Here is a 144,179-nt window from a genome sequence, read left to right as displayed (position 1 = left end):
ATATATAGGGTTAGAGTACTAGCTTATACAGTATATAGGGTTAGGGTACTAGCTTATACAGTATACAGGGTTAGGGTACTAGCTTATATATAGGGTTGAGGTACTAGCTTATACAGTATATAGGGTTAGAGTACTAGCTTATACAGTATATAAGGTTAGGGTACTAGCTTATACATTATATAGGGTTTGGGTACTAGCTAATATATAGGGTTAGGGTACTAGCTTCTACAGTTTATAGGGTTCGGGTACAAGCTTATATATAGGGTTAGGGTACTAGCTTATACAGTATATAGGGTTAGGGTACTAGCTTATACAGTATATAGGGTTAGGGTACTAACTTATATAAAGGTTTAGGGTACTAGCTTATACAGCATTTAGGGTTAGGGTACGAGATTATGTATAGGGTTAGGGTACTAGCTTATACAGTATATAGGGGTATGGTACTAGCTTATACAGTATATAGGGTTAGGGTACTAGCTTATACAGTATATAGGGTTAGGGTACGAGCTTATACAGTATATAGGGTTAGAGTACGACCTTATATATAGGGTTAGGGTACTAGCTAATACAGTATATAGGGTAAGGGTACTAACTTTTACAGTATATAGGGTTAGGGTACTGGCTTATACAGTATATAGGGTTAGGGTACTAGCTTATATATAGGGTTAGGGTACTAGCTTATACAGTATATAGGGTTAGAGTACTAGCTTATACAGTATATAGGGTTAGGGTACTAGCTTATACAGTATGTAGGGTTAGGGTACGAGCTTATATATAGGGTTAGGGTACTAGCTTACATATATAGGGTTAGGGTAGGAGCTTATATATATAGGGTTAGGGTACTAGCTTATACATTATATAGGGTTAGTGTACTAGCTTATACATTATATAGGGTTTGGGTACTAGCTTATATATAGGGTTAGGGTACTAGCTTCTACAGTATATAGGGTTCTGGTACTAGCTTATATATAGGGTTAGGGTACTAGCTTATACAGTATATAGGGTTAGGGTACGAGCTTATACAGTATATAGGGTTAGGGTACGACCTTATATATAGGGTTAGGGTACTAGCTAATACAGTATATAGGGTTAGGGTACCAACTTTTACAGTATATAGGGTTAGGGTACTTGCTTATACAGTATATAGGGTTAGGGTACTAGCTTAGATATAGGGTTAGGGTACTAGCTTATACAGTATATAGGGTTAGGGTACTAGCTTATACAGTATGTAGGGTTAGGGTACGAGCTTATATATAGGGTTAGGGTACTAGCATATACAGTATAGAGGGTTAGGGTACTAGCTTACATATATAGGGTTAGGGTAGGAGCTTATATATATAGGGTTAGGGTACTAGCTTATACAGTATATAGGGTTAGGGTACTAGCTTATACATTATATAGGGTTAGGGTACTAGCCTATACAGTATATAGGGTTAGGGTACTAGCTTATATATAGGGTTAGGGTACTAGCATATACAGTATATAGGGTTAGGGTACTAGCTTATACAGTATATAGGGTTAGGGTACAAGCTTATATATAGGGTTAGGGTACTAGCTTATACAGTATATAGGGTTAGGGTACTAGCTTATACAGTATATAGGGTTAGGGTACTAGCATATACAGTATATAGGGTTAGGGTACTAGCTTATACAGTATATAGGGTTAGGGTACTAGATTATATATATAGGGTTAGGGTACTAGCTTATACAGTATATAGGGTTATGGTACAAGCTTATATATAGGGGTAGGGTACTAGCTTATACAGTATATAGGGTTAGGGTACTAGCTTATACAGTATATAGGGTTAGGGTACTAGCATATACAGTATATAGGGTTAGGGTACTAGCTTCAACAGTATATAGGGTTAGGGTTCTAGATTATATATATATAGGGTTAGGGTACTAGCTTATACAGTATATAGGGTTAGGGTACTAGCTTATACAGTATATAGGGTTAGGGTACTAGCTTATACATCATATAGGGTTAGGGTACGAGCTTATATATAGGGTTTGGGTACTAGCTTATACAGTATATAGGGTTAAGGTACGAGCTTATATATAGGGGTATGGTACTAGCTTATACAGTATATAGGGTTAGGGTACTAGCTTATACAGTATATAGGGTTAGGGTACTAGCTTATACAGTATATAGGGTTAGGGTACTAGCTTATACAGAATTTATAGTGTTAGGGTACTAGCATATACAGTACATAGGGTTAGGGTACTAGCTTATACAGTATATAGGGTTAGGGTACTAGATTATATATATATAGGGTTAGGGTACTAGCTTATACAGTATATAGGGTTAGGGTACGAGCTTATATATATGGTTAGGTTACTAGCTTATACAGTATATAGGGATAGGGTACTAGCATATACAGTATATAGGGTTAGGGTACTAGCTTATATATAGGGTTAGGGTACTAACTTATACAGTATACAGGGTTAGGGCACTAGCTTTTACAGTATATAGGGTTAGGGTACTAGCTTGTATATAGGGTTAGGGTACTAGCTTGTACAGTATATAGGGTTAGGGTACTAGATTATATATAGGGTTAGGGTACTAGCTTGTACAGTATATAGGGTTAGGGTACTAGCTTTTATATTGTGCCTGCACCCAAGCTGTAGCTGTGAGCAAAGGTAGGAATTAGACTGGCTGCTTGGGAAAGCCCAGTAAACACTTTTTTTTTAGTTATGATGTGTTATAATATAATGTGTTAGATAAATGAGTGAGGACACAATGTATTTTATCAGGATATTTTAGTAACTTGCTATCTGTAGTTTTCTCTTGGCGACAGTATTACCCTATTTATCTTCTGGGTAATTACATACAGATACACCCAATGTGTTTATCTACTGGTTTACGGTCGTGTGAATCATAAATAATTATCTAACATTGGTATCATACCACCCAGTAACATAAATATATTGCACTATTAAACCAACAATATATCACCCAAAGTACATTCCAATACATTACAGTCAAACCTTACTAATTAAAAAACTGAATGTCTCACATACAAGCGACTTTTCTTAACGTTGACACTTTTCGTTTAAAATATAGTGCTCGATTCAATTGAACGTAAATAGCGCCGGGAAGAAGAGCTGTTAAGGATCTCTTCTCACGCCAGGAAGTTTAGTTGGAGAATGCCCGTTCTCAAGACTAAACACCCTGTTTAAGGCGCGGGGTGTGGGAGATCGGGCATTCTCCGACCTAACAGCGCGCTGAATTGAATAGCTCTGGGAGCTTCCTCCAGGCGCTATTTAATTCGAGTTCAAGTGAAAGTGGATAAATCAATGGGGCCAGCTGGGATACATCCAAGGATACCAAGAGCTTAAAGGGGTGCTGGTAACACCATTAACATAATTATTCAACCAGTCACTAGCTACTGGAGTAATTCCAGAGGACTGGAAAAGAGCAAATGTTGTCCCACCACACAAAAGTGGAAGCAAGGAAGAGGCAAGCACCTACCGATCAGTGACTACCGACCAGTGACTACCGACCAGTAACTACCGACCAGTGACCGGACATCAGTAGTAGGGAAACTGATGGAAACACTCTTAATAGAAAGAATCGTAGATTATCTTAAATAGATAAAGGGGGGACCATAGATACAGCTTATCGAGACCTTAGTAAGGCTTTTGACACTGTTCCACATCGCAGACTGTTAAATAACCTGGGAAGCATGGGATTGGATACAATAATAGTTGAATGGATAAGATCATGGCTGCAGGATAGGAAACAGAGAGTTGTAGTAAACAGAGTGCAGTCTCAGGAGGGAAATGTTACCAGTGGAGAACATCAGGGATCTGTACTTGGACCAGTGCTTCTTAATATCTTTATTTGTGACATTGCAAATGGTATTGAAGGGAAACTATGACTTTCTGCAGATGACATAAAAGTATGCAACAGGGTAGACACATGAGGAGGGGTAAAACAAATGATTGATGATCTAGGTAGACTAGAGGAATGGTCAAGAATGTGGCAACTACAGTTTAAAGCCAAAAAATGCAAAATCATGCACTTGGGTTTCAAAAATCAAATGGCAAAATATAGTATTAATGGTACTATACTGGAAACTACTGAGGAGGAAAAGGATCTAGGAGTCACTATTTCAGGTGACTTATAGGCTAAATATAGTATTAATGGCACTATACTGGTAACTACTGAGGAGGAAAGGGATCTAGGAGTCACTATTTCAGGTGACTTATAGGCTAAATATAGTATTAATTACACTATACTGGTAACTACTGAGGAGGAAAGGGATCTAGGAGTCACTATTTCTGGTGACTTAGAGGCTAAATATAGTATTAGTGACACTATACTGGAAACTACTGAGAGGAAAGGGATCTAGGGGTCACTATTTCAGGTGACAGAGGCTAAATATAGTATTAATGACACTATACTGGTAACTACTGAGGAGGAAAGGGATCTAGGAGTCACTATTTCAGGTGACTTATAGGCTAAATATAGTATTAATGACACTATACTGGTAACTACTGAGAGGAAAGGGATCTAGGAGTCACTATTTCAGGTGACTTAGAGGCTAAATATAGTATTAATGACACTATACTGGAAACTACTGAGGAGGAAAGGGATCTAGGAGTCACTATTTCAGGTGACTTTGAGGCTAAATATAGTATTAATGACACTATACTGGAAACTACTGAGGAGGAAAGGGATCTAGGAGTCACTATTTCTGGTAACTTATAGGCTAAATATAGTATTAATGGCACTATACTGGAAACTACTGAGGAGGAAAGGGATCTAGGAGTCACTATTTCAGGTGACTTATAGGCTAAATATAGTATTAATGGCACTATACTGGTAACTACTGAGGAGGAAAGGGATCTAGGAGTCACTATTTCTGGTGACTTAGAAGCTAAATATAGTATTAATGGCCCTATACTGGTAACTACTCAGGAGGAAAGGGATCTAGGAGTCACTATTTCTGGTGACTTAGAGGCTAATTATAGTATTAATGGTACTATACTGGAAACTACTGAAGAGGAAAGGGATCTAGGAGCCACTATTTCTGGTGACTTAGAGGCTAAATATAGTATTAATGGCACTATACTGGTAAATACTGAGGAGGAAAGGCATCTAGGAGTCACTATTTCAGGTGACTTAGAGGCTAAATATAGTATTAATGACACTATACTGGAAACTACTGAGGAGGAAAGGGATCTAGGAGTCACTATTCCAGGTGACTTATAGGCTAAAAATAGTATTAATGGCACTATACTGGTAACTACTGAGGAGGAAAGGGATCTAGGGGTCACTATTTCTGGTGACAGATGCTAAATATAGTATTAATGGTCCTATACTGGAACTACTGAAGAGGAAAGGGATCTAGGAGTCACTATTTCTGGTGACTTAGAGGCTAAAAATAGAATTAATGGCTCTATACTGGAAACTACTGAGGAGGAAATTTATCTAGGAGTCACTATTTCAGGTGACTTAGAGGCTAAATATAGTATTAATGGCACTATACTGGTAACTACTGAGGAGGAAAGGGATCTAGGAGTCACTATTTCTGGTGACTTAGAGGCTAAATATAGTATTAATGGTACTATATTGGAAACTACTGAAGAGGAAAGGGATCTAGGAGTAACTATTTCTGGTGACTTAGAGGCTAAATATAGTATTAATGGTACTATACTGGAAACTACTGAAGAGGAAAGGGATCTAGGAGTCACTATTTCTTTTGACTTAGAGGCTAAATATAGTATTAATGGTACTATATTGGAAACTACTGAAGAGGAAAGGGATCTAGGAGTCACTATTTCTGGTGACTTAGAACCTAAATATTGTATTAATGGCACTATACTGGTAACTACTGAGAGGAAAGGGATCTAGGAGTCACTATTTCTGGTAACTTAGAGGCTAAATATACTATTAATGGCACTATACTGGTAACTACTGAGGAGGAAAGGGATCTAGGAGTCACTGTTTCTGGTGACTTAGAACCAAAATATTGTATTAATGGTACTATACTGGAAACTACTGAGAGGAAAGGGATCTAGGAGTCACTATTTCTGGTAACTTAGAGGCTAAATATACTATTAATGGCACTATACTGGTAACTACTGAGGAGGAAAGGGATCTAGGAGTCACTATTTCTGGTGACTTAGAGGCTAAATATAGTATTAATGGCACTATACTGGTAACTACTGAGGAGGAAAGGGATCTAGGAGTCACTATTTCAGGTGATTTAAAGGCAAGCAAACATTGTAACAAAGCAATGAGGAAGGCCAGTCAGATGCTTGGTACATAGGGAGAGGAATCAGTAGCAGAAAGAAAGAAGTGATAATACCACTGTATAGGTCATTGGTACGTCCTCATCTCCAATACTGTGTTCAGTTCTGGAGGCCATACGTTATCTCCAGAAGGATATTAATACATTAGAGACTATACAAAGAAGGGCAACTAAACTGGTGCAAGGTTTACACCACAAAACGTACCAGGAAAGACTAAAATATCTTAATATGTATAGTATGGAGCAGAGAAGTGATAGAGGGGACATGATAGAAACGTTCAAATATATAAAGGGTTTTAACAAGGTAAAGGAAGGAGACATTCTTCAAAGGAAGCATTAGAACAAGAGGACATGTTCTGACACTGGAGGGTGGTAGGTTCAGGGGAAATTTGAGGAATAATTACTTCACAGAAAGGGTAGTGGACAAGTGGAATAGCCCCCATCAGAGGTGGTAGAGGCTAAGGGCCTGATTCAGAGCCGGACGCTATTTGCGCTCGCTCGTCAAGAAAATAGGGGTGGCTATTCAAATGAATCGTTCGCTGTTTGCGGTCTGTTCACGCCTCTAGGTCTGAACGAGCGTACAAAACTTGCGGTCGTTTTTTGGAAACTACGCCCCCTGGCCGCTCGCATCCTACGTCATGTCCGCTATTTATTAGATTAATCGAGTACATCGAACAGCGTATGAACTGCTCGCTATTCTTGTGGTTGGTTTTTCCTACCACAATTTTGCGAGCAGTTCTGGCTATAAAATAACCCAGTGACGTGGTCAATGACGCTGCTGTTTTAATTATGCACACCCATAAAACGCCCGTTTTGACCTTTAAGCATGCCTGCGATCGGATCTCCACTCCCCGTTTTCAAGCACCTTCCCCTGTTACCACCCACATACGCCTCTTTCTGTCACTCAAATTATCAGGCATTCGCTATTTTGCGAGCACATGAATTTTGGCCGCACTGAGTGGTTCGCGCATGCGTATTACGATCCGTACGCAGGCGCAGTTGGGCAAACATTGGTCGGAGCGAACGAGCAGCCACTTGCGTCCGGCTCTGAATCAGGGCCTAAGACAGTAGAGCAATGTAAACATGCATGGGAAAGATATAAGGATTTCCTTCAGAAGAAGTAAGGATCAATAAGGGTTGATGTAATAATATGTTTAAAAATGGGGCAGACTAGATGGGCCAAGTGGTTCTTATCTGCCGTCAAATTCTATGTTTCTATGTTAAGTCAATAGAGTAAAACAGCTTAGTTTCCCTTTTCTGTAGAGCAGGATTCCTATTTGAGGCAATGGGATATAGTTATGTGACCGGCCGCACTCACTCTTATCACGCATGTAGAGAGAAATCCTACGTAGAGTGAGTGCCGGGAGGTCAGCGTTTGGGGGGTGGGGGTCATCAAAACACAGGAGTTCCAGTGCGTTTGAACGCCATTGCACGGGAGCACATAAATTAGCCACTGCAATGGCATACGCAGCTTGTGTGCTCGCTATGTGTGACCAGGTTATTAATTTCTGAGTAAGGTCAGGGCTGCTGCAATTGTGAGTGAGGGGCCAAAGTTACTCGATGTTTCCCATGTATTCCCTGGACTGCGAGGTATTACGGATGTGAGATAGCGGCAGTGGGCGTCTCTATGCTGGCCGTGCGATTGCAGTCAAAGCATATTTTCGCAGCACACCTGCGTGTGTAATCGCAGGCAAGATCACAATAGCGATCTGCAATGAATCAGGCTCGATGTTTGGTCTGTCGGTCTAAGGAAATCTTTTGCAGTCACAGGTTGTATTTGTCCTGCGATTTCAATATGAGCTTTGTCTTTAGTAAATCTTGATTTGCAAAATCGCAGAAAGAGCTCAAATCAGCCCAAATCGAGCCTTAGTAAATTTTCCCCATAAAGTGGAATCGGTATGAATTACCACCGGACCTAACCCTGAAGATGAAATACCAGTGCCAGAAGGCTGGCACATGAAGATCCCAACAGGTAAGAAAGACCCCAACCCTCCCTTCCCCCCCAACCCTAACCATCCCTTAGGGGTGCCTAACCCTCCCCACCACTGCAGCTATCCGCTCCCAACGCCCGGCTTACCTATGTTTGGTATGTTGGGCGTCGGGATTTCGGCGTAGGGCTAATGATAGGTATCGGTATATAGACGCCTGTCATTAGTCCCATGCCGGGATTTCACTGTCGGGAAGCCGGCGGTCGCTTCCTGACTACATCCCCATAAAGCAGTGGTCGGGGAACAGGGGTAAATTACCCCATTTGGGGTAAAACTGAAATTCCCTGGGGGTAATGGACAGACAGCCCGGCATGCATATGAATCATTGCATGCCCGGCTGTCCGTCCATTACCCCCAGGAATGGAGGTCACTGGTGCCGGGTGCAGCCGCAGGGAGGCTCTAAGCCGGACGCCCGCTGAGATGTTTTTACCAGCGGGTGCCCGGCTCCTTCCCTGCAGCGCCGCGTTAGCCAGAGGATGGAGTTCTCTTCTGAACTCCAGCTTTCGGCTCTCTCCATGCGCGCTATGGGAGAGACGTCATGGTGTCTCTCCCATAGTTCCGAGGAGCAGCCGGGCGGACAGGACGGCAGCGGATGCAGGAGCGGGGATTAAGGTAAGTGGGTTTTTTTTGTACAAGCGGCACTACAGGGGCATTATATGGGGGCACTACTAGAGGGGCATAACTATGGGGGCACTACTACAGGGGCTTAACTATGGGGGCACTACTATATGATTTCCTTCCTTTCAAATCAAGGGGGTAACATCGGCGTATATAAATATATTTGCAGTAAAAGGTAAAACAGTTCCCTTATCCCTGTCATAAAGTATATCTGCAGCACAGTATGCAGTATATAGTTTCTGATTTTTTATTTTTTTACTTCTGTGGTTAAATGTCACTGTTTGGGCCGTGTTATAGCTTTTCATAGTGTGACAACAGTTCCTACAGGTCGTTTATTCATGCTGTCACAGATTGTGCTGTGAATCTATTTCCCACAGTGTGACAGGGATTTGCTTTAGGTGGTTTCATTGCTGTTGTGCAAATTGAGCTGTATTATTGTATTTCTCTGCATGACGAGAGCTTGTGTCAGTGACGGCAAGGCTGCATTATGGTGTCTAGGTATCTAATATAGCATGACATCAGGGGCACCGAGAAAGGGGAAAGGAACTAAGGGGTCTATTTACTAAGCAGTGTTAGGAGACAGAGTGAAAAGTGATAAGGTGCCAGCCAATCAGCTCCCAACTGTCATTTTTCAAACACAGCCTGTGAGATGACAGTTAGGAGCTGATTGGCTAGCACTTTTCACTCTGTCTCCTAACACTGCTTAGTAAATAGACCCCTAAATGCCCAGGTCTGCTGCTCTCTCCCCCTCCCTATCGGTGGCAGCAGCCCGTGTCTCCCCAGCCCAGCACATGCTACTCTTTCCTGGACTGTGATTGGTCCAGGCAGTCTCCTCTGGCTGTGTGGGGGGGAGGGATCACACTGATCACCTCCCCTTCCTGTATGTGCTCCTGGCTGAGGGACACACAGCGCCCCCCTGTGGAGCATGCTGTATCAATACTGTTTTTCTCCATTGTTTTCGTAGTCACGGCCACGCCTCCTTACATTAGACCACACCCCTGAAATTACCACTCTCCACAGCCCTGCGTGACATAACATACTGCGGATGCAAAACATCTTCCAGCACTGCAAAACACAATTGTGCTGTAAAGAGATGGTTCTATGCAGGGCCGGCTCTAGGGTTCCGAGCACCCTGTGCCAGCTCTACAACGTGCACGCTCACATCGCGTGCGGCGAAGCTGTGCACGACAAAAATGGAGGTGTGGTCTAATTACCATAGGCCATGCCCCTATGACGTTATTTGAACCTGTGCCCGCATGGCACGCCTCCAAATAACATCAGGCTGGGGGGGGTCCTCTCTAGCTGGGCTCCCCCCAGCCCTCTCCTGTCACCGAATAGATGCCGCTTTTCAGAGGTGCATTTTACCTAGGGGATGCAGGGCTGCCCCTCGCCCTCAGTAAAAATCCGCCACCAGTGTGAGTCAGTGTCGTGCGTAACTGCACTGGTTAAGCTGTGACTGATAGTGGATTCCTATTGGAAGCTCTACCTGCCATTCACACACAGGACAGGCTGCCCCTGGGGGAGGTGTTTTCTCCCCATGGTACTGTCCGGGATGTGATTATCAGAGAGCGGCTTCCAATCCTCCCCTCGGCCTATAAGGCTGCGCTATTCGGCTTATAGGAGCTGCAGCCTATGAGGTCCCTAGAAGCCTGTCCCATTGCCGCATGCTTGTATCTGCCAGTCCCGGCACATGTCGGGTCCTGGCAGTCAGGTCTTGGCAGTCCTTCCGCAGTGCAGGAGGGTTCAGCGGCAGCATATGCTCATACACAGAATATGTCTATAACACACAATGCGGCATGTACTGTACTTTGTCATAGCAGGTTTGTTCCTATCACTGTGTAACCCGTCCCAGCATAGTTATCTAATTGTCTCTGATAATTACATACTGTACCTTACACTATTGATTGAACAAAGAGACCCTGTTATTGTCCTTGACTCTAAAGAGAGACTTTCATCTTGTTACCAGATAAATCTCTCTACTTCACCTCAACATTGTGTATGATTACTGTGACACAGATACTAATATTCAGGGTGTATGATTACTGTGACACAGATACTAATATTCAGGGTGTATGATTACTGTGACACAGATACTAATATTCAGGGTGTATGATTACTGTGACACAGATACTAATATTCAGGGTGTATGATTACTGTGACACAGATACTAATATTCAGGGTGTATGATTACTGTGACACAGATACTAATATTCAGGGTGTATGATTACTGTGACACAGTTACTAATATTCAGGGTGTATGATCGCTGTGACACAGATACTAATATTCAGGGTGTATGATCGCTGTGACACAGATACTAATATTCAGGGTGTATGATAGCTGTGACACAGATACTAATATTCAGGGTGTATGCTAGCTGTGACACAGATACTAATATTCAGGGTGTATGATAGCTGTGACACAGATACTAATATTCAGGGTGTATGATAGCTGTGACACAGATACTAATATTCAGGGTGTATGATTGCTGTGACACAGTTACTAATATTCAGGGTGTATGATTACTGTGACACAGATACTAATATTCAGGGTGTATGATTACTGTGACACAGATACTAATATTCAGGGTGTATGATAGCTGTGACACAGATACTAATATTCAGGGTGTATGATCGCTGTGACACAGATACTAATATTAAGGGTGTCTGATTACTGTGACACAGTTACTAATATTCATAGTGTATGATTACTGTGACACAGTTACTAATATTCAAGGTGTATGATTGCTGTGACATAGATACTAATATTCAGGGTGTATGATTGCTGTGACACAGATACTAATATTCAGGGTGTATGATCGCTGTGACACAGATAGTAATATGCAAGGTGTATGATCACTGTGACACAGTTACTAATATTCAGGGTGCATGATTGCTGTGACACATTTACTAATATTCAGGGTGTATGATTACGGTGACACAGTTACTATTATTCAGGGTTTATGATTACTGTGACATAGTTACTAATATTCAGGGTGTATGATTGCTGTGACACAGTTACTAATATTCAGGGTGAATGATCGCTGTGACACAGTAACTAATATTCAGGGTGTATGATCGCTGTGACACAGTTACTAATATTCATGGTGTATGATTGCTGTGACACAGATACTAATATTCAGGGTGTATGATTGCTGTGACACAGATACTAATATTCAGGGTGTATGATCGCTGTGACACAGTTACTAATATTCAGGCTGTATGATCGCTGTGACACAGTTACTAATATTCAGGGTGTTTGATCGCTGTGATACAGTTACTGATATTCAGGGTGTATGATTGCTGTGACACAGTTACTGATATTCAGGGTGTATGATCCCTGTGACAGTTACTAATATTCAGGGTGTATGATTTCTGTGACACAGTTACTAATATTCAGGGTGTATGATTGCTGTGACACAGATACTAATATTCAGGGTGTATGATTGCTGTGACACAGTTACTAATATGCAGGTTGGATGATTGCTGTGACACAGATGCTATCATTCAGGGTGTATGATCGTTGTGACACAGTTACTAATATTCAGGGTGTATGATCGCTGTGACAGAGATACTAATATTCAGGGTGTATGATCGCTGTTACACAGTTACAAATATTCAGGGTGTATGATCGCTGTGACACAGTTACTAATATTCAGGGTGTATGATTGCTGTGACACAGTTACTAATATTCAAGGTGTATGATTGCTGTGACATAGATACTAATATTCAGGGTGTATGATTGCTGTGACACAGATACTAATATTCAGGGTGTATGATCACTGTGACACAGTTACTAATATTCAGGGTGTATGATTGCATTGACACAGTTACTAATATTCAGGGTGCATGATTGCTGTGACACATTTACTAATATTCAGGGTGTATGATTACGGTGACACAATTACTATTATTCAGGGTGTATGATTGCTGTGACACAGTTACTAATATGCAGGATGGATGATTGCTGTGACACAGATGCTATCATTCAGGGTGTATGATCGCTGTGACACAGTTACTAATATTCAGGGTGAATGATCGCTGTGACACAGTAACTAATATTCAGGGTGTATGATCGCTGTGACACAGTTACTAATATTCAGGGTGTATGATCGCTGTGACACAGATACTAATATTCAGGGTGTATGATCGCTGTGACACAGTTACTAATATTCATGGTGTATGATTGCTGTGACACAGATACTAATATTCAGGGTGTATGATCGCTGTGACACAGATACTAATATTCAGGCTGTATGATCGCTGTGACACAGTTACTAATATTCAGGGTGTTTGATCGCTGTGATACAGTTACTGATATTCAGGGTGTATGATCGCTGTGACACAGTTACTAATATTCAGGGTGTATGATTTCTGTGACACAGTTACTAATTTTCAGGGTGTATGATTGCTGTGACACAGACACTAATATTCAGGGTGTATGATTGCTGTGACACAGTTACTAATATGCAGGTTGGATGATTGCTGTGACACAGATGCTATCATTCAGGGTGTATGATCGCTGTGACACAGTTACTAATATTCAGGGTGTATGATCGCTGTGACAGAGATACTAATATTCAGGGTGTATGATCGCTGTGACACAGTTACTAATATTCAGGGTGTATGATCGCTGTGACACAGTTACTAATATTCAGGGTGTATGATTACTGTGACACAGTTACAAATATTCAAGGTGTATGATCGCTGTGACACAGTTACTAATATTCAGGGTGTATGATTGCTGTGACACAGTTACTAATATTCAGGGTGTATGATTGCTGTGACACAGACACTAATATTCAGGGTGTATGATTGCTGTGACACAGTTACTAATATGCAGGTTGGATGATTGCTGTGACACAGATGCTATCATTCAGGGTGTATGATCGCTGTGACACAGTTACTAATATTCAGGGTGTATGATCGCTGTGACACAGATGCTATCATTCAGGGTGTATGATCGCTGTGACACAGTTACTAATATTCAGGGTGTATGATCGCTGTGACACAGTTACTAATATTCAGGGTGTATGATTACTGTGACACAGTTACAAATATTCAGGGTGTATGATCGCTGTGACACAGTTACTAATATTCAGGGTGTATGATTGCTGTGACACAGTTACTAATATTCAGGGTGTATGATCGCTGTGACACAGTTACTAATATTCAGGGTGTATGATCGCTGTGACATAGTTACTAATATTCAGGGTGTATGATTGCTGTGACACAGATATTAATATTTAGGGTGTATGATCGCTGTGACACAGATACTAATATTCAGGGTGTATGATTGCTTTGACACAGATACTAATATTCAGGTTGTATGATCGCTGTGACACAGTTACTAATATTCAGGGTGTATGATTTCTGTGACACAGTTACTAATAATCAGGGTGTATGATTGCTGTGACACAGATACTAATATTCATGGTGTATGATCTCTGTGACACAGATACTAATATTTAGGGTGTTTGATTGCTGTGACACAGATACTAATTTTCAGGGTGTATGATTGCTGTGGCACAGTTTCTAATATTCAGGGTGTACGATTGCTGTGACACAGTTACTAATATTCAGGGTGTATGGTCGCTGTGACACAGATACTAATAATCAGGGTGTATGATCGCTGTGACACAGATACTAAAATTCAGGGTGTATGATCGCTGTGACACAGTTACTAATATTCAGGGTGTATGATTGCTGTGTCACAGTTACTAATATTCAGGGTGTATGATTGCTGTGACACAGTTACTAATATTCAGGGTTTATGATTGCTGTGACACAGTTACTAATATTCATGGTGTATGATTGCTGTGACACAGGTACTAATATTCAGGGTGTATGATCGCTGTGACACAGTTAATAATATTCAGGGTGTATGATTATTGTTACACAGTTACTAATATTCAGGGTGTATGATCGCTGTGACACAGATACTAATATTAAGGGTGCATGATCGCTGTGATACTGTTACTAATATTCAGGGTGCATGATCGCTGTGACACAGCTTCTAATATTCAGGGTGTATGATTGCTGTGACACAGATACTAATATTCAGGGTGTATGATTGCTGTGTCACAGTTACTAATATTCAGGGTGTATAATTACTGTGACACAGATACTAATATGCAGGGTGTATGATTGCTGTGACACAGATACAAATATGCAGGGTGTATGATTGCTGTGACACAGTTACTAATATTCATTGTGTATGATCACTGTGACACAGTTACTAATATTCAGGGTGTATGATCGCTGTGACACAGATACTAATATTCAGGGTGTATGATTGCTGTGACACAGATACTAATATTCAGGGTGTATGATTGCTGTGACACAGTTACTAATATTCAGGGTGTATGATTGCTGTGACACAGATACTAATATTCAGGGTGTATGATTGCTGTGACACAGACACTAATATTCAGAGAGTATGATTGCTGTGACACAGTTACTAATATTCAGGGTGTATGATCGCTGTGACACAGATACTAATATTCAGGGTGTATGATTGCTGTGACACAGATACTAATATTCAGGGTGTATGATTGCTGTGACACAGATACTAATATTCAGGGTGTATGATCGCTGTGACACAGTTATAAATATTCTGGGTCTATGATCACTGTGACACAGTTACTAATAGTCAGGGTGTATGATTACTGTGACACAGTTACTAATATTCAGGGTGTATGATTGCTGTGACACAGTTACTAATATTCAGGGTGTATGATTGCTGTGACACAGATACTAATATTCAGGGTGTATGATTGCTGTAACACAGATACTAATATTCAGGGTGTATGATCGCTGTGACACTGCTACTAATATTCATGGTGTATGTTCGCTGTGTCACAGATACTAATATTCAGGGTGTATGATTACTGTGACACAGATACTTATAGTCAGGGTGTATGATTACTGTGACATAGATACTAATATTCAGGGTGTATGATTGCTGTGACACAGATACTAAAATTGTGGTTGTATGATTTCTGTGACACAGTTACTAATATGCAGGGTGTATGATTGCTGTGACACAGATACTAATATTGTGGGTGTATGATTGCTGTGACACAGTTACTAAAATGCAGGGTGTATGATTGCTGTGACACAGATACTAATATTCAGGGTGTATGATTATTGTTTCACAGTTACTAATATTCAGGGTGTATGATTACTGTGACACAGATTCAAATATTCAGGGTGTATGATTACTGTGACACAGATACAAATATTCAGGGTGTATGATTGCTGTGACACAGATACTAATATTCAGGGTGTATGATTGCTGTGACACAGAAACTAATATTCAGGGTGTATGGTTACTGTGACACAGATACTAATATTCAGGGTGTATGATTGCTGTGACACAGATATTAACAGTCAGGGTGTATGATCGCTGTGACACACATACTAATATTCAGGGTGTATGATTGCTGTGACACAGTTATTAATATGCAGGGTGTATGATTGCTGTGACACAGTTACCAATATTCAGGATGTATGATTGCTGTGACACAGATACTAATATTCAGGGTGTATGATTGCTGTGACACAGTTACTAATTTTCAGGGTGTATGATTGCTGTGACATAGTTACTAATATTCAGGGTGTATGATTACTGTGACACAGATACTAATATTCAGGGTGTATGATCGCTGTGACACAGACACTAATATTCAGGGTGTATGATCGCTGTGACACAGATTCTAATATTCAGGGTGTATGATCGCTGTGACACAGATACTAATATTCAGGGTGGATGATTACTGTAACATAGATACTGATATTCAGGGTGTATGATTGCTGTGACACAGATACTAATATTCATGGTGTATGATTGCTGCGACACAGATACTTATATTCAGGGTGTATGATTGCTGCGACAAAGATACTAATATTCAGGGTGTATGATTACTGCGACACAGATATTAATATTCAGGGTGTATGATCGCTGTGACACTGTTACTAATACTCATGGTGTATGATCGCTGTGACACAGTTACTAATATTCAGGGTGTATGATTACTGTGACACAGATACTAATAGTCAGGGTGTATGATTGCTGTGACACAGATACTAGTATTCAGGGTGTATGATTACTGTGACATAGATACTAATATTCAGTGTGTATGATCGCTGTGACACAGATACTACTATTCAGGGTGTATGATTGCTATGACACAGATACTAATATTGTGGGTGTATGATTGCTGTGACACAGTTACTAATATGCAGGGCGTATGATTGCTGTGACACAGATACTAATATTAAGGGTGTATGATTGCTGTGACACAGTTACTAATATTCAGGGTGTATGATTACTGTGACACAGTTACAAATATTCAGGGTGTATGATCGCTGTGACACAGTTACTAATATTCAGGGTGTATGATTGCTGTGACACAGTTACTAATATTCAGGGTGTATGATTGCTGTGACACAGACACTAATATTCAGGGTGTATGATTGCTGTGACACAGTTACTAATATGCAGGTTGGATGATTGCTGTGACACAGATGCTATCATTCAGGGTGTATGATCGCTGTGACACAGTTACTAATATTCAGGGTGTATGATCGCTGTGACACAGATGCTATCATTCAGGGTGTATGATCGCTGTGACACAGTTACTAATATTCAGGGTGTATGATCGCTGTGACACAGTTACTAATATTCAGGGTGTATGATTACTGTGACACAGTTACAAATATTCAGGGTGTATGATCGCTGTGACACAGTTACTAATATTCAGGGTGTATGATTGCTGTGACACAGTTACTAATATTCAGGGTGTATGATCGCTGTGACACAGTTACTAATATTCAGGGTGTATGATCGCTGTGACATAGTTACTAATATTCAGGGTGTATGATTGCTGTGACACAGATACTAATATTTAGGGTGTATGATCGCTGTGACACAGATACTAATATTCAGGGTGTATGATTGCTTTGACACAGATACTAATATTCAGGTTGTATGATCGCTGTGACACAGTTACTAATATTCAGGGTGTATGATTTCTGTGACACAGTTACTAATAATCAGGGTGTATGATTGCTGTGACACAGATACTAATATTCATGGTGTATGATCTCTGTGACACAGATACTAATATTTAGGGTGTTTGATTGCTGTGACACAGATACTAATTTTCAGGGTGTATGATTGCTGTGGCACAGTTTCTAATATTCAGGGTGTACGATTGCTGTGACACAGTTACTAATATTCAGGGTGTATGGTCGCTGTGACACAGATACTAATAATCAGGGTGTATGATCGCTGTGACACAGATACTAAAATTCAGGGTGTATGATCGCTGTGACACAGTTACTAATATTCAGGGTGTATGATTGCTGTGTCACAGTTACTAATATTCAGGGTGTATGATTGCTGTGACACAGTTACTAATATTCAGGGTTTATGATTGCTGTGACACAGTTACTAATATTCATGGTGTATGATTGCTGTGACACAGGTACTAATATTCAGGGTGTATGATCGCTGTGACACAGTTAATAATATTCAGGGTGTATGATTATTGTTACACAGTTACTAATATTCAGGGTGTATGATCGCTGTGACACAGATACTAATATTAAGGGTGCATGATCGCTGTGATACTGTTACTAATATTCAGGGTGCATGATCGCTGTGACACAGCTTCTAATATTCAGGGTGTATGATTGCTGTGACACAGATACTAATATTCAGGGTGTATGATTGCTGTGTCACAGTTACTAATATTCAGGGTGTATAATTACTGTGACACAGATACTAATATGCAGGGTGTATGATTGCTGTGACACAGATATAAAAATTTGCAGGGTGTATGATTGCTGTGACACAGTTACTAATATTCATTGTGTATGATCACTGTGACACAGTTACTAATATTCAGGGTGTATGATCGCTGTGACACAGATACTAATATTCAGGGTGTATGATTGCTGTGACACAGATACTAATATTCAGGGTGTATGATTGCTGTGACACAGTTACTAATATTCAGGGTGTATGATTGCTGTGACACAGATACTAATATTCAGGGTGTATGATTGCTGTGACACAGACACTAATATTCAGAGAGTATGATTGCTGTGACACAGTTACTAATATTCAGGGTGTATGATCGCTGTGACACAGATACTAATATTCAGGGTGTATGATTGCTGTGACACAGATACTAATATTCAGGGTGTATGATTGCTGTGACACAGATACTAATATTCAGGGTGTATGATCGCTGTGACACAGTTATAAATATTCTGGGTCTATGATCACTGTGACACAGTTACTAATAGTCAGGGTGTATGATTACTGTGACACAGTTACTAATATTCAGGGTGTATGATTGCTGTGACACAGTTACTAATATTCAGGGTGTATGATTGCTGTGACACAGATACTAATATTCAGGGTGTATGATTGCTGTAACACAGATACTAATATTCAGGGTGTATGATCGCTGTGACACTGCTACTAATATTCATGGTGTATGTTCGCTGTGTCACAGATACTAATATTCAGGGTGTATGATTACTGTGACACAGATACTTATAGTCAGGGTGTATGATTACTGTGACATAGATACTAATATTCAGGGTGTATGATTGCTGTGACACAGATACTAAAATTGTGGTTGTATGATTTCTGTGACACAGTTACTAATATGCAGGGTGTATGATTGCTGTGACACAGATACTAATATTGTGGGTGTATGATTGCTGTGACACAGTTACTAAAATGCAGGGTGTATGATTGCTGTGACACAGATACTAATATTCAGGGTGTATGATTATTGTTTCACAGTTACTAATATTCAGGGTGTATGATTACTGTGACACAGATTCAAATATTCAGGGTGTATGATTACTGTGACACAGATACAAATATTCAGGGTGTATGATTGCTGTGACACAGATACTAATATTCAGGGTGTATGATTGCTGTGACACAGAAACTAATATTCAGGGTGTATGGTTACTGTGACACAGATACTAATATTCAGGGTGTATGATTGCTGTGACACAGATATTAACAGTCAGGGTGTATGATCGCTGTGACACACATACTAATATTCAGGGTGTATGATTGCTGTGACACAGTTATTAATATGCAGGGTGTATGATTGCTGTGACACAGTTACCAATATTCAGGATGTATGATTGCTGTGACACAGATACTAATATTCAGGGTGTATGATTGCTGTGACACAGTTACTAATTTTCAGGGTGTATGATTGCTGTGACATAGTTACTAATATTCAGGGTGTATGATTACTGTGACACAGATACTAATATTCAGGGTGTATGATCGCTGTGACACAGATACTAATATTCAGGGTGTATGATCGCTGTGACACAGATTCTAATATTCAGGGTGGATGATCGCTGTGACACAGATACTAATATTCAGGGTGGATGATTACTGTAACATAGATACTGATATTCAGGGTGTATGATTGCTGTGACACAGATACTAATATTCATGGTGTATGATTGCTGCGACACAGATACTTATATTCAGGGTGTATGATTGCTGCGACAAAGATACTAATATTCAGGGTGTATGATTACTGCGACACAGATATTAATATTCAGGGTGTATGATCGCTGTGACACTGTTACTAATACTCATGGTGTATGATCGCTGTGACACAGTTACTAATATTCAGGGTGTATGATTACTGTGACACAGATACTAATAGTCAGGGTGTATGATTGCTGTGACACAGATACTAGTATTCAGGGTGTATGATTACTGTGACATAGATACTAATATTCAGTGTGTATGATCGCTGTGACACAGATACTACTATTCAGGGTGTATGATTGCTATGACACAGATACTAATATTGTGGGTGTATGATTGCTGTGACACAGTTACTAATATGCAGGGCGTATGATTGCTGTGACACAGATACTAATATTAAGGGTGTATGATTGCTGTGACACAGATACTAATATTCAGGGTGTATGATTGCTGTGACACAGATACTAATATTCAAGGTGTATGATTACTGTGAAACAGATACTAATATTCAGGGTGTATGATTGCTGTGACTCAGATATTAATAGTCAGGGTGTATGATCGCTGTGACACACATACTAATATTCAGGGTGTATGATTGCTGTGACACAATTACTAATATTCAGGGTGTATGATTGCTGTGACACAGTTACCAATATTCAGGATGTATGATTGCTGTGACACAGATACTAATATTCAGGGTGTATGATTACTGCTACACAGTTGCTAATGTTCAGGGTGTTTGATTACTGTGACACAGTTACTAATATTCCGGGTGTTTGATTACTGTGACACAGATACTAATATTCAGGGTGTATGATTGCTGTGACACAGTAACTAATATTCAGGGTGTATGATTGCTGTGACATAGTTTCTAATATTCAGGGTGTATGATTACTGTGACACAGATACTAATATTCAGGGTGTATGATCGCTGTGACACAGATACTAATATTCAGGGTGTATGATTGCTGTGACACTGTTACTAATATTCAGGGTGTATTATTGCTGTGACACAGATACTAATATTCAGGGTGAATGATTGCTGTGAAACAGATACTAATATTCAGGGTGTATGATTACTGTGACACTGTTACTAATATTCAGGGTGTATGATTGCTGTGACATAGATACTAATATTCAGGGTTTATGATTGCTGTGACACAGATACTAATATTCAGGGTGTATGATTGCTGTGACACAGATACTAATATTCAGGGTGTATGATTGCTGTGACACAGATACTAATATTCAGGGTGTATGATTGCTGTGACTGTTACTAATATTCAGGGTGTATGATTGCTGTGACACAGATACTAATATTCAGGGTGAATGATTGCTGTGACACAGATACTAATATTCAGGGTGTATGATTACTGTGACACTGTTACTAATATTCAGGGTGTATGATTGCTGTGACACAGATACTAATATTCAGGGTGTATGATTGCTGTGACACTGTTACTAAAATTCAGGGTGTATGATTGCTGTGACACAGATACTAATATTCAGGGTGAATGATTGCTGTGACACAGATACTAATATTCAGGGTGTATGATTACTGTGACACTGTTACTAATATTCAGGGTGTATGATTGCTGTGACATAGATACTAATATTCAGGGTTTATGATTGCTGTGACACAGATACTAATATTCAGGGTGTATGATTGCTGTGACACAGATACTAATATTCAGGGTGTATGATTGCTGTGACACAGATACTAATATTCAGGGTGTATGATTGCTGTGACACTGTTACTAATATTCAGGGTGTATGATTGCTGTGACACAGATACTAATATTCAGGGTGAATGATTGCTGTGACACAGATACTAATATTCAGGGTGTATGATTATTGTGACACTGTTACTAATATTAAGGGTGTATGATTGCTGTGACACAGATACTAATATTCAGGGTGTATGATTGCGGTGACACAGATACTAATATTCAGGGTGTATGACTACTGTGACACTGTTACTAAAATTCAGGGTGTATGATTGCTGGGACACAGATACTAATATTCAGGGTGTATGATTGCTGTGACACAGATACTAATATTCAGGGTGTATGATTGCTGTGACACAGATACTAATATTCAGGGTGTATGATTGCTGTGACACAGATACTAATATTCAGGGTGTATGATCGCTGTGACACTGCTACTAATATTCATGGTGTATGTTCGCTGTGTCACAGATACTAATATTCAGGGTGTATGATTACTGTGACACAGATACTTGTAGTCAGGGTGTTTGATTACTGTGACATAGATACTAATATTCAGGGTGTATGATTGCTGTGACACAGATACTAAAATTGTGGGTGTATGATTGCTGTGACACAGCAACTAATAGGCAGGGTGTATGATTGCTGTGACACAGTTACTAATATGCAGGGTGTATGATTGCTGTGACTCAGATACTAATATTGTGGGTGTATGATTGCTGTGACACAGTTACTAAAATGCAGGGTGTATGATTACTGTGACACAGATTCAAATATTCAGGGTGTATGATTACTGTGACACAGATACAAATATTCAGGGTGTATGATTGCTGTGACACAGATACTAATATTCAGGGTGTATGATTGCTGTGACACAGAAACTAATATTCAGGGTGTATGATTACTCTGACACAGATACTAAAATTCAGGGTGTATGATTGCTGTGACACAGATATTAACAGTCAGGGTGTATGATCGCTGTGACACACATACTAATATTCAGGGTGTATGATTGCTGTGACACAGTTATTAATATTCAGGGTGTATGATTGCTGTGACACAGTTACCAATTTTCAGGATGTATGATTGCTGTGACACAGATACTAATATTCAGGGTGCATGATTGCTTTGACACAGTTACTAATTTTCAGGGTGTATGCTTGCTGTGACATAGTTACTAATATTCAGGGTGTATGATTACTGTGACACAGATACTAATATTCAGGGTGTATGATCGCTGTGACACAGATACTAATAGTCAGGGTGTATGATTGCTGTGACACAGATACTAGTAATCAGGGTGTATGATTACTGTGACATAGATACTAATATTCAGGGTGTATGATCGGTGTGACACAGATACTACTATTTAGGGTGTATGATTGCTATGACACAGATACTAATATTGTGGGTGTATGATTGCTGTGACACAGTTACTAATATGCAGGGCGTATGATTGCTGTGACACAGATAATAATATTCAGGGTGTATGATTGCTGTGACACAGATACTAATATTCAGGGTGTATGATTGCTGTGACACAGATACTAATATTCAGGGTGTATGATCGCTGTGACACAGATAGTAATATGCAAGGTGTATGATCACTGTGACACAGTTACTAATATTCAGGGTGTATGATTGCATTGACACAGTTACTAATATTCAGGGTGCATGATTGCTGTGACACATTTACTAATATTCAGGGTGTATGATTGCTGTTACACAGATACTAATATTCAGGGTGTATGATTGCTGTGACACAGATACTAATATTGTGGGTGTATGATTGCTGTGACACAGTTACTAAAATGCAGGGTGTATGATTACTGTGACACAGATTCAAATATTCAGGGTGTATGATTACTGTGACACAGATACAAATATTCAGGGTGTATGCTTGCTGTGACACAGATACTAATATTCAGGGTGTATGATTGCTGTGACACAGAAACTAATATTCAGGGTGTATGATTACTCTGACACAGATACTAATATTCAGGGTGTATGATTGCTGTGACACAGATATTAACAGTCAGGGTGTAAGATCGCTGTGACACACATACTAATATTCAGGGTGTATGATTGCTGTGACACAGTTATTAATATTCAGGGTGTATGATTGCTGTGACACAGTTACCAATATTCAGGATGTATGATTGCTGTGACACAGATACTAATATTCAGGGTGTATGATTGCTGTGACACAGTTACTAATTTTCAGGGTGTATGATTGCTGTGACATAGTTACTAATATTCAGGGTGTATGATTACTGTGACACAGATACTAATATTCAGGGTGTATGATCGCTGTGACACAGATACTAATATTCAGGGTGTATGATCGCTGTGACACAGATTCTAATATTCAGGGTGTATGATCGCTGTGACACAGATACTAATATTCAGGGTGTATGATTACTGTAACACAGATACTGATATTCAGGGTGTATGATTGCTGTGACACAGATGCTAAAATTCATGGTGTATGATTGCTGCGACACAGATACTTATATTCAGGGTGTATGATTGCTGCGACAAAGATACTAATATTCAGGGTGTATGATTACTTCAACACAGATACTAATATTCAGGGTGTATGATCGCTGTGACACTGTTACTAATACTCAGGGTGTATGATCGCTGTGACACAGTTACTAATATTCAGGGTGTATGATTACTGTGACACAGAAACTAATAGCCAGGGTGTATGATTGCTGTGACACAGATACTAGTATTCAGGGTGTATGATTACTGTGACATAGATACTAATATTCAGGGTGTATGATCGCTGTGACACAGATACTACTATTCAGGGTGTATGATTGCTATGACACAGATACTAATATTGTGGGTGTATGATTGCTGTGACACAGTTACTAATATGCAGGGCATATGATTGCTGTGACACAGATAATAATATTCAGGGTGTATGATTGCTGTGACACAGATACTAATATTCAGGGTGTATGATTGCTGTGACACAGATACTAATATTCAGGGTGTATGATTGCTGTGACTCAGATATTAATAGTCAGGGTGTATGATCGCTGTGACACACATACTAATATTCAGGGTGTATGATTGCTGTGACACAGTTACTAATATTCAGGATGTATGATCGCTGTGACACAGATACTAATATTGTGGGTGTATGATTGCTGTGAAACAGATACTAATATTCAGGGTGTATGATTGCTGTGACACAGATACTAATATTCAGGGTGTATGATTGCTGTGACACAGATACTAATATTCAGGGTGTATGATTACTGCTACACAGTTGCTAATGTTCAGGGTGTTTGATTACTGTGACACAGTTACTAATATTCAGGGTGTATGATTACTGTGACACAGATACTAATATTTAGGGTGTATGATTGCATTGACACAGTTACTAATATTCAGGGTGCATGATTGCTGTGACACATTTAGTAATATTCAGGGTGTATGATTTCTGTGACACAGTTACTAATATTCAGGGTGTATGATTGCTGTGACACAGATACTAATATTCAGGGTGTATGATTGCTGTGACACAGTTACTAATATGCAGGTTGGATGATTGCTGTGACACAGATGCTATCATTCAGGGTGTATGATCGCTGTGACACAGTTACTAATATTCAGGGTGTATGATCGCTGTGACAGAGATACTAATATTCAGGGTGTATGATCGCTGTTACACAGTTACAAATATTCAGGGTGTATGATCGCTGTGACACAGTTACTAATATTCAGGGTGTATGATTGCTGTGACACAGTTACTAATATTCAGGGTGTATGATCGCTGTGACACAGTTACTAATATTCAGGGTGTATGCTCGCTGTGACATAGTTACTAATATTCAGGGTGTATGATTGCTGTGACACAGATACTAATATTTAGGGTGTATGATCGCTGTGACACAGATACTAATATTCAGGGTGTATGATTGCTTTGACACAGATACTAATATTCAGGTTGTATGATCGCTGTGACACAGTTACTAATATTCAGGGTGTATGATTTCTGTGACACAGTTACTAATATTCAGGGTGTATGATTGCTGTGACACAGATACTAATATTCATGGTGTATGATTGCTGTGACACAGTTACTAATATTCAGGGTGTATGTTTGCTGTGACACAGATACTAATATTCAGGGTGTATGATCGCTGTGACACAGATACTAATATTCAGGGTGTATGATCGCTGTGACACAGTTACTAATATTCAGGGTGTATGATTGCTGTGACACAGTTACTAATATTCAGGGTGTATGATCGCTGTGACACAGATACTAATAATCAGGGTGTATGATCGCTGTGACACAGATACTAATATTCAGGGTGTTTGATTGCTGTGACACAGATACTAATTTTCAGGGTGTATGATTGCTGTGGCACAGTTACTAATATTCAGGGTGTACGATTGCTGTGACACAGATACTAATATTCAGGGTGTATGATCTCTGTGACACAGATACTAATATTCAGGGTGTTTGATTGCTGTGACACAGATACTAATTTTCAGGGTGTATGATTGCTGTGGCACAGTTTCTAATATTCAGGGTGTACGATTGCTGTGACACAGTTACTAATATTCAGGGTGTATGATCGCTGTGACACAGATACTAATAATCAGGGTGTATGATCGCTGTGACACAGATACTAAAATTCAGGGTGTATGATCTCTGTGACACAGTTACTAATATTCAGGGTGTATGATCGCTGTGACACAGTTACTAATATTCAGGGTGTATGATTGCTGTGTCACAGTTACTAATATTCAGGGTGTATGATTGCTGTGACACAGTTACTAATATTCAGGGTTTATGATTGCTGTGACACAGTTACTAATATTCATGGTGTATGATTGCTGTGACACAGGTACTAATATTCAGGGTGTATGATCGCTGTGACACAGTTACTAATATTCAGGGTGTATGATTATTGTTACACAGTTACTAATATTCAGGGTGTATGATCGCTGTGACACAGATACTAATATTAAGGGTGCATGATCGCTGTGATACTGTTACTAATATTCAGGGTGCATGATCGCTGTGACACAGCTACTAATATTCAGGGTGTATGATTGCTGTGACACAGATACTAATATTCAGGGTGTATGATTGCTGTGTCACAGTTACTAATATTCAGGGTGTATGATTACTGTGACACAGATACTAATATGCAGGGTGTATGATTGCTGTGACACAGATACAAATATGCAGGGTGTATGATTGCTGTGACACAGTTACTAATATTCATTGTGTATGATCACTGTGACACAGTTACTAATATTCAGGTTGTATGATCGCTGTGACACAGATACTAATATTCAGGGTGTATGATTGCTGTGACACAGATACTAATATTCAGGGTGTATGATTGCTGTGACACAGTTACTAATATTCAGGGTGTATGATTGCTGTGACACAGATACTAATATTCAGGGTGTATGATTGCTGTGACACAGACACTAATATTCAGGGTGTATGATTGCTGTGACACAGTTACTAATATTCAGGGTGTATGATCGCTGTGACACAGATACTAATATTCAGGGTGTATGATTGCTGTGACACAGATACTAATATTCAGGGTGTATGATTGCTGTGACACAGATACTAATATTCAGGGTGTATGATCGCTGTGACACAGTTATAAATATTCTGGGTCTATGATCACTGTGACACAGTTACTAATAGTCAGGGTGTATGATTACTGTGACACAGTTACTAATATTCAGGGTGTATGATTGCTGTGACACAGTTACTAATATTCAGGGTGTATGATTGCTGTGACACAGATACTAATATTCAGGGTGTATGATTGCTGTAACACAGATACTAATATTCAGGGTGTATGATTGCTGTGACACAGATACTAATATTCAGGGTGTATGATCGCTGTGACACTGCTACTAATATTCATGGTGTATGTTCGCTGTGTCACAGATACTAATATTCAGGGTGTATGATTACTGTGACACAGATACTTATAGTCAGGGTGTATGATTACTGTGACATAGATACTAATATTCAGGGTGTATGATTGCTGTGACACAGATACTAAAATTGTGGTTGTATGATTTCTGTGACACAGTTACTAATATGCAGGGTGTATGATTGCTGTGACACAGATACTAATATTGTGGGTGTATGATTGCTGTGACACAGTTACTAAAATGCAGGGTGTATGATTGTTGTGACACAGATACTAATATTCAGGGTGTATGATTATTGTTTCACAGTTACTAATATTCAGGGTGTATGATTACTGTGACACAGATTCAAATATTCAGGGTGTATGATTACTGTGACACAGATACAAATATTCAGGGTGTATGATTGCTGTGACACAGATACTAATATTCAGGGTGTATGATTGCTGTGACACAGAAACTAATATTCAGGGTGTATGGTTACTGTGACACAGATGCTAATATTCAGGGTGTATGATTGCTGTGACACAGATATTAACAGTCAGGGTGTATGATCGCTGTGACACACATACTAATATTCAGGGTGTATGATTGCTGTGACACAGTTATTAATATGCAGGGTGAATGATTGCTGTGACACAGTTACCAATATTCAGGATGTTTAATTGCTGTGACTCAGATACTAATATTCAGGGTGTATGATTGCTGTGACACAGTTACTAATTTTCAGGGTGTATGATTGCTGTGACATAGTTACTAATATTCAGGGTGTATGATTACTGTGACACAGATACTAATATTCAGGGTGTATGATCACTGTGACACAGATACTAATATTCAGGGTGTATGATCGCTGTGACACAGATTCTAATATTCAGGGTGTATGATCGCTGTGACACAGATACTAATATTCAGGGTTTATGATTACTGTAACATAGATACTGATATTCAGGGTGTATGATTGCTGTGACACAGATACTAATATTCATGGTGTATGATTGCTGCGACACAGATACTTATATTCAGGGTGTATGATTGCTGCGACAAAGATACTAATATTCAGGGTGTATGATTACTGCGACACAGATATTAATATTCAGGGTGTATGATCGCTGTGACACTGTTACTAATACTCATGGTGTATGATCGCTGTGACACAGTTACTAATATTCAGGGTGTATGATTACTGTGACACAGATACTAATAGTCAGGGTGTATGATTGCTGTGACACAGATACTAGTATTCAGGGTGTATGATTACTGTGACATAGATACTAATATTCAGTGTGTATGATCGCTGTGACACAGATACTACTATTCAGGGTGTTTGATTGCTATGACACAGATACTAATATTGTGGGTGTATGATTGCTGTGACACAGTTACTAATATGCAGGGCGTATGATTGCTGTGACACAGATACTAATATTAAGGGTGTATGATTGCTGTGACACAGATACTAATATTCAGGGTGTATGATTGCTGTGACACAGATACTAATATTCAAGGTGTATGATTACTGTGATACAGATACTAATATTCAGGGTGTATGATTGCTGTGACTCAGATATTAATAGTCAGGGTGTATGATCGCTGTGACACACATACTAATATTCAGGGTGTATGATTGCTGTGACACAATTACTAATATTCAGGGTGTATGATTGCTGTGACACAGTTACCAATATTCAGGATGTATGATTGCTGTGACACAGATACTAATATTCAGGGTGTATGATTACTGCTACACAGTTGCTAATGTTCAGGGTGTTTGATTACTGTGACACAGTTACTAATATTCAGGGTGTATGATTACTGTGACACAGATACTAATATTCAGGGTGTATGATTGCTGTGACATAGTTTCTAATATTCAGGGTGTATGATTACTGTGACACAGATACTAATATTCAGGGTGTATGATCGCTGTGACACAGATACTAATATTCAGGGTGTATGATTGCTGTGACAGTGTTACTAATATTCAGGGTGTATGATTGCTGTGACACAGATACTAATATTCAGGGTGAATGATTGCTGTGACACAGATACTAATATTCAGGGTGTATGATTACTGTGACACTGTTACTAATATTCAGGGTGTATTATTGCTGTGACATAGATACTAATATTCAGGGTTTATGATTGCTGTGACACAGATACTAATATTCAGGGTGTATGATTGCTGTGACACAGATACTAATATTCAGGGTGTATGATTGCTGTGACACAGATACTAATATTCAGGGTGTATGATTGCTGTGACACTGTTACTAATATTCAGGGTGTATGATTGCTGTGACACAGATACTAATATTCAGGGTGTATGATTGCTGTGACACAGATACTAATATTCAGGGTGTATGATTACTGTGACACTGTTACTAATATTCAGGGTGTATGATTGCTGTGACACAGATACTAATATTCAGGGTGTATGATTGCTGTGACACTGTTACTAATATTCAGGGTGTATGATTGCTGTGACACAGATACTAATATTCAGGGTGAATGATTGCTGTGACACAGATACTAATATTCAGGGTGTATGATTACTGTGACACTGTTACTAATATTCAGTGTGTATGATTGCTGTGACATAGATACTAATATTCAGGGTTTATGATTGCTGTGACACAGATACTAATATTCAGGGTGTATGATTGCTGTGACACAGATACTAATATTCAGGGTGTATGATTGCTGTGACACAGATACTAATATTCAGGGTGTATGATTGCTGTGACACTGTTACTAATATTCAGGGTGTATGATTGCTGTGACACAGATACTAATATTCAGGGTGAATGATTGCTGTGACACAGATACTAATATTCAGGGTGTATGATTACTGTGACACTGTTACTAATATTAAGGGTGTATGATTGCTGTGACACAGATACTAATATTCAGGGTGTATGATTGCGGTGACACAGATACTAATATTCAGGGTGTATGATTACTGTGACACTGTTACTAAAATTCAGGGTGTATGATTGCTGGGACACAGATACTAATATTCAGGGTGTATGATTGCTGTGACACAGATACTAATATTCAGGGTGTATGATTGTTGTGACACAGATACTAATATTCAGGGTGTATGATTGCTGTGACACAGATACTAATATTCAGGGTGTATGATCGCTGTGACACTGCTACTAATATTCATGGTGTATGTTCGCTGTGTCACAGATACTAATATTCAGGGTGTATGATTACTGTGACACAGATACTTATAGTCAGGGTGTTTGATTACTGTGACATAGATACTAATATTCAGGGTGTATGATTGCTGTGACACAGATACTAAAATTGTGGGTGTATGATTGCTGTGACACAGCAACTAATAGGCAGGGTGTATGATTGCTGTGACACAGTTACTAATATGCAGGGTGTATGATTGCTGTGACAGAGATACTAATATTGTGGGTGTATGATTGCTGTGACACAGTTACTAAAATGCAGGGTGTATGATTACTGTGACACAGATTCAAATATTCAGGGTGTATGATTACTGTGACACAGATACAAATATTCAGGGTGTATGATTGCTGTGACACAGATACTAATATTCAGGGTGTATGATTGCTGTGACACAGAAACTAATATTCAGGGTGTATGATTACTCTGACACAGATACTAATATTCAGGGTGTATGATTGCTGTGACACAGATATTAACAGTCAGGGTGTATGATCGCTGTGACACACATACTAATATTCAGGGTGTATGATTGCTGTGACACAGTTATTAATATTCAGGGTGTATGATTGCTGTGACACAGTTACCAATTTTCAGGATGTATGATTGCTGTGACACAGATACTAATATTCAGGGTGCATGATTGCTGTGACACAGTTACTAATTTTCAGGGTGTATGATTGCTGTGACATAGTTACTAATATTCAGGGTGTATGATTACTGTGACACAGATACTAATATTCAGGGTGTATGATCGCTGTGACACAGATACTAATAGTCAGGGTGTATGATTGCTGTGACACAGATACTAGTAATCAGGGTGTATGATTACTGTGACATAGATACTAATATTCAGGGTGTATGATCGGTGTGACACAGATACTACTATTTAGGGTGTATGATTGCTATGACACAGATACTAATATTGTGGGTGTAGGATTGCTGTGACACAGTTACTAATATGCAGGGTGTATGATTGCTGTGACACAGATACTAATATTCAGGGTGTATGATTACTGTGAAACAGATACTAATATTCAGGGTGTATGATTGCTGTGACTCAGATATTAATAGTCAGGGTGTATGATCGCTGTGACACACATACTAATATTCAGGGTGTATGATTGCTGTGACACAGTTACTAATATTCAGGGTGTATGATTGCTGTGACACAGTTACCAATATTCAGGATGTATGATTGCTGTGACACAGATACTAATATTCAGGGTGTATGATTACTGCTACACAGTTGCTAATGTTCAGGGTGTTTGATTACTGTGACACAGTTACTAATATTCAGGGTGTATGATTACTGTGACACAGATACTAATATTCAGGGTGTATGATTGCTGTGACACAGTTACTAATATTCAGGGTGTATGATTGCTGTGACATAGTTTCTAATATTCAGGGTGTATGATTACTGTGACACAGATACTAATATTCAGGGTGTATGATCGCTGTGACACAGATACTAATATTCAGGGTGTATGATTGCTGTGACACTGTTACTAATATTCAGGGAGCATGATTGCTGTGACACAGATACTAATATTCAGGGTGAATGATTGCTGTGACACAGATACTAATATTCAGGGTGTATGATTGCTGTGACACAGTTACTAATATTCAAGGTGTATGATTACTGTGATACAGATACTAATATTCAGGGTGTATGATTGCTGTGACTCAGATATTAATAGTCAGGGTGTATGATCGCTGTGACACACATACTAATATTCAGGGTGTATGATTGCTGTGACACAATTACTAATATTCAGGGTGTATGATTGCTGTGACACAGTTACCAATATTCAGGATGTATGATTGCTGTGACACAGATACTAATATTCAGGGTGTATGATTACTGCTACACAGTTGCTAATGTTCAGGGTGTTTGATTACTGTGACACAGTTACTAATATTCAGGGTGTATGATTACTGTGACACAGATACTAATATTCAGGGTGTATGATTGCTGTGACATAGTTTCTAATATTCAGGGTGTATGATTACTGTGACACAGATACTAATATTCAGGGTGTATGATCGCTGTGACACAGATACTAATATTCAGGGTGTATGATTGCTGTGACAGTGTTACTAATATTCAGGGTGTATGATTGCTGTGACACAGATACTAATATTCAGGGTGAATGATTGCTGTGACACAGATACTAATATTCAGGGTGTATGATTACTGTGACACTGTTACTAATATTCAGGGTGTATTATTGCTGTGACATAGATACTAATATTCAGGGTTTATGATTGCTGTGACACAGATACTAATATTCAGGGTGTATGATTGCTGTGACACAGATACTAATATTCAGGGTGTATGATTGCTGTGACACAGATACTAATATTCAGGGTGTATGATTGCTGTGACACTGTTACTAATATTCAGGGTGTATGATTGCTGTGACACAGATACTAATATTCAGGGTGTATGATTGCTGTGACACAGATACTAATATTCAGGGTGTATGATTACTGTGACACTGTTACTAATATTCAGGGTGTATGATTGCTGTGACACAGATACTAATATTCAGGGTGTATGATTGCTGTGACACTGTTACTAATATTCAGGGTGTATGATTGCTGTGACACAGATACTAATATTCAGGGTGAATGATTGCTGTGACACAGATACTAATATTCAGGGTGTATGATTACTGTGACACTGTTACTAATATTCAGTGTGTATGATTGCTGTGACATAGATACTAATATTCAGGGTTTATGATTGCTGTGACACAGATACTAATATTCAGGGTGTATGATTGCTGTGACACAGATACTAATATTCAGGGTGTATGATTGCTGTGACACAGATACTAATATTCAGGGTGTATGATTGCTGTGACACTGTTACTAATATTCAGGGTGTATGATTGCTGTGACACAGATACTAATATTCAGGGTGAATGATTGCTGTGACACAGATACTAATATTCAGGGTGTATGATTACTGTGACACTGTTACTAATATTAAGGGTGTATGATTGCTGTGACACAGATACTAATATTCAGGGTGTATGATTGCGGTGACACAGATACTAATATTCAGGGTGTATGATTACTGTGACACTGTTACTAAAATTCAGGGTGTATGATTGCTGGGACACAGATACTAATATTCAGGGTGTATGATTGCTGTGACACAGATACTAATATTCAGGGTGTATGATTGTTGTGACACAGATACTAATATTCAGGGTGTATGATTGCTGTGACACAGATACTAATATTCAGGGTGTATGATCGCTGTGACACTGCTACTAATATTCATGGTGTATGTTCGCTGTGTCACAGATACTAATATTCAGGGTGTATGATTACTGTGACACAGATACTTATAGTCAGGGTGTTTGATTACTGTGACATAGATACTAATATTCAGGGTGTATGATTGCTGTGACACAGATACTAAAATTGTGGGTGTATGATTGCTGTGACACAGCAACTAATAGGCAGGGTGTATGATTGCTGTGACACAGTTACTAATATGCAGGGTGTATGATTGCTGTGACAGAGATACTAATATTGTGGGTGTATGATTGCTGTGACACAGTTACTAAAATGCAGGGTGTATGATTACTGTGACACAGATTCAAATATTCAGGGTGTATGATTACTGTGACACAGATACAAATATTCAGGGTGTATGATTGCTGTGACACAGATACTAATATTCAGGGTGTATGATTGCTGTGACACAGAAACTAATATTCAGGGTGTATGATTACTCTGACACAGATACTAATATTCAGGGTGTATGATTGCTGTGACACAGATATTAACAGTCAGGGTGTATGATCGCTGTGACACACATACTAATATTCAGGGTGTATGATTGCTGTGACACAGTTATTAATATTCAGGGTGTATGATTGCTGTGACACAGTTACCAATTTTCAGGATGTATGATTGCTGTGACACAGATACTAATATTCAGGGTGCATGATTGCTGTGACACAGTTACTAATTTTCAGGGTGTATGATTGCTGTGACATAGTTACTAATATTCAGGGTGTATGATTACTGTGACACAGATACTAATATTCAGGGTGTATGATCGCTGTGACACAGATACTAATAGTCAGGGTGTATGATTGCTGTGACACAGATACTAGTAATCAGGGTGTATGATTACTGTGACATAGATACTAATATTCAGGGTGTATGATCGGTGTGACACAGATACTACTATTTAGGGTGTATGATTGCTATGACACAGATACTAATATTGTGGGTGTAGGATTGCTGTGACACAGTTACTAATATGCAGGGTGTATGATTGCTGTGACACAGATACTAATATTCAGGGTGTATGATTACTGTGAAACAGATACTAATATTCAGGGTGTATGATTGCTGTGACTCAGATATTAATAGTCAGGGTGTATGATCGCTGTGACACACATACTAATATTCAGGGTGTATGATTGCTGTGACACAGTTACTAATATTCAGGGTGTATGATTGCTGTGACACAGTTACCAATATTCAGGATGTATGATTGCTGTGACACAGATACTAATATTCAGGGTGTATGATTACTGCTACACAGTTGCTAATGTTCAGGGTGTTTGATTACTGTGACACAGTTACTAATATTCAGGGTGTATGATTACTGTGACACAGATACTAATATTCAGGGTGTATGATTGCTGTGACACAGTTACTAATATTCAGGGTGTATGATTGCTGTGACATAGTTTCTAATATTCAGGGTGTATGATTACTGTGACACAGATACTAATATTCAGGGTGTATGATCGCTGTGACACAGATACTAATATTCAGGGTGTATGATTGCTGTGACACTGTTACTAATATTCAGGGAGCATGATTGCTGTGACACAGATACTAATATTCAGGGTGAATGATTGCTGTGACACAGATACTAATATTCAGGGTGTATGATTACTGTGACACTGTTACTAATATTCAGGGTGTATGATCGCTGTGACATAGATACTAATATACAGGGTTTATGATTGCTGTGACACAGATACTAATATTCAGGGTGTATGATTGCTGTGACACAGATACTAATATTCAGGGTGTATGATTGCTGTGACACAGATACTAATATTCAGGGTGTATAATTGCTGTGACACTGTTACTAATATTCAGGGTGTATGATTGCTGTGACACAGATACTAATATTCAGGGTGAATGATTGCTGTGACACAGATACTAATATTCAGGGTGTATGATTACTGTGACACTGTTACTAATATTCAGGGTGTATGATTGCTGTGACACAGATTCTAATATTCAGGGTTTATGATTGCTGTGACACTGTTACTAATATTCAGGGCGTATGATTGCTGTGACACAGATACTAATATTCAGGGTGTATGATTGCGGTGACACAGATACTAATATTCAGGGTGTATGATTACTGTGACACTGTTACTAAAATTCAGGGTGTATGATTGCTGGGACACAGATACTAATATTCAGGGTGTATGATTGCTGTGACACAGATACTAATATTCAGGGTGTATGATAGCTGTGACACAGATACTAATATTCAGGGTGTATGATTGCTGTGACACAGATACTAATATTCAGGGTGCATGATCGCTGTGACACTGCTACTAATATTCATGGTGTATGTTCGCTGTGTCACAGATACTAATATTCAGGGTGTATGATTACTGTGACACAGATACTTATAGTCAGGGTGTATGATTACTGTGACATAGATACTAATATTCAGGGTGTATGATTGCTGTGACACAGATACTAAAATTGTGGGTGTATGATTGCTGCGACACAGCAACTAATAGGCAGGGTGTATGATTGCTGTGACACAGTTACTAATATGCAGGGTGTATGATTGCTGTGACACAGATACTAATATTGTGGGTGTATGATTGCTGTGACACAGTTACTAAAATGCAGGGTGTATGATTACTGTGACACAGATTCAAATATTCAGGGTGTATGATTACTGTGACACAGATACAAATATTCAGGGTGTATGCTTGCTGTGACACAGATACTAATATTCAGGGTGTATGATTGCTGTGACACAGAAACTAATATTCAGGGTGTATGATTACTGTGACACTGTTACTAAAATTCAGGGTGTATGATTGCTGGGACACAGATACTATAATTCAGGGTGTATGATTGCTGTGACACAGATACTAATATTCAGGGTGTATGATAGCTGTGACACAGATACTAATATTCAGGGTGTATGATTGCTGTGACACAGATACTAATATTCAGGGTGCATGATCGCTGTGACACTGCTACTAATATTCATGGTGTATGTTCGCTGTGTCACAGATACTAATATTCAGGGTGTATGATTACTGTGACACAGATACTTATAGTCAGGGTGTATGATTACTGTGACATAGATACTAATATTCAGGGTGTATGATTGCTGTGACACAGATACTAAAATTGTGGGTGTATGATTGCTGTGACACAGCAACTAATAGGCAGGGTGTATGATTGCTGTGACACAGTTACTAATATGCAGGGTGTATGATTGCTGTGACACAGATACTAATATTGTGGGTGTATGATTGCTGTGACACAGTTACTAAAATGCAGGGTGTATGATTACTGTGACACAGATTCAAATATTCAGGGTGTATGATTACTGTGACACAGATACAAATATTCAGGGTGTATGCTTGCTGTGACACAGATACTAATATTCAGGGTGTATGATTGCTGTGACACAGAAACTAATATTCAGGGTGTATGATCGCTGTGACACTGTTACTAATACTCAGGGTGTATGATCGCTGTGACACAGTTACGAATATTCAGGGTGTATGATTACTGTGACACAGATACTAATAGCCAGGGTGTATGATTGCTGTGACACAGATACTAGTATTCAGGGTGTATGATTACTGTGACATAGATACTAATATTCAGGGTATATGATCGCTGTGACACAGATACTACTATTCAGGGTGTATGATTGCTATGACACAGATACTAATATTGTGGGTGTATGATTGCTGTGACACAGTTACTAATATGCAGGGCATATGATTGCTGTGACACAGATAATAATATTCAGGGTGCATGATCGCTGTGACACTGCTACTAATATTCATGGTGTATGTTCGCTGTGTCACAGATACTAATATTCAGGGTGTATGATAGCTGTGACACAGATACTAATATTCAGGGTGTATGATTGCTGTGACACAGATACTAATATTCAGGGTGTATGATTACTGTGAAACAGATACTAATATTCAGGGTGTATGATTGCTGTGACTCAGATATTAATAGTCAGGGTGTATGATCGCTGTGACACACATACTAATATTCAGGGTGTATGATTGCTGTGACACAGTTACTAATATTCAGGGTGCATGATTGCTGTGACACAGGTACCAATATTCAGGATGTATGATCGCTGTGACACAGATACTAATATTGTGGGTGTATGATTGCTGTGAAACAGATACTAATATTCAGGGTGTATGATTGCTGTGACACAGATACTAATATTCAGGGTGTATGATTGCTGTGACACAGATACTAATATTCAGGGTGTATGATTACTGCTACACAGTTGCTAATGTTCAGGGTGTTTGATTACTGTGACACAGTTACTAATATTCAGGGTGTATGAATACTGTGACACAGATACTAATATTTAGGGTGTATGATTGCTGTGACACAGTTACTAATATTCAGGGTGTATGATTGCTGTGACATAGTTTCTAATATTCAGGGTGTATGATTACTGTGACACAGATACTAATATTCAGGGTGTATGATAGCTGTGACACAGATACTAAAATTGTGGGTGTTTGATTGCTGTGACACAGCAACTAATAGGCAGGGTGTATGATTGCTGGGACACAGATACTAATATTCAGGGTGTATGATTGCTGTGACACAGATACTAATATGCAGGGTGTATGATAGCTGTGACACAGATACTAATATTCAGGGTGTATGATTGCTGTGACACAGATACTAATATTCAGGGTGCATGATTGCTGTGACACTGCTACTAATATTCATGGTGTATGTTCGCTGTGTCACAGATACTAATATTCAGGGTGTATGATTACTGTGACACAGATACTTATAGTCAGGGTGTATGATTACTGTGACATAGATACTAATATTCAGGGTGTATGATTGCTGTGACACAGATACTAAAATTGTGGGTGTATGATTGCTGTGACACAGCAACTAATAGGCAGGGTGTATGATTGCTGTGACACAGTTACTAATATGCAGGGTGTATGATTGCTGTGACACAGATACTAATATTGTGGGTGTATGATTGCTGTGACACAGTTACTAAAATGCAGGGTGTATGATTACTGTGACACAGATTCAAATATTCAGGGTGTATGATTACTGTGACACAGATACAAATATTCAGGGTGTATGCTTGCTGTGACACAGATACTAATATTCAGGGTGTATGATTGCTGTGACACAGAAACTAATATTCAGGGTGTATGATTACTCTGACACAGATACTAATATTCAGGGTGTATGATTGCTGTGACACAGATATTAACAGTCAGGGTGTATGATCGCTGTGACACACATACTAATATTCAGGGTGTATGATTGCTGTGACACAGTTATTAATATTCAGGGTGTATGATTGCTGTGACACAGTTACCAATATTCATGATGTATGATTGCTGTGACACAGATACTAATACTCAGGGTGTATGATTGCTGTGACACAGTTACTAATTTTCAGGGTGTATGATTGCTGTGACATAGTTACTAATATTCAGGGTGTATGATTACTGTGACACAGATACTAATATTCAGGGTGTATGATCGCTGTGACACAGATACTAATATTCAGGGTGTATGATCGCTGTGACACAGATTCTAATATTCAGGGTGTATGATCGCTGTGACACAGATAATAATATTCAGGGTGTATGATTACTGTAACATAGATACTGATATTCAGGGTGTATGATTGCTGTGACACAGATGCTAATATTCATGGTGTATGATTGCTGCGACACAGATACTTATATTCAGGGTGTATGATTGCTGCAACAAAGATACTAATATTCAGGGTGTATGATTACTTCAACACAGATACTAATATTCAGGGTGTATGATCGCTGTGACACTGTTACTAATACTCAGGGTGTATGATCGCTGTGACACAGTTACTAATATTCAGGGTGTATGATTACTGTGACACAGATACTAATAGCCAGGGTGTATGATTGCTGTGACACAGATACTAGTATTCAGGGTGTATGATTACTGTGACATAGATACTAATATTCAGGGTGTATGATCGCTGTGACACAGATACTACTATTCAGGGTGTATGATTGCTATGACACAGATACTAATATTGTGGGTGTATGATTGCTGTGACACAGTTACTAATATGCAGGGCATATGATTGCTGTGACACAGATAATAATATTCAGGGTGTATGATTGCTGTGACACAGATACTAATATTCAGGGTGTATGATTGCTGCAACAAAGATACTAATATTCAGGGTGTATGATTACTTCAACACAGATACTAATATTCAGGGTGTATGATCGCTGTGACACTGTTACTAATACTCAGGGTGTATGATCGCTGTGACACAGTTACTAATATTCAGGGTGTATGATTACTGTGACACAGATACTAATAGCCAGGGTGTATGATTGCTGTGACACAGATACTAGTATTCAGGGTGTATGATTACTGTGACATAGATACTAATATTCAGGGTGTATGATCGCTGTGACACAGATACTACTATTCAGGGTGTATGATTGCTATGACACAGATACTAATATTGTGGGTGTATGATTGCTGTGACACAGTTACTAATATGCAGGGCATATGATTGCTGTGACACAGATAATAATATTCAGGGTGTATGATTGCTGTGACACAGATACTAATATTCAGGGTGTATGATTGCTGTGACACAGATACTAATATTCAGGGTGTATGATTACTGTGAAACAGATACTAATATTCAGGGTGTATGATTACTGTGACACAGATACTAATATTCAGGGTGTATGATTACTGCTACACAGTTTCTAATGTTCAGGGTGTTTGATTACTGTGACACAGTTACTAATATTCAGGGTGTATGATTACTGTGACACAGATACTAATATTTAGGGTGTATGATTGCTGTGACACAGTTACTAATATTCAGGGTGTATGATTGCTGTGACATAGTTTCTAATATTCAGGGTGTATGATTACTGTGACACAGATACTAATATTGAGGGTGTATGATCGCTGTGACACAGATACTAATTTTCAGGGTGTATGATCGCTGTGACACAGATTCTAATATTCAGGGTGTATGATTGCTGTGACACAGATACTTATAGTCAGGGTGTATGATTACTGTGACATAGATACTAATATTCAGGGTGTGTGATTGCTGTGACACAGATACTAAAATTTCGGGTGTATGATTGCTGTGACACAGCAACTAATAGGCAGGGTGTATGATTGCTGTGACACAGTTACTAATATGCAGGGTGTATGATTGCTGTGACACAGATACTAATATTGTGGGTGTATGATTGCTGTGACACAGTTACTAAAATGCAGGGTGTATGATTACTGTGACACAGATTCAAATATTCAGGGTGTATGATTACTGTGACACAGATACAAATATTCAGGGTGTATGCTTGCTGTGACACAGATACTAATATTCAGGGTGTATGATTGCTGTGACACAGAAACTAATATTCAGGGTGTATGATTACTCTGACACAGATACTAATATTCAGGGTGTATGATTGCTGTGACACAGATATTAACAGTCAGGGTGTATGATCGCTGTGACACACATACTAATATTCAGGGTGTATGATTGCTGTGACACAGTTATTAATATTCAGGGTGTATGATTGCTGTGACACAGTTACCAATATTCAGGATGTATGATTGCTGTGACACAGATACTAATATTCAGGGTGTATGATTGCTGTGACACAGTTACTAATTTTCAGGGTGTATGATTGCTGTGACATAGTTACTAATATTCAGGGTGTATGATTACTGTGACACAGATACTAATATTCAGGGTGTATGATCACTGTGACACAGATACTAATATTCAGGGTGTATGATCGCTGTGACACAGATACTAATATTGTGGGTGTATGATTGCTGTGACACAGTTACTAATATGCAGGGCGTATGACTGCTGTGACACAGATACTAATATTCAGCGTGTATGATTATTATTATTATTATAGTTACTAATATTCTGGGTGTATGATCGATGTGACACAGATACTAATATTCAGGGTGTATGATCACTGTGACACAGTTACTAATATTCAGGGTGTATGATTGCTGTGACACAGATACTAATATTCAGGGTGTATGATTGCTGTGACACAGATACTAATATGCAGGGTGTATGATTGCTGTGACACAGATACTAATATTCAGGGTGTATGATTATTTTTATTATTATTATTATTATTATTATTATTATTATTATAGTTACTAATATTCAGGGTGTATGATTGCTGTGACACAGATACTAATATTCAGGGTGTATGATCGCTGTGACACAGATTCTAATATTCAGGGTGTATGATCGCTGTGACACAGATACTAATATTCAGGGTGTATGATTACTGTAACATAGATACAAATATTCAGGGTGTATGATTGCTGTGACACAGATGCTAATATTCATGGTGTATGATTGCTGCGACACAGATACTTATATTCAGGGTGTATGATTGCTGCGACAAAGATACTAATATTCAGGGTGTATGATTACTGCGACACAGATACTAATATTCAGGGTGTATGATCGCTGTGACACTGTTACTAATATTCAGGGTGTATGATTGCTGTGACACAGATACTAATATTCAGGGTGAATGATTGCTGTGACACAGATACTAATATTCAGGGTGTATGATTACTGTGACACTGTTACTAATATTCAGGGTGTATGATTGCTGTGACACAGATTCTAATATTCAGGGTTTATGATTGCTGTGACACTGTTACTAATATTCAGGGTGTATGATTGCTGTGACACAGATACTAATATTCAGGGTGTATGATTGCGGTGACACAGATACTAATATTCAGGGTGTATGATTACTGTGACACTGTTACTAAAATTCAGGGTGTATGATTGCTGGGACACAGATACTAATATTCAGGGTGTATGATTGCTGTGACACAGATACTAATATTCAGGGTGTATGATAGCTGTGACACAGATACTAATATTCATGGTGTATGATTGCTGTGACACAGCTACTAATATTCATGGTGTATGTTCGCTGTGTCACAGATACTAATATTCAGGGTGTATGATTACTGTGACACAGGTACTTATAGTCAGGGTGTATGATTACTGTGACATAGATACTAATATTCAGGGTGTATGATTGCTGTGACACAGATACTAAAATTGTGGGTGTATGATTGCTGTGACACAGTTACTAATAGGCAGGGTGTATGATTGCTGTGACACAGATACTAATATGCAGGGCGTATGACTGCTGTGACACAGATACTAATATTCAGCGTGTATGATTATTATTATTATTATAGTTACTAATATTCTGGGTGTATGATCGCTGTGACACAGATACTAATATTCAGGGTGTATGATCACTGTGACACAGTTACTAATATTCAGGGTGTATGATTGCTGTGACACAGATACTAATATTCAGGGTGTATGATTGCTGTGACACAGATACTAATATGCAGGGTGTTTGATTGCTGTGACACAGATACTAATATTCAGGGTGTATGATTAATATTATTATTATTATTATAGTTACTAATATTCAGGGTGTATGATTGCTGTGACACAGATACTAATATTCAGGGTGTATGATCGCTGTGGCACAGATTCTAATATTCAGGGTGTATGATCGCTGTGACACAGATACTAATATTCAGGGTGTATGATTACTGTAACATAGATACAAATATTCAGGGTGTATGATTGCTGTGACACAGATACTAATATTCATGGTGTATGATTGCTGCGACACAGATACTTATATTCAGGGTGTATGATTGCTGCGACAAAGATACTAATATTCAGGGTGTATGATTACTGCGACACAGATACTAATATTCAGGGTGTATGATCGCTGTGACACTGTTACTAATATTCAGGGTGTATGATTGCTGTGACACAGATACTAATATTCAGGGTGAATGATTGCTGTGACACAGATACTAATATTCAGGGTGTATGATTACTGTGACACTGTTACTAATATTCAGGGTGTATGATTGCTGTGACACAGATACTAATATTCAGGGTTTATGATTGCTGTGACACTGTTACTAATATTCAGGGTGTATGATTGCTGTGACACAGATACTAATATTCAGGGTGTATGAATGCGGTGACACAGATACTAATATTCAGGGTGTATGATTACTGTGACACTGTTACTAAAATTCAGGGTGTATGATTGCTGGGACACAGATACTAATGATCAGGGTGTATGATTACTGTAACATAGATACAAATATTCAGGGTGTATGATTGCTGTGACACAGATACTAATATTCATGGTGTATGATTGCTGCGACACAGATACTTATATTCAGGGTGTATGATTGCTGCGACAAAGATACTAATATTCAGGGTGTATGATTACTGCGACACAGATACTAATATTCAGGGTGTATGATCACTGTGACACTGTTACTAATATTCAGGGTGTATGATTGCTGTGACACAGATACTAATATTCAGGGTGAATGATTGCTGTGACACAGATACTAATATTCAGGGTGTATGATTACTGTGACACTGTTACTAATATTCAGGGTGTATGATTGCTGTGACACAGATGCTAATATTCAGGGTTTATGATTGCTGTGACACTGTTACTAATATTCAGGGTGTATGATTGCTGTGACACAGATACTAATATTCAGGGTGTATGATTGCGGTGACACAGATACTAATATTCAGGGTGTATGATTACTGTGACACTGTTACTAAAATTCAGGGTGTATGATTGCTGGGACACAGATACTAATATTCAGGGTGTATGATTGCTGTGACACAGATACTAATATTCAGGGTGTATGATAGCTGTGACACAGATACTAATATTCATGGTGTATGATTGCTGTTACACAGATACTAATATTCAGGGTGTATGATCGCTGTGACACTGCTACTAATATTCATGGTGTATGTTCGCTGTGTCACAGATACTAATATTCAGGGTGTATGATTACTGTGACACAGATACTTATAGTCAGGGAGTATGATTACTGTTCCATAGATACTAATATTCAGGGTGTATGATTGCTGTGACACAGATACTAAAATTGTGGGTGTATGATTGCTGTGACACAGTTACTAATAGGCAGGGTGTATGATTGCTGTGACACAGTTACTAATATGCAGGGTGTATGATTGCTGTGACACAGACACTAATATTATGAGTGTATGATTGCTGTGACACAGTTACTAAAATGCAGGGTGTATGATTACTGTGACACAGATTCAAATATTCAGGGTGTATGATTACTGTGACACAGATACAAATATTCAGGGTGTATGATTGCTGTGACACAGATACTAATATTCAGGGTGTATGATTGCTGTGACACAGAAACTAATATTCAGGGTGTATGATTACTCTGACACAGATACTAATATTCAGGGTGTATGATTGCTGTGACACAGATATTAACAGTCAGGGTATATGATCGCTGTGACACACATACTAATATTCAGGGTGTATGATTGCTGTGACACAGTTATTAATATTCAGGGTGTATGATTGCTGTGACACAGTTACCAATATTCAGGATGTATGATTGCTGTGACACAGATACTAATATTCAGGGTGTATGATTGCTGTGACACAGTTACTAATTTTCATGGTGTATGATTGCTGTGACATAGTTACTAATATTCAGGGTGTATGATTACTGTGACACAGATACTAATATTCAGGGTGTATGATCGCTGTGACACAGATACTAATATTCATGGTGTATGATCGCTGTGACACAGATTCTAATATTCAGGGTGTATGATCGCTGTGACACAGATACTAATATTCAGGGTGTATGATTACTGTAACATAGATACAAATATTCAGGGTGTATGATTGCTGTGACACAGATACTAATATTCATGGTGTATGATTGCTGCGACACAGATACTTATATTCAGGGTGTATGATTGTTGCGACAAAGATACTAATATTCAGGGTGTATGATTACTGCGACACAGATACTAATATTCAGGGTGTATGATCGCTGTGACACTGTTACTAATATTCAGGGTGTATGATTGCTGTGACACAGATACTAATATTCAGGGTGAATGATTGCTGTGACACAGATACTAATATTCAGGGTGTATGATTACTGTGACACTGTTACTAATATTCAGGGTGTATGATTGCTGTGACACAGATACTAATATTCAGGGTTTATGATTGCTGTGACACTGTTACTAATATTCAGGGTGTATGATTGCTGTGACACAGATACTAATATTCAGGGTGTATGATTGCTGTGACACAGATACTAATATTCAGGGTGTATGATAGCTGTGACACAGATACTAATATTCATGGTGTATGATTGCTGTGACACAGATACTAATATTCAGGGTGTATGATCGCTGTGACACTGCTACTAATATTCATGGTGTATGTTAGCTGTGTCACAGATACTAATATTCAGGGTGTATGATTACTGTGACACAGATACTTATAGTCAGGGTGTATGATTACTGTGACATAGATACTAATATTCAGGGTGTATGATTGCTGTGACACAGATACTAAAATTGTGGGTGCATGATTGCTGTGACACAGTTACTAATAGGCAGGGTGTATGATTGCTGTGACACAGTTACTAATATGCAGGGTGTATGATTGCTGTGACACAGATACTAATATTGTGGGTGTATGATTGCTGTGACACAGTTACTAAAATGCAGGGTGTATGATTACTGTGACACAGATTCAAATATTCAGGGTGTATGATTACTGTGACACAGATACAAATATTCAGGGTGTATGATTGCTGTGACACAGATACTAATATTCAGGGTGTATGATTGCTGTGACACAGAAACTAATATTCAGGGTGTATGATTACTCTGACACAGATACTAATATTCAGGGTGTATGATTGCTGTGACACAGATATTAACAGTCAGGGTATATGATCACTGTGACACACATACTAATATTCAGGGTGTATGATTGCTGTGACACAGTTATTAATATTCAGGGTGTATGATTGCTGTGACACAGTTACCAATATTCAGGATGTATGATTGCTGTGACACAGATACTAATATTCAGGGTGTATGATTGCTGTGACACAGTTACTAATTTTCATGGTGTATGATTGCTGTGACATAGTTACTAATATTCAGGGTGTATGATTACTGTGACACAGATACTAATATTCAGGGTGTATGATCGCTGTGACACAGATACTAATATTCAGGGTGTATGATCGCTGTGACACAGATTCTAATATTCAGGGTGTATGATCGCTGTGACACAGATACTAATATTCAGGGTGTATGATTACTGTAACATAGATACTGATATTCAGGGTGTATGATTGCTGTGACACAGATACTAATATTCATGGAGTATGATTGCTGCGACACAGATACTTATATTCAGGGTGTATGATTGCTGCAACAAAGATACTAATATTCAGGGTGTATGATTACTGCGACACAGATACTAATATTCAAGGTGTATGATCACTGTGACACTGTTACTAATACTCAGGGTGTATGATCGCTGTGACACAGTTACTAATATTCAGGGTGTATGATTACTGTGACACAGATACTAATAGCCAGGGTGTATGATTGCTGTGACACAGATACTAGTATTCAGGGTGTATGATTACTGTGACATAGATACTAATATTCAGGGTGTATGATCGCTGTGACACAGATACTACTATTCAGGGTGTATGATTGTTATGACACATATACTAATATTGTGGGTGTATGATTGCTGTGACACAGATACTAATATTCAGGGTGTATGATTGCTGTGACACAGATACTAATATTCAGGGTGTATGATTACTGTGAAACAGATACTAATATTCAGGGTGAATGATTGCTGTGACACAGATACTAATATTAAGGGTGTATGATTACTGTGACACTGTTACTAATATTCAGGGTGTATGATTGCTGTGACACAGATACTAATATTCAGGGTTTATGATTGCTGTGACACTGTTACTAATATTCAGGGCGTATGATTGCTGTGACACAGATACTAATATTCAGGGTGTATGATTGCGGTGACACAGATACCAATATTCAGGGTGTATGATTACTGTGACACTGTTACTAAAATTCAGGGTGTATGATTGCTGGGACACAGATACTAATATTCAGGGTGTATGATTGCTGTGACACAGATACTAATATTCAGGGTGTATGATAGCTGTGACACAGATACTAATATTCAGGGTGTATGATTTCTGTGACACAGATACTAATATTCAGGGTGTATGATCGCTGTGACACTGCTACTAATATTCATGGTGTATGTTCGCTGTGTCACAGATACTAATATTCAGGGTGTATGATTACTGTGACACAGATACTTATAGTCAGGGTGTATGATTACTGTGACATAGATACTAATATTCAGGGTGTATGATTGCTGTGACACAGATACTAAAATTGTGGGTGTATGATTGCTGTGACACAGCAACTAATAGGCAGGGTGTATGATTGCTGTGACACAGTTACTAATATGCAGGGTGTATGATTGCTGTGACACAGATACTAATATTGTTGGTGTATGATTGCTGTGACACAGTTACTAAAATGCAGGGTGTATGATTACTGTGACACAGATTCAAATATTCAGGGTGTATGATTACTGTGACACAGATACAAATATTCAGGGTGTATGATTGCTGTGACACAGATACTAATATTCAGGGTGTATGATTGCTGTGACACAGAAACTAATATTCAGGGTGTATGATTACTCTGACACAGATACTAATATTCAGGGTGTATGATTGCTGTGAAACAGATATGAACAGTCAGGGTGTATGATCGCTGTGACACACATACTAATATTCAGGGTGTATGATTGCTGTGACACAGTTATTAATATTAAGGGTGTATGATTAATGTGACACAGTTACCAATATTCAGGATGTATGATTGCTGTGACACAGATACTAATATTCAGGGTGTATGATTGCTGTGACACAGTTACTAATTTTCAGGGTGTATGATTGCTGTGACATACTTACTAATATTCAAGGTGTATGATTACTGTGACACAGATACTAATATTCAGGGTGTATGATCGCTGTGACACAGATACTAATATTCAGGGTGTATGATCACTGTGACACAGATTCTAATTTTCAGGGTGTATGATCGCTGTGACACAGATACTAATATTCAGGGTGTATGATTACTGTAACATAGATACTGATATTCAGGGTGTATGATTGCTGTGACACAGATACTAATATTCATGGTGTATGATTGCTGCGACACAGATACTTATATTCAGGGTGTATGATTGCTGCGACAAAGATACTAATATTCAGGGTGTATGATTACTGCGACACAGATACTAATATTCAGGGTGTATGATCGCTGTGACACTGTTACTAATACTCAGGGTGTATGATCGCTGTGACACAGTTACTAATATTCAGGGTGTATGATTACTGTGACACAGATACTAATAGCCAGGGTGTATGATTGCTGTGACACAGATACTAGTATTCAGGGTGTATGATTACTGTGACATAGATACTAATATTCAGGGTGTATGATCGCTGTGACACAGATACTACTATTCAGGGTGTATGACTGCTATGACACAGATACTAATATTGTGGGTGTATGATTGCTGTGACACAGTTACTAATATGCAGGGCATATGATTGCTGTGACACAGATAATAATATTCAGGGTGTATGATTGCTGTGACACAGATACTAATATTCAGGGTGTATGATTGCTGTGACACAAATACTAATATTCAGGGTGTATGATTACTGTGAAACAGATACTAATATTCAGGGTGTATGATTGCTGTGACACAGTTACTAATATTCATGGTGCATGATTGCTGTGACACAGTTAACAAAATATTCAGGATGTATGATCGCTGTGACACAGATACTAATATTGTGGGTGTATGATTGCTGTGACACAGATACTAATATTCAGGGTGTATGATTGCTGTGACACAGATACTAATATTCAGGGTGTATGATTGCTGTGACACAGATACTAATATTCAGGGTGTATGATTACTGCTACAGAGTTGCTAATGTTCAGGGTGTTTGATTACTGTGACACAGTTACTAATATTCAGGGTGTATGATTACTGTGACACAGATACTAATATTCAGGGTGTATGATTGCTGTGACACAGTTACTAATATTCAGGGTGTATGATTGCTGTGACATAGTTTCTAATATTCAGGGTGTATGATTACTGTGACACAGATACTAATATTCAGGGTGTATGATCGCTGTGACACAGATACTAATTTTCAGGGTGTATGATCGCTGTGACACAGATTCTAATATTCAGGGTGTATGATCGCTGTGACACAGATACTAATATTCAGGGTGTATGATTACTGTAACATAGATACTAATATTCAGGGTGTATGATTGCTGTGACACAGATACTAATATTCATGGTGTATGATTGCTGCGAGAAAGATACTAATATTCAGGGTGTATGATTACTGCCACACAGATACTAATATTCAGGGTGTATGATCGCTGTGACACTGTTACTAATACTCAGGGTGTATGATCGCTGTGACACAGTTACTAATATTCAGGGTGTATGATTACTGTGACACAGATACTAATAGTCAGGGTGTATGATTGCTGTGATACAGATACTAGTATTCAGGGTGTATGATTACTGTGACATAGATACTAATATTCAGGGTGTATGATCGCTGTGACACAGATACTAAATTCAGGGTGTATGATTGCTATGACACAGATACTAATATTGTGGGTGTATGATTGCTGTGACACAGTTACTAATATGCAGGGCGTATGACTGCTGTGACACAGATACTAATATTCAGCGTGTAGGATTATTATTATTATTATAGTTACAAATATTCTGGGTGTATGATCGCTGTGACACAGATACTAATATTCAGGGTGTATGATCACTGTGACACAGTTACTAATATTCAGGGTGTATGATTGCTGTGACACAGATACTAATATTCAGGGTCTATGATAGCTGTGACACAGATACTAATATGCAGGGTGTATGATTGCTGTGACACAGATACTAATATTCAGGGTGTATGATTATTATTATTATTATTATTATTATTATTATTATTATTATTATTATTATAGTTACTAATTTTCAGGGTGTATGATTGCTGTGACACAGATACTAATATTCAGGGTGTATGATCGCTGTGACACAGATTCTAATATTCAGGGTGTATGATCGCTGTGACACAGATACTAATATTCAGGGTGTATGATTACTGTAACATAGATACAAATATTCAGGGTGTATGATTGCTGTGACACAGATACTAATATTCATGGTGTATGATTGCTGCGACACAGATACTTATATTCAGGGTGTATGATTGCTGCGACAAAGATACTAATATTCAGGGTGTATAATTACTGCGACACAGATACTAATATTCAGGGTGTATGATCGCTGTGACACTGTTACTAATATTCAGGGTGTATGATTGCTGTGACACAGATACTAATACTCAGGGTGAATGATTGCTGTGACACAGATACTAATATTCAGGGTGTATGATTACTGTGACACTGTTACTAATATTCAGGGTTTATGATTGCTGTGACACAGATAATAATATTCAGGGTGTATGATTGCTGTGACACAGATACTAATATTCAGGGTGTATGATTGCTGTGACACAGATACTAATATTCAGGGTGTATGATCGCTGTGACACTGCTACTAATATTCATGGTGTATGTTCGCTGTGTCACAGATACTAATATTCAGGGTGTATGATTACTGTGACACAGATACTTATAGTCAGGGTGTATGATTACTGTGACATAGATACTAATATTCAAGGTGTATGATTGCTGTGACACAGATACTAAAATTGTGGGTGTATGATTGCTGTGACACAGCAACTAATAGGCAGGGTGTATGATTGCTGTGACACAGTTACTAATATGCAGGGTGTATGATTGCTGTGACACAGATACTAATATTGTGGGTGTATGATTGCTGTGTCACAGTTACTAAAATGCAGGGTGTATGATTACTGTGACACAGATTCAAATATTCAGGGTGTATGATTACTGTGACACAGATACAAATATTCAGGGTGTATGATTGGTGTGACACAGATACTAATATTCAGGGTGTATGATTGCTGTGACACAGAAACTAATATTCAGGGTGTATGATTACTCTGACACAGATACTAATATTCAGGGTGTATGAGTGCTGTGACACAGATATTAACAGTCAGGGTGTATGATCGCTGTGACACACATACAAAAATTCAGGGTGTATGATTGCTGTGACACAGTTATTAATATTCAGGGTGTATGATTGCTGTGACACAGCTACCAATATTCAAGATGTATGATTGCTGTGACACAGATACTAATATTCAGGGTGTATGATTGCTGTGACACAGTTACTAATTTTCAGGGTGTATGATTGCTGTGACATAGTTACTAATATTCAGGGTGTATGATTACTGTGACACAGATACTAATATTCAGGGTGTATGATCGCTGTGACACAGATACTAATATTCAGGGTGTATGATCGCTGTGACACAGATACTAATATTCAGGGTGTATGATCGCTGTGACACAGATACTAATATTCAGGGTGTATGATCGCTGTGACACAGATACTAATATTCAGGGTGTATGATCGCTGTGACACAGATACTAATATTCAGGGTGTATGATCGCTGTGACATAGATACTAATATTCAGGGTGTATGATTACTGTAACATAGATACTGATATTCAGGGTGTATGATTGCTGTGACACAGATACTAATATTCATGGTGTATGATTGCTGCGACACAGATACTTATATTCAGGGTGTATGATTGCTGCGACAAAGATACTAATATTCATGGTGTATGATTGCTGCGACACAGATACTTATATTCAGGGTGTATGATTGCTGCGACAAAGATACTAATATTCAGGGTGTATGATTACTGCGACACAGATACTAATATTCAGGGTGTATGATCGCTGTGACACTGTTACTAATACTCAGGGTGTATGATCGCTGTGACACAGTTACTAATATTCAGGGTGTATGATTACTGTGACACAGATACTAATAGCCAGGGTGTATGATTGCTGTGACACAGATACTAGTATTCAGGGTGTATGATTACTGTGACATAGATACTAAATATTCAGGGTGTATGATCGCTGTGACACAGATACTACTATTCAGGGTGTATGATTGCTATGACACAGATACTAATATTGTGGGTGTATGATTGCTGTGACACAGTTACTAATATGCAGGGCATATGATTGCTGTGACACAGATACTAATATTCAGGGTGTATGATTGCTGTGACACAGATACTAATATTCAGGGTGTATGATTACTGTGAAACAGATACTTATATTCAGGGTGTATGATTGCTGTGACTCAGATATTAATAGTCAGGGTGTATGATCGCTGTGACACACATACTAATATTCAGGGTGTATGATTGCTGTGACACAGTTACTAATATTCATGGTGCATGATTGCTGTGACACAGTTAACAAAATATTCAGGATGTATGATCGCTGTGACACAGATACTAATATTGTGGATGTATGATTGCTGTGACACAGATACTAATATTCAGGGTGTATGATTGCTGTGACACAGATACTAATATTCAGGGTGTATGATTGCTGTGACACAGATACTAATATTCAGGGTGTATGATTACTGCTACAGAGTTGCTAATGTTCAGGGTGTTTGATTACTGTGACACAGTTACTAATATTCAGGGTGTATGATTACTGTGACACAGATACTAATATTCAGGGTGTATGATTGCTGTGACACAGTTACTAATATTCAGGGTGTATGATTGCTGTGACATAGTTTCTAATATTCAGGGTGTATGATTACTGTGACACAGATACTAATATTCAGGGTGTATGATCGCTGTGACACAGATACTAATTTTCAGGGTGTATGATCGCTGTGACACAGATTCTAATATTCAGGGTGTATGATCGCTGTGACACAGATACTAATATTCAGGGTGTATGATTACTGTAACATAGATACTAATATTCAGGGTGTATGATTGCTGTGACACAGATACTAATATTCATGGTGTATGATTGCTGCGAGAAAGATACTAATATTCAGGGTGTATGATTACTGCCACACAGATACTAATATTCAGGGTGTATGATCGCTGTGACACTGTTACTAATACTCAGGGTGTATGATCGCTGTGACACAGTTACTAATATTCAGGGTGTATGATTACTGTGACACAGATACTAATAGTCAGGGTGTATGATTGCTGTGATACAGATACTAGTATTCAGGGTGTATGATTACTGTGACATAGATACTAATATTCAGGGTGTATGATCGCTGTGACACAGATACTAATATTGTGGGTGTATGATTGCTGTGACACAGTTACTAATATGCAGGGCGTATGACTGCTGTGACACAGATACTAATATTCAGCGTGTATGATTATTATTATTATTATAGTTACAAATATTCTGGGTGTATGATCGCTGTGACACAGATACTAATATTCAGGGTGTATGATCACTGTGACACAGTTACTAATATTCAGGGTGTATGATTGCTGTGACACAGATACTAATATTCAGGGTGTATGATTGCTGTGACACAGATACTAATATGCAGGGTGTATGATTGCTGTGACACAGATACTAATATTCAGGGTGTATGATTATTGTTATTATTATTATTATTATTATTATTATTATTATTATTATTATAGTTACTAATTTTCAGGGTGTATGATTGCTGTGACACAGATTCTAATATTCAGGGTGTATGATCGCTGTGACACAGATACTAATATTCAGGGTGTATGATTACTGTAACATAGATACAAATATTCAGGGTGTATGATTGCTGTGACACAGATACTAATATTCATGGTGTATGATTGCTGCGACACAGATACTTATATTCAGGGTGTATGATTGCTGCGACAAAGATACTAATATTCAGGGTGTATGATTACTGCGACACAGATACTAATATTCAGGGTGTATGATCGCTGTGACACTGTTACTAATATTCAGGGTGTATGATTGCTGTGACACAGATACTAATATTCAGGGTGAATGATTGCTGTGACACAGATACTAATATTCAGGGTGTATGATTACTATGACACTGTTACTAATATTCAGGGTGTATGATTGCTGTGACACAGATACTAATATTCAGGGTTTATGATTGCTGTGACACTGTTACTAATATTCAGGGCGTATGATTGCTGTGACACAGATACTAATATTCAGGGTGTATGATTGCGGTGACACAGATACCAATATTCAGGGTGTATGATTACTGTGACACTGTTACTAAAATTCAGGGTGTATGATTGCTGGGACACAGATACTAATATTCAGGGTGTATGATTGCTGTGACACAGATACTAATATTCAGGGTGTATGATAGCTGTGACACAGATACTAATATTCAGGGTGTATGATTTCTGTGACACAGATACTAATATTCAGGGTGTATGATCGCTGTGACACTGTTACTAATACTCAGGGTGTATGATCGCTGTGACACAGTTACTAATATTCAGGGTGTATGATTACTGTGACACAGATACTAATAGTCAGGGTGTATGATTGCTGTGATACAGATACTAGTATTCAGGGTGTATGATTACTGTAACATAGATACTAATATTCAGGGTGTATGATCGCTGTGACACAGATACTAAATTCAGGGTGTATGATTGCTATGACACAGATACTAATATTGTGGGTGTATGATTGCTGTGACACAGTTACTAATATGCAGGGCGTATGACTGCTGTGACACAGATACTAATATTCAGCGTGTATGATTATTATTATTATTATAGTTACAAATATTCTGGGTGTATGATCGCTGTGACACAGATACTAATATTCAGGGTGTATGATCACTGTGACACAGTTACTAATATTCAGGGTGTATGATTGCTGTGACACAGATACTAATATTCAGGGTGTATGATTGCTGTGACACAGATACTAATATGCAGGGTGTATGATTGCTGTGACACAGATACTAATATTCAGGGTGTATGATTATTGTTATTATTATTATTATTATTATTATTATTATTATTATAGTTACTAATTTTCAGGGTGTATGATTGCTGTGACACAGATTCTAATATTCAGGGTGTATGATCGCTGTGACACAGATTCTAATATTCAGGGTGTATGATCGCTGTGACACAGATACTAATATTCAGGGTGTATGATTACTGTAACATAGATACAAATATTCAGGGTGTATGATTGCTGTGACACAGATACTAATATTCATGGTGTATGATTGCTGCGACACAGATACTTATATTCAGGGTGTATGATTGCTGCGACAAAGATACTAATAATCAGGGTGTATGATTACTGCGACACAGATACTAATATTCAGGGTGTATGATCGCTGTGACACTGTTACTAATATTCAGGGTGTATGATTGCTGTGACACAGATACTAATATTCAGGGTGAATGATTGCTGTGACACAGATACTAATATTCAGGGTGTATGATTACTATGACACTGTTACTAATATTCAGGGTGTATGATTGCTGTGACACAGATACTAATATTCAGGGTTTATGATTGCTGTGACACTGTTACTAATATTCAGGGCGTATGATTGCTGTGACACAGATACTAATATTCAGGGTGTATGATTGCGGTGACACAGATACCAATATTCAGGGTGTATGATTACTGTGACACTGTTACTAAAATTCAGGGTGTATGATTGCTGGGACACAGATACTAATATTCAGGGTGTATGATTGCTGTGACACAGATACTAATATTCAGGGTGTATGATAGCTGTGACACAGATACTAATATTCAGGGTGTATGATTTCTGTGACACAGATACTAATATTCAGGGTGTATGATCGCTGTGACACTGCTACTAATATTCATGGTGTATGTTCGCTGTGTCACAGATACTAATATTCAGGGTGTATGATTACTGTGACACAGATACTTATAGTCAGGGTGTATGATTACTGTGACATAGATACTAATATTCAGGGTGTATGATTGCTGTGACACAGATACTAAAATTGTGGGTGTATGATTGCTGTGACACAGCAACTAATAGGCAGGGTGTATGATTGCTGTGACACAGTTACTAATATGCAGGGTGTATGATTGCTGTGACACAGATACTAATATTGTTGGTGTATGATTGCTGTGACACAGTTACTAAAATGCAGGGTGTATGATTACTGTGACACAGATTCAAATATTCAGGGTGTATGATTACTGTGACACAGATACAAATATTCAGGGTGTATGATTGCTGTGACACAGATACTAATATTCAGGGTGTATGATTGCTGTGACACAGAAACTAATATTCAGGGTGTATGATTACTCTGACACAGATACTAATATTCAGGGTGTATGATTGCTGTGACACAGATATGAACAGTCAGGGTGTATGATCGCTGTGACACACATACTAATATTCAGGGTGTATGATTGCTGTGACACAGTTATTAATATTAAGGGTGTATGATTGCTGTGACACAGTTACCAATATTCAGGATGTATGATTGCTGTGACACAGATACTAATATTCAGGGTGTATGATTGCTGTGACACAGTTACTAATTTTCAGGGTGTATGATTGCTGTGACATACTTACTAATATTCAAGGTGTATGATTACTGTGACACAGATACTAATATTCAGGGTGTATGATCGCTGTGACACAGATACTAATATTCAGGGTGTATGATCACTGTGACACAGATTCTAATTTTCAGGGTGTATGATCGCTGTGACACAGATACTAATATTCAGGGTGTATGATTACTGTAACATAGATACTGATATTCAGGGTGTATGATTGCTGTGACACAGATACTAATATTCATGGTGTATGATTGCTGCGACACAGATACTTATATTCAGGGTGTATGATTGCTGCGACAAAGATACTAAGATTCAGGGTGTATGATTACTGCGACACAGATACTAATATTCAGGGTGTATGATCGCTGTGACACTGTTACTAATACTCAGGGTGTATGATCGCTGTGACACAGTTACTAATATTCAGGGTGTATGATTACTGTGACACAGATACTAATAGCCAGGGTGTATGATTGCTGTGACACAGATACTAGTATTCAGGGTGTATGATTACTGTGACATAGATACTAATATTCAGGGTGTATGATCGCTGTGACACAGATACTACTATTCAGGGTGTATGACTGCTATGACACAGATACTAATATTGTGGGTGTATGATTGCTGTGACACAGTTACTAATATGCAGGGCATATGATTGCTGTGACACAGATAATAATATTCAGGGTGTATGATTGCTGTGACACAGATACTAATATTCAGGGTGTATGATTGCTGTGACACAAATACTAATATTCAGGGTGTATGATTACTGTGAAACAGATACTAATATTCAGGGTGTATGATTGCTGTGACTCAGATATTAATAGTCAGGGTGTATGATCGCTGTGACACACATACTAATATTCAGGGTGTATGATTGCTGTGACACAGTTACTAATATTCATGGTGCATGATTGCTGTGACACAGTTAACAAAATATTCAGGATGTATGATCGCTGTGACACAGATACTAATATTGTGGGTGTATGATTGCTGTGACACAGATACTAATATTCAGGGTGTATGATTGCTGTGACACAGATACTAATATTCAGGGTGTATGATTGCTGTGACACAGATACTAATATTCAGGGTGTATGATTACTGCTACAGAGTTGCTAATGTTCAGGGTGTTTGATTACTGTGACACAGTTACTAATATTCAGGGTGTATGATTACTGTGACACAGATACTAATATTCAGGGTGTATGATTGCTGTGACACAGTTACTAATATTCAGGGTGTATGATTGCTGTGACATAGTTTCTAATATTCAGGGTGTATGATTACTGTGACACAGATACTAATATTCAGGGTGTATGATCGCTGTGACACAGATACTAATTTTCAGGGTGTATGATCGCTGTGACACAGATTCTAATATTCAGGGTGTATGATCGCTGTGACACAGATACTAATATTCAGGGTGTATGATTACTGTAACATAGATACTAATATTCAGGGTGTATGATTGCTGTGACACAGATACTAATATCCATGGTGTATGATTGCTGCGAGAAAGATACTAATATTCAGGGTGTATGATTACTGCCACACAGATACTAATATTCAGGGTGTATGATCGCTGTGACACTGTTACTAATACTCAGGGTGTATGATCGCTGTGACACAGTTACTAATATTCAGGGTGTATGATTACTGTGACACAGATACTAATAGTCAGGGTGTATGATTGCTGTGATACAGATACTAGTATTCAGGGTGTATGATTACTGTGACATAGATACTAATATTCAGGGTGTATGATCGCTGTGACACAGATACTAAATTCAGGGTGTATGATTGCTATGACACAGATACTAATATTGTGGGTGTATGATTGCTGTGACACAGTTACTAATATACAGGGCGTATGACTGCTGTGACACAGATACTAATATTCAGCGTGTATGATTATTATTATTATTATAGTTACAAATATTCTGGGTGTATGATCGCTGTGACACAGATACTAATATTCAGGGTGTATGATCACTGTGACACAGTTACTAATATTCAGGGTGTATGATTGCTGTGACACAGATACTAATATTCAGGGTGTATGATTGCTGTGACACAGATACTAATATGCAGGGTGTATGATTGCTGTGACACAGATACTAATATTCAGGGTGTATGATTATTATTATTATTATTATTATTATTATTATTATTATTATTATAGTTACTAATTTCCAGGGTGTATGATTGCTGTGACACAGATACTAATATTCAGGGTGTATGATCGCTGTGACACAGATTCTAATATTCAGGGTGTATGATCGCTGTGACACAGATACTAATATTCAGGGTGTATGATTACTGTAACATAGATACAAATATTCAGGGTGTATGATTGCTGTGACACAGATACTAATATTCATGGTGTATGATTGCTGCGACACAGATACTTATATTCAGGGTGTATGATTGCTGCGACAAAGATACTAATATTCAGGGTGTATGATTACTGCGACACAGATACTAATATTCAGGGTGTATGATCGCTGTGACACTGTTACTAATATTCAGGGTGTATGATTGCTGTGACACAGATACTAATACTCAGGGTGAATGATTGCTGTGACACAGATATTAATATTCAGGGTGTATGATTACTGTGACACTGTTACTAATATTCAGGGTTTATGATTGCTGTGACACAGATAATAATATTCAGGGTGTATGATTGCTGTGACACAGATACTAATATTCAGGGTGTATGATTGCTGTGACACAGATACTAATATTCAGGGTGTATGATCGCTGTGACACTGCTACTAATATTCATGATGTATGTTCGCTGTGTCACAGATACTAATATTCAGGGTGTATGATCGCTGTGACACAGATACTTATAGTCAGGGTGTATGATTACTGTGACATAGATACTAATATTCAAGGTGTATGATTGCTGTGACACAGATACTAAAATTGTGGGTGTATGATTGCTGTGACACAGCAACTAATAGGCAGGGTGTATGATTGCTGTGACACAGTTACTAATATGCAGGGTGTATGATTGCTGTGACACAGATACTAATATTGTGGGTGTATGATTGCTGTGTCACAGTTACTAAAATGCAGGGTGTATGATTACTGTGACACAGATTCAAATATTCAGGGTGTATGATTACTGTGACACAGATACAAATATTCAGGGTGTATGATTGGTGTGACACAGATACTAATATTCAGGGTGTATGATTGCTGTGACACAGAAACTAATATTCAGGGTGTATGATTACTCTGACACAGATACTAATATTCAGGGTGTATGAGTGCTGTGACACAGATATTAACAGTCAGGGTGTATGATCGCTGTGACACACATACTAAAATTCAGGGTGTATGATTGCTGTGACACAGTTATTAATATTCAGGGTGTATGATTGCTGTGACACAGCTACCAATATTCAAGATGTATGATTGCTGTGACACAGATACTAATATTCAGGGTGTATGATTGCTGTGACACAGTTACTAATTTTCAGGGTGTATGATTGCTGTGACATAGTTACTAATATTCAGGGTGTATGATTACTGTGACACAGATACTAATATTCAGGGTGTATGATCGCTGTGACACAGATACTAATATTCAGGGTGTATGATCGCTGTGACACAGATACTAATATTCAGGGTGTATGATCGCTGTGACACAGATACTAAAATTCAGGGTGTATGATCGCTGTGACACAGATACTAATATTCAGGGTGTATGATCGCTGTGACACAGATACTAATATTCAGGGTGTATGATCGCTGTGACACAGATACTAATATTCAGGGTGTATGATTACTGTAACAACATAGATACTGATATTCAGGGTGTATGATTGCTGTGACACAGATACTAATATTCATGGTGTATGATTGCTGCGACACAGATACTTATATTCAGGGTGTATGATTGCTGCGACAAAGATACTAATATTCATGGTGTATGATTGCTGCGACACAGATACTTATATTCAGGGTGTATGATTGCTGCGACAAAGATACTAATATTCAGGGTGTATGATTACTGCGACACAGATACTAATATTCAGGGTGTATGATCGCTGTGACACTGTTACTAATACTCAGGGTGTATGATCGCTGTGACACAGTTACTAATATTCAGGCTGTATGATTACTGTGACACAGATACTAATAGCCAGGGTGTATGATTGCTGTGACACAGATACTAGTATTCAGGGTGTATGATTACTGTGACATAGATACTAAATATTCAGGGTGTATGATCGCTGTGACACAGATACTACTATTCAGGGTGTATGATTGCTATGACACAGATACTAATATTGTGGGTGTATGATTGCTGTGACACAGTTACTAATATGCAGGGCATATGATTGCTGTGACACAGATAATAATATTCAGGGTGTATGATTGCTGTGACACAGATACTAATATTCAGGGTGTATGATTGCTGTGACACAGATACTAATATTCAGGGTGTATGATTACTGTGAAACAGATACTTATATTCAGGGTGTATGATTGCTGTGACTCAGATATTAATAGTCAGGGTGTATGATCGCTGTGACACACATACTAATATTCAGGGTGTATGATTGCTGTGACACAGTTACTAATATTCAGGGTGCATGATTGCTGTGACACAGTTACCAATATTCAGGATGTATGATCGCTGTGACACAGATACTAATATTGTGGGTGTATGATTGCTGTGACACAGATACTAATATTCAGGGTGTATGATTGCTGTGACACAGATACTAATATTCAGGGTGTATGATCGCTGTGACACTGCTACTAATATTCATGGTGTATGTTCGCTGTGTCACAGATACTAATATTCAGGGTGTATGATTACTGTGACACAGATACTTATAGTCAGGGTGTATGATTACTGTGACATAGATACTAATATTCAGGATGTATGATCGCTGTGACACAGATACTAATATTGTGGGTGTATGATTGCTGTGACACAGATACTAATATTCAGGGTGTATGATTGCTGTGACACAGATACTAATATTCAGGGTGTATGATTGCTGTGACACAGATACTAATATTCAGGGTGTATGATTACTGCTACACAGTTGCTAATGTTCAGGATGTTTGATTACTGTGACACAGTTACTAATATTCAGGGTGTATGATTACTGTGACACAGATACTAATATTCAGGGTGTATGATTGCTGTGACACAGTTACTAATATTCAGGGTGTATGATTGCTGTGACATAGTTTCTAATATTCAGGGTGTATGATTACTGTGACACAGATACTAATATTCAGGGTGTATGATCGCTGTGACACAGATACTAATTTTCAGGGTGTATGATCGCTGTGACACAGATTCTAATATTCAGGGTGTATGATCGCTGTGACACAGATACTAATATTCAGGGTGTATGATTACTGTAACATAGATACTAATATTCAGGGTGTATGATTGCTGTGACACAGATACTAATATTCATGGTGTATGATTGCTGCGACAAAGATACTAATATTCAGGGTGTATGATTACTGCCACACAGATACTAATATTCAGGGTGTATGATCGCTGTGACACTGTTACTAATACTCAGGCTGTATGATCGCTGTGACACAGTTACTAATATTCAGGGTGTATGATTACTGTGACACAGATACTAATAGTCAGGGTGTATGATTGCTGTGATACAGATACTAGTATTCAGGGTGTATGATTACTGTGACATAGATACTAATATTCAGGGTGTATGATCGCTGTGACACAGATACTACGATTCAGGGTGTATGATTGCTATGACACAGATACTAATATTGTGGGTGTATGATTGCTGTGACACAGTTACTAATATGCAGGGCGTATGACTGCTGTGACACAGATACTAATATTCAGCGTGTATGATTATTATTATTATTATAGTTACTAATATTCTGGGTGTATGATCGCTGTGACACAGATACTAATATTCAGGGTGTATGATCACTGTGACACAGTTACTAATATTCAGGGTGTATGATTGCTGTGACACAGATACTAATATTCAGGGTGTATGATTGCTGTGACACAGATACTAATATGCAGGGTGTATGATCGCTGTGACACAGATACTAATATTCAGGGTGTATGATTATTATTATTATTATTATTATTATTATTATTATTATAGTTACTAATTTTCAGGGTGTATGATTGCTGTGACACAGATACTAATATTCAGGGTGTATGATCGCTGTGACACAGATTCTAATATTCAGGGTGTATGATCGCTGTGACACAGATACTAATATTCAGGGTGTATGATTACTGTAACATAGATACAAATATTCAGGGTGTATGATTGCTGTGACACAGATACTAATATTCATGGTGTATGATTGCTGCGACACAGATACTTATATTCAGGGTGTATGATTGCTGCGACAAAGATACTAATATTCAGGGTGTATGATTACTGCGACACAGATACTAATATTCAGGGTGTATGATCGCTGTGACACTGTTACTAATATTCAGGGTGTATGATTGCTGTGACACAGATACTAATATTCAGGGTGTATGATCACTGTGACACAGTTACTAATATTCAGGTTGTATGATTGCTGTGACACAGATACTAATATTCAGGGTGTATGATTGCTGTGACACAGATACTAATATGCAGGGTGTATGATTGCTGTGACACAGATACTAATATTCAGGGTGTATGATTATTATTATTATTATTATTATTATTATTATTATTATTATTATTATTATTATTATTATAGTTACTAATTTCCAGGGTGTATGATTGCTGTGACACAGATACTAATATTCAGGGTGTATGATCGCTGTGACACAGATTCTAATATTCAGGGTGTATGATCGCTGTGACACAGATACTAATATTCAGGGTGTATGATTACTGTAACATAGATACAAATATTCAGGGTGTATGATTGCTGTGACACAGATACTAATATTCATGGTGTATGATTGCTGCGACACAGATACTTATATTCAGGGTGTATGATTGCTGCGACAAAGATACTAATATTCAGGGTGTATGATTACTGCGACACAGATACTAATATTCAGGGTGTATGATCGCTGTGACACTGTTACTAATATTCAGGGTGTATGATTGCTGTGACACAGATACTAATACTCAGGGTGAATGATTGCTGTGACACAGATATTAATATTCAGGGTGTATGATTACTGTGACACTGTTACTAATATTCAGGGTTTATGATTGCTGTGACACAGATAATAATATTCAGGGTGTATGATTGCTGTGACACAGATACTAATATTCAGGGTGTATGATTGCTGTGACACAGATACTAATATTCAGGGTGTATGATCGCTGTGACACTGCTACTAATATTCATGATGTATGTTCGCTGTGTCACAGATACTAATATTCAGGGTGTATGATTACTGTGACACAGATACTTATAGTCAGGGTGTATGATTACTGTGACATAGATACTAATATTCAAGGTGTATGATTGCTGTGACACAGATACTAAAATTGTGGGTGTATGATTGCTGTGACACAGCAACTAATAGGCAGGGTGTATGATTGCTGTGACACAGTTACTAATATGCAGGGTGTATGATTGCTGTGACACAGATACTAATATTGTGGGTGTATGATTGCTGTGTCACAGTTACTAAAATGCAGGGTGTATGATTACTGTGACACAGATTCAAATATTCAGGGTGTATGATTACTGTGACACAGATACAAATATTCAGGGTGTATGATTGGTGTGACACAGATACTAATATTCAGGGTGTATGATTGCTGTGACACAGAAACTAATATTCAGGGTGTATGATTACTCTGACACAGATACTAATATTCAGGGTGTATGAGTGCTGTGACACAGATATTAACAGTCAGGGTGTATGATCGCTGTGACACACATACTAAAATTCAGGGTGTATGATTGCTGTGACACAGTTATTAATATTCAGGGTGTATGATTGCTGTGACACAGCTACCAATATTCAAGATGTATGATTGCTGTGACACAGATACTAATATTCAGGGTGTATGATTGCTGTGACACAGTTACTAATTTTCAGGGTGTATGATTGCTGTGACATAGTTACTAATATTCAGGGTGTATGATTACTGTGACACAGATACTAATATTCAGGGTGTATGATCGCTGTGACACAGATACTAATATTCAGGGTGTATGATCGCTGTGACACAGATACTAATATTCAGGGTGTATGATCGCTGTGACACAGATACTAAAATTCAGGGTGTATGATCGCTGTGACACAGATACTAATATTCAGGGTGTATGATCGCTGTGACACAGATACTAATATTCAGGGTGTATGATCGCTGTGACACAGATACTAATATTCAGGGTGTATGATTACTGTAACATAGATACTGATATTCAGGGTGTATGATTGCTGTGACACAGATACTAATATTCATGGTGTATGATTGCTGCGACACAGATACTTATATTCAGGGTGTATGATTGCTGCGACAAAGATACTAATATTCATGGTGTATGATTGCTGCGACACAGATACTTATATTCAGGGTGTATGATTGCTGCGACAAAGATACTAATATTCAGGGTGTATGATTACTGCGACACAGATACTAATATTCAGGGTGTATGATCGCTGTGACACTGTTACTAATACTCAGGGTGTATGATCGCTGTGACACAGTTACTAATATTCAGGCTGTATGATTACTGTGACACAGATACTAATAGCCAGGGTGTATGATTGCTGTGACACAGATACTAGTATTCAGGGTGTATGATTACTGTGACATAGATACTAAATATTCAGGGTGTATGATCGCTGTGACACAGATACTACTATTCAGGGTGTATGATTGCTATGACACAGATACTAATATTGTGGGTGTATGATTGCTGTGACACAGTTACTAATATGCAGGGCATATGATTGCTGTGACACAGATAATAATATTCAGGGTGTATGATTGCTGTGACACAGATACTAATATTCAGGGTGTATGATTGCTGTGACACAGATACTAATATTCAGGGTGTATGATTACTGTGAAACAGATACTTATATTCAGGGTGTATGATTGCTGTGACTCAGATATTAATAGTCAGGGTGTATGATCGCTGTGACACACATACTAATATTCAGGGTGTATGATTGCTGTGACACAGTTACTAATATTCAGGGTGCATGATTGCTGTGACACAGTTACCAATATTCAGGATGTATGATCGCTGTGACACAGATACTAATATTGTGGGTGTATGATTGCTGTGACACAGATACTAATATTCAGGGTGTATGATTGCTGTGACACAGATACTAATATTCAGGGTGTATGATCGCTGTGACACTGCTACTAATATTCATGGTGTATGTTCGCTGTGTCACAGATACTAATATTCAGGGTGTATGATTACTGTGACACAGATACTTATAGTCAGGGTGTATGATTACTGTGACATAGATACTAATATTCAGGATGTATGATCGCTGTGACACAGATACTAATATTGTGGGTGTATGATTGCTGTGACACAGATACTAATATTCAGGGTGTATGATTGCTGTGACACAGATACTAATATTCAGGGTGTATGATTGCTGTGACACAGATACTAATATTCAGGGTGTATGATTACTGCTACACAGTTGCTAATGTTCAGGATGTTTGATTACTGTGACACAGTTACTAATATTCAGGGTGTATGATTACTGTGACACAGATACTAATATTCAGGGTGTATGATTGCTGTGACACAGTTACTAATATTCAGGGTGTATGATTGCTGTGACATAGTTTCTAATATTCAGGGTGTATGATTACTGTGACACAGATACTAATATTCAGGGTGTATGATCGCTGTGACACAGATACTAATTTTCAGGGTGTATGATCGCTGTGACACAGATTCTAATATTCAGGGTGTATGATCGCTGTGACACAGATACTAATATTCAGGGTGTATGATTACTGTAACATAGATACTAATATTCAGGGTGTATGATTGCTGTGACACAGATACTAATATTCATGGTGTATGATTGCTGCGACAAAGATACTAATATTCAGGGTGTATGATTACTGCCACACAGATACTAATATTCAGGGTGTATGATCGCTGTGACACTGTTACTAATACTCAGGCTGTATGATCGCTGTGACACAGTTACTAATATTCAGGGTGTATGATTACTGTGACACAGATACTAATAGTCAGGGTGTATGATTGCTGTGATACAGATACTAGTATTCAGGGTGTATGATTACTGTGACATAGATACTAATATTCAGGGTGTATGATCGCTGTGACACAGATACTACGATTCAGGGTGTATGATTGCTATGACACAGATACTAATATTGTGGGTGTATGATTGCTGTGACACAGTTACTAATATGCAGGGCGTATGACTGCTGTGACACAGATACTAATATTCAGCGTGTATGATTATTATTATTATTATAGTTACTAATATTCTGGGTGTATGATCGCTGTGACACAGATACTAATATTCAGGGTGTATGATCACTGTGACACAGTTACTAATATTCAGGGTGTATGATTGCTGTGACACAGATACTAATATTCAGGGTGTATGATTGCTGTGACACAGATACTAATATGCAGGGTGTATGATCGCTGTGACACAGATACTAATATTCAGGGTGTATGATTATTATTATTATTATTATTATTATTATTATTATTATTATAGTTACTAATTTTCAGGGTGTATGATTGCTGTGACACAGATACTAATATTCAGGGTGTATGATCGCTGTGACACAGATTCTAATATTCAGGGTGTATGATCGCTGTGACACAGATACTAATATTCAGGGTGTATGATTACTGTAACATAGATACAAATATTCAGGGTGTATGATTGCTGTGACACAGATACTAATATTCATGGTGTATGATTGCTGCGACACAGATACTTATATTCAGGGTGTATGATTGCTGCGACAAAGATACTAATATTCAGGGTGTATGATTACTGCGACACAGATACTAATATTCAGGGTGTATGATCGCTGTGACACTGTTACTAATATTCAGGGTGTATGATTGCTGTGACACAGATACTAATATTCAGGGTGAATGATTGCTGTGACACAGATACTAATATTCAGGGTGTATGATTACTGTGACACTGTTACTAATATTCAGGGTGTATGATTCCTGTGACACAGATAATAATATTCAGGGTGTATGATTGCTGTGACACAGATACTAATATTCAGGGTGTATGATTGCTGTGACACAGATACTAATATTCAGGGTGTATGATCGCTGTGACACTGCTACTAATATTCATGGTGTATGTTCGCTGTGTCACAGATACTAATATTCAGGGTGTATGATTACTGTGACACAGATACTTATAGTCAGGGTGTATGATTACTGTGACATAGATACTAATATTCAGGGTGTATGATTGCTGTGACACAGATACTAAAATTGTGGGTGTATGATTGCTGTGACACAGATACTAATATTGTGGGTGTAAGATTGCTGTGACACAGTTACTAAAATGCAGGGTGTATGATTACTGTGACACAGATTCAAATATTCAGGGTGTATGATTACTGTGACACAGATATAAATATTCAGGGTGTATGATTGCTGTGACACAGATACTAATATTCAGGGTGCATGATTGCTGTGACACAGAAACTAATATTCAGGGTGTATGATTACTCTGATACAGATACTAATATTCAGGGTGTATGATTGCTGTGACACAGATATTAACAGTCAGGGTGTATGATCGCTGTGACACACATACTAATATTCAGGGTGTATGATTGCTGTGACACAGTTATTAATATTCAGGGTGTATGATTGCTGTGACACAGTTACCAATATTCAGGATGTATGATTGCTGTGACACAGATACTAATATTCAGGGTGTATGATTGCTGTGACACAGTTACTAATTTTCAGGGTGTATGATTGCAGTGACATAGTTACTAATATTCAGGGTGTATGATTGCTGTGACACAGATACTAATATTCAGGGTGTATGATCGCTGTGACACAGATACTAATATTCAGGGTGTATGATCGCTGTGACACAGATACTAATATTCAGGGTGTATGATCGCTGTGACACAGATACTAATATTCAGGGTGTTTGATCGCTGTGACACAGATACTAATATTCAGGGTGTATGATCGCTGTGACACAGATACTAATATTCAGGGTGTTTGATCGCTGTGACACAGATACTAATATTCAGGGTGTATGATTACTGTAACATAGATATTGATATTCAGGGTGTATGATTGCTGTGACACAGATACTAATATTCATGGTGTATGATTGCTGCGACACAGATACTTATATTCAGGGTGTATGATTGCTGCGACAAAGATACTAATATTCAGGGTGTATGATTACTGCGACACAGATACTAATATTCAGGGTGTATGATCGCTGTGACACTGTTACTAATACTCAGGGTGTATGATCGCTGTGACACAGTTACTAATATTCAGGGTGTATGATTACTGTGACACAGATACTAATAGCCAGGGTGTATGATTGCTGTGACACAGATACTAGTATTCAGGGTGTATGATTACTGTGACATAGATACTAATATTCAGGGTGTATGATCGCTGTGACACAGATACTACTATTCAGGGTGTATGATTGCTATGACACAGATACTAATATTGTGGGTGTATGATTGCTGTGACACAGTTACTAGTATGCAGGGCATATGATTGCTGTGACACAGATACTAATATTCAGGGTGTATGATTGCTGTGACACAGTTACTAATATTCAGGGTGCATGATTGCTGTGACACAGTTACCAATATTCAGGATGTATGATCGCTGTGACACAGATACTAATATTGTGGGTGTATGATTGCTGTGACACAGATACTAATATTCAGGGTGTATGATTGCTGTGACACAGATACTAATATTCAGGGTGTATGATTGCTGTGACACAGATACTAATATTCAGGGTGTATGATTACTGCTACACAGTTGCTAATGTTCAGGGTGTTTGATTACTGTGACACAGTTACTAATATTCAGGGTGTATGATTACTGTGACACAGATACTAATATTCAGGGTGTATGATTGCTGTGACACAGTTACTAATATTCAGGGTGTATGATTGCTGTGACATAGTTTCTAATATTCAGGGTGTATGATTACTGTGACACAGATACTAATATTCAGGGTGTATGATCGCTGTGACACAGATACTAATTTTCAGGGTGTATGATCGCTGTGACACAGATTCTAATATTCAGGGTGTATGATCGCTGTGACACAGATACTAATATTCAGGGTGTATGATTACTGTAATATAGATACTAATATTCAGGGTGTATGATTGCTGTGACACAGATACTAATATTCATGGTGTATGATTGCTGCGACAAAGATACTAATATTCAGGGTGTATGATTACTGCCACACAGATACTAATATTCAGGGTGTATGATCGCTGTGACACTGTTGCTAATACTCAGGGTGTATGATCGCTGTGACACAGTTACTAATATTCAGGGTGTATGATTACTGTGACACAGATACTAATAGTCAGGGTGTATGATTGCTGTGATACAGATACTAGTATTCAGGGTGTATGATTACTGTGACATAGATACTAATATTCAGGGTGTATGATCGCTGTGACACAGATACTACGATTCAGGGTGTATGATTGCTATGACACAGATACTAATATTGTGGGTGTATGATTGCTGTGACACAGTTACTAATATGAAGGGCGTATGACTGCTGTGACACAGATACTAATATTCAGCGTGTATGATTATTATTATTATTATAGTTACTAATATTCTGGGTGTATGATTGCTGTGACACAGATACTAATATTCAGGGTGTATGATCACTGTGACACAGTTACTAATATTCAGGGTGTATGATTGCTGTGACACAGATACTAATATTCAGGGTATATGATTGCTGTGACACAGATATTAATACGCAGGGTGTATGATTGCTGTGACACACATACTAATATTCAGGGTGTATGATTATTATTATTATTATTATTATTATTATTATTATTATTATAGTTACTAATATTCAGGGTGTATGATTGCTGTGACACAGATACTAATATTCAGGGTGTATGATCGCTGTGACACAGATTCTAATATTCAGGATGTATGATCGCTGTGACACAGATACTAATATTCAGGGTGTATGATTACTGTAACATAGATACAAATATTCAGGGTGTATGATTGCTGTGACACAGATACTAATATTCATGGTGTATGATTGCTGTGACACAGATACTAATATTCAGGGTGTATGATCGCTGTGACACTGCTACTAATATTCATGGTGTATGTTCGCTGTGTCACAGATACTAATATTCAGGGTGTATGATTACTGTGACACAGATACTTATAGTCAGGGTGTATGATTACTGTGACATAGATACTAATATTCAGGGTGTATGATTGCTGTGACACAGATACTAAAATTGTGGGTGTATGATTGCTGTGACACAGCAACTAATAGGCAGGGTGTATGATTGCTGTGACACAGTTACTAAAATGCAGGGTGTATGATTGCTGTGACACAGATACTAATATTGTGGGTGTATGATTGCTGTGACACAGTTACTAAAATGCAGGGTGTATGATTACTGTGACACAGATACAAATATTCAGGGTGTATGATTGCTGTGACACAGATACAAATATTCAGGGTGTATGATTGCTGTGACACAGATACTAATATTCAGGGTGTATGATTGCTGTGACACAGAAACTAATATTCAGGGTGTATGATTACTCTGATACAGATACTAATATTCAGGGTGTATGATTGCTGTGACACAGATATTAACAGTCAGGGTGTATGATCGCTGTGACACACATACTAATATTCAGGGTGTATGATCGCTGTGACACACATACTAATATTCAGGGTGTATGATTGCTGTGACACAGTTATTAATATTCAGGGTGTATGATTGCTGTGACACAGTTACCAATATTCAGGATGTATGATTGCTGTGACACAGATACTAATATTCAGGGTGTATGATTGCTGTGACACAGTTACTAATTTTCAGGGTGTATGATTGCTGTGACATAGTTACTAATATTCAGGGTGTATGATTACTGTGACACAGATACTAATATTCAGGGTGTATGATCGCTGTGACACAGATACTAATATTCAGGGTGTATGATCGCTGTGACACAGATACTAATATTCAGGGTGTATGATCGCTGTGACACAGATACTAATATTCAGGGTGTATGATCGCTGTGACACAGATACTAATATTCAGGGTGTATGATCGCTGTGACACAGATACTAATATTCAGGGTGTTTGATCGCTGTGACACAGATACTAATATTCAGGGTGTATGATTACTGTAACATAGATACTGATATTCAGGGTGTATGATTGCTGTGACACAGATACTAATATTCATGGTGTATGATTGCTGCGACACAGATACTTATATTCAGGGTGTATGATTGCTGCGACAAAGATACTAATATTCAGGGTGTATGATTACTGCGACACAGATACTAATATTCAGGGTGTATGATCGCTGTGACACTGTTACTAATACTCAGGGTGTATGATCGCTGTGACACAGTTACTAATATTCAGGGTGTATGATTACTGTGACACAGATACTAATAGCCAGGGTGTATGATTGCTGTGACACAGATACTAGTATTCAGGGTGTATGATTACTGTGACATAGATACTAATATTCAGGGTGTATGATCGCTGTGACACAGATACTACTATTCAGGGCGTATGATTGCTATGACACAGATACTAATATTGTGGGTGTATGATTGCTGTGACACAGTTACTAATATGCAGGGCATATGATTGCTGTGACACAGATAATAATATTCAGGGTGTATGATTACTGCTACACAGTTGCTAATGTTCAGGGTGTTTGATTACTGTGACACAGTTACTAATATTCAGGGTGTATGATTACTGTGACACAGATACTAATATTCAGGGTGTATGATTGCTGTGACACAGATACTAATATTCAGGGTGTATGATTGCTGTGACACAGATACTAATATTCAGGGTGTATGATTGCTGTGACACAGATACTAATATTCAGGGTGTATGATTACTGCTACACAGATACTTATATTCAGGGTGTATGATTGCTGCGACAAAGATACTAATATTCAGGGTGTATGATTACTGCGACACAGATACTAATATTCAGGGTGTATGATCGCTGTGACACTGTTACTAATACTCAGGGTGTATGATCGCTGTGACACAGTTACTAATATTCAGGGTGTATGATTACTGTGACACAGATACTAATAGCCAGGGTGTATGATTGCTGTGACACAGATACTAGTATTCAGGGTGTATGATTACTGTGACATAGATACTAATATTCAGGGTGTATGATCGCTGTGACACAGATACTACTATTCAGGGCGTATGATTGCTATGACACAGATACTAATATTGTGGGTGTATGATTGCTGTGACACAGTTACTAATATGCAGGGCATATGATTGCTGTGACACAGATAATAATATTCAGGGTGTATGATTACTGCTACACAGTTGCTAATGTTCAGGGTGTTTGATTACTGTGACACAGTTACTAATATTCAGGGTGTATGATTACTGTGACACAGATACTAATATTCAGGGTGTATTATTGCTGTGACACAGATACTAATATTCAGGGTGTATGATTGCTGTGACACAGATACTAATATTCAGGGTGTATGATTGCTGTGACACAGATACTAATATTCAGGGTGTATGATTACTGCTACACAGTTGCTAATGTTCAGGGTGTTTGATTACTGTGACACAGTTACTAATATTCAGGGTGTATGATTACTGTGACACAGATACTAATATTCAGGGTGTATGATTGCTGTGACACAGTTACTAATATTCAGGGTGTATGATTGCTGTGACATAGTTTCTAATATTCAGGGTGTATGATTACTGTGACACAGATACTAATTTTCAGGGTGTATGATCGCTGTGACACAGATTCTAATATTCAGGGTGTATGATCGCTGTGACACAGATACTAATATTCAGGGTGTATGATTACTGTAACATAGATACTAATATTCAGGGTGTATGATTGCTGTGACACAGATACTAATATTCATGGTGTATGATTGCTGCGACAAAGATACTAATATTCAGGGTGTATGATTACTGCCACACAGATACTAATATTCAGGGTGTATGATCGCTGTGACACTGTTACTAATACTCAGGGTGTATGATCGCTGTGACACAGTTACTAATATTCAGGGTGTATGATTACTGTGACACAGATACTAATAGTCAGGGTGTATGATTGCTGTGATACAGATACTAGTATTCAGGGTGTATGATTACTGTGACATAGATACTAATATTCAGGGTGTATGATCGCTGTGACACAGATACTACGATTCAGGGTGTATGATTGCTATGACACAGATACTAATATTGTGGGTGTATGATTGCTGTGACACAGTTACTAATATGAAGGGCGTATGACTGCTGTGACACAGATACTAATATTCAGCGTGTATGATTATTATTATTATTATAGTTACTAATATTCTGGGTGTATGATTGCTGTGACACAGATACTAATATTCAGGGTGTATGATCACTGTGACACAGTTACTAATATTCAGGGTGTATGATTGCTGTGACACAGATACTAATATTCAGGGTGTATGATTGCTGTGACACAGATACTAATACGCAGGGTGTATGATTGCTGTGACACAGATACTAATATTCAGGGTGTATGATTATTATTATTATTATTATTATTATTATAGTTACTAATATTCAGGGTGTATGATTGCTGTGACACAGATACTAATATTCAGGGTGTATGATCGCTGTGACACAGATTCTAATATTCAGGGTGTATGATCGCTGTGACACAGATACTAATATTCAGGGTGTATGATTCCTGTAACATAGATACAAATATTCAGGGTGTATGATTGCTGTGACACAGATACTAATATTCATGGTGTATGATTGCTGTGAAACAGATACTAATATTCAGGGTGTATGATCGCTGTGACACTGCTACTAATATTCATGGTGTATGTTCGCTGTGTCACAGATACTAATATTCAGGGTGTATGATTACTGTGACACAGATACTTATAGTCAGGGTGTATGATTACTGTGACATAGATACTAATATTCAGGGTGTATGATTGCTGTGACACAGATACTAAAATTGTGGGTGTATGATTGCTGTGACACAGCAACTAATAGGCAGGGTGTATGATTGCTGTGACACAGTTACTAATATGCAGGGTGTATGATTGCTGTGACACAGATACTAATATTGTGGGTGTATGATTGCTGTGACACAGTTACTAAAATGCAGGGTGTATGATTACTGTGACACAGATTCAAATATTCAGGGTGTATGATTACTGTGACACAGATACAAATATTCAGGGTGTATGATTGCTGTGACACAGATACTAATATTCAGGGTGTATGATTGCTGTGACACAGAAACTAATATTCAGGGTGTATGATTACTCTGATACAGATACTAATATTCAGGGTGTATGATTGCTGTGACACAGATATTAACAGTCAGGGTGTATGATCGCTGTGACACACATACTAATATTCAGGGTGTATGATCGCTGTGACACACATACTAATATTCAGGGTGTATGATTGCTGTGACACAGTTATTAATATTCAGGGTGTATGATTGCTGTGACACAGTTACCAATATTCAGGATGTATGATTGCTGTGACACAGATACTAATATTCAGGGTGTATGATTGCTGTGACACAGTTACTAATTTTCAGGGTGTATGATTGCTGTGACATAGTTACTAATATTCAGGGTGTATGATTACTGTGACACAGATACTAATATTCAGGGTGTATGATCGCTGTGACACAGATACTAATATTCAGGGTGTATGATCGCTGTGACACAGATACTAATATTCAGGGTGTATGATCGCTGTGACACAGATACTAATATTCAGGGTGTATGATCGCTGTGACACAGATACTAATATTCAGGGTGTATGATCGCTGTGACACAGATACTAATATTCAGGGTGTTTGATCGCTGTGACACAGATACTAATATTCAGGGTGTATGATTACTGTAACATAGATACTGATATTCAGGGTGTATGATTGCTGTGACACAGATACTAATATTCATGGTGTATGATTGCTGCGACACAGATACTTATATTCAGGGTGTATGATTGCTGCGACAAAGATACTAATATTCAGGGTGTATGATTACTGCAACACAGATACTAATATTCAGGGTGTATGATCGCTGTGACACTGTTACTAATACTCAGGGTGTATGATCGCTGTGACACAGTTACTAATATTCAGGGTGTATGATTACTGTGACACAGATACTAATAGCCAGGGTGTATGATTGCTGTGACACAGATACTAGTATTCAGGGTGTATGATTACTGTGACATAGATACTAATATTCAGGGTGTATGATTGCTGTGACACAGATACTACTATTCAGGGCGTATGATTGCTATGACACAGATACTAATATTGTGGGTGTATGATTGCTGTGACACAGTTACTAATATGCAGGGCATATGATTGCTGTGACACAGATAATAATATTCAGGGTGTATGATTGCTGTGACACAGATACTAGTATTCAGGGTGTATGATTACTGTGACATAAATACTAATATTCAGGGTGTATGATCGCTGTGACACAGATACTACTATTCAGGGTGTATGATTGCTATGACACAGATACTAATATTGTGGGTGTATGATTGCTGTGACACAGTTACTAGTATGCAGGGCATATGATTGTTGTGACACAGATACTAATATTCAGGGTGTATGATTGCTGTGACACAGTTACTAATATTCAGGGTGCATGATTGCTGTGACACAGTTACCAATATTCAGGATGTATGATCGCTGTGACACAGATACTAATATTGTGGGTGTATGATTGCTGTGACACAGATACTAATATTCAGGGTGTATGATTGCTGTGACAGATACTAATATTCAGGGTGTATGATTGCTGTGACACAGATACTAATTTTCAGGGTGTATGATCGCTGTGACACAGATTCTAATATTCAGGGTGTATGATCGCTGTGACACAGATACTAATATTCAGGGTGTATGATTACTGTAACATAGATACTAATATTCAGGGTGTATGATTGCTGTGACACAGATACTAATATTCATGGTGTATGATAGCTGCGACAAAGATACTAATATTCAGGGTGTATGATTACTGCCACACAGATACTAATATTCAGGGTGTATGATCGCTGTGACACTATTACTAATACTCAGGGTGTATGATCGCTGTGACACTGTTACTAATACTCAGGGTGTATGATCGCTGTGACACAGTTACTAATATTCAGGGTGTATGATTACTGTGACACAGATACTAATAGCCAGGGTGTATGATTGCTGTGACACAGATACTAGTATTCAGGGTGTATGATTACTGTGACATAGATACTAATATTCAGGGTGTATGATTGCTGTGACACAGATACTACTATTCAGGGTGTATGATTGCTATGACACAGATACTAATATTGTGGGTGTATGATTGCTGTGACACAGTTACTAGTATGCAGGGCATATGATTGCTGTGACACAGATACTAATATTCAGGATGTATGATTGCTGTGACACAGTTACTAATATTCAGGGTGCATGATTGCTGTGACACAGTTACCAATATTCAGGATGTATGATCGCTGTGACACAGATACTAATATTGTGGGTGTATGATTGCTGTGACACAGATACTAATATTCAGGGTGTATGATTGCTGTGACACAGATACTAATATTCAGGGTGTATGATTGCTGTGACACAGATACTAATATTCAGGGTGTATGATTACTGCTACACAGTTGCTAATGTTCAGGGTGTTTGATTACTGTGACACAGTTACTAATATTCAGGGTGTATGATTACTGTGACACAGATACTAATATTCAGGGTGTATGATTGCTGTGACACAGTTACTAATATTCAGGGTGTATGATTGCTGTGACATAGTTTCTAATATTCAGGGTGTATGATTACTGTGACACAGATACTAATATTCAGGGTGTATGATCGCTGTGACACAGATACTAATTTTCAGGGTGTATGTTCGCTGTGACACAGATTCTAATATTCAGGGTGTATGATCGCTGTGACACAGATACTAATATTCAGGGTGTATGATTACTGTAACATAGATACTAATATTCAGGGTGTATGATTGCTGTGACACAGATACTAATATTCATGGTTTATGATTGCTGCGACAAAGATACTAATATTCAGGGTGTATGATTACTGCCACACAGATACTAATATTCAGGGTGTATGATCGCTGTGACACTGTTACTAATACTCAGGGTGTATGATCGCTGTGACACAGTTACTAATATTCAGGGTGTATGATTACTGTGACACAGATACTAATAGTCAGGGTGTATGATTGCTGTGATACAGATACTAGTATTCAGGGTGTATGATTACTGTGACATAGATACTAATATTCAGGGTGTATGATCGCTGTGACACAGATACTACGATTCAGGGTGTATGATTGCTATGACACAGATACTAATATTGTGGGTGTATGATTGCTGTGACACAGTTACTAATATGAAGGGCGTATGACTGCTGTGACACAGATACTAATATTCAGCGTGTATGATTATTATTATTATTATAGTTACTAATATTCTGGGTGTATGATTGCTGTGACACTTATACTAATATTCAGGGTGTATGTTCACTGTGACACAGTTACTAATATTCAGGGTGTATGATTGCTGTGACACAGATACTAATATTCAGGGTGTATGATTGCTGTGACACAGATACTAATACGCAGGGTGTATGATTGCTGTGACACAGATACTAATATTCAGGGTGTATGATTATTATTATTATTATTATTATTATTATTATTATTATTATTATTATAGTTACTAATATTCAGGGTGTATGATTGCTGTGACACAGATACTAATATTCAGGGTGTATGATCGCTGTGACACAGATTCTAATATACAGGGTGTATGATCGCTGTGACACAGATACTAATATTCAGGGTGTATGATTACTGTAACATAGATACAAATATTCAGGGTGTATGATTGCTGTGACACAGATACTAATATTCATGGTGTATGATTGCTGCGACACAGATACTTATATTCATGGTGTATGATTGCTGCGACAAAGATACCAATATTCAGGGTGTATGATTACTGTGACACAGATACTAATATTCAGGGTGTATGATCGCTGTGACACTGTTACTAATTCTCAGGGTGTATGATCGCTGTGACACAGTTACTAATATTCAGTGTGTATGATTACAGTGACACAGATACTAATAGTCAGGGTGTATGATTGCTGTGACACAGATACTAGTATTCAGGGTGTATGATTACTGTGACATAGATACTAATATTCAGGGTGTATGATCGCTGTGACACAGATACTACTATTCAGGGTGTATGATAGCTATGACACAGATACTAATATTGTGGGTGTATGATTGCTGTGACACAGTTACTAATATGCACGGCGTATGATTGCTGTGACACAGATACTAATATTGTGGGTGTATGATTGCTGTGACACAGATACTAATATTCAGGGTGTATGATTGCTGTGACACAGATACTAATATTCACGGTGTATAATTACTGTGAAACAGATACTAATATTCAGGGTGTATGATTTCTGTGACACAGATATTAATAGTCAGGGTGTATGATCGCTGTGACACACATACTAATATTCAGGGTGTATGATTGTTGTGACACAGTTACTAATATTCAGGGTGTATGATTGCTGTGACACAGTTACCAATATTCAGGATGTATGATTGCTGTGACACAGATACTAATATTCAGGGTGTATGATTACTGCTACACAGTTACTAATGTTCAGGGTGTTTGATTACTGTGACACAGTTACTAATATTCAGGGTGTATGATTACTGTGACACAGATACTAATATTCAGGGTGTATGATTGCTGTGACACAGTTACTAATATTCAGGGTGTATGATTGCTGTGACATAGTTACTAATATTCAGGGTGTATGATTACTGTGACACTGTTACTAATATTCAGGGTGTATGATCGCTGTGACACAGATACTAATATTCAGGGTGTATGATCGCTGTGACACAGATTCTAATATTCAGGGTGTATGATCGCTGTGACACAGATACTAATATTCAGGGTGTATTATTACTGTAACATAGATACTAATATTCAGGGTGTATGATTGCTGTGACACAGATACTAATATTCAGGGTGTATGATCGCTGTGACATAGATACTAATATTCAGGGTGTATGATCGCTGTGACACAGATACTACTATTCAGGGTGTTTGATTGCTATGACACAGATACTAATATTGTGGGTGTATGATTGCTGTGACACAGTTACTAATATGCAGGGCGTATGATTGCTGTGACACAGATACTAATATTCAGGGTGTATGATTATTATTATTATTATAGTTACTAATATTCAGGGTGTATGATCGCTGTGACACAGATACTAATATTCAGGGTGTATGATCACTGTGACACAGTAACTAATATTCAGGGTGTATGATTATTGTTACACAGTTACTAATATTCAGTTTGTATGATCACTGTGACACAGATACTAATATTCAGGGTGTATGATCGCTGTGACACAGATACTAATATTCAGGGTGTTTGATCGCTGTGACACTGATACTAATATTCAGGGTGTATGATCGCTGTGACACAGATACTAATATTCAGGGTGTATGATTACTGTGACATAGATACTAATATTCAGGGTGTATGATTGCTGTGACACAGATACTAAAATTGTGGGTGTATGATTGCTGTGACACAGCAACTAATAGGCAGGGTGTATGATTGCTGTGACACAGTTACTAATATGCAGGGTGTATGATTGCTGTGACACAGTTACTAAAATGCAGGGTGTATGATTACAGTGACACAGATTCAAATATTCAGGGTGTATGATTACTGTGACACAGATACAAATATTCAGGGTGTATGATTGCTGTGACACAGATACTAATATTCAGGGTGTATGATTGCTGTGACACAGAAACTAATATTCAGGGTGTACGATTACTCTGACACAGATACTAATATTCAGGGTGTATGATTGCTGTGACACAGATATTAACAGTCAGGGTGTATGATCGCTGTTACACACATACTAATATTCAGGGTGTATGATTGCTGTGACACAATTATTAATATTCAGGGTGTATGATTGCTGTGACACAGTTACCAATATTCAGGGTGTATGATAGCTATGACACAGATACTAATATTGTGGGTGTATGATTGCTGTGACACAGTTACTAATATGCACGGCGTATGATTGCTGTGACACAGATACTAATATTCAGGGTGTATGATTGCTGTGACACAGATACTAATATTCAGGGTGTATGATTGCTGTGACACAGATACTAATATTCACGGTGTATGATTACTGTGAAACAGATACTAATATTCAGGGTGTATGATTTCTGTGACACAGATATTAATAGTCAGGGTGTATGATCGCTGTGACACACATACTAATATTCAGGGTGTATGATTGTTGTGACACAGTTACTAATATTCAGGGTGTATGATTGCTGTGACACAGTTACCAATATTCAGGATGTATGATTGCTGTGACACAGATACTAATATTCAGGGTGTATGATTACTGCTACACAGTTACTATTGTTCAGGGTGTTTGATTACTGTGACACAGTTACTAACATTCAGGGTGTATGATTACTGTGACACAGATACTAATATTCAGGGTGTATGATTGCTGTGACACAGTTACTAATATTCAGGGTGTATGATTGCTGTGACATAGTTACTAATATTCAGGGTGTATGATTACTGTGACACAGATACTAATATTCAGGGTGTATGATCGCTGTGACACAGATACTAATATTCAGGGTGTATGATCGCTGTGACACAGATTCTAATATTCAGGGTGTATGATCGCTGTGACACAGATACTAATATTCAGGGTGTATTATTACTGTAACATAGATACTAATATTCAGGGTGTATGATTGCTGTGACACAGATACTAATATTCATGGTGTATGATTGCTGCGACACAGATACTTATATTCAGGGTGTATGATTGCTGCGACAAAGATACTAATATTCAGGGTGTATGATTACTGCGACACAGATACTAAAATTCAGGGTGTATGATTGCTGTGACACTGTTACTAATACTCAGGGTGTATGATCGCTGTGACATAGATACTAATATTCAGGGTGTATGATCGCTGTGACACAGATACTACTATTCAGGGTGTTTGATTGCTATGACACAGATACTAATATTGTGGGTGTATGATTGCTGTGACACAGTTACTAATATGCAGGGCGTATGATCGCTGTGACACAGATACTATTATTCAGGGTGTATGATCACAGTGACACAGTTACTAATATTCAGGGTGTATGATTATTGTTACACAGTTACTAATATTCAGATTGTATGATCACTGTGACACAGATACTAATATTCAGGGTGTATGATCGCTGTGACACAGATACTAATATTCAGGGTGTATGGTCGCTGTGACACTGATACTAATATTCAGGGTGTATGATCGCTGTGACAAAGATACTAATATTCAGGGTGTATGATTACTGTGACATAGATACTAATATTCAGGGTGTATGATTGCTGTGACACAGATACTAAAATTGTGGGTGTATGATTGCTGTGACACAGCAACTAATAGGCAGGGTGTATGATTGCTGTGACACAGTTACTAATATGCAGGGTGTATGATTGCTGTGACACAGATACTAATATTGTGGGTGTATGATTGCTGTGACACAGTTACTAAAATGCAGGGTGTATGATTACAGTGACACAGATTCAAATATTCAGGGTGTATGATTACTGTGACACAGATACAAATATTCAGGGTGTATGATTGCTGTGACACAGATACTAATATTCAGGGTGTATGATTGCTGTGACACAGAAACTAATATTCAGGGTGTATGATTACTCTGACACAGATACTAATATTCAGGGTGTATGATTGCTGTGACACAGATATTAACAGTCAGGGTGTATGATCGCTGTTACACACATACTAATATTCAGGGTGTATGATTGCTGTGACACAATTATTAATATTCAGGGTGTATGATTGCTGTGACACAGTTACCAATATTCAGGATGTATGATTGCTGTGACACAGATACTAATATTCACGGTGTATGATTACTGTGAAACAGATACTAATATTCAGGGTGTATGATTTCTGTGACACAGATATTAATAGTCAGGGTGTATGATCGCTGTGACACACATACTAATATTCAGGGTGTATGATTGTTGTGACACAGTTACTAATATTCAGGGTGTATGATTGCTGTGACACAGTTACCAATATTCAGGATGTATGATTGCTGTGACACAGATACTAATATTCAGGGTGTATGATTACTGCTACACAGTTACTATTGTTCAGGGTGTTTGATTACTGTGACACAGTTACTAACATTCAGGGTGTATGATTACTGTGACACAGATACTAATATTCAGGGTGTATGATTGCTGTGACACAGTTACTAATATTCAGGGTGTATGATTGCTGTGACATAGTTACTAATATTCAGGGTGTATGATTACTGTGACACAGATACTAATATTCAGGGTGTATGATCGCTGTGACACAGATACTAATATTCAGGGTGTATGATCGCTGTGACACAGATTCTAATATTCAGGGTGTATGATCGCTGTGACACAGATACTAATATTCAGGGTGTATTATTACTGTAACATAGATACTAATATTCAGGGTGTATGATTGCTGTGACACAGATACTAATATTCATGGTGTATGATTGCTGTGACACAGCAACTAATAGGCAGGGTGTATGATTGCTGTGACACAGTTACTAATATGCAGGGTGTATGATTGCTGTGACACAGATACTAATATTGTGGGTGTATGATTGCTGTGACACAGTTACTAAAATGCAGGGTGTATGATTACAGTGACACAGATTCAAATATTCAGGGTGTATGATTACTGTGACACAGATACAAATATTCAGGGTGTATGATTGCTGTGACACAGATACTAATATTCAGGGTGTATGATTGCTGTGACACAGAAACTAATATTCAGGGTGTATGATTACTCTGACACAGATACTAATATTCAGGGTGTATGATTGCTGTGACACAGATATTAACAGTCAGGGTGTATGATCGCTGTTACACACATACTAATATTCAGGGTGTATGATTGCTGTGACACAATTATTAATATTCAGGGTGTATGATTGCTGTGACACAGTTACCAATATTCAGGATGTATGATTGCTGTGACACAGATGCTAATATTCAGGGTGTATGATTGCTGTGACACAGTTACTAATTTTCCGGGTGTATGATTGCTTTGACATAGTTACTAATATTCAGGGTGTATGATTACTGTGACACAGATACTAATATTCAGGGTGTATGATCGCTGTGACACAGATACTAATATTCAGGGTGTATGATCGCTGTGACACAGATTCTAATATTCAGGGTGTATGATCGCTGTGACACAGATACTAATATTCATGGTGTATGATTGCTGCGACACTGATACTTATATTCAGGGTGTATGATTGCTGCGACAAAGATACTAATATTCAGGGTGTATGATTACTGCGACACAGATACTAATATTCAGGGTGTATGATCGCTGTGACACTGTTACTAATACTCAGGGTGTATGATCGCTGTGACACAGTTACTAATATTCAGGGTGTATGATTACTGTGACACAGATACTAATAGCCAGGGTGTATGATTGCTGTGACACAGATACTAGTATTCAGGGTGTATGATTACTGTGACATAGATACTAATATTCAGGGTGTATGATCGCTGTGACACAGATACTACTATTCAGGGTGTATGATTGCTATGACACAGATACTAATATTGTGGGTGTATGATTGCTGTGACACAGTTACTAATATGCAGGGCATATGATTGCTGTGACACAGATAATAATATTCAGGGTGTATGATTGCTGTGACACAGATACTAATATTCAGGGTGTATAATTGCTGTGACACAGATACTAATATTCAGGGTGTATGATTACTGTGAAACAGATACTAATATTCAGGGTGTATGATTGCTGTGACTCAGATATTAATAGTCAGGGTGTATGATCGCTGTGACACACATACTAATATTCAGGGTGTATGATTGCTGTGACACAGTTACCAATATTCATGATGTATGATCGCTGTGACACAGATACTAATATTGTGGGTGTATGATTGCTGTGACACAGATACTAATATTCAGGGTGTATGATTGCTGTGACACAGATACTAATATTCAGGGTGTATGATTGCTGTGACACAGATACTAATATTCAGGGTGTATGATTACTGCTACACAGTTGCTAATGTTCAGGGTGTTTGATTACTGTGACACAGTTACTAATATTCAGGGTGTATGATTACTGTGACACAGATACTAATATTCAGGGTGTATGATTGCTGTGACACAGTTACTAATATTCAGGGTGTATGATTGCTGTGACATAGTTTCTAATATTCAGGGTGTATGATTACTGTGACACAGATACTAATATTCAGGGTGTATGATCGCTGTGACACAGATACTAATTTTCAGGGTGTTTGATCGCTGTGACACAGATTCTAATATTCAGGGTGTATGATTGCTGTGACACAGATACTAATATTCATGGTGTATGATTGCTGCGACACAGATACTTATATTCAGGGTGTATGATTGCTGCGACAAAGATACTAATATTCAGGGTGTATGATTACTGCGACACAGATACTAATATTCAGGGTGTATGATCGCTGTGACACTGTTACTAATACTCAGGGTGTATGATCGCTGTGACACAGTTACTAATATTCAGGGTGTATGATTACTGTGACACAGATACTAATAGTCAGGGTGTATGATTGCTGTGATACAGATACTAGTATTCAGGGTGTATGATTACTGTGACATAGATACTAATATTCAGGGTGTATGATCGCTGTGACACAGATACTACGATTCAGGGTGTATGATTGCTATGACACAGATACTAATATTGTGGGTGTATGATTGCTGTGACACAGTTACTAATATGAAGGGCGTATGACTGCTGTGACACAGATACTAATATTCAGCGTGTATGATTATTATTATTATTATAGTTACTAATATTCTGGGTGTATGATTGCTGTGACACTTATACTAATATTCAGGGTGTATGATCACTGTGACACAGTTACTAATATTCAGGGTGTATGATTGCTGTGACACAGATACTAATATTCAGGGTGTATGATTGCTGTGACACAGATACTAATACGCAGGGTGTATGATTGCTGTGACACAGATACTAATATTCAGGGTGTATGATTATTATTATTATTATTATTATTATTATTATTATTATTATTATTATTATTATAGTTACTAATATTCAGGGTGTATGATTGCTGTGACACAGATACTAATATTCAGGGTGTATGATCGCTGTGACACAGATTCTAATATTCAGGGTGTATGATCGCTGTGACACAGATACTAATATTCAGGGTGTATGATTACTGTAACATAGATACAAATATTCAGAGTGTATGATTGCTGTGACACAGATACTAATATTCATGGTGTATGATTGCTGCGACACAGATACTTATATTCATGGTGTATGATTGCTGCGACAAAGATACCAATATTCAGGGTGTATGATTACTGTGACACAGATACTAATATTCAGGGTGTATGATCGCTGTGACACTGTTACTAATTCTCAGGGTGTATGATCGCTGTGACACAGTTGCTAATATTCAGTGTGTATGATTACAGTGACACAGATACTAATAGTCAGGGTGTATGATTGCTGTGACACAGATACTAGTATTCAGGGTGTATGATTACTGTGACATAGATACTAATATTCAGGGTGTATGATCGCTGTGACACAGATACTACTATTCAGGGTGTATGATAGCTATGACACAGATACTAATATTGTGGGTGTATGATTGCTGTGACACAGTTACTAATATGCACGGCGTATGATTGCTGTGACACAGATACTAATATTCAGGGTGTATGATTGCTGTGACACAGATACTAATATTCAGGGTGTATGATTGCTGTGACACAGATACTAATATTCACGGTGTATGATTACTGTGAAACAGATACTAATATTCAGGGTGTATGATTTCTGTGACACAGATATTAATAGTCAGGGTGTATGATCGCTGTGACACACATACTAATATTCAGGGTGTATGATTGTTGTGACACAGTTACTAATATTCAGGGTGTATGATTGCTGTGACACAGTTACCAATATTCAGGATGTATGATTGCTGTGACACAGATACTAATATTCAGGGTGTATGATTACTGCTACACAGTTACTAATGTTCAGGGTGTTTGATTACTGTGACACAGTTACTAATATTCAGGGTGTATGATTACTGTGACACAGATACTAATATTCGGGGTTTATGATTGCTGTGACACAGTTACTAATATTCAGGGTGTATGATTGCTGTGACATAGTTACTAATATTCAGGGTGTATGATTACTGTGACACTGTTACTAATATTCAGGGTGTATGATCGCTGTGACACAGATACTAATATTCAGGGTGTATGATCGCTGTGACACAGATTCTAATATTCAGGGTGTATGATCGCTGTGACACAGATACTAATATTCAGGGTGTATTATTACTGTAACATAGATACTAATATTCAGGGTGTATGATTGCTGTGACACAGATACTAATATTCAGGGTGTATGATCGCTGTGACATAGATACTAATATTCAGGGTGTATGATCGCTGTGACACAGATACTACTATTCAGGGTGTTTGATTGCTATGACACAGATACTAATATTGTGGGTGTATGATTGCTGTGACACAGTTACTAATATGCAGGGCGTATGATTGCTGTGACACAGATACTAATATTCAGGGTGTATGATTATTATTATTATTATAGTTACTAATATTCAGGGTGTATGATCGCTGTGACACAGATACTAATATTCAGGGTGTATGATCACTGTGACACAGTAACTAATATTCAGGGTGTATGATTATTGTTACACAGTTACTAATATTCAGTTTGTATGATCACTGTGACACAGATACTAATATTCAGGGTGTATGATCGCTGTGACACAGATACTAATATTCAGGGTGTTTGATCGCTGTGACACTGATACTAATATTCAGGGTGTATGATCGCTGTGACACAGATACTAATATTCAGGGTGTATGATTACTGTGACATAGATACTAATATTCAGGGTGTATGATTGCTGTGACACAGATACTAAAATTGTGGGTGTATGATTGCTGTGACACAGCAACTAATAGGCAGGGTGTATGATTGCTGTGACACAGTTACTAATATGCAGGGTGTATGATTGCTGTGACACAGTTACTAAAATGCAGGGTGTATGATTACAGTGACACAGATTCAAATATTCAGGGTGTATGATTACTGTGACACAGATACAAATATTCAGGGTGTATGATTGCTGTGACACAGATACTAATATTCAGGGTGTATGATTGCTGTGACACAGAAACTAATATTCAGGGTGTACGATTACTCTGACACAGATACTAATATTCAGGGTGTATGATTGCTGTGACACAGATATTAACAGTCAGGGTGTATGATCGCTGTTACACACATACTAATATTCAGGGTGTATGATTGCTGTGACACAATTATTAATATTCAGGGTGTATGATTGCTGTGACACAGTTACCAATATTCAGGATGTATGATTGCTGTGACACAGATACTAATATTCAGGGTGTATGATTGCTGTGACACAGTTACTAATTTTCAGGGTGTATGATTGCTGTGACATAGTTACTAATATTCAGGGTGTATGATTACTGTGACACAGATACTAGTATTCAGGGTGTATGATCGCTGTAACACAGATACTAATATTCAGGGTGTATGATCGCTGTGACACAGATTCTAATATTCAGGGTGTATGATCGCTGTGACACAGATACTAATATTCAGGGTGTATGATTACTGTAACATAGATACTGATATTCAGGGTGTATGATTGCTGTGACACAGATACTAATATTCATGGTGTATGATTGCTGCGACACAGAAACTTATATTCAGGGTGAATGATTGCTGCGACAAAGATACTAATATTCAGGGTGTATGATTACTGTGACACAGATACTAATATTCAGGGTGTATGATCGCTGTGACACTGTTACTAATACTCAGGGTGTATGATCGCTGTGACACAGTTACTAATATTCAGGGTGTATGATTACTGTGACACAGATACTAATAGCCAGGGTGTATGATTGCTGTGACACAGATACTAGTATTCAGGGTGTATGATTACTGTGACATAGATACTAATATTCAGGGTGTATGATCGCTGTGACACAGATACTACTATTCAGGGTGTATGATTGCTATGACACAGATACTAATATTGTGGGTGTATGATTGCTGTGACACAGTTACTAATATGCAGGGCATATGATTGCTGTGACACAGATAATAATATTCAGGGTGTATGATTGCTGTGACACAGATACTAATCTTCAGGGTGTATAATTGCTGTGACACAGATACTAATATTCAGGGTGTATGATTACTGTGAAACAGATACTAATATTCAGGGTGTATGATCGCTGTGACACACATACTAATATTCAGGGTGTATGATTGCTGTGACACAGTTACCAATATTCATGATGTATGATCGCTGTGACACAGATACTAATATTGTGGGTGTATGATTGCTGTGACACAGATACTAATATTCAGGGTGTATGATTGCTGTGACACAGATACTAATATTCAGGGTGTATGATTACTGCTACACAGTTGCTAATGTTCAAGGTGTTTGATTACTGTGACACAGTTACTAATATTCAGGGTGTATGATTACTGTGACACAGATACTAATATTCAGGGTGTATGATTGCTGTGACACAGTTACTAATATTCAGGGTGTATGATTGCTGTGACATAGTTTCTAATATTCAGGGTGTATGATTACTGTGACAAAGATACTAATATTCAGGGTGTATGATTACTGTGACACAGATAATAATATTCAGGGTGTATGATTGCTGTGACACAGTTACTAATATTCAGGGTGTATGATTGCTGTGACATAGTTACTAATATTCAGGGTGTATGATTACTGTGACACAGATACTAATATTCAGGGTGTATGATCGCTGTGACACAGATACTAATATTAAGGGTGTATGATCGCTGTGACACAGATTCTAATATTCAGGGTGTATGATCGCTGTGACACAGATACTAATATTCAGGGTGTATTATTACTGTAACACAGATACTAATATTCAGGGTGTATGATTGCTGTGACACAGATACTAATATTCATGGTGTATGATTACTGCGACACAGATACTAATATTCAGGGTGTATGATTGCTGTGACACTGTTACTAATACTCAGGGTGTATGATCGCTGTGACATAGATACTAATATTCAGGGTGTATAATCGCTGTGACACAGATACTACTATTCAGGGTGTTTGATTGCTATGACACAGATACTAATATTGTGGGTGTATGATTGCTGTGACACAGTTACTAATATGCAATGCGTATGATTGCTGTGACACAGATACTAATATTCAGGGTGTATGATTATTATTATTATTATAGTTACTAATATTCAGGGTGTATGATCGCTGTGACACAGATACTAATATTCAGGGTGTATGATCACTGTGACACAGATACTAATATTCAGGGTGTATGATCGCTGTGACACTGTTACTAATACTCAGGGTGTATGATCGCTGTGACACAGATACTAATATTCAGGGTGTTTGATCGCTGTGACACTGATACTAATATTCAGGGTGTATGATCGCTGTGACACAGATACTAATATTCAGGGTGTATGATTACTGTGACATAGATACTAATATTCAGGGTGTATGATTGCTGTGACACAGATACTAAAATTGTGGGTGTATGATTGCTGTGACACAGCAAACTAATAGGCAGGGTGTATGATTGCTGTGACACAGTTACTAATATGCAGGGTGTATGATTGCTGTGACACAGTTACTAAAATGCAGGGTGTATGATTACAGTGACACAGATTCAAATATTCAGGGTGTATGATTACTGTGACACAGATACAAATATTCAGGGTGTATGATTGCTGTGACACAGATACTAATATTCAGGGTGTATGATTGCTGTGACACAGAAACTAATATTCAGGGTGTATGATTACTCTGACACAGATACTAATATTCAGGGTGTATGATTGCTGTGACACAGATATTAACAGTCAGGGTGTATGATCGCTGTTACACACATACTAATATTCAGGGTGTATGATTGCTGTGACACAATTATTAATATTCAGGGTGCATGATTGCTGTGACACAGTTACCAATATTCAGGATGTATGATTGCTGTGACACAGATACTAATATTCAGGGTGTATGATTGCTGTGACACAGTTACTAATTTTCAGGGTGTATGATTGCTGTGACATAGTTACTAGTATTCAGGGTGTATGATTACTGTGACACAGATACTAATATTCAGGGTGTATGATCGCTGTAACACAGATACTAATATTCAGGGTGTATGATTGCTGTGACACAGTTACCAATATTCAGGATGTATGATTGCTGTGACACAGATACTAATATTCAGGGTGTATGATTACTGCTACACAGTTACTAATGTTCAGGGTGTTTGATTACTGTGACACAGTTACTAACATTCAGGGTGTATGATTACTGTGACACAGATACTAATATTCAGGGTGTATGATTGCTGTGACACAGTTACTAATATTCAGGGTGTATGATTGCTGTGACATAGTTACTAATATTCAGGGTGTATGATTACTGTGACACAGATACTAATATTCAGGGTGTATGATCGCTGTGACACAGATACTAATATTCAGGGTGTATGATCGCTGTGACACAGATTCTAATATTCAGGGTGTATGATCGCTGTGACACAGATACTAATATTCAGGGTGTATTATTACTGTAACATAGATACTAATATTCAGGGTGTATGATTGCTGTGACACAGATACTAATATTCATCGTGTATGATTGCTGCGACACAGATACTTATATTCAGGGTGTATGATTGCTGCGACAAAGATACTAATATTCAGGGTGTATGATTACTGCGACACAGATACTAAAATTCAGGGTGTATGATTGCTGTGACACTGTTACTAATACTCAGGGTGTATGATCGCTGTGACATAGATACTAATATTCAGGGTGTATGATCGCTGTGACACAGATACTACTATTCAGGGTGTTTGATTGCTATGACACAGATACTAATATTGTGGGTGTATGATTGCTGTGACACAGTTACTAATATGCAGGGCGTATGATTGCTGTGACACAGATACTATTATTCAGGGTGTATGATCACTGTGACACAGTTACTAATATTCAGGGTGTATGATTATTGTTACACAGTTACTAATATTCAGATTGTATGATCACTGTGACACAGATACTAATATTCAGGGTGTATGATCGCTGTGACACAGATACTAATATTCAGGGTGTATGATCGCTGTGACACTGATACTAATATTCAGGGTGTATGATCGCTGTGACACAGATACTAATATTCAGGGTGTATGATTACTGTGACATAGATACTAATATTCAGGGTGTATGATTGCTGTGACACAGATACTAAAATTGTGGGTGTATGATTGCTGTGACACAGCAACTAATAGGCAGGGTGTATGATTGCTGTGACACAGTTACTAATATGCAGGGTGTATGATTGCTGTGACACAGATACTAATATTGTGGGTGTATGATTGCTGTGACACAGTTACTAAAATGCAGGGTGTATGATTACAGTGACACAGATTCAAATATTCAGGGTGTATGATTACTGTGACACAGATACAAATATTCAGGGTGTATGATTTCTGTGACACAGATACTAATAATCAGGGTGTATGATTGCTGTGACACAGAAACTAATATTCAGGGTGTATGATTACTCTGACACAGATACTAATATTCAGGGTGTATGATTGCTGTGACACAGATATTAACAGTCAGGGTGTATGATCGCTGTTACACACATACTAATATTCAGGGTGTATGATTGCTGTGACACAATTATTAATATTCAGGGTGTATGATTGCTGTGACACAGTTACCAATATTCAGGATGTATGATTGCTGTGACACAGATGCTAATATTCAGGGTGTATGATTGCTGTGACACAGTTACTAATTTTCAGGGTGTATGATTGCTTTGACATAGTTACTAATATTCAGGGTGTATGATTACTGTGACACAGATACTAATATTCAGGGTGTATGATCGCTGTGACACAGATACTAATATTCAGGGTGTATGATCGCTGTGACACAGATTCTAATATTCAGGGTGTATGATCGCTGTGACACAGATACTAATATTCAGGGTGTATGATTACTGTAACATAGATACTGATATTCAGGGTGTATGATTGCTGTGACACAGATACTAATATTCATGGTGTATGATTGCTGCGACACAGATACTTATATTCAGGGTGTATGATTGCTGCAACAAAGATACTAATTTTCAGGGTGTATGATTACTGCGACACAGATACTAATATTCAGGGTGTATGATCGCTGTGACACTGTTACTAATACTCAGGGTGTATGATCGCTGTGACACAGTTACTAATATTCAGGGTGTATGATTACTGTGACACAGATACTAATAGCCAGGGTGTATGATTGCTGTGACACAGATACTAGTATTCAGGGTGTATGCTTACTGTGACATAGATACTAATATTCAGGGTGTATGATCGCTGTGACACAGATACTACTATTCAGGGTGTATGATTGCTATGACACAGATACTAATATTGTGGGTGTATGATTGCTGTGACACAGTTACTAATATGCAGGGCATATGATTGCTGTGACACAGATAATAATATTCAGGGTGTATGACTGCTGTGACACAGATACTAATATTCAGGGTGTATAATTGCTGTGACACAGATACTAATATTCAGGGTGTATGATTACTGTGAAACAGATACTAATATTCAGGGTGTATGATTGCTGTGACTCAGATATTAATAGTCAGGGTGTATGATCGCTGTGACACACATACTAAAATTCAGGGTGTATGATTGCTGTGACACAGTTACCAATATTCATGATGTATGATCGCTGTGACACAGATACTAATATTGTGGGTGTATGATTGCTGTGACACAGATACTAATATTCAGGGTGTATGATTGCTGTGACACAGATACTAATATTCAGGGTGTATGATTGCTGTGACACAGATACTAATATTCAGGGTGTATGATTACTGCTACACAGTTGCTAATGTTCAGGGTGTTTGATTACTGTGACACAGTTACTAATATTCAGGGTGTATGATTACTGTGACACAGATACTAATATTCAGGGTGTATGATTGCTGTGACACAGTTACTAATATTCAGGGTGTATGATTGCTGTGACATAGTTTCTAATATTCAGGGTGTATGATTACTGTGACACAGATACTAATATTCAGGGTGTATGATCGCTGTGACACAGATACTAATTTTCAGGGTGTTTGATCGCTGTGACACAGATTCTAATATTCAGGGTGTATGATTGCTGTGACACAGATACTAATATTCATGGTGTATGATTGCTGCGACACAGATACTTATATTCAGGGTGTATGATTGCTGCGACAAAGATACTAATATTCAGGGTGTATGATTACTGCGACACAGATACTAATATTCAGGGTGTATGATCGCTGTGACACTGTTACTAATACTCAGGGTGTATGATCGCTGTGACACAGTTACTAATATTCAGGGTGTATGATTACTGTGACACAGATACTAATAGCCAGGGTGTATGATTGCTGTGACACAGATACTAGTATTCAGGGTGTATGATTACTGTGACATAGATACTAATATTCAGGGTGTATGATTGCTGTGACACAGATACTACTATTCAGGGTGTATGATTGCTATGACACAGATACTAATATTGTGGGTGTATGATTGCTGTGACACAGTTACTAGTATGCAGGGCATATGATTGCTGTGACACAGATACTAATATTCAGGGTGTATGATTGCTGTGACACAGTTACTAATATTCAGGGTGCATGATTGCTGTGACACAGTTACCAATATTCAGGATGTATGATCGCTGTGACACAGATACTAATATTGTGGGTGTATGATTGCTGTGACACAGATACTAATATTCAGGGTGTATGATTGCTGTGACACAGATACTAATATTCAGGGTGTATGATTGCTGTGACACAGTTACTAATATTCAGGGTGTATGATTGCTGTGACATAGTTTCTAATATTCAGGGTGTATGATTACTGTGACACAGATACTAATATTCAGGGTGTATGATCGCTGTGACACAGATACTAATTTTCAGGGTGTATGTTCGCTGTGACACAGATTCTAATATTCAGGGTGTATGATCGCTGTGACACAGATACTAATATTCAGGGTGTATGATTACTGTAACATAGATACTAATATTCAGGGTGTATGATTGCTGTGACACAGATACTAATATTCATGGTGTATGATTGCTGCGACAAAGATACTAATATTCAGGGTGTATGATTACTGCCACACAGATACTAATATTCAGGGTGTATGATCGCTGTGACACTGTTACTAATACTCAGGGTGTATGATCGCTGTGACACAGTTACTAATATTCAGGGTGTATGATTACTGTGACACAGATACTAATAGTCAGGGTGTATGATTGCTGTGATACAGATACTAGTATTCAGGGTGTATGATTACTGTGACATAGATACTAATATTCAGGGTGTATGATCGCTGTGACACAGATACTACGATTCAGGGTGTTTGATTGCTATGACACAGATACTAATATTGTGGGTGTATGATTGCTGTGACACAGTTACTAATATGAAGGGCGTATGACTGCTGTGACACAGATACTAATATTCAGCGTGTATGATTATTATTATTATTATAGTTACTAATATTCTGGGTGTATGATTGCTGTGACACTTATACTAATATTCAGGGTGTATGATCACTGTGACACAGTTACTAATATTCAGGGTGTATGATTGCTGTGACACAGATACTAATATTCAGGGTGTATGATTGCTGTGACACAGATACTAATACGCAGGGTGTATGATTGCTGTGACACAGATACTAATATTCAGGGTGTATGATTATTATTATTATTATTATTATTATTATTATTATTATTATTATTATTATAGTTACTAATATTCAGGGTGTATGATTGCTGTGACACAGATACTAATATTCAGGGTGTATGATCGCTGTGACACAGATTCTAATATTCAGGGTGTATGATCGCTGTGACACAGATACTAATATTCAGGGTGTATGATTACTGTAACATAGATACAAATATTCAGGGTGTATGATTGCTGTGACACAGATACTAATATTCATGGTGTATGATTGCTGCGACACAGATACTTATATTCACGGTGTATGATTGCTGCGACAAAGATACCAATATTCAGGGTGTATGATTACTGTGACACAGATACTAATATTCAGGGTGTATGATCGCTGTGACACTGTTACTAATACTCAGGGTGTATGATCGCTATGACACAGTTACTAATATTCAGTGTGTATGATTACAGTGACACAGATACTAATAGTCAGGGTGTATGATTGCTGTGACACAGATACTAGTATTCAGGGTGTATGATTACTGTGACATAGATACTAATATTCACGGTGTATGATTACTGTGAAACATATACTAATATTCAGGGTGTATGATTTCTGTGACACAGATATTAATAGTCAGGGTGTATGATCGCTGTGACACACATACTAATATTCAGGGTGTATGATTGTTGTGACACAGTTACTAATATTCAGGGTGTATGATTGCTGTGACACAGTTACCAATATTCAGGATGTATGATTGCTGTGACACAGATACTAATATTCAGGGTGTATGATTACTGCTACACAGTTACTAATGTTCAGGGTGTTTGATTACTGTGACACAGTTACTAATATTCAGGGTGTATGATTACTGTGACACAGATACTAATATTCAGGGTGTATGATTGCTGTGACACAGTTACTAATATTCAGGGTGTATGATTGCTGTGACATAGTTACTAATATTCAGGGTGTATGATTACTGTGACACTGTTACTAATATTCAGGGTGTATGATCGCTGTGACACAGATACTAATATTCAGGGTGTATGATCGCTGTGACACAGATTCTAATATTCAGGGTGTATGATCGCTGTGACACAGATACTAATATTCAGGGTGTATTATTACTGTAACATAGATACTAATATTCAGGGTGTATGATTGCTGTGACACAGATACTAATATTCAGGGTGTATGATCGCTGTGACATAGATACTAATATTCAGGGTGTATGATCGCTGTGACACAGATACTACTATTCAGGGTGTTTGATTGCTATGACACAGATACTAATATTGTGGGTGTATGATTGCTGTGACACAGTTACTAATATGCAGGGCGTATGATTGCTGTGACACAGATACTAATATTCAGGGTGTATGATTATTATTATTATTATAATTACTAATATTCAGGGTGTATGATCGCTGTGACACAGATACTAATATTCAGGGTGTATGATCACTGTGACACAGTAACTAATATTCAGGGTGTATGATTATTGTTACACAGTTACTAATATTCAGTTTGTATGATCACTGTGACACAGATACTAATATTCAGGGTGTATGATCGCTGTGACACAGATACTAATATTCAGGGTGTTTGATCGCTGTGACACTGATACTAATATTCAGGGTGTATGATCGCTGTGACACAGATACTAATATTCAGGGTGTATGATTACTGTGACATAGATACTAATATTCAGGGTGTATGATTGCTGTGACACAGATACTAAAATTGTGGGTGTATGATTGCTGTGACACAGCAACTAATAGGCAGGGTGTATGATTGCTGTGACACAGTTACTAATATGCAGGGTGTATGATTGCTGTGACACAGTTACTAAAATGCAGGGTGTATGATTACAGTGACACAGATTCAAATATTCAGGGTGTATGATTACTGTGACACAGATACAAATATTCAGGGTGTATGATTGCTGTGACACAGATACTAATATTCAGGGTGTATGATTGCTGTGACACAGAAACTAATATTCAGGGTGTACGATTACTCTGACACAGATACTAATATTCAGGGTGTATGATTGCTGTGACACAGATATTAACAGTCAGGGTGTATGATCGCTGTTACACACATACTAATATTCAGGGTGTATGATTGCTGTGACACAATTATTAATATTCAGGGTGTATGATTGCTGTGACACAGTTACCAATATTCAGGATGTATGATTGCTGTGACACAGATACTAATATTCAGGGTGTATGATTGCTGTGACACAGTTACTAATTTTCAGGGTGTATGATTGCTGTGACATAGTTACTAATATTCAGGGTGTATGATTACTGTGACACAGATACTAATATTCAGGGTGTATGATCGCTGTAACACAGATACTAATATTCAGGGTGTATGATCGCTGTGACACAGATTCTAATATTCAGGGTGTATGATCGCTGTGACACAGATACTAATATTCAGGGTGTATGATTACTGTAACATAGATACTGATATTCAGGGTGTATGATTGCTGTGACACAGATACTAATATTCATGGTGTATGATTGCTGCGACACAGATACTTATATTCAGGGTGTATGATTGCTGCGACAAAGATACTAATATTCAGGGTGTATGATTACTGTGACACAGATACTAATATTCAGGGTGTATGATCGCTGTGACACTGTTACTAATACTCAGGGTGTATGATCGCTGTGACACAGTTACTAATATTCAGGGTGTATGATTACTGTGACACAGATACTAATAGCCAGGGTGTATGATTGCTGTGACACAGATACTAGTATTCAGGGTGTATGATTACTGTGACATAGATACTAATATTCAGGGTGTATGATCGCTGTGACACAGATACTACTATTCAGGGTGTATGATTGCTATGACACAGATACTAATATTGTGGGTGTATGATTGCTGTGACACAGTTACTAATATGCAGGGCATATGATTGCTGTGACACAGATAATAATATTCAGGGTGTATGATTGCTGTGACACAGATACTAATATTCAGGGTGTATAATTGCTGTGACACAGATACTAATATTCAGGGTGTATGATTACTGTGAAACAGATACTAATATTCAGGGTGTATGATTGCTGTGACTCAGATATTAATAGTCAGGGTGTATGATCGCTGTGACACACATACTAATATTCAGGGTGTATGATTGCTGTGACACAGTTACCAATATTCATGATGTATGATCGCTGTGACACAGATACTAATATTGTGGGTGTATGATTGCTGTGACACAGATACTAATATTCAGGGTGTATGATTGCTGTGACACAGATACTAATATTCAGGGTGTATGATTACTGCTACACAGTTGCTAATGTTCAAGGTGTTTGATTACTGTGACACAGTTACTAATATTCAGGGTGTATGATTACTGTGACACAGATACTAATATTCAGGGTGTATGATTGCTGTGACACAGTTACTAATATTCAGGGTGTATGATTGCTGTGACATAGTTTCTAATATTCAGGGTGTATGATTACTGTGACAAAGATACTAATATTCAGGGTGTATGATTACTGTGACACAGATAATAATATTCAGGGTGTATGATTGCTGTGACACAGTTACTAATATTCAGGGTGTATGATTGCTGTGACATAGTTACTAATATTCAGGGTGTATGATTACTGTGACACAGATACTAATATTCAGGGTGTATGATCGCTGTGACACAGATACTAATATTCAGGGTGTATGATCGCTGTGACACAGATTCTAATATTCAGGGTGTATGATCGCTGTGACACAGATACTAATATTCAGGGTGTATTATTACTGTAACACAGATACTAATATTCAGGGTGTATGATTGCTGTGACACAGATACTAATATTCATGGTGTATGATTGCTGCGACACAGATACTTATATTCAGGGTGTATGATTGCTGCGACAAAGATACTAATATTCAGGGTGTATGATTACTGCGACACAGATACTAATATTCAGGGTGTATGATTGCTGTGACACTGTTACTAATACTCAGGGTGTATGATCGCTGTGACATAGATACTAATATTCAGGGTGTATAATCGCTGTGACACAGATACTACTATTCAGGGTGTTTGATTGCTATGACACAGATACTAATATTGTGGGTGTATGATTGCTGTGACACAGTTACTAATATGCAGGGCGTATGATTGCTGTGACACAGATACTAATATTCAGGGTGTATGATTATTATTATTATTATAGTTACTAATATTCAGGGTGTATGATCGCTGTGACACAGATACTAATATTCAGGGTGTATGATCACTGTGACACAGATACTAATATTCAGGGTGTATGATCGCTGTGACACTGTTACTAATACTCAGGGTGTATGATCGCTGTGACACAGATACTAATATTCAGGGTGTTTGATCGCTGTGACACTGATACTAATATTCAGGGTGTATGATCGCTGTGACACAGATACTAATATTCAGGGTGTATGATTACTGTGACATAGATACTAATATTCAGGGTGTATGATTGCTGTGACACAGATACTAAAATTGTGGGTGTATGATTGCTGTGACACAGCAACTAATAGGCAGGGTGTATGATTGCTGTGACACAGTTACTAATATGCAGGGTGTATGATTGCTGTGACACAGTTACTAAAATGCAGGGTGTATGATTACAGTGACACAGATTCAAATATTCAGGGTGTATGATTACTCTGACACAGATACAAATATTCAGGGTGTATGATTGCTGTGACACAGATACTAATATTCAGGGTGTATGATTGCTGTGACACAGAAACTAATATTCAGGGTGTATGATTACTCTGACACAGATACTAATATTCAGGGTGTATGATTGCTGTGACACAGATATTAACAGTCAGGGTGTATGATCGCTGTTACACACATACTAATATTCAGGGTGTATGATTGCTGTGACACAATTATTAATATTCAGGGTGTATGATTGCTGTGACACAGTTACCAATATTCAGGATGTATGATTGCTGTGACACAGATACTAATATTCAGGGTGTATGTTTGCTGTGACACAGTTACTAATTTTCAGGGTGTATGATTGCTGTGACATAGTTACTAATATTCAGGGTGTATGATTACTGTGACACAGATACTAATATTCAGGGTGTATGATCGCTGTAACACAGATACTAATATTCAGGGTGTATGATCGCTGTGACACAGATTCTAATATTCAGGGTGTATGATCGCTGTGACACAGATACTAATATTCAGGGTGTATGATTACTGTAACATAGATACTGATATTCAGGGTGTATGATTGCTGTGACACAGATACTAATATTCATGGTGTATGATTGCTGCGACACAGATACTTATATTCAGGGTGTATGATTGCTGCGACAAAGATACTAATATTCAGGGTGTATGATTACTGTGACACAGATACTAATATTCAGGGTGTATGATCGCTGTGACACTGTTACTAATACTCAGGGTGTATGATCGCTGTGACACAGTTACTAATATTCAGGGTGTATGATTACTGTGACACAGATACTAATAGCCAGGGTGTATGATTGCTGTGACACAGATACTAGTATTCAGGGTGTATGATTACTGTGACATAGATACTAATATTCAGGGTGCATGATCGCTGTGACACAGATACTACTATTCAGGGTGTATGATTGCTATGACACAGATACTAATATTGTGGGTGTATGATTGCTGTGACACAGTTACTAATATGCAGGGCATATGATTGCTGTGACACAGATAATAATATTCAGGGTGTATGATTGCTGTGACACAGATACTAATATTCAGGGTGTATAATTGCTGTGACACAGATACTAATATTCAGGGTGTATGATTACTGTGAAACAGATACTAATATTCAGGGTGTATGATTGCTGTGACTCAGATATTAATAGTCAGGGTGTATGATCGCTGTGACACACATACTAATATTCAGGGTGTATGATTGCTGTGACACAGTTACCAATATTCATGATGTATGATCGCTGTGACACAGATACTAATATTGTGGGTGTATGATTGCTGTGACACAGATACTAATATTCAGGGTGTATGATTGCTGTGACACAGATACTAATATTCAGGGTGTATGATTACTGCTACACAGTTGCTAATGTTCAAGGTGTTTGATTACTGTGACACAGTTACTAATATTCAGGGTGTATGATTACTGTGACACAGATACTAATATTCAGGGTGTATGATTGCTGTGACACAGTTACTAATATTCAGGGTGTATGATTGCTGTGACATAGTTTCTAATATTCAGGGTGTATGATTACTGTGACACAGATACTAATATTCAGGGTGTATGATTACTGTGACACAGATAATAATATTCAGGGTGTATGATTGCTGTGACACAGTTACTAATATTCAGGGTGTATGATTGCTGTGACATAGTTACTAATATTCAGGGTGTATGATTACTGTGACACAGATACTAATATTCAGGGTGTATGATCGCTGTGACACAGATACTAATATTCAGGGTGTATGATCGCTGTGACACAGATTCTAATATTCAGGGTGTATGATCGCTGTGACACAGATACTAATATTCAGGGTGTATTATTACTGTAACACAGATACTAATATTCAGGGTGTATGATTGCTGTGACACAGATACTAATATTCATGGTGTATGATTGCTGCGACACAGATACTTATATTCAGGGTGTATGATTGCTGCGACAAAGATACTAATATTCAGGGTGTATGATTACTGCGACACAGATACTAATAATCAGGGTGTATGATTGCTGTGACACTGTTACTAATACTCAGGGTGTATGATCGCTGTGACATAGATACTAATATTCAGGGTGTATAATCGCTGTGACACAGATACTACTATTCAGGGTGTTTGATTGCTATGACACAGATACTAATATTGTGGGTGTATGATTGCTGTGACACAGTTACTAATATGCAGGGCGTATGATTGCTGTGACACAGATACTAATATTCAGGGTGTATGATTATTATTATTATTATAGTTACTAATATTCAGGGTGTATGATCGCTGTGACACAGATACTAATATTCAGGGTGTATGATCACTGTGACACAGATACTAATATTCAGGGTGTATGATCGCTGTGACACTGTTACTAATACTCAGGGTGTATGATCGCTGTGACACAGTTACTAATATTCAGGGTGTATGATTACTGTGACACAGATACTAATAGCCAGGGTGTATGATTGCTGTGACACAGATACTAGTATTCAGGGTGTATGATTACTGTGACATAGATATTAATATTCAGGGTGTATGATTGCTGTGACACAGATACTACTATTCAGGGTGTATGATTGCTATGACACAGATACTAATATTGTGGGTGTATGATTGCTGTGACACAGTTACTAGTATGCAGGGCATATGATTGCTGTGACACAGATACTAATATTCAGGGTGTATGATTGCTGTGACACAGTTACTAATATTCAGGGTGCATGATTGCTGTGACACAGTTACCAATATTCAGGATGTATGATCGCTGTGACACAGATACTAATATTGTGGGTGTATGATTGCTGTGACACAGATACTAATATTCAGGGTGTATGATTGCTGTGACACAGATACTAATATTCAGGGTGTATGATTGCTGTGACACAGATACTAATATTCAGGGTGTATGATTACTGCTACACAGTTGCTAATGTTCAGGGTGTTTGATTACTGCTACACAGTTACTAATGTTCAGGGTGTTTGATTACTGTGACACAGTTACTAATATTCAGGGTGTATGATTACTGTGACACAGATACTAATATTCAGGGTGTATGATTGCTGTGACACAGTTACTAATATTCAGGGTGTATGATTGCTGTGACACTGTTACTAATATTCAGGGTGTATGATTACTGCTACACAGTTGCTAATGTTCAGGGTGTTTGATTACTGCTACACAGTTACTAATGTTCAGGGTGTTTGATTACTGTGACACAGTTACTAATATTCAGGGTGTATGATTACTGTGACACAGATACTAATATTCAGGGTGTATGATTGCTGTGACACAGTTACTAATATTCAGGGTGTATGATTACTGTGACACTGTTACTAATATTCAGGGTGTATGATCGCTGTGACACAGATACTAATATTCAGGGTGTATGATCGCTGTGACACAGATTCTAATATTCAGGGTGTATGATCGCTGTGACACAGATACTAATATTCAGGGTGTATTATTACTGTAACATAGATACTAATATTCAGGGTGTATGATTGCTGTGACACAGATACTAATATTCAGGGTGTATGATCGCTGTGACATAGATACTAATATTCAGGGTGTATGATCGCTGTGACACAGATACTACTATTCAGGGTGGTTGATTGCTATGACACAGATACTAATATTGTGGGTGTATGATTGCTGTGACACAGTTACTAATATGCAGGGCGTATGATTGCTGTGACACAGATACTAATATTCAGGGTGTATGATTATTATTATTATTATAATTACTAATATTCAGGGTGTATGATCGCTGTGACACAGATACTAATATTCAGGGTGTATGATCACTGTGACACAGTAACTAATATTCAGGGTGTATGATTATTGTTACACAGTTACTAATATTCAGTTTGTATGATCACTGTGACACAGATACTAATATTCAGGGTGTATGATCGCTGTGACACAGATACTAATATTCAGGGTGTTTGATCGCTGTGACACTGATACTAATATTCAGGGTGTATGATCGCTGTGACACAGATACTAATATTCAGGGTGTATGATTACTGTGACATAGATACTAATATTCATGGTGTATGATTGCTGTGACACAGATACTAAAATTGTGGGTGTATGATTGCTGTGACACAGCAACTAATAGGCAGGGTGTATGATTGCTGTGACACAGTTACTAATATGCAGGGTGTATGATTGCTGTGACACAGTTACTAAAATGCAGGGTGTATGATTACAGTGACACAGATTCAAATATTCAGGGTGTATGATTACTGTGACACAGATACAAATATTCAGGGTGTATGATTGCTGTGACACAGATACTAATATTCAGGGTGTATGATTGCTGTGACACAGAAACTAATATTCAGGGTGTACGATTACTCTGACACAGATACTAATATTCAGGGTGTATGATTGCTGTGACACAGATATTAACAGTCAGGGTGTATGATCGCTGTTACACACATACTAATATTCAGGGTGTATGATTGCTGTGACACAATTATTAATATTCAGGGTGTATGATTGCTGTGACACAGTTACCAATATTCAGGATGTATGATTGCTGTGACACAGATACTAATATTCAGGGTGTATGATTGCTGTGACACAGTTACTAATTTTCAGGGTGTATGATTGCTGTGACATAGTTACTAATATTCAGGGTGTATGATTACTGTGACACAGATACTAATATTCAGGGTGTATGATCGCTGTAACACAGATACTAATATTCAGGGTGTATGATCGCTGTGACACAGATTCTAATATTCAGGGTGTATGATCGCTGTGACACAGATACTAATATTCAGGGTGTATGATTACTGTAACATAGATACTGATATTCAGGGTGTATGATTGCTGTGACACAGATACTAATATTCATGGTGTATGATTGCTGCGACACAGATACTTATATTCAGGGTGTATGATTGCTGCGACAAAGATACTAATATTCAGGGTGTATGATTACTGTGACACAGATACTAATATTCAGGGTGTATGATCGCTGTGACACTGTTACTAATACTCAGGGTGTATGATCGCTGTGACACAGTTACTAATATTCAGGGTGTATGATTACTGTGACACAGATACTAATAGCCAGGGTGTATGATTGCTGTGACACAGATACTAGTATTCAGGGTGTATGATTACTGTGACATAGATACTAATATTCAGGGTGTATGATCGCTGTGACACAGATACTACTATTCAGGGTGTATGATTGCTATGACACAGATACTAATATTGTGGGTGTATGATTGCTGTGACACAGTTACTAATATGCAGGGCATATGATTGCTGTGACACAGATAATAATATTCAGGGTGTATGATTGCTGTGACACAGATACTAATATTCAGGGTGTATAATTGCTGTGACACAGATACTAATATTCAGGGTGTATGATTACTGTGAAACAGATACTAATATTCAGGGTGTATGATTGCTGTGACTCAGATATTAATAGTCAGGGTGTATGATCGCTGTGACACACATACTAATATTCAGGGTGTATGATTGCTGTGACACAGTTACCAATATTCATGATGTATGATCGCTGTGACACAGATACTAATATTGTGGGTGTATGATTGCTGTGACACAGATACTAATATTCAGGGTGTATGATTGCTGTGACACAGATACTAATATTCAGAGTGTATGATTACTGCTACACAGTTGCTAATGTTCAAGGTGTTTGATTACTGTGACACAGTTACTAATATTCAGGGTGTATGATTACTGTGACACAGATACTAATATTCAGGGTGTATGATTGCTGTGACACAGTTACTAATATTCAGGGTGTATGATTGCTGTGACATAGTTTCTAATATTCAGGGTGTATGATTACTGTGACAAAGATACTAATATTCAGGGTGTATGATTACTGTGACACAGATAATAATATTCAGGGTGTATGATTGCTGTGACACAGTTACTAATATTCAGGGTGTATGATTGCTGTGACATAGTTACTAATATTCAGGGTGTATGATTACTGTGACACAGATACTAATATTCAGGGTGTATGATCGCTGTGACACAGATACTAATATTCAGGGTGTATGATCGCTGTGACACAGATTCTAATATTCAGGGTGTATGATCGCTGTGACACAGATACTAATATTCAGGGTGTATTATTACTGTAACACAGATACTAATATTCAGGGTGTATGATTGCTGTGACACAGATACTAATATTCATGGTGTATGATTGCTGCGACACAGATACTTATATTCAGGGTGTATGATTGCTGCGACAAAGATACTAATATTCAGGGTGTATGATTACTGCGACACAGATACTAATATTCAGGGTGTATGATTGCTGTGACACTGTTACTAATACTCAGGGTGTATGATCGCTGTGACATAGATACTAATATTCAGGGTGTATAATCGCTGTGACACAGATACTACTATTCAGGGTGTTTGATTGCTATGACACAGATACTAATATTGTGGGTGTATGATTGCTGTGACACAGTTACTAATATGCAGGGCGTATGATTGCTGTGACACAGATACTAATATTCAGGGTGTATGATTATTATTATTATTATAGTTACTAATATTCAGGGTGTATGATCGCTGTGACACAGATACTAATATTCAGGGTGTATGATCACTGTGACACAGATACTAATATTCAGGGTGTATGATCGCTGTGACACTGTTACTAATACTCAGGGTGTATGATCGCTGTGACACAGATACTAATATTCAGGGTGTTTGATCGCTGTGACACTGATACTAATATTCAGGGTGTATGATCGCTGTGACACAGATACTAATATTCAGGGTGTATGATTACTGTGACATAGATACTAATATTCAGGGTGTATGATTGCTGTGACACAGATACTAAAATTGTGGGTGTATGATTGCTGTGACACAGCAACTAATAGGCAGGGTGTATGATTGCTGTGACACAGTTACTAATATGCAGGGTGTATGATTGCTGTGACACAGTTACTAAAATGCAGGGTGTATGATTACAGTGACACAGATTCAAATATTCAGGGTGTATGATTACTGTGACACAGATACAAATATTCAGGGTGTATGATTGCTGTGACACAGATACTAATATTCAGGGTGTATGATTGCTGTGACACAGAAACTAATATTCAGGGTGTATGATTACTCTGACACAGATACTAATATTCAGGGTGTATGATTGCTGTGACACAGATATTAACAGTCAGGGTGTATGATCGCTGTTACACACATACTAATATTCAGGGTGTATGATTGCTGTGACACAATTATTAATATTCAGGGTGTATGATTGCTGTGACACAGTTACCAATATTCAGGATGTATGATTGCTGTGACACAGATACTAATATTCAGGGTGTATGTTTGCTGTGACACAGTTACTAATTTTCAGGGTGTATGATTGCTGTGACATAGTTACTAATATTCAGGGTGTATGATTACTGTGACACAGATACTAATATTCAGGGTGTATGATCGCTGTAACACAGATACTAATATTCAGGGTGTATGATCGCTGTGACACAGATTCTAATATTCAGGGTGTATGATCGCTGTGACACAGATACTAATATTCAGGGTGTATGATTACTGTAACATAGATACTGATATTCAGGGTGTATGATTGCTGTGACACAGATACTAATATTCATGGTGTATGATTGCTGCGACACAGATACTTATATTCAGGGTGTATGATTGCTGCGACAAAGATACTAATATTCAGGGTGTATGATTACTGTGACACAGATACTAATATTCAGGGTGTATGATCGCTGTGACACTGTTACTAATACTCAGGGTGTATGATCGCTGTGACACAGTTACTAATATTCAGGGTGTATGATTACTGTGACACAGATACTAATAGCCAGGGTGTATGATTGCTGTGACACAGATACTAGTATTCAGGGTGTATGATTACTGTGACATAGATACTAATATTCAGGGTGCATGATCGCTGTGACACAGATACTACTATTCAGGGTGTATGATTGCTATGACACAGATACTAATATTGTGGGTGTATGATTGCTGTGACACAGTTACTAATATGCAGGGCATATGATTGCTGTGACACAGATAATAATATTCAGGGTGTATGATTGCTGTGACACAGATACTAATATTCAGGGTGTATAATTGCTGTGACAGAGATACTAATATTCAGGGTGTATGATTACTGTGAAACAGATACTAATATTCAGGGTGTATGATTGCTGTGACTCAGACATTAATAGTCAGGGTGTATGATCGCTGTGACACACATACTAATATTCAGGGTGTATGATTGCTGTGACACAGTTACCAATATTCATGATGTATGATCGCTGTGACACAGATACTAATATTGTGGGTGTATGATTGCTGTGACACAGATACTAATATTCAGGGTGTATGATTGCTGTGACACAGATACTAATATTCAGGGTGTATGATTACTGCTACACAGTTGCTAATGTTCAAGGTGTTTGATTACTGTGACACAGTTACTAATATTCAGGGTGTATGATTACTGTGACACAGATACTAATATTCAGGGTGTATGATTGCTGTGACACAGTTACTAATATTCAGGGTGTATGATTGCTGTGACATAGTTTCTAATATTCAGGGTGTATGATTACTGTGACACAGATACTAATATTCAGGGTGTATGATTACTGTGACACAGATAATAATATTCAGGGTGTATGATTGCTGTGACACAGTTACTAATATTCAGGGTGTATGATTGCTGTGACATAGTTACTAATATTCAGGGTGTATGATTACTGTGACACAGATACTAATATTCAGGGTGTATGATCGCTGTGACACAGATACTAATATTCAGGGTGTATGATCGCTGTGACACAGATACTAATATTCAGGGTGTATTATTACTGTAACACAGATACTAATATTCAGGGTGTATGATTGCTGTGACACAGATACTAATATTCATGGTGTATGATTGCTGCGACACAGATACTTATATTCAGGGTGTATGATTGCTGCGACAAAGATACTAATATTCAGGGTGTATGATTACTGCGACACAGATACTAATAATCAGGGTGTATGATTGCTGTGACACTGTTACTAATACTCAGGGTGTATGATCGCTGTGACATAGATACTAATATTCAGGGTGTATAATCGCTGTGACACAGATACTACTATTCAGGGTGTTTGATTGCTATGACACAGATACTAATATTGTGGGTGTATGATTGCTGTGACACAGTTACTAATATGCAGGGCGTATGATTGCTGTGACACAGATACTAATATTCAGGGTGTATGATTATTATTATTATTATAGTTACTAATATTCAGGGTGTATGATCGCTGTGACACAGATACTAATATTCAGGGTGTATGATCACTGTGACACAGATACTAATATTCAGGGTGTATGATCGCTGTGACACTGTTACTAATACTCAGGGTGTATGATCGCTGTGACACAGTTACTAATATTCAGGGTGTATGATTACTGTGACACAGATACTAATAGCCAGGGTGTATGATTGCTGTGACACAGATACTAGTATTCAGGGTGTATGATTACTGTGACATAGATATTAATATTCAGGGTGTATGATTGCTGTGACACAGATACTACTATTCAGGGTGTATGATTGCTATGACACAGATACTAATATTGTGGGTGTATGATTGCTGTGACACAGTTACTAGTATGCAGGGCATATGATTGCTGTGACACAGATACTAATATTCAGGGTGTATGATTGCTGTGACACAGTTACTAATATTCAGGGTGCATGATTGCTGTGACACAGTTACCAATTTTCAGGATGTATGATCGCTGTGACACAGATACTAATATTGTGGGTGTATGATTGCTGTGACACAGATACTAATATTCAGGGTGTATGATTGCTGTGACACAGATACTAATATTCAGGGTGTATGATTGCTGTGACACAGATACTAATATTCAGGGTGTATGATTACTGCTACACAGTTGCTAATGTTCAGGGTGTTTGATTACTGTGACACAGTTACTAATATTCAGGGTGTATGATTACTGTGACACAGATACTAATATTCAGGGTGTATGATTGCTGTGACACAGTTACTAATATTCAGGGTGTATGATTGCTGTGACATAGTTTCTAATATTCAGGGTGTATGATTACTGTGACACAGATACTAATATTCAGGCTGTATGATCGCTGTGACACAGATACTAATTTTCAGGGTGTATGTTCGCTGTGACACAGATTCTAATATTCAGGGTGTATGATCGCTGTGACACAGATACTAATATTCATGGTGTATGATTGCTGCGACAAAGATACTAATATTCAGGGTGTATGATTACTGCCACACAGATACTAATATTCAGGGTGTATGATCGCTGTGACACTGTTACTAATACTCAGGGTGTATGATCGCTGTGACACAGTTACTAATATTCAGGGTGTATGATTACTGTGACACAGATACTAATAGTCAGGGTGTATGATTGCTGTGATACAGATACTAGTATTCAGGGTGTATGATTACTGTGACATAGATACTAATATTCAGGGTGTATGATCGCTGTGACACAGATACTACGATTCAGGGTGTATGATTGCTATGACACAGATACTAATATTGTGGGTGTATGATTGCTGTGACACAGTTACTAATATGAAGGGCGTATGACTGCTGTGACACAGATACTAATATTCAGCGTGTATGATTATTATTATTATTATAGTTACTAATATTCTGGGTGTATGATTGCTGTGACACTTATACTAATATTCAGGGTGTATGATCACTGTGACACAGTTACTAATATTCAGGGTGTATGATTGCTGTGACACAGATACTAATATTCAGGGTGTATGATTGCTGTGACACAGATACTAATACGCAGGGTGTATGATTGCTGTGACACAGATACTAATATTCAGGGTGTATGATTATTATTATTATTATTATTATTATTATTATTATTATTATTATTATAGTTACTAATATTCAGGGTGTATGATTGCTGTGACACAGATACTAATATTCAGGGTGTATGATCGCTGTGACACAGATTCTAATATTCAGGGTGTATGATCGCTGTGACACAGATACTAATATTCAGGGTGTATGATTACTGTAACATAGATACAAATATTCAGGGTGTATGACTGCTGTGACACAGATACTAATATTCATGGTGTATGATTGCTGCGACACAGATACTTATATTCATGGTGTATGATTGCTGCGACAAAGATACCAATATTCAGGGTGTATGATTACTGTGACACAGATACTAATATTCAGGGTGTATGATCGCTGTGACACTGTTACTAATACTCAGGGTGTATGATCGCTGTGACACAGTTACTAATATTCAGTGTGTATGATTACAGTGACACAGATACTAATAGTCAGGGTGTATGATTGCTGTGACACAGATACTTGTATTCAGGGTGTATGATTACTGTGACATAGATACTAATATTCAGGGTGTATGATCGCTGTGACACAGATACTACTATTCAGGGTGTATGATAGCTATGACACAGATACTAATATTGTGGGTGTATGATTGCTGTGACACAGTTACTAATATGCACGGCGTATGATTGCTGTGACACAGATACTAATATTCAGGGTGTATGATCACTGTGACACAGATACTAATATTCAGGGTGTATGATCGCTGTGACACTGTTACTAATACTCAGGGTGTATGATCGCTGTGACACAGATACTAATATTCAGGGTGTTTGATCGCTGTGACACTGATACTAATATTCAGGGTGTATGATCGCTGTGACACAGATACTAATATTCAGGGTGTATGATTACTGTGACATAGATACTAATATTCAGGGTGTATGATTGCTGTGACACAGATACTAAAATTGTGGGTGTATGATTGCTGTGACACAGCAACTAATAGGCAGGGTGTATGATTGCTGTGACACAGTTACTAATATGCAGGGTTTATGATTGCTGTGACACAGTTACTAAAATGCAGGTTGTATGATTACAGTGACACAGATTCAAATATTCAGGGTGTATGATTACTGTGACACAGATACAAATATTCAGGGTGTATGATTGCTGTGACACAGAAACTAATATTCAGGGTGTATGATTACTCTGACACAGATACTAATATTCAGGGTGTATGATTGCTGTGACACAGATATTAACAGTCAGGGTGTATGATCGCTGTTACACACATACTAATATTCAGGGTGTATGATTGCTGTGACACAATTATTAATATTCAGGGTGTATGATTGCTGTGACACAGTTACCAATATTCAGGATGTATGATTGCTGTGACACAGATACTAATATTCAGGGTGTATGATTGCTGTGACACAGTTACTAATTTTCAGGGTGTATGATTGCTGTGACATAGTTACTAATATTCAGGGTGTATGATTACTGTGACACAGATACTAATATTCAGGGTGTATGATCGCTGTAACACAGATACTAATATTCAGGGTGTATGATCGCTGTGACACAGATTCTAATATTCAGGGTGTATGATCGCTGTGACACAGATACTAATATTCAGGGTGTATGATTACTGTAACATAGATACTGATATTCAGGGTGTATGATTGCTGTGACACAGATACTAATATTCATGGTATATGATTGCTGCGACACAGATACTTATATTCAGGGTGTATGATTGCTGCGACAAAGATACTAATATTCAGGGTGTATGATTACTGTGACACAGATACTAATATTCAGGGTGTATGATCGCTGTGACACTGTTACTAATACTCAGGGTGTATGATCGCTGTGACACAGTTACTAATATTCAGGGTGTATGATTACTGTGACACAGATACTAATAGCCAGGGTGTATGATTGCTGTGACACAGATACTAGTATTCAGGGTGTATGATTACTGTGACATAGATACTAATATTCAGGGTGCATGATCGCTGTGACACAGATACTACTATTCAGGGTGTATGATTGCTATGACACAGATACTAATATTGTGGGTGTATGATTGCTGTGACACAGTTACTAATATGCAGGGCATATGATTGCTGTGACACAGATAATAATATTCAGGGTGTATGATTGCTGTGACACAGATACTAATATTCAGGGTGTATAATTGCTGTGACACAGATACTAATATTCAGGGTGTATGATTACTGTGAAACAGATACTAATATTCAGGGTGTATGATTGCTGTGACTCAGATATTAATAGTCAGGGTGTATGATCGCTGTGACACACATACTAATATTCAGGGTGTATGATTGCTGTGACACAGTTACCAATATTCATGATGTATGATCGCTGTGACACAGATACTAATATTGTGGGTGTATGATTGCTGTGACACAGATACTAATATTCAGGGTGTATGATTGCTGTGACACAGATACTAATATTCAGGGTGTATGATTACTGCTACACAGTTGCTAATGTTCAAGGTGTTTGATTACTGTGACACAGTTACTAATATTCAGGGTGTATGATTACTGTGACACAGATACTAATATTCATGGTGTATGATTGCTGCGACACAGATACTTATATTCAGGGTGTATGATTGCTGCGACAAAGATACTAATATTCAGGGTGTATGATTACTGTGACACAGATACTAATATTCAGGGTGTATGATCGCTGTGACACTGTTACTAATACTCAGGGTGTATGATCGCTGTGACACAGTTACTAATATTCAGGGTGTATGATTACTGTGACACAGATACTAATAGCCAGGGTGTATGATTGCTGTGACACAGATACTAGTATTCAGGGTGTATGATTACTGTGACATAGATACTAATATTCAGGGTGTATGATTACTGTGACACAGATACTAATAGCCAGGGTGTATGATTGCTGTGACACAGATACTAGTATTCAGGGTGTATGATTACTGTGACATAGATACTAATATTCAGGGTGCATGATCGCTGTGACACAGATACTACTATTCAGGGTGTATGATTGCTATGACACAGATACTAATATTGTGGGTGTATGATTGCTGTGACACAGTTACTAATATGCAGGGCATATGATTGCTGTGACACAGATAATAATATTCAGGGTGTATGATTGCTGTGACACAGATACTAATATTCAGGGTGTATAATTGCTGTGACACAGATACTAATATTCAGGGTGTATGATTACTGTGAAACAGATACTAATATTCAGGGTGTATGATTGCTGTGACTCAGATATTAATAGTCAGGGTGTATGATCGCTGTGACACACATACTAATATTCAGGGTGTATGATTGCTGTGACACAGTTACCAATATTCATGATGTATGATCGCTGTGACACAGATACTAATATTGTGGGTGTATGATTGCTGTGACACAGATACTAATATTCAGGGTGTATGATTGCTGTGACACAGATACTAATATTCAGGGTGTATGATTACTGCTACACAGTTGCTAATGTTCAAGGTGTTTGATTACTGTGACACAGTTACTAATATTCAGGGTGTATGATTACTGTGACACAGATACTAATATTCAGGGTGTATGATTGCTGTGACACAGTTACTAATATTCAGGGTGTATGATTGCTGTGACATAGTTTCTAATATTCAGGGTGTATGATTACTGTGACACATATACTAATATTCAGGGTGTATGATTACTGTGACACAGATAATAATATTCAGGGTGTATGATTGCTGTGACACAGTTACTAATATTCAGGGTGTATGATTGCTGTGACATAGTTACTAATATTCAGGGTGTATGATTACTGTGACACAGATACTAATATTCAGGGTGTATGATCGCTGTGACACAGATACTAATATTCAGGGTGTATGATCGCTGTGACACAGATTCTAATATTCAGGGTGTATGATCGCTGTGACACAGATACTAATATTCAGGGTGTATTATTACTGTAACACAGATACTAATATTCAGGGTGTATGATTGCTGTGACACAGATACTAATATTCATGGTGTATGATTGCTGCGACACAGATACTTATATTCAGGGTGTATGATTGCTGCGACAAAGATACTAATATTCAGGGTGTATGATTACTGCGACACAGATACTAATATTCAGGGTGTATGATTGCTGTGACACTGTTACTAATACTCAGGGTGTATGATCGCTGTGACATAGATACTAATATTCAGGGTGTATAATCGCTGTGACACAGATACTACTATTCAGGGTGTTTGATTGCTATGACACAGATACTAATATTGTGGGTGTATGATTGCTGTGACACAGTTACTAATATGCAGGGCGTATGATTGCTGTGACACAGATACTAATATTCAGGGTGTATGATCGCTGTGACACAGATACTAATATTCAGGGTGTATGATCACTGTGACACAGATACTAATATTCAGGGTGTATGATCGCTGTGACACTGTTACTAATACTCAGGGTGTATGATCGCTGTGACACAGATACTAATATTCAGGGTGTTTGATCGCTGTGACACTGATACTAATATTCAGGGTGTATGATCGCTGTGACACAGATACTAATATTCAGGGTGTATGATTACTGTGACATAGATACTAATATTCAGGGTGTATGATTGCTGTGACACAGATACTAAAATTGTGGGTGTATGATTGCTGTGACACAGCAACTAATAGGCAGGGTGTATGATTGCTGTGACACAGTTACTAATATGCAGGGTGTATGATTGCTGTGACACAGTTACTAAAATGCAGGGTGTATGATTACAGTGACACAGATTCAAATATTCAGGGTGTATGATTACTGTGACACAGATACAAATATTCAGGGTGTATGATTGCTGTGACACAGATACTAATATTCAGGGTGTATGATTGCTGTGACACAGAAACTAATATTCAGGGTGTATGATTACTCTGACACAGATACTAATATTCAGGGTGTATGATTGCTGTGACACAGATATTAACAGTCAGGGTGTATGATCGCTGTTACACACATACTAATATTCAGGGTGTATGATTGCTGTGACACAATTATTAATATTCAGGGTGTATGATTGCTGTGACACAGTTACCAATATTCAGGATGTATGATTGCTGTGACACAGATACTAATATTCAGGGTGTATGTTTGCTGTGACACAGTTACTAATTTTCAGGGTGTATGATTGCTGTGACATAGTTACTAATATTCAGGGTGTATGATTACTGTGACACAGATACTAATATTCAGGGTGTATGATCGCTGTAACACAGATACTAATATTCAGGGTGTATGATCGCTGTGACACAGATTCTAATATTCAGGGTGTATGATCGCTGTGACACAGATACTAATATTCAGGGTGTATGATTACTGTAACATAGATACTGATATTCAGGGTGTATGATTGCTGTGACACAGATACTAATATTCATGGTGTATGATTGCTGCGACACAGATACTTATATTCAGGGTGTATGATTGCTGCGACAAAGATACTAATATTCAGGGTGTATGATTACTGTGACACAGATACTAATATTCAGGGTGTATGATCGCTGTGACACTGTTACTAATACTCAGGGTGTATGATCGCTGTGACACAGTTACTAATATTCAGGGTGTATGATTACTGTGACACAGATACTAATAGCCAGGGTGTATGATTGCTGTGACACAGATACTAGTATTCAGGGTGTATGATTACTGTGACATAGATACTAATATTCAGGGTGCATGATCGCTGTGACACAGATACTACTATTCAGGGTGTATGATTGCTATGACACAGATACTAATATTGTGGGTGTATGATTGCTGTGACACAGTTACTAATATGCAGGGCATATGATTGCTGTGACACAGATAATAATATTCAGGGTGTATGATTGCTGTGACACAGATACTAATATTCAGGGTGTATAATTGCTGTGACACAGATACTAATATTCAGGGTGTATGATTACTGTGAAACAGATACTAATATTCAGGGTGTATGATTGCTGTGACTCAGATATTAATAGTCAGGGTGTATGATCGCTGTGACACACATACTAATATTCAGGGTGTATGATTGCTGTGACACAGTTACCAATATTCATGATGTATGATCGCTGTGACACAGATACTAATATTGTGGGTGTATGATTGCTGTGACACAGATACTAATATTCAGGGTGTATGATTGCTGTGACACAGATACTAATATTCAGGGTGTATGATTACTGCTACACAGTTGCTAATGTTCAAGGTGTTTGATTACTGTGACACAGTTACTAATATTCAGGGTGTATGATTACTGTGACACAGATACTAATATTCAGGGTGTATGATTGCTGTGACACAGTTACTAATATTCAGGGTGTATGATTGCTGTGACATAGTTTCTAATATTCAGGGTGTATGATTACTGTGACACAGATACTAATATTCAGGGTGTATGATTACTGTGACACAGATAATAATATTCAGGGTGTATGATTGCTGTGACACAGTTACTAATATTCAGGGTGTATGATTGCTGTGACATAGTTACTAATATTCAGGGTGTATGATTACTGTGACACAGATACTAATATTCAGGGTGTATGATCGCTGTGACACAGATACTAATATTCAGGGTGTATGATCGCTGTGACACAGATTCTAATATTCAGGGTGTATGATCGCTGTGACACAGATACTAATATTCAGGGTGTATTATTACTGTAACACAGATACTAATATTCAGGGTGTATGATTGCTGTGACACAGATACTAATATTCATGGTGTATGATTGCTGCGACACAGATACTTATATTCAGGGTGTATGATTGCTGCGACAAAGATACTAATATTCAGGGTGTATGATTAGTGCGACACAGATACTAATAATCAGGGTGTATGATTGCTGTGACACTGTTACTAATACTCAGGGTGTATGATCGCTGTGACATAGATACTAATATTCAGGGTGTATAATCGCTGTGACACAGATACTACTATTCAGGGTGTTTGATTGCTATGACACAGATACTAATATTGTGGGTGTATGATTGCTGTGACACAGTTACTAATATGCAGGGCGTATGATTGCTGTGACACAGATACTAATATTCAGGGTGTATGATTATTATTATTATTATAGTTACTAATATTCAGGGTGTATGATCGCTGTGACACAGATACTAATATTCAGGGTGTATGATCACTGTGACACAGATACTAATATTCAGGGTGTATGATCGCTGTGACACTGTTACTAATACTCAGGGTGTATGATCGCTGTGACACAGTTACTAATATTCAGTGTGTATGATTACTGTGACACAGATACTAATAGCCAGGGTGTATGATTGCTGTGACACAGATACTAGTATTCAGGGTGTATGATTACTGTGACATAGATATTAATATTCAGGGTGTATGATTGCTGTGACACAGATACTACTATTCAGGGTGTATGATTGCTATGACACAGATACTAATATTGTGGGTGTATGATTGCTGTGACACAGTTACTAGTATGCAGGGCATATGATTGCTGTGACACAGATACTAATATTCAGGGTGTATGATTGCTGTGACACAGTTACTAATATTCAGGGTGCATGATTGCTGTGACACAGTTACCAATATTCAGGATGTATGATCGCTGTGACACAGATACTAATATTGTGGGTGTATGATTGCTGTGACACAGATACTAATATTCAGGGTGTATGATTGCTGTGACACAGATACTAATATTCAGGGTGTATGATTGCTGTGACACAGATACTAATATTCAGGGTGTATGATTACTGCTACACAGTTGCTAATGTTCAGGGTGTTTGATTACTGTGACACAGTTACTAATATTCAGGGTGTATGATTACTGTGACACAGATACTAATATTCAGGGTGTATGATTGCTGTGACACAGTTACTAATATTCAGGGTGTATGATTGCTGTGACATAGTTTCTAATATTCAGGGTGTATGATTACTGTGACACAGATACTAATATTCAGGCTGTATGATCGCTGTGACACAGATACTAATTTTCAGGGTGTATGTTCGCTGTGACACAGATTCTAATATTCAGGGTGTATGATAGCTGTGACACAGATACTAATATTCATGGTGTATGATTGCTGCGACAAAGATACTAATATTCAGGGTGTATGATTACTGCCACACAGATACTAATATTCAGGGTGTATGATCGCTGTGACACTGTTACTAATACTCAGGGTGTATGATCGCTGTGACACAGTTACTAATATTCAGGGTGTATGATTACTGTGACACAGATACTAATAGTCAGGGTGTATGATTGCTGTGATACAGATACTAGTATTCAGGGTGTATGATTACTGTGACATAGATACTAATATTCAGGGTGTATGATCGCTGTGACACAGATACTACGATTCAGGGTGTATGATTGCTATGACACAGATACTAATATTGTGGGTGTATGATTGCTGTGACACAGTTACTAATATGAAGGGCGTATGACTGCTGTGACACAGATACTAATATTCAGCGTGTATGATTATTATTATTATTATAGTTACTAATATTCTGGGTGTATGATTGCTGTGACACTTATACTAATATTCAGGGTGTATGATCACTGTGACACAGTTACTAATATTCAGGGTGTATGATTGCTGTGACACAGATACTAATATTCAGGGTGTATGATTGCTGTGACACAGATACTAATACGCAGGGTGTATGATTGCTGTGACACAGATACTAATATTCAGGGTGTATGATTATTATTATTATTATTATTATTATTATTATTATTATAGTTACTAATATTCAGGGTGTATGATTGCTGTGACACAGATACTAATATTCAGGGTGTATGATCGCTGTGACACAGATTCTAATATTCAGGGTGTATGATCGCTGTGACACAGATACTAATATTCAGGGTGTATGATTACTGTAACATAGATACAAATATTCAGGGTGTATGATTGCTGTGACACAGATACTAATATTCATGGTGTATGATTGCTGCGACACAGATACTTATATTCATGGTGTATGATTGCTGCGACAAAGATACCAATATTCAGGGTGTATGATTACTGTGACACAGATACTAATATTCAGGGTGTATGATCGCTGTGACACTGTTACTAATACTCAGGGTGTATGATCGCTGTGACACAGTTACTAATATTCAGTGTGTATGATTACAGTGACACAGATACTAATAGTCAGGGTGTATGATTGCTGTGACACAGATACTTGTATTCAGGGTGTATGATTACTGTGACATAGATACTAATATTCAGGGTGTATGATCGCTGTGACACAGATACTACTATTCAGGGTGTATGATAGCTATGACACAGATACTAATATTGTGGGTGTATGATTGCTGTGACACAGTTACTAATATGCACGGCGTATGATTGCTGTGACACAGATACTAATATTCAGGGTGTATGATCACTGTGACACAGATACTAATATTCAGGGTGTATGATCGCTGTGACACTGTTACTAATACTCAGGGTGTATGATCGCTGTGACACAGATACTAATATTCAGGGTGTTTGATCGCTGTGACACTGATACTAATATTCAGGGTGTATGATCGCTGTGACACAGATACTAATATTCAGGGTGTATGATTACTGTGACATAGATACTAATAATCAGGGTGTATGATTGCTGTGACACAGATACTAAAATTGTGGGTGTATGATTGCTGTGACACAGCAACTAATAGGCAGGGTGTATGATTGCTGTGACACAGTTACTAATATGCAGGGTGTATGATTGCTGTGACACAGTTACTAAAATGCAGGTTGTATGATTACAGTGACACAGATTCAAATATTCAGGGTGTATGATTACTGTGACACAGATACAAATATTCAGGGTGTATGATTGCTGTGACACAGAAACTAATATTCAGGGTGTATGATTACTCTGACACAGATACTAATATTCAGGGTGTATGATTGCTGTGACACAGATATTAACAGTCAGGGTGTATGATCGCTGTTACACACATACTAATATTCAGGGTGTATGATTGCTGTGACACAATTATTAATATTCAGGGTGTATGATTGCTGTGACACAGTTACCAATATTCAGGATGTATGATTGCTGTGACACAGATACTAATATTCAGGGTGTATGATTGCTGTGACACAGTTACTAATTTTCAGGGTGTATGATTGCTGTGACATAGTTACTAATATTCAGGGTGTATGATTACTGTGACACAGATACTAATATTCAGGGTGTATGATCGCTGTAACACAGATACTAATATTCAGGGTGTATGATCGCTGTGACACAGATTCTAATATTCAGGGTGTATGATCGCTGTGACACAGATACTAATATTCAGGGTGTATGATTACTGTAACATAGATACTGATATTCAGGGTGTATGATTGCTGTGACACAGATACTAATATTCATGGTGTATGATTGCTGCGACACAGATACTTATATTCAGGGTGTATGATTGCTGCGACAAAGATACTAATATTCAGGGTGTATGATTACTGTGACACAGATACTAATATTCAGGGTGTATGATCGCTGTGACACTGTTACTAATACTCAGGGTGTATGATCGCTGTGACACAGTTACTAATATTCAGGGTGTATGATTACTGTGACACAGATACTAATAGCCAGGGTGTATGATTGCTGTGACACAGATACTAGTATTCAGGGTGTATGATTACTGTGACATAGATACTAATATTCAGGGTGCATGATCGCTGTGACACAGATACTACTATTCAGGGTGTATGATTGCTATGACACAGATACTAATATTGTGGGTGTATGATTGCTGTGACACAGTTACTAATATGCAGGGCATATGATTGCTGTGACACAGATAATAATATTCAGGGTGTATGATTGCTGTGACACAGATACTAATATTCAGGGTGTATAATTGCTGTGACACAGATACTAATATTCAGGGTGTATGATTACTGTGAAACAGATACTAATATTCAGGGTGTATGATTGCTGTGACTCAGATATTAATAGTCAGGGTGTATGATCGCTGTGACACACATACTAATATTCAGGGTGTATGATTGCTGTGACACAGTTACCAATATTCATGATGTATGATCGCTGTGACACAGATACTAATATTGTGGGTGTATGATTGCTGTGACACAGATACTAATATTCAGGGTGTATGATTGCTGTGACACAGATACTAATATTCAGGGTGTATGATTACTGCTACACAGTTGCTAATGTTCAAGGTGTTTGATTACTGTGACACAGTTACTAATATTCAGGGTGTATGATTACTGTGACACAGATACTAATATTCAGGGTGTATGATTGCTGTGACACAGTTACTAATATTCAGGGTGTATGATTGCTGTGACATAGTTTCTAATATTCAGGGTGTATGATTACTGTGACACAGATACTAATATGCAGGGTGTATGATTACTGTGACACAGATAATAATATTCAGGGTGTATGATTGCTGTGACACAGTTACTAATATTCAGGGTGTATGATTGCTGTGACATAGTTACTAATATTCAGGGTGTATGATTACTGTGACACAGATACTAATATTCAGGGTGTATGATCGCTGTGACACAGATACTAATATTCAGGGTGTATGATCGCTGTGACACAGATTCTAATATTCAGGGTGTATGATCGCTGTGACACAGATACTAATATTCAGGGTGTATTATTACTGTAACACAGATACTAATATTCAGGGTGTATGATTGCTGTGACACAGATACTAATATTCATGGTGTATGATTGCTGCGACACAGATACTTATATTCAGGGTGTATGATTGCTGCGACAAAGATACTAATATTCAGGGTGTATGATTACTGCGACACAGATACTAATATTCAGGGTGTATGATTGCTGTGACACTGTTACTAATACTCAGGGTGTATGATCGCTGTGACATAGATACTAATATTCAGGGTGTATAATCGCTGTGACACAGATACTACTATTCAGGGTGTTTGATTGCTATGACACAGATACTAATATTGTGGGTGTATGATTGCTGTGACACAGTTACTAATATGCAGGGCGTATGATTGCTGTGACACAGATACTAATATTCAGGGTGTATGATTATTATTATTATTATAGTTACTAATATTCAGGGTGTTTGATCGCTGTGACACAGATACTAATATTCAGGGTGTATGATCACTGTGACACAGATACTAATATTCAGGGTGTATGATCGCTGTGACACTGTTACTAATACTCAGGGTGTATGATCGCTGTGACACAGTTACTAATATTCAGGGTGTATGATTACTGTGACACAGATACTAATAGCCAGGGTGTATGATTGCTGTGACACAGATACTAGTATTCAGGGTGTATGATTACTGTGACATAGATATTAATATTCAGGGTGTATGATTGCTGTGACACAGATACTACTATTCAGGGTGTATGATTGCTATGACACAGATACTAATATTGTGGGTGTATGATTGCTGTGACACAGTTACTAGTATGCAGGGCATATGATTGCTGTGACACAGATACTAATATTCAGGGTGTATGATTGCTGTGACACAGTTACTAATATTCAGGGTGCATGATTGCTGTGACACAGTTACCAATATTCAGGATGTATGATCGCTGTGACACAGATACTAATATTGTGGGTGTATGATTGCTGTGACACAGATACTAATATTCAGGGTGTAAGATTGCTGTGACACAGATACTAATATTCAGGGTGTATGATTGCTGTGACACAGATACTAATATTCAGGGTGTATGATTACTGCTACACAGTTGCTAATGTTCAGGGTGTTTGATTACTGTGACACAGTTACTAATATTCAGGGTGTATGATTACTGTGACACAGATACTAATATTCAGGGTGTATGATTGCTGTGACACAGTTACTAATATTCAGGGTGTATGATTGCTGTGACATAGTTTCTAATATTCAGGGTGTATGATTACTGTGACACAGATACTAATATTCAGGCTGTATGATCGCTGTGACACAGATACTAATTTTCAGGGTGTATGTTCGCTGTGACACAGATTCTAATATTCAGGGTGTATGATCGCTGTGACACAGATACTAATATTCATGGTGTATGATTGCTGCGACAAAGATACTAATATTCAGGGTGTATGATTACTGCCACACAGATACTAATATTCAGGGTGTATGATCGCTGTGACACTGTTACTAATACTCAGGGTGTATGATCGCTGTGACACAGTTACTAATATTCAGGGTGTATGATTACTGTGACACAGATACTAATAGTCAGGGTGTATGATTGCTGTGATACAGATACTAGTATTCAGGGTGTATGATTACTGTGACATAGATACTAATATTCAGGGTGTATGATCGCTGTGACACAGATACTACGATTCAGGGTGTATGATTGCTATGATACAGATACTAATATTGTGGGTGTATGATTGCTGTGACACAGTTACTAATATGAAGGGCGTATGACTGCTGTGACACAGATACTAATATTCAGCGTGTATGATTATTATTATTATTATAGTTACTAATATTCTGGGTGTATGATTGCTGTGACACTTATACTAATATTCAGGGTGTATGATCACTGTGACACAGTTACTAATATTCAGGGTGTATGATTGCTGTGACACAGATACTAATATTCAGGGTGTATGATTGCTGTGACACAGATACTAATACGCAGGGTGTATGATTGCTGTGACACAGATACTAATATTCAGGGTGTATGATTATTATTATTATTATTATTATTATTATTATTATTATAGTTACTAATATTCAGGGTGTATGATTGCTGTGACACAGATACTAATATTCAGGGTGTATGATCGCTGTGACACAGATTCTAATATTCAGGGTGTATGATCGCTGTGACACAGATACTAATATTCAGGGTGTATGATTACTGTAACATAGATACAAATATTCAGGGTGTATGATTGCTGTGACACAGATACTAATATTCATGGTGTATGATTGCTGCGACACAGATACTTATATTCATGGTGTATGATTGCTGCGACAAAGATACCAATATTCAGGGTGTATGATTACTGTGACACAGATACTAATATTCAGGGTGTATGATCGCTGTGACACTGTTACTAATACTCAGGGTGTATGATCGCTGTGACACAGTTACTAATATTCAGTGTGTATGATTACAGTGACACAGATACTAATAGTCAGGGTGTATGATTGCTGTGACACAGATACTTGTATTCAGGGTGTATGATTACTGTGACATAGATACTAATATTCAGGGTGTATGATCGCTGTGACACAGATACTACTATTCAGGGTGTATGATAGCTATGACACAGATACTAATATTGTGGGTGTATGATTGCTGTGACACAGTTACTAATATGCACGGCGTATGATTGCTGTGACACAGATACTAATATTCAGGGTGTATGATTGCTGTGACACAGATACTAATATTCAGGGTGTATGATTGCTGTGACACAGATACTAATATTCACGGTGTATGATTACTGTGAAACAGATACTAATATTCAGGGTGTATGATTTCTGTGACACAGATATTAATAGTCAGGGTGTATGATCGCTGTGACACACATACTAATATTCAGGGTGTATGATTGTTGTGACACAGTTACTAATATTCAGGGTGTATGATTGCTGTGACACAGTTACCTATATTCAGGATGTATGATTGCTGTGACACAGATACTAATATTCAGGGTGTATGATTACTGCTACACAGTTACTAATGTTCAGGGTGTTTGATTACTGTGACACAGTTACTAATATTCAGGGTGTATGATTACTGTGACACAGATACTAATATTCAGGGTGTATGATTGCTGTGACACAGTTACTAATATTCAGGGTGTATGATTGCTGTGACATAGTTACTAATATTCAGGGTGTATGATTACTGTGACACTGTTACTAATATTCAGGGTGTATGATCGCTGTGACACAGATACTAATATTCAGGGTGTATGATCGCTGTGACACAGATTCTAATATTCAGGGTGTATGATCGCTGTGACACAGATACTAATATTCAGGGTGTATTATTACTGTAACATAGATACTAATATTCAGGGTGTATGATTGCTGTGACACAGATACTAATATTCAGGGTGTATGATCGCTGTGACATAGATACTAATATTCAGGGTGTATGATCGCTGTGACACAGATACTACTATTCAGGGTGTTTGATTGCTATGACACAGATACTAATATTGTGGGTGTATGATTGCTGTGACACAGTTACTAATATGCAGCGCGTATGATTGCTGTGACACAGATACTAATATTCAGGGTGTATGATTATTATTATTATTATAGTTACTAATATTCAGGGTGTATGATCGCTGTGACACAGATACTAATATTCAGGGTGTATGATCACTGTGACACAGTAACTAATATTCAGGGTGTATGATTATTGTTACACAGTTACTAATATTCAGTTTGTATGATCACTGTGACACAGATACTAATATTCAGGGTGTATGATCGCTGTGACACTGATACTAATATTCAGGGTGTATGATCGCTGTGACACAGATACTAATATTCAGGGTGTATGATTACTGTGACATAGATACTAATATTCAGGGTGTATGATTGCTGTGACACAGATACTAAAATTGTGGGTGTATGATTGCTGTGACACAGCAACTAATAGGCAGGGTGTATGATTGCTGTGACACAGTTACTAATATGCAGGGTGTATGATTGCTGTGACACAGTTACTAAAATGCAGGGTGTATGATTACAGTGACACAGATTCAAATATTCAGGGTGTATGATTACTGTGACACAGATACAAATATTCAGGGTGTATGATTGCTGTGACACAGATACTAATATTCAGGGTGTATGATTGCTGTGACACAGAAACTAATATTCAGGGTGTATGATTACTCTGACACAGATACTAATATTCAGGGTGTATGATTGCTGTGACACAGATATTAACAGTCAGGGTGTATGATCGCTGTTACACACATACTAATATTCAGGGTGTATGATTGCTGTGACACAATTATTAATATTCAGGGTGTATGATTGCTGTGACACAGTTACCAATATTCAGGATGTATGATTGCTGTGACACAGATACTAATATTCAGGGTGTATGATTGCTGTGACACAGTTACTAATTTTCAGGGTGTATGATTGCTGTGACATAGTTACTAATATTCAGGGTGTATGATTACTGTGACACAGATACTAATATTCAGGGTGTATGATCGCTGTAACACAGATACTAATATTCAGGGTGTATGATCGCTGTGACACAGATTCTAATATTCAGGGTGTATGATCGCTGTGACACAGATACTAATATTCAGGGTGTATGATTACTGTAACATAGATATTGATATTCAGGGTGTATGATTGCTGTGACACAGATACTAATATTCATGGTGTATGATTGCTGCGACACAGATACTTATATTCAGGGTGTATGATTGCTGCGACAAAGATACTAATATTCAGGGTGTATGATTACTGTGACACAGATACTAATATTCAGGGTGTATGATCGCTGTGACACTGTTACTAATACTCAGGGTGTATGATCGCTGTGACACAGTTACTAATATTCAGGGTGTATGATTACTGTGACACAGATACTAATAGCCAGGGTGTATGATTGCTGTGACACAGATACTAGTATTCAGGGTGTATGATTACTGTGACATAGATACTAATATTCAGGGTGTATGATCGCTGTAACACAGATACTACTATTCAGGGTGTATGATTGCTATGACACAGATACTAATATTGTGGGTGTATGATTGCTGTGACACAGTTACTAATATGCAGGGCATATGATTGCTGTGACACAGATAATAATATTCAGGGTGTATGATTGCTGTGACACAGATACTAATATTCAGGGTGTATAATTGCTGTGACACAGATACTAATATTCAGGGTGTATGATTACTGTGAAACAGATACTAATATTCAGGGTGTATGATTGCTGTGACTCAGATATTAATAGTCAGGGTGTATGATCGCTGTGACACACATACTAATATTCAGGGTGTATGATTGCTGTGACACAGTTACCAATATTCATGATGTATGATCGCTGTGACACAGATACTAATATTGTGGGTGTATGATTGCTGTGACACAGATACTAATTTTCAGGGTGTATGATTGCTGTGACACAGATACTAATATTCAGGGTGTATGATTGCTGTGACACAGATACTAATATTCAGGGTGTATGATTACTGCTACACAGTTGCTAATGTTCAAGGTGTTTGATTACTGTGACACAGTTACTAATATTCAGGGTGTATGATTACTGTGACACAGATACTAATATTCAGGGTGTATGATTGCTGTGACACAGTTACTAATATTCAGGGTGTATGATTGCTGTGACATAGTTTCTAATATTCAGGGTGTATGATTACTGTGACACAGATACTAATATTCAGGGTGTATGATTACTGTGACACAGATAATAATATTCAGGGTGTATGATTGCTGTGACACAGTTACTAATATTCAGGGTGTATGATTGCTGTGACATAGTTACTAATATTCAGGGTGTATGATTACTGTGACACAGATACTAATATTCAGGGTGTATGATCGCTGTGACACAGATACTAATATTCAGGGTGTATGATCGCTGTGACACAGATTCTAATATTCAGGGTGTATGATCGCTGTGACACAGATACTAATATTCAGGGTATATTATTACTGTAACACAGATACTAATATTCAGGGTGTATGATTGCTGTGACACAGATACTAATATTCATGGTGTATGATTGCTGCGACACAGATACTTATATTCAGGGTGTATGATTGCTGCGACAAAGATACTAATATTCAGGGTGTATGATTACTGCGACACAGATACTAATATTCAGGGTGTATGATTGCTGTGACACTGTTACTAATACTCAGGGTGTATGATCGCTGTGACATAGATACTAATATTCAGGGTGTATGATCGCTGTGACACAGATACTACTATTCAGGGTGTTTGATTGCTATGACACAGATACTAATATTGTGGGTGTATGATTGCTGTGACACAGTTACTAATAAGCAGGGCGTATGATTGCTCTGACACAGATACTAATATTCAGGGTGTATGATTATTATTATTATTATAGTTACTAATATTCAGGGTGTATGATCGCTGTGACACAGATACTAATATTCAGGGTGTATGATCACTGTGACACAGTTACTAATATTCAGGGTGTATGATTATTGTTACACAGTTACTAATATTCAGTTTGTATGATCACTGTGACACAGATACTAATATTCAGGGTGTATGATCGCTGTGACACAGATACTAATATTCAGGGTGTATGATCGCTGTGACACTGATACTAATATTCAGGGTGTATGATCGCTGTGACACAGATACTAATATTCAGGGTGTATGATTACTGTGACATAGATACTAATATTCAGGGTGTATGATTGCTGTGACACAGATACTAAAATTGTGGGTGTATGATTGCTGTGACACAGCAACTAATAGGCAGGGTGTATGATTGCTGTGACAGTTACTAATATGCAGGGTGTATGATTGCTGTGACACAGTTACTAAAATGCAGGGTGTATGATTACAGTGACACAGATTCAAATATTCAGGGTGTATGATTACTGTGACACAGATACAAATATTCAGGGTGTATGATTGCTGTGACACAGATACTAATATTCAGGGTGTATGATTGCTGTGACACAGAAACTAATATTCAGGGTGTATGATTACTCTGACACAGATACTAATATTCAGGGTGTATGATTGCTGTGACACAGATATTAACAGTCAGGGTGTATAATCGCTGTTACACACATACTAATATTCAGGGTGTATGATTGCTGTGACACAATTATTAATATTCAGGGTGTATGATTGCTGTGACACAGTTACCAATATTCAGGATGTATGATTGCTGTGACACAGATACTAATATTCAGGGTGTATGATTGCTGTGACACAGTTACTAATTTTCAGGGTGTATGATTGCTGTGACATAGTTACTAATATTCAGGGTGTATGATTACTGTGACACAGATACTAATATTCAGGGTGTATGATCGCTGTGACACAGATACTAATATTCAGGGTGTATGATCGCTGTGACACAGATTCTAATATTCAGGGTGTATGATCGCTGTGACACAGATACTAATATTCAGGGTGTATGATTACTGTAACATAGATACTGATATTCAGGGTGTATGATTGCTGTGACACAGATACTAATATTCATGGTGTATGATTGCTGCGACACAGATACTTATATTCAGGGTGTATGATTGCTGCGACAAAGATACTAATATTCAGGGTGTATGATTACTGCGACACAGATTCTAATATTCAGGGTGTATGATCGCTGTGACACTGTTACTAATACTCAGGGTGTATGATCGCTGTGACACAGTTACTAATATTCAGGGTGTATGATTACTGTGACACAGATACTAATATTGTGGGTGTATGATTGCTGTGACACAGTTACAAATATGCAGGGCATATAATTGCTGTGACACAGATAATAATATTCAGGGTGTATGATTGCTGTGACACAGATACTAATATTCAGGGTGTATGATTGCTGTGACACAGATACTAATATTCAGGGTGTATGATTACTGTGAAACAGATACTAATATTCAGGGTGTATGATTGCTGTAACTCAGATATTAATAGTCAGGGTGTATGATCGCTGTGACACACATACTAATATTCAGGGTGTATGATTGCTGTGACACAGTTACTAAAATTCAGGGTGCATGATTGCTGTGACACAGTTACCAATATTCAGGATGTATGATCGCTGTGACACAGATACTAATATTGTGGGCGTATGATTGCTGTGACACAGATACTAATATTCAGGGTGTATGATTGCTGTGACACAGATACTAATATTCAGGGTATATGATTGCTGTGACACAGATACTAATATTCAGGGTGTATGATTACTGCTACACAGTTGCTAATGTTCAGGGTGTTTGATTACTGTGACACAGTTACTAATATTCAGGGTGTATGATTACTGTGACACAGATACTAATATTCAGGGTGTATGATTGCTGTGACACAGTTACTAATATTCAGGGTGTATGATTGCTGTGACATTGTTTCTAATATTCAGGGTGTATGATTACTGTGACACAGATACTAATATTCAGGGTGTAGGATCGCTGTGACACAGATACTAATTTTCAGGGTGTATGATCGCTGTGACACAGATTCTAATATTCAGGGTGTATGATCGCTGTGACACAGATACTAATATTCAGGGTGTATGATTACTGTAACATAGATACTAATATTCAGGGTGTATGATTGCTGTGACACAGATACTAATATTCATGGTGTATGATTGCTGCGACAAAGATACTAATATTCAGGGTGTATGATTACTGCCACACAGATACTAATATTCAGGGTGTATGATCGCTGTGACACTGTTACTAATACTCAGGGTGTATGATCGCTGTGACACAGTTACTAATATTCAGGGTGTATGATTACTGTGACACAGATACTAATAGTCAGGGTGTATGATTGCTGTGATACAGATACTAGTATTCAGGGTGTATGATTACTGTGACATAGATACTAATATTCAGGGTGTATGATCGCTGTGACACAGATACTACTATTCAGGGTGTATGATTGCTATGACACAGATATTAATATTGTGGGTGTATGATTGCTGTGACACAGTTACTAATATGCAGGGCGTATGACTGCTGTGACACAGATACTAATATTCAGCGTGTATGATTATTATTATTATTATAGTTACTAATATTCTGGGTGTATGATCGCTGTGACACAGATACTAGTATTCAGGGTGTATGATCACTGTGACACAGTTACTAATATTCAGGGTGTATGATTGCTGTGACACAGATACTAATATTCAGTGTGTATGATTGCTGTGACACAGATACTAATATGCAGGGTGTATGATTGCTGTGACACAGATACTAATATTCAGGGTGTATGATTATTATTATTATTATTATAGTTACTAATATTCAGGATGTATGATTTCTGTGACACAGATACTAATATTCAGGGTGTATGATCGCTGTGACACAGATTCTAATATTCAGGGTGTATGATCGCTGTGACACAGATACTAATATTCAGGGTGTATGATTACTGTAACATAGATACAAATATTCAGGGTGTATGATTGCTGTGACATAGATACTAATATTCATGGTGTATGATTGCTGCGACACAGATACTTATATTCAGGGTGTATGATTGCTGCGACAAAGATACTAATATTCAGGGTGTATGATTACTGCGACACAGATACTAATATTCAGGGTGTATAATCGCTGTGACACTGTTACTAATACACAGGGTGTATGATCGCTGTGACACAGTTACTAATATTCAGGGTGTATGATTACAGTGACACAGATACTAATAGTCAGGGTGTATGATTGCTGTGACACAGATACTAGTATTCAGGGTGTATGATTACTGTGACATAGATACTAATATTCAGGGTGTATGATCGCTGTGACACAGATACTACTATTCAGGGTGTATGATTGCTATGACACAGATACTAATATTGTGGGTGTATGATTGCTGTGACACAGTTACTAATATGCACGGCGTATGATTGCTGTGACACAGATACTAATATTCAGGGTGTATGATTGCTGTGACACAGATACTGATATTCAGGGTGTATGATTGCTGTGACACAGATACTAATATTCACGGTGTATGATTACTGTGAAACAGTTACTAATATGCACGGCGTATGATTGCTGTGACACAGATACTAATATTCAGGGTGTATGATTGCTGTGACACAGATACTGATATTCAGGGTGTATGATTGCTGTGACACAGATATTAATAGTCAGGGTGTATGATCGCTGTGACACACATACTAATATTCAGGGTGTATGATTGTTGTGACACAGTTACTAATATTCAGGGTGTATGATTACTGTGACATAGATACTAATATTCAGGGTGTATGATCGCTGTGACACAAATACTACTATTCAGGGTGTTTGATTGCTATGACACAGATACTAATATTGTGGGTGTATGATTGCTGTGACACAGTTACTAATATGCACGGCGTATGATTGCTGTGACACAGATACTAATATTCAGGGTGTATGATTGCTGTGACACAGATACTGATATTCAGGGTGTATGATTGCTGTGACACAGTTACCAATATTCAGGATGTATGATTGCTGTGACACAGTTACCAATATTCAGGATGTATGATTGCTGTGACACAGATACTAATATTCAGGGTGTATGATTACTGCTACACAGTTACTAATGTTCAGGGTGTTTGATTACTGTGACACATTTACTAATATTCAGGGTGTATGATTACTGTGACACAGATACTAATATTCAGGGTGTATGATTGCTGTGACACAGTTACTAATATTCAGGGTGTTTGATTGCTGGGACATAGTTACTAATATTCAGGGTGTATGATTACTGTGACAAAGATACTAATATTCAAGGTCTATGATCGCTGTGACACAGATACTAATATTCAGGGTGTATGATCGCTGTGACACAGATTCTAATATTCAGGGTGTATGATCGCTGTGACACAGATACTAATATTCAGGGTGTATAATTACTGTAACATAGATACTAATATTCAGGGTGTATGATTGCTGTGACACAGATACTAATATTCATGGTGTATGATTGCTGCGACACAGATACTAATATTCAGGGTGTATGATTACTGCCACACAGATACTAATATTCAGGGTGTATGATCGCTGTGACACTGTTACTAATACTCAGGGTGTATGATCGCTGTGACACAGTTACTAATATTCAGGGTGTATGATTACTGTGACACAGATACTAATAGTCAGGGTGTATGATTGCTGTGATACAGATACTAGTATTCAGGGTGTATGATTACTGTGACATAGATACTAATATTCAGGGTGTATGATCGCTGTGACACAGATACTACTATTCAGGGTGTATGATTGCTATGACACAGATATTAATATTGTGGGTGTATGATTGCTGTGACACAGTTACTAATATGCAGGGCGTATGACTGCTGTGACACAGATACTAATATTCAGCGTGTATGATTATTATTATTATTATAGTTACTAATATTCTGGGTGTATGATCGCTGTGACACAGATACTAGTATTCAGGGTGTATGATCACTGTGACACAGTTACTAATATTCAGGGTGTATGATTGCTGTGACACAGATACTAATATTCAGTGTGTATGATTGCTGTGACACAGATACTAATATGCAGGGTGTATGATTGCTGTGACACAGATACTAATATTCAGGGTGTATGATTATTATTATTATTATTATAGTTACTAATATTCAGGATGTATGATTTCTGTGACACAGATACTAATATTCAGGGTGTATGATCGCTGTGACACAGATTCTAATATTCAGGGTGTATGATCGCTGTGACACAGATACTAATATTCAGGGTGTATGATTACTGTAACATAGATACAAATATTCAGGGTGTATGATTGCTGTGACATAGATACTAATATTCATGGTGTATGATTGCTGCGACACAGATACTTATATTCAGGGTGTATGATTGCTGCGACAAAGATACTAATATTCAGGGTGTATGATTACTGCGACACAGATACTAATATTCAGGGTGTATAATCGCTGTGACACTGTTACTAATACACAGGGTGTATGATCGCTGTGACACAGTTACTAATATTCAGGGTGTATGATTACAGTGACACAGATACTAATAGTCAGGGTGTATGATTGCTGTGACACAGATACTAGTATTCAGGGTGTATGATTACTGTGACATAGATACTAATATTCAGGGTGTATGATCGCTGTGACACAGATACTACTATTCAGGGTGTATGATTGCTATGACACAGATACTAATATTGTGGGTGTATGATTGCTGTGACACAGTTACTAATATGCACGGCGTATGATTGCTGTGACACAGATACTAATATTCAGGGTGTATGATTGCTGTGACACAGATACTGATATTCAGGGTGTATGATTGCTGTGACACAGATACTAATATTCACGGTGTATGATTACTGTGAAACAGTTACTAATATGCACGGCGTATGATTGCTGTGACACAGATACTAATATTCAGGGTGTATGATTGCTGTGACACAGATACTGATATTCAGGGTGTATGATTGCTGTGACACAGATATTAATAGTCAGGGTGTATGATCGCTGTGACACACATACTAATATTCAGGGTGTATGATTGTTGTGACACAGTTACTAATATTCAGGGTGTATGATTACTGTGACATAGATACTAATATTCAGGGTGTATGATCGCTGTGACACAAATACTACTATTCAGGGTGTTTGATTGCTATGACACAGATACTAATATTGTGGGTGTATGATTGCTGTGACACAGTTACTAATATGCACGGCGTATGATTGCTGTGACACAGATACTAATATTCAGGGTGTATGATTGCTGTGACACAGATACTGATATTCAGGGTGTATGATTGCTGTGACACAGTTACCAATATTCAGGATGTATGATTGCTGTGACACAGTTACCAATATTCAGGATGTATGATTGCTGTGACACAGATACTAATATTCAGGGTGTATGATTACTGCTACACAGTTACTAATGTTCAGGGTGTTTGATTACTGTGACACATTTACTAATATTCAGGGTGTATGATTACTGTGACACAGATACTAATATTCAGGGTGTATGATTGCTGTGACACAGTTACTAATATTCAGGGTGTTTGATTGCTGGGACATAGTTACTAATATTCAGGGTGTATGATTACTGTGACAAAGATACTAATATTCAAGGTCTATGATCGCTGTGACACAGATACTAATATTCAGGGTGTATGATCGCTGTGACACAGATTCTAATATTCAGGGTGTATGATCGCTGTGACACAGATACTAATATTCAGGGTGTATAATTACTGTAACATAGATACTAATATTCAGGGTGTATGATTGCTGTGACACAGATACTAATATTCATGGTGTATGATTGCTGCGACACAGATACTTATATTCAGGGTGTATGATTGCTGCGACAAAGATACTAATATTCAGGGTGTATGATTACTGTGACACAGATACTAATATTCAGGGTGTATGATAGCTGTGACACTGTTACTAATACTCAGGGTGTATGATCGCTGTGACACAGTTACTAATATTCAGGGTGTATGATTACTGTGACAAAGATACTAATAGTCAGGGTGTATGATTGCTGTGACACAGATACTAGTATTCAGGGTGTATGATTACTGTGACATAGATACTAATATTCAGGGTGTATGATCGCTGTGACACAGATACTACTATTCAGGGTGTTTGATTGCTATGACACAGATACTAATATTGTGGGTGTATGATTGCTGTGACACAGTTACTAATATGCAGGGCATATGATTGCTGTGACACAGATACTAATATTCAGGGTGTATGATTATTATTATTATTATTATAGTTACTAATATTCAGGGTGTATGATCGCTGTGACACAGATACTATAATTCAGGGTGTATGATCACTGTGACACAGTTACTAATATTCAGGGTGTATGATTATTGTTACACAGTTACTAATATTCAGTTTGTATGATCACTGTGACACAGATACTAATATTCAGGGAGTATGATCGCTGTGACACAGATACTAATATTCAGGGTGTATGATCGCTGTGACACTGATACTAATATTCAGGGTGTATTATCGCTGTGACACAGTTACTAATATTCAGGGTGTATGAATGCTGTGACACAGATACTAATATTCAGGGTGTATGGTTGCTGTGACACAGATACTAATATTCAGGGTGTATGATTGCTGTGACACAGATACTAATATTCAGGGTGCATGATTGCTGTGATACAGATACTAATATTCAGGGTGTATGATTGCTGTGATACAGATACTAATATTCAGGGTGTATGATTGCTGTGACACAGATACTAATATTCAGGGTGTTTGATCGCTGTGACACAGATACTACTATTCAGGGTGTATGATTGCTATGACACAGATACTGATATTGTGGGTGTATGATTGCTGTGACACAGTTACTAATATGCAGGGCATATGATTGCTGTGACACAGATAATAATATTCAGGGTGTATGATTGCTGTGACACAGATACTAATATTCAGGGTGTATGATTGCTGTGACACTGTTACTAATACTCAGGGTGTATGATCGCTGTGACACAGTTACTAATATTCAGGGTGTATGATTACTGTGACAAAGATACTAATAGTCAGGGTGTATGATTGCTGTGACACAGATACTAGTATTCAGGGTGTATGATTACTGTGACATAGATACTAATATTCAGGGTGTATGATCGCTGTGACACAGATACTACTATTCAGGGTGTTTGATTGCTATGACACAGATACTAATATTGTGGGTGTATGATTGCTGTGACACAGTTACTAATATGCAGGGCATATGATTGCTGTGACACAGATACTAATATTCAGGGTGTATGATTATTATTATTATTATTATAGTTACTAATATTCAGGGTGTATGATCGCTGTGACACAGATACTATAATTCAGGGTGTATGATCACTGTGACACAGTTACTAATATTCAGGGTGTATGATTATTGTTACACAGTTACTAATATTCAGTTTGTATGATCACTGTGACACAGATACTAATATTCAGGGAGTATGATCGCTGTGACACAGATACTAATATTCAGGGTGTATGATCGCTGTGACACTGATACTAATATTCAGGGTGTATTATCGCTGTGACACAGTTACTAATATTCAGGGTGTATGAATGCTGTGACACAGATACTAATATTCAGGGTGTATGGTTGCTGTGACACAGATACTAATATTCAGGGTGTATGATTGCTGTGACACAGATACTAATATTCAGGGTGCATGATTGCTGTGATACAGATACTAATATTCAGGGTGTATGATTGCTGTGATACAGATACTAATATTCAGGGTGTATGATTGCTGTGACACAGATACTAATATTCAGGGTGTTTGATCGCTGTGACACAGATACTACTATTCAGGGTGTATGATTGCTATGACACAGATACTGATATTGTGGGTGTATGATTGCTGTGACACAGTTACTAATATGCAGGGCATATGATTGCTGTGACACAGATAATAATATTCAGGGTGTATGATTGCTGTGACACAGATACTAATATTCAGGGTGTATGATTGCTGTGACACAGATGCTAATATTCAGGGTGTATGATTACTGTGAAACAGATACTAATATTCAGGGTGTATGATTGCTGTAACTCAGATATTAATAGTCAGGGTGTATGATCGCTGTGACACACATACTAATATTCAGGGTGTATGATTGCTGTGACACAGTTACTAATATTCAGGGTGCATGATTGCTGTGACACAGTTACCAATATTGAGGATGTATGATCGCTGTGACACAGATACTAATATTGTGGGTGTATGATTGCTGTGACACAGATACAAATATTCAGGGTGTATGATTGCTGTGACACAGATACTAATATTCAGGGTGTATGATTGCTGTGACACAGATACTAATATTCAGGGTGTATGATTACTGCTACACAGTTGCTAATGTTCAGGGTGTTTGATTACTGTGACACAGTTACTAATATTCAGGGTGTATGATTACTGTGACACAGATACTAATATTCAGGGTGTATGATCGCTGTGACACAGATACTAATTTTCAGGGAGTATGAACGCTGTGACACAGATTCTAATATTCAGGGTGTATGATCGCTGTGACACAGATACTAATATTCAGGGTGTATGATTACTGTAACATAGATACTAATATTCAGGGTGTATGATTGCTGTGACACAGATACTAATATTCATGGTGTATGATTGCTGTGACACAGATACTAATATTCATGGTGTATGATTGCTGCGACAAAGATACTAATATTCAGGGTGTATGATTACTGCCACACAGATACTAATATTCAGGGTGTATGATCGCTGTGACACTGTTACTAATACTCAGGGTGTATGATCGCTGTGACACAGTTACTAATATTCAGGGTGTATGATTACTGTGACACAGATACAAATATTCAGGGTGTATGATTGCTGTGACACAGATACTAATATTCAGGGTGTATGATTGCTGTGACACAGATACTAATATTCAGGGTGTATGATTGCTGTGACACAGATACTAATATTCAGGGTGTATGATTACTGCTACACAGTTGCTAATGTTCAGGGTGTTTGATTACTGTGACACAGTTACTAATATTCAGGGTGTATGATTACTGTGACACTGATACTAATATTCAGGGTGTATGATTGCTGTGACACAGTTACTAATATTCAGGGTGTATGATTGCTGTGACATAGTTTCTAATATTCAGGGTGTATGATTACTGTGACACAGATACTAATATTCAGGGTGTATGATCGCTGTGACACAGATACTAATTTTCAGGGTGTATGATCACTGTGACACAGATTCTAATATTCAGGGTGTATGATCGCTGTGACACAGATACTAATATTCAGGGTGTATGATTACTGTAACATAGATACTAATATTCAGGGTGTATGATTGCTGTGACACAGATACTAATATTCATGGTGTATGATTGCTGCGACAAAGATACTAATATTCAGGGTGTATGATTACTGCCACACAGATACTAATATTCAGGGTGTATGATCGCTGTGACACTGTTACTAATACTCAGGGTGTATGATCGCTGTGACACAGTTACTAATATTCAGGGTGTATGATTACTGTGACACAGATACTAATAGTCAGGGTGTATGATTGCTGTGATACAGATACTAGTATTCAGGGTGTATGATTACTGTGACATAGATACTAATATTCAGGGTGTATGATCGCTGTGACACAGATACTACTATACAGGGTGTATGATTGCTATGACACAGATACTAATATTGTGGGGGTATGATTGCTGTGACACAGTTACTAATATGCAGGGCGTATGACTGCTGTGACACAGATACTAATATTCAGCGTGTATGATTATTATTATTATTATAGTTACTAATATTCTAGGTGTATGATCGCTGTGACACAGATACTAATATTCAGGGAGTATGATCACTGTGACACAGTTACTAATATTCAGGGTGTATGATTGCTGTGACACAGATACTAATATTCAGGGTGTATGATTGCTGTGACACAGATACTAATATGCAGGGTGTATGATTGCTGTGACACAGATACTAATATTCAGGGTGTATGATTATTATTATTATTATTATTATTATTATTATAGTTACTAATATTCAGGGTGTATGATTGCTGTGACACAGATACTAATATTCAGGGTGTATGATCGCTGTGACACAGATTCTAATATTCAGGGTGTATGATCGCTGTGACACAGATACTAATATTCAGGGTGTATGATTACTGTAACATAGATACAAATATTCAGGGTGTATGATTGCTGTGACACAGATACTAATATTCATGGTGTATGATTGCTGCGACACAGATACTTATATTCAGGGTGTATGATTGCTGCGACAAAGATACTAATATTCAGGGTGTATGATTACTGCGACACAGATACTAATATTCAGGGTGTATGATCGCTGTGACACTGTTACTAATACTCAGGGTGTATGATCGCTGTGACACAGTTACTAATATTCAGGGTGTATGATTACAGTGACACAGATACTAGTATTCAGGGTGTATGATTACTGTGACATAGATACTAATATTCAGGGTGTATGATCGCTGTGACACAGATACTACTATTCAGGGTGTATGATTGCTATGACACAGATACTAATATTGTGGGTGTATGATTGCTGTGACACAGTTACTAATATGCACGGCGTATGATTGCTGTGACACAGATACTAATATTCAGGGTGTATGATTGCTGTGACACAGATACTAATATTCAGGGTGTATGATTGCTGTGTCACAGATACTAATATTCATGGTGTATGATTACTGTGAAACAGATACTAATATTCAGGGTGTATGATTGCTGTGACACAGATATTAATAGTCAGAGTGTATGATCGCTGTGACACACATACTAATATTCAGGGTGTATGATTGCTGTGACACAGTTACTAATATTCAGGGTGTATGATTGCTGTGACATAGTTACTAATATTCAGGGTGTATGATTACTGTGTCACAGATACTAATATTCAGGGTGTATGATCGCTGTGACACAGATACTAATATTCAGGGTGTATGATCGCTGTGACACAGATTCTAATATTCAGGGTGTATGATCGCTGTGACACAGATACTAATATTCAGGGTGTATTATTACTGTAACATAGATACTAATATTCAGGGTGTATGATTGCTGTGACACAGATACTAATATTCATGGTGTATGATTGCTGCGACACAGATACTTATATTCAGGGTGTATGATTGCTGCGACAAAGATACTAATATTCAGGGTGTATGATTACTGCGACACAGATACTAATATTCAGGGTGTATGATTGCTGTGACACTGTTACTAATACTCAGGGTGTATGATCGCTGTGACACAGTTACTAATATTCAGGGTGTATGATTGCTGTGACACAGATACTAATATTCAGGGTGCATGATTGCTGTGATACAGATACTAATATTCAGGGTGTATGATTGCTGTGATACAGATACTAATATTCAGGGTGTATGATTGCTGTGACACAGATACTAATATTCAGGGTGTTTGATCGCTGTGACACAGATACTACTATTCAGGGTGTATGATTGCTATGACACAGATACTGATATTGTGGGTGTATGATTGCTGTGACACAGTTACTAATATGCAGGGCATATGATTGCTGTGACACAGATAATAATATTCAGGGTGTATGATTGCTGTGA

Source organism: Taudactylus pleione, unplaced genomic scaffold, assembly GCF_031769625.1.
Source record: "Taudactylus pleione unplaced genomic scaffold, aTauple2 ptg000833l, whole genome shotgun sequence".
NCBI classification, from domain to species: Eukaryota; Metazoa; Chordata; class Amphibia; order Anura; family Myobatrachidae; genus Taudactylus; species Taudactylus pleione.
Note: the sequence above shows the minus strand (reverse complement) of the source record.